Source organism: Pelmatolapia mariae, linkage group LG6 (genome assembly GCF_036321145.2).
Source record: "Pelmatolapia mariae isolate MD_Pm_ZW linkage group LG6, Pm_UMD_F_2, whole genome shotgun sequence".
Taxonomy (NCBI): Eukaryota; Metazoa; Chordata; class Actinopteri; order Cichliformes; family Cichlidae; genus Pelmatolapia; species Pelmatolapia mariae.
The window spans coordinates 39,529,174-39,673,352 of record NC_086232.1 but is presented as its reverse complement, the minus strand read 5'-3'; the positions used below and the strand labels follow the sequence as shown (position 1 = coordinate 39,673,352).

At 39.6% G+C, this 144,179-nt stretch overlaps 5 protein-coding genes and 1 pseudogene across 5 annotated transcripts; all 6 read right to left on the bottom strand.

Moving 5' to 3' along the window:
* The window catches only part of LOC134629829 (high affinity choline transporter 1-like), a 13,432-nt pseudogene extending 11,104 nt beyond the window's left edge, over positions 1–2,328 (bottom strand).
* A 9,259-nt stretch (positions 2,329–11,587) lies between these two features.
* LOC134629828 (multidrug and toxin extrusion protein 1-like) lies at positions 11,588–24,933 on the bottom strand. Its single transcript, XM_063477340.1, has 16 exons — positions 24,751–24,933; positions 21,905–22,006; positions 21,747–21,815; positions 21,399–21,547; positions 19,875–19,917; positions 18,992–19,036; positions 18,787–18,884; positions 16,410–16,507; positions 15,804–15,985; positions 15,609–15,717; positions 13,676–13,751; positions 13,345–13,414; positions 13,119–13,251; positions 12,135–12,229; positions 11,994–12,057; positions 11,588–11,920 (listed from the first exon to the last, which is right to left on the bottom strand). The coding sequence occupies exons 1-16, from the start codon at positions 24,931–24,933 to the stop codon at positions 11,676–11,678; spliced, it is 1,761 nt and encodes a 586-aa protein (XP_063333410.1). The 3' UTR covers positions 11,588–11,675.
* Positions 24,934–28,046: 3,113 nt separating this feature from the next.
* On the bottom strand, positions 28,047–37,038 carry LOC134629827 (multidrug and toxin extrusion protein 1-like). Its single transcript, XM_063477339.1, has 16 exons — positions 36,856–37,038; positions 36,327–36,428; positions 36,170–36,238; positions 35,822–35,970; positions 34,646–34,688; positions 33,988–34,032; positions 33,789–33,886; positions 33,473–33,570; positions 31,484–31,665; positions 30,595–30,703; positions 29,926–30,001; positions 29,504–29,573; positions 29,283–29,415; positions 28,506–28,600; positions 28,365–28,428; positions 28,047–28,291 (listed from the first exon to the last, which is right to left on the bottom strand). The coding sequence occupies exons 1-16, from the start codon at positions 37,036–37,038 to the stop codon at positions 28,047–28,049; spliced, it is 1,761 nt and encodes a 586-aa protein (XP_063333409.1).
* Positions 37,039–49,495: 12,457 nt separating this feature from the next.
* On the bottom strand, positions 49,496–57,806 carry LOC134628759 (multidrug and toxin extrusion protein 1-like). Its single transcript, XM_063475514.1, has 16 exons — positions 57,525–57,806; positions 56,914–57,015; positions 56,755–56,823; positions 56,407–56,555; positions 55,322–55,364; positions 54,382–54,426; positions 54,178–54,275; positions 53,807–53,904; positions 53,183–53,364; positions 52,999–53,107; positions 52,387–52,462; positions 51,898–51,967; positions 51,672–51,804; positions 51,111–51,205; positions 50,970–51,033; positions 49,496–50,896 (listed from the first exon to the last, which is right to left on the bottom strand). Exons 1-16 carry the CDS (start codon positions 57,705–57,707, stop codon positions 50,652–50,654), a joined length of 1,761 nt encoding a protein of 586 aa, XP_063331584.1. The 5' UTR covers positions 57,708–57,806; the 3' UTR covers positions 49,496–50,651.
* Positions 57,807–60,536: 2,730 nt separating this feature from the next.
* LOC134628758 (multidrug and toxin extrusion protein 1-like) lies at positions 60,537–70,409 on the bottom strand. The gene is made up of 16 exons (XM_063475512.1): positions 70,086–70,409; positions 68,500–68,601; positions 68,316–68,384; positions 68,050–68,198; positions 67,670–67,712; positions 67,093–67,137; positions 66,906–67,003; positions 66,265–66,362; positions 65,984–66,165; positions 65,019–65,127; positions 64,767–64,842; positions 62,413–62,482; positions 62,207–62,339; positions 62,007–62,101; positions 61,851–61,914; positions 60,537–61,754 (listed from the first exon to the last, which is right to left on the bottom strand). Exons 1-16 carry the CDS (start codon positions 70,254–70,256, stop codon positions 61,507–61,509), a joined length of 1,752 nt encoding a protein of 583 aa, XP_063331582.1. The 5' UTR covers positions 70,257–70,409; the 3' UTR covers positions 60,537–61,506.
* Positions 70,410–73,996: 3,587 nt separating this feature from the next.
* On the bottom strand, positions 73,997–126,120 carry LOC134629515 (FERM and PDZ domain-containing protein 1). Its single transcript, XM_063476901.1, has 16 exons — positions 125,853–126,120; positions 114,629–114,742; positions 100,282–100,404; positions 99,818–99,981; positions 93,945–94,047; positions 93,753–93,798; positions 91,557–91,661; positions 86,888–86,983; positions 86,313–86,438; positions 86,106–86,225; positions 85,462–85,598; positions 83,046–83,265; positions 82,759–82,941; positions 81,851–81,995; positions 80,498–81,769; positions 73,997–79,260 (listed from the first exon to the last, which is right to left on the bottom strand). Exons 3-16 carry the CDS (start codon positions 100,398–100,400, stop codon positions 75,848–75,850), a joined length of 6,249 nt encoding a protein of 2,082 aa, XP_063332971.1. The 5' UTR covers positions 100,401–100,404; positions 114,629–114,742; positions 125,853–126,120; the 3' UTR covers positions 73,997–75,847.
* Positions 126,121–144,179: the final 18,059 nt, after the last annotated feature.

Genomic DNA, 144,179 nt, shown 5'->3' with positions numbered 1-144,179 from the left:
GGTTTGCTAAAGCACATTTGGACAAGCCAGCTTCATTCTGGAATAAGGTGCTGTGGACTGATGAAACGAAAATTGAGTTATTTGGGCATTACAAGGGGCGTTATGCATGGAGGAAAAAGAACACAGCATTCCAAGAAAAACACCTGCTACCTACAGTAAAATATGGTGGTGGTTCCATCATGCTGTGGGGCTGTGTGGCCAGTGCAGGGACTGGGAATCTTGTCAAAGTTGAGGGACACATGGATTTCACTCAGTATCAGCAGATTCTGGAGACCAATGTCCAGGAATCAGTGACAAAGCTGAAGCTGCGCCGGGGCTGGATCTTTCAACAAGACAACAACCTGAAACACTGCTTTAAATCCACTAAGGCATTCATGCAGAGGAACAAGTACAACGTTCTGGAATGGCCATCTCAGTCCTCAGACCTGAATATTATTGAAAATCTGTGGTGTGAGTTAAAGAGAGCTGTCCATGCTCGGAAGCCATCAAACCTGAATGAACTAGAGATGTTTTGTAAAGAGGAATGGTCCAAAATACCTTCAACCACAATCCAGACTCTCATTGGAAACTACAGGAAGCGTTTAGAGGCTGTAATTTCTGCAAAAGGCGGATCTACTAAATATTGATTTCATTTCTTTTTTTGTGGTGCCCAAATTTATGCACCTGCCTGATTTTGTTTAAACAATTATTGCACACTTTCTGTAAATCCAATAAACTTCATTTCACTTCTCAAATATCACTGTGTGTGTCTCCTATATGATATATTTAACTGACATTTCTTTTTATTGTAACAACCAACGATTTATACAGGAAAATAATGACTATTAACAAGGTTGCCCAAACTTTTGCATCCCACTGTAGTTGTCCAAACATTACTGAGGGCAAAGTTCAGTCTGCTGAATGCATGAGGAAACCATATATAGACAGTAACCACATCTGCATGTATCACTGGCACTATTGTAATTAAATACGGAGTCTCTGAACAGCCCTCTCTCTTTTAGACTGGGCAACCAGGCTACTTCTTTGGAGGCAGCATGAACTGATGCTTGCAACAATCACCTTGTTTACTATGTGTGTTTACTTGTGAAGCCATTAATCTGCATTAACCAGATTAGCAATAACAAGAGAATTAGTGAACTGCAATAATCCATGAAGCTGCAGCCTTACTGCTTTTAAATGATGCACTTGATGTACAATGATCTCAGATTACCTGCTGCTGAACCTCGACCACAGTGGCATGCCATTATATTTAAAAAGGACACAGTGAGCCTGTGCAGAGAGCCAAGACAGCTGTAGTAATCATCTAATTGGATAACAAGGCATTTTTTGCACACTTTACAAGATAAAACACAAAGCTTTGCGTAGCCATCTCACACACAGTGCCAGGTAAACATCAGTGCACCAGTAACTTTCCATCTAAAGCCCATATCTGCAGTCAATGAACCTCAGCTTACAATATATACTTTATGTTTTTATTGTTTGTCCATCTTTTAAATGTCCAGCAAACATTTAAAAGGATGGACAAACACGGAGCATAATTGATCTTGAGAAAGGGTTTAACAAAACCTCCCTCTGCTCTGTAAGAAAAACCAAACCAAAACAAAAACACTTTGAGTATACTACCTATTATCAGCTATACTGATGTGGGTTTCTTGCACAGAAACAGCAATTTACCTGTCATAGTAAAAATTCCCACCAGTAAGTTGATGTTTCTGTCTCCAAGAAGCACCACCTCCGTCCTGTCTCCATCGCTCTTCCTCTCAGTCTTCCTTGACTTTCGGGCAGCCCACAATCCTGTCCCCAGGATTAGGATATGTATTTTGTGTAACAAACTTCATGTGTGACTTTTCTCTTGTGTTTGGATACAGTGTTTGAAACACTGTATCCAAAATTACTCGAAACTTCAAAAACAAGTTACCAGCTGTGCTTCTGTAACGCTAGCTAGATGCTGACACATGTAGCCGATACAACTTTATTGACATCTGCAAGTATGACAAGCATGAGGGAGAAAAAAACGTTAGAGTGGATGCTTGACAGTATTCGCCTTAAACTGTCTATCAGGTTTAATTATTCCTTAATTAAGTAATAACCCACAAAACGTTCCATTACTTGAACTGTAAAACCACAGAACAAGTGACATAACCACATATAACCAGCAGGGTGTGCCAAAGCACAAATGCTTATTGTATGGCGTCAGTAAACGGTGAATATGGGTTTGCAAAGATAAATGGTGATGTTTGGGTAAGTATATAGGTCAGAGCAGTAGCGGTTTTAGATACGGGCGACACGGGCGGTTGCCCGGGGCGGCATCGTGGTGGGGGGCGGCATCACGGGCATCGGCAAAAAAAACCCCAAAACATGCTTGTCCTCATGCTGCCCCGACATCATGCCAGCGCATATTGGGAATGGCATAGGCACCGATCGGTTTTCTATCGCCCATTTGCTGGGAGTAAGGGCGCCCTCCGTTTGCGAGGTGCGCCTGCTGCTTGCGGCACAGGGAGGAGAGGGCGGGGCTGGAGCAGCATCTAATAACCAACTCGCAAAATAAAACAAAATAAAAACAAACCAACAACACGAAAACACCAGACATTATGATACAGACTTATAATTTGCACCGATGTTTTTTCAAAATTCTATACGCGAAAAGTGAGCGCGAGAGCCCTCGATGCTCCTGCTCGCTGCTGAAGTCAAAGTAAACTTTACAGTCCAGTATATAGCGAGACGAGATGACGAGGCTCCAGTTACAGCAGTGCAAGTAAACGAACAATAAATATTTAAGAGTAAAAAAATAAATATACACTTTAGGACCAGGGGTAAAGGGATCAATAACAATTTAAAATGTATATTTTATATTTTGTTGATTTAAAGTCTCACACACAACCCGTTTTTAACGTTTAAAAAAAAAAGAGAAAAGAAGAGGAGTGTAGCGACTTCCACAGTCGCTAGAGGCCGGGGATTGAGCCTGCCTCTAGCGCTGTCAACTTTACGCAATAATGCCAGAGGTGGAATTGCTTGCTTGTTTATTAAAGTGCTTGAAAAGTACTTTAATAAACGTGATCGGCTCGCGATTCAAACTCTTAAAACATCACAGGCTCTAATGCAACGAGGGGAAACTCGTTGTGCTGCGGTCAACACCCAGCCCTCCTCTCTGTCAAAATCAAACCAGTGAAAGATAGACTGACAACGCCCTCTTAATGTCACCGCTAGCACCCACCTGACTCCCGTTACACATCACCACAGCAACCAAACAAATGAAAACCCAGTGATCATTAAAATTCAATACATTTAATTATGGCTCCTACAAGGAGAAACGAGCAAAAGATACAGGTAAGCAGATGTGTCATTGGATAATGGCAGGTCATGTATCCTAAAACATTAAGAATCAGAATACTTTCTTAATCCCTAAGGAAATTATGTGGGTTACAGTTCCTCCAAGAAGAAATGGTAAAAATAGTAACAGTAACAAACTAAACTCCAAACAATATATACAATAATATAATATTAATTAGTCAGTGTCAATTGTTGATTTGTCCTGTACACTGAAAAAAATGCAGTAGGGTGGTTGTTGAATTTGCATAGAATTACTTCATATATCCAGCATGACTAATTTAAATTTCACATCTAAACATATTTTTGTCTTTTAATTTTCACATATTCTTTAAGAATATTCATTCTTTTAGAATAAATCATGTTGAAAAGAAACAAGTTAGTCGTGTTTTATCCTCAAGCTCCGCCCCCTGGAAAGGAAAAATCGGCTGCACTGTCCGCCATTTTTGTCTCTCGCTTTGGAAAATCTACTACCATCTGGAGTTTTACACTTGAAGGTAAATAAGATTTTAAAGCTAACACACCAGTGAGAAAGAGTGTAGACCCTTTATATATGTGGACTTTTACTGGGGTGTTGTTATTTTACAGGTATGTGGGCTGTTTATCGAAAACCAGGAAAGGCCAATGTTAGGCTCCAGTTAGCTAATGGTAACCGAAATTATGCGATAAGCAAATTAGTAATTAACATATATAATGTGAGTTAATATTGTTTATATATTCTTTCAGTCTAAATTAACAGACTGTTACAAACTTGCATTGGTGTCTGTAGTAAGTGGTGGTACCTGCAGTGTCTTAACCATTAAACAAGCTAATGTAGGGCCGGGATATGACTAGTTTGTTGAAACATGTCTGCTGCCAATGTGACTGCGCACACATGGTAACATTACCAGCACATAGCCACAGCCGGTATAAACATGCTAAAAGGTCAATCTAGCTTCTGTAGTCAGCAGCTGGAAGACTCAACACAGACCCAAGATTCAGTGTAACGGTTATCTAAATGTTGTGTGTCCTGTTTGTAAGCCCAGAAAAAGACATTAAATAAAATGACGACCTTGAGCTTCAAGCTAATGTAAGCATAATGCTATAGCATAAAGCTAATGCAATGATGAGGTTGTTAAATTAGTAAAAATACAGTAAATATATCCAACATGAATAATTTATATTTTTGGTCTAAACATAATTAAGTCTCACGCCTTTCACTTGTTTTAGAAGGATGTTCAGTCTTTTAAAACCAGTCATGTCAAAATAACAGAAAATAGTTATGTTTTCTGATGAAACTCCACCCCCCAGGGTGTGTTCTGCGAGGGAAAATTCACTGTGGCGGTCCGCCATTTTTTGTCTTCGCTTCGTTTACCTTTGGTGTTGAGCTTTACTTTGTCGAGATAAACTGAAAACTACATGTTTGAGAGGAAACGAAGAGAACATCCATTAAATGGGGAAGTTTTTCTCATGAATTGCCGTTGAGCAACATAATAGAAAAAACAAGTCATTCCTTAAGTTAACTAACGATAATGCTAGCTTAAGCTGCGGGACAATATTATGTGCATTAGCTTTTTTTCAGTGTGTGCCCAGTCACATTCGCTTGTTTTTTTTCTCAGTGAATACAGACTAACAAACTTGTGTCCATTTAGTTAACTGGTTGTACCTAAAATGTTTTAGTTAAACAGTTAAACAAGCTAGTTTGCCATGGGTGGGCTCTGTGTGTGTGTGTGTGTCGGTTTATTTAGGGCATGACACCTATGCAGTACTCATTAGGAGAGGAAGTGCATGACTTGGGGCTTTATTTCATGTTCTGGGGCAGTGAATGTAATGTACTGATAACATGTTAAAGACACACAAAAACCCAACAAATTATTTTAACTGATTTATAGAGAGACTGAGAGGAGGGCTTAAAGAGATAAGAAAAAATGACAATATAAATATGTTAAATTTATTTTTTCTGTATCGATATATGGTGCTTATCCCTGCTGAAGGGCAGATTGGTGTTGCTTCAGAACAGTTCTCTAGCGTTGTTACGTAGAGGTGTTACAGTTAAGGTTTTAATAACATTATTTTATTTACTAGTGAAGATTTGCATATGTTATCTCACATTCTGTAAGGTAAATTTTCTGGAAAGGTCAAATTAATTAATTTAACTAAGTATTAATGAAAGACCTTGATGTGTATATGACAATAATAGATGTAGTTTCTGGGTCATTTGGCAGAACTGCAAAATGGGCAGAAGGAGGCAACTGCTGTGGTTGCAAACAGGCTTTGGGTGGTATGGAAGTAAGGGCAACTATGGAACTGCTCAGCAACATGGGACCCATAGCTAATAAATAGTAATATGACAAAAATAACAACTTTGTGTGGATGTAACCTTGTGAGATCTGAGATTTTGACAGCATTTTTATATGACAACTTCTCTTTTTAGATAAATGCAGAGTTTAAGCGCATTACCACCATGCCACTGCAGTCCAGATTACTCTTGCAGATAGATGTGCTGTCTGACAAACTAATAAAGGTCTTCAAAAGGCGAGGAGGACAAAGAGGAAGAAGACTTCAGAACATTCTGGAGCCCACGGCCCAGGTAAGAAAAAAATAATAATTTGTGTATACACTTTAGGGAAAATAATAATTTTAACAAAATGCTGCTTGTCACTCTGTGCCAGGAGTATGTTGAAAATCACCTGGGATTTTCACAATTTACCATGGGTGCGTTTTTTTTTTTTCTTTTACCTGCATTAGAACTATGTGTGGAGTTCATAGTTGAACACCTCTCTATGCTCTGACAGTATTCTGCTTCTTTGCATGGAGATTTCACTTCAGAAATGCATTACCTTTTTAAGCATTCTGAGGACTCAAATCACATGCTGTAATGAATCCATTTTTGTTCACCTAATGTGTTAATGTTAACATTTTTTGGAATAGTGACACAGATTAAAATAAGATTTGGTATAATGTTCTTTGACCAGTGTTCTGTTTAATTAAATTTTGGATTTCTGCATTTTCTAGGCCGCAGATGAAGCCATTATCCAACGATCTAATAAGGAAACAACCATGGGAATTTACATCATAAAGTCAAGAGATACCAATGGCAGCCCTGAGGACATCGGGATAGTCCTTGAAGGCCAGAGAGTCTGGCAGGATTTGGATAACTATACCCTAGCAGCTGCAATGCTGTTTGGACTAATGTACACTTTGAACCTCACCTACCCACTGGAAACGTATACCTTCGAGGTATTATAGAAACTGGTTATGGAGCTCAAAAGGAACAGCCTTTCAAAGAAGGCCCAGGTTTTCAGGACCAGACTGTACGATTGAACAGTTTTCCAGTTATGATGTGGGAACAACATGTTTACCTCTTCGAATATGTACCATCCTTTCTTTTAAGCCAGCACTGGTAAAGTTGCAGTACATAGTGAAACTTATTTGTCTGGCACTTTTCAACTTGGGGCCTTTATTACTGCAGTGTTCAGTGTTCACTTTTCAAGCCATGGCTATTGAAAAAAAATTCAAACTTTGAATGTCAATTGTTCTCAATGGAAATGGTGCCTTGCACCAATTTCACCAGTTTGCAATTTTTTTCCCAAGGTGCACCACTACAAACAAATTGCATGGTCTAGTATTAGTGATTGTGATGTTTAGTGATAGAAGCAAGCCAATACTATTCAGTTTAGGTCTCTTGGTTTTGTGCCTGTGGGTTATAATGTTATTTTAAGTCTCTTCTTTGTGTCATTTTAATAATTACACCCCTGTTGCCATATTACCTTATGGCTCTTACATTTAAAAAACTATTTTTTACATAAGCGTGATGTCATATAAGGCCCCACAATGTTGAATCCAGGTTACAGCAGATAACTTTGAGGAATGTTGTGGAATGTTTTTCAAGAGATGCATTGTACAAATATGACTCATGTATATTTTGGAAGCCTGAATTGAAAGTCTATTGTTACAACTGTGTAGTATTTTCAAAAATACAGGTCATTGTTCAAAAATGTTTTGCTTATTTCTTTGATTGAAGAGAAAGTGTACAGTACATACAGTAAGATCAGCCTTAATTTAGTTTTATTTATTGAACACTCAATTATATATTAGATTATATATTATATATTAGAAATTTGTTATAAAATAAAATAAGCTTACCATAAAATAATCTTGTCAATATAACACATAGTAGTCCAATACAATTAACACAAAAAGTTCATGTCTGATAAACAAGTGGTTTCTATAAATATTTGACCAGAATGAAAAACGTAACAACAACATAAAAAAGTCATGTTCATGTTACCAGATAAATGTGTGCAGGTATAACATGAAAAACTCAGGTTAACCAAACATAACTTAATTTCGTGCAACCGATTACAATAATTTTTTTTATGTTTATCCCACTGATTATTTTTTTCAGTGTATGACGAATTATGATGTCTGTTTAGTAGCCGTTTGCATACTATGCATACCCTCTCTCTCTTCATGTGTGTGTGTGTGTGTGGGGGGGGGGCGCGCCAGAGGGAGTGTTCGCCCAGGGCGCCAAACAGGCTAGGACCGCCACTGGGTCAGAGAGTACTCTAGTGTCAGATATTGGTTTATCTGGACAGACGAGAAAGCAGTGAATAACATAAACAGAGCGCTGCTACAAAGCTTATTCAAACTATAAAATAATCTTAAATAATCTTTAACAGACCGACAGGTGGTAAACAGCAGATTAATCCACATTGTGACTGACTTCCTACCCAAAACTGAATTTTAAAAAGGACAGGTCACAGCTGTTTTACTCACCAAGTGGTGTTCCTCCTCAGTCTGCTGTACTTGAGTAAGAGCACTTTTTTATGCTTGAATTAGGTTTTTGTTTTTCCATCTTCAGTGGCAGCAAAAAGTGTCATAAAGTCTATAAAACTAAATGTTTTGTTTCCTAGTCCTTTATTATTGCTATAACTAATTACACAACCAAACATGCAATAACTCTCTAGGGGGGTTTACAGTGTCTCTGCTCTGAAAACTCCTAATTAGGAGTCTTTCTGTTCAGTGACCGTGAGGTCTTGCAAAGCAAATGCTTCCTCTGGGAGGAAGAATTGCTGGGTGGAACCAGGCTCTGTGGAGAAGGTGACCCACCCCACTAAGGGGAAAGGGGACCTTGCTCCGCTCCTAACCACAAGGGTGTATTACTTGTCTTTGTTGCTTCACCACTAGTTTTCTTGATCATCTCTATCATCCAGCTTCATCAGAAGCAAAGTGTCAGAGAGGGTAAATGACAATATTTCAAGGCTTCCCTGTTTCCCTGGATTTCTTTCCTTCTGTGAACACAAAAAACTTACAGTAAAAACTGTATTATGCACTCAAACTCCCACTGTCTTTCTGGACCTCAGCTCAGGATGTGACTTTATTGACCTCTTATATGCCTCTTGTATAACAGGATGTTGGCTGACTCCTGCTGCCAGCCCTCGAGTGGACAAGCTGCTTGTCTTGGAAAAGAGTTATGTCAGGTCAGTTGGCTTATCTGAACAGTCATCAGGAGGAACAATGCCACAAATTTTGTGAGCTAATAAAAAACCAAAACATGCTAAATCACATGATTAAGGTCATGCACCACACTGTGCTGTGATTTGTTATCGTCTTCCACATTTAGTTTTCATTGGGTCTCATTTCTCAAATTGCAAATTCTCCATTCCTCTCTGTGCATCTTAGTCCCTGAAACTAGGTATGTGGCAATGGAATGAAGCAGGGGACGCAGGTTTCCTGGTTGTCCTAAAGTCCACAATCAAGATGATTGTGCTCGCACTACATTGACAAAGGAGTCAACCACAGCCCGGTACTCTCTCTCAACACCCACACTGATCCATCCAACCACTGCAGAGTCATCAGAAAACTTCTGAAGATGACAGGTCTCTGTGCAGTGGCGGAAGTCAACAATCCAGGACACAAGAGAGGCATCCAGCTGCATCGCTGTCAGCTTATCACCCAGGAGGGTCAGCCTGAATGCACTGGAAAGTCAAAAAACACGACCCTCACAGTGCTCGCAGGCTGGTCCAGATGGGCGTAGACATGACTGAGCAGGTAGATTATGCTGTCCTCAGCTCTGTGGCAGGGCAGGCAAGCGAACTGAAGGGGATCCTGATGGGCCTTGACTGAGGTGGTCAAGGTCTGAGGTGGTCAAGGATGAGTTTTTCCAGGGTCTTCATGACATGGAAAGTCAGTGCCGCAGGCCTGTAATCCTGGAGGCCACTGGGAAGTGGCGTCTTTGGTACAGCACTGGGAACTTCTGCAGACTCAGACTCATCATGGACAATTTATGAAAGACTCACCCCGTCTGGTCTAGCTGACTTGCCTGAGTGGAGTTAGGTGGGGGTGGGGTGTCAGGACTTTTACGCCTCTGCCAGTGTGCCCTAGGGCAGCTGTGGCTACAATGTAGCTTGCCATCACCAGTGTGTGAATGTGTGTGTGAATGGGTGAATGACTGAATGTAGTGTAAAGCGCTTTGGGGTCCTTAGGGACTAAGGCTATGTCCACACTAGCCCGGATAGATTTGAAAACGGCGTTTCCGTCTGAAAACGCTCCGCGTCCACATTAGCGTTTTCAGTTGTTTTCACAGTGTTGCGTGTCCACATTGAAATGGCCTAAAACGCTTACGTTCCAGTCCTGCGCATGCGCAAAAGCGAGTGAGAATTAAAGAATTTGAAGAAAAGCTATCTGGAGTATGTACAAACTGATAATAATCTTTTTTAGGGCTGTCAAAATTGAGAGCAATCAAAACAACTGCTGTATAATGCCCTTCGCTATCTTTGTTTAATTGGTCACATGACTGCATCACATGACTAAAATGCGTCATTGTTTTAGAAAGTCTGCGTTTTCGAGTGTCCACACTGCGCCGGGGCAGCTCCGTTTTGAAATGTATGTGTTTTCGAGAGCGTTTTCAAAACGCTGCGTTTTTCCTTGAGGAAAACGCCGTCTCAGTGTGGACGGGAGGCCAAAACAGAGAAAAAACGATGCATTTTCAAACGAAAACACATTAGTGTGGACGTAGCCTAAGTAAAGCGCTATACAAATACAGGCCATTTACCATTTACAGGAGGCAACGGTGCAATGTGGAGAGGTACAGTGGTGTGGCTCTGGATTGCAGGCTGACTAAAGGTAAGTCAGTGGGCGGGGTTGGGGGAGGGGGAGCATTCACTGCAGTGTTGGATCAGTTGACCTCTCTCATGCTGTTCTGCTAGAGTTTCCACCCCAGCTTTCTGAAGGCACTCGGATTGTGAGTCTGTAAACTGGCACTTTGGTACTTGACCATAAACTGTGTTTTCAATCTGATGCCACTACTAAAAAAGTTCAACAAAGACTGTTCTTTTTAAGGACAATGAGATCCTTTAATGTCTCATCTGAGATGTTGTCTTTGTTTTGTAGAAGTTTTATTGAATGATGTCTTTTCGCTGCCTGGTTCGGTAACCTGACAGTGAAGAATAAGAATCAGTTGGGACTTCTGGTAAAAACTACTAGCAAAATTTCAGGGCGCTGGCAAGATGGACTTTTGGCCATTTACAACAAAAATGTGCTTAGGAAGGCTCATTCTATTGTTAATTGTTTGAACCATCCACTTCACAGTGAGTTTGAGTTGTTGCCTTCTGGCCGCTGTTTTAGAATACCTTTGAGGAAGACCAAGACCAGGTTTCTTTTATTCCTACTGCATCCCATCTCCTTAGTGGCAAATGACCGTCCTGTGACTTTCTATTACTATTATTGTCATTATTATTTTATATTATTGTTTTGTTTACTTTTATGTTGCCTGCTGCTAGACTAATTTCCCCTTGTGGGACAATAAAGAATTTGAATTGAATTGGCTATGGCAGAGTGGATAATGTCACATGTGGGGTTAGCAGAGGGAGGCACATAAACAGCCACCAAGATTAGATGGGTAAAAAATCTGAATTCAGAGTCGAACTGTGCTAGATTTGCTATTATGGACATTGATAATTAACAGTACTGGTTGTTTGATGAAACTGTCTAAGAGGATGTCATTTATTGCATAGGCTGATATATATCTGAATGTGAATCTAATCTTTATTTAAAACATATAAATAGCAAACATTAATAAACACTAAAAAACCTTATATGAAATCAGAAATATAACTATTATTAGCTATTAGCTATAAATAAATATGCTATTTAATACATAGTTTCTTTAAAAGAAACATAATTAGACAGAAGAGATAGCTAAATTAAATTAAATTCTTTAATTTTCTTTTGGTATTTCTGATATCTTTTTGTGATATGTTGATTAAGGCAAATAAAAGAAAAAGTGGTATTTTTTATGTGCACACTAAATACTAAATATACTAAGTGTATATGTATATACACAACAATACATTTAACCCATTACATCATTTGAGCAGCGGGGTGAGGAGGGTGTTGGCAATGATTCCAGCAGCGAGGATGAGGATCATGATGAGTATCGCCAGGCCGCGCCGTAACACCAGCTGTGACACTGACAGAAGATCTCCCACTGTAGTGGGGTTGGTGGTTTTACTCTCTTCTGGTATTTGCACCTCCATGTATACGTGGTCCGCCCCGGCGCTCTCACCACTGGATGCAATAGTACTGATTGGGGTCTGGATGTGATTAGAGTCTAGGGTTTGGAAAGAGAAGTATTAATAAGACACTGTAATAACGGGAATGTTTCAGCCAGTTTCACCACTCACCTGTATTTTCCATCTTGATCGTGTCTTTTTCTTCTTTGACGCGGACTCCTGCTCGCACTTCGGCCTGATCAGACACAACAGTTAATGACATGCTTTGATGAGTGAAAGTGTGATAAACTGTCAATAGATGCAGGTGTGCACCTCTTCAGCAGCCTTCTTCCAATCGAGTCTGCACAAAAACGTGATGAAAAAGATCGACTGCACTAACACGCAAACTGTAAGGCCTGTCCAAAATCCTGCAGCAGAAAAAACAGAAGAAGAAGAGTTTTAATGGTTTTCCTGAAAGACACAACATACACTGGTTATTCAGCTGGAATAAACAGGCTTGAACCTTCTGTGGTGTGTGTGTGTCACTTCTAAATTCACACAAGCCTAAGACATCCTAGTGAAAATCATTCTACTTTTACGATGCACATACATTTTTTATTTTTCTGTTCCTCACATTGTCTTCAGGCTGCACCTGTTTCATTTATTTGGACCCACGAAATGCCCAGTTGGGGTCATTTTAGGGTCTGGTTTCTGTTAAGTTTCTGTTCAGTCTATTAATATGTTAAGTTACAACTGTTAACAACCAGTATCGCCTGATCCTCTCCAGGTTCTAACATTATTTAAATACAACTTTAGATGAATAGCAGCATATGGCATATTATGATATGTCTTTAGCAAAAACTAAGCAGAAAACGCAGACGCGAGGTGCTTTGCTTGGGATGGTGATTGTGGTGTGCATTGAAGTTTGCATGGCCAACATCTCCACTTTATTCTTGTCTGTCCAAAGAACATTGTTCCATTAGATGCAATATTGCAAACCTAATCCATGCTGCTATGTTCTTTTTGGACAGAAGAGACTTTCTTCTGTCAAACCTTGATGGACAGCAACAAATGCTTCCCCAAAGTCACTGCTGATGTCTTTCCTCCCTGGCATTATTATAACATACTCGACTAGAAAACTACCAAAATGTCTGATTTTATTTAATGAATATAATAAAATTAATTGTTATTATATAAAATTAGGGATAAATAAAGTACGACATATCTTATTTTCTATTGTCTTGAATATGTCATATCAATCCAATGCTATGAAGGAAAACAAAGGAGCTTGGAATGCCACCCTCACTCAGTCCTCACCTACAACCCCCATTTTGGCTGCAAACATCAGAGACACACCAATGGGTAAGCCAAAAAAGTAGAACCCGACCAGGTTACACAGAGCACCAACCGACTGTTTTCCTACACCTCTGACAACTCCTCCAGCCACGCCCTGTAAACACAAACACAGATTTCTCTGAATCACATTTTATATTTGACAATATTAGCCTGAAATGTCGATCACTGCTGTAAAATCATTTCTTACCGCAATTGCATCGGCCAGATGCAAGAAACTAAATATCAACATGACCTCAGAAACCCTCTGCAAAATATCGCTAAAAAAAATGTGCGGTTTCAGTTTCAGTACATCTGTCTGTACATTCACAAATATTGTCAAACATCATGAACATATGAAAATTAATGAAAACAAGACCTTTAATACAATGGGACACATGTACAATGAAATTATTTGATTATAGCATTCACATAGGCTTGTTTTAGTTAACTGAAATCTTGAATAATACATGTAATTAAAGAAGTAATAAATAAGAGAGGAACTCTTCCTGGAATCAAGGTTAAAGGTCAAAGATACTTACGGCTCTGATGTGAAAATGTATCCGATGACATCCTTTGAGACCCCAAAAATAATACTAACAAAGCATGCAATTATGACTGCAATGAGAAAAACCATTTAAATATTAAAATCACAGGAAAAACACAGAAAAACAAGGAACACAAAGGTGTCCAACTTTACAGTTTATATACAGTTGTGGTGAAAATGTACTGTAATTTTATTATTCGTCTTTTTCCACAGTGGAACGATTGCACAGCATTCACGTTTAACAACAAAATACAAGAGATGGGGGCACAAGTTGAATTTATGTGAACACTTTCAAACCTGAACCATGAAATAACCAGAAATCTTTAATTTTTTGATAATGGAGTGTTTCTTGAACCTTTAGACAAAATATATATCAAATTTAAATCAGCATATATGAGTTTTAACTTGAATCACATTCGCTACATGAGCAATATTTTTGCAATTTAGTCATTAAAAATGTGTCATGCAATTTAAATCATTTTGGGGGGGTGAAAAAAGTCACGCTGATGATGACAAAAAGGCATGTGTCAAATATGATACGCTGGGATCTAAAGGGTTCAATTTTAACTAATCCATGCAGGCTCAAAATTACATGAAGTATACATAGTCCACAAATTTATTGCAGTTTATTCAACATGTGTTCTGATGCATATCAACTACATACTATTTTGCCTGGGGTCTGGCAAACAAATTTGCCAGTGAAACTGGTCCATAATTTGGTGATTTACACATTTACTTTACAAGCAAAAGGTCACTGGTTCAATTTCAACTGGAGACAAATCCCCTTTGGGACTGTGTCAGGATGGGTATCCAGCATAAAACTGCCAGATCAATCATGCAAAGCTACCCCCTGTGGTGACCCCTTATGTTGACGGAACAGCCATGGACCCTGTATGGGTTGTGGAGGTACTCGAGCTTCCTCCCAGACCAAAGAAATGCATGTTAGGTTAGTTAATGGTCTAACGTCACTGTATACATGAATATGAATGGTTGTCTATCTCTGAGTTGGCCCTGTGATGGACTTGGCACCTTGAGTCCACCATTAATCTATCATTAATTGGATACGCTGCTATCCCTTCGGCGCCAGCTGAGAGCTCAAGGCTGGAGCCGACCAAAAAAAACTCCCTGATAACGACTGTGTTTAGACTGTTCCTCCCATTCTATGCAAGGCCACCTGGGTTGGCTGGAAGACTGTTTACTTAGCCTGGCAGGGCGAAGGACACTGTCTCAGCTGAACTCTGGACACGCACACACATACACACACACTGATATGCACACACTCATCCCCAATCCCTTTCCAAACGCCTTCGATGCTTGTTTCCTGCGGGGGAACACGGCGGGTCTGAGCCCGCGGGGAATGGTAGCGCCGGGCAGGGCGGCTGCTGTGTTCGCTTCGGATTACTCCTCACCCCCCACCCAACCCTGTGGCTTGTCATGTCCTTCATAATGTTGTGTTGTGGACATTTATGTGCTTTTTGTGCAGAGGAGTTTTTTTGTTTCCTGTTCTCATGCTGTCCTACCATGGGAGCACAGCATGAGCAGAGGTCTCTTTTTTTCCTCTTGTACTTTCCCATTGTAATGTACATTTCAGTGTTTTTTTCTGTAATGCTACCGATCTCCGACTTGTATCCCCATGTAATGTGTGTGTTGTGTGTGTAAGGTCGGGGGGGTCCCATTTCACTGCAGGGCAACCTGCATGTGGCGAATAAAGCTTGGATTGATTGATTGATTGATTGATTGGATTGGAAGGTGGCTGGATGGATGAATAGTTCATTTATATTTTATGAAATGTATTCTTATTCATATTCTTATGTCATGAAGCTCAGCATGAAATAAAACTAATCCTGCTACTGCTCAGTTAGCAGTATTTTTGCTTTTTTCTGTTCATTTAACACAGACAATAATGCTTAGTGTGTGTTGGTTCTTACATGCAAAGATGATGGGGACTTTGCTTGACAGCTTGGCCTGCTTGATGTTTCCTGCACCAAGTGCATTCCCAACCCGTACACTGGCAGCACCAGAGACTCCTAGTGGAAACTATGGGGAAAAACATCCATGTGTAATTCCAAAATGTAATGCCAGGTCAACATATAAGCCAAAGTCAAAAGGTTCACTGGAGTTACCATGTATGCTATAACAGCCAATTCGTAGGATATCGAGTGAGCTCCCAACTCGGCCTCACTGATCACACCGGCCAGGAATCCTCCCAATTCAACCACCCACCACTCCAGACACAGCATGAGCATGCTGGGGACAGCCAGCTGGACAAAGGGTCCCCACTCCTGGAGACAATCGAGGGACCAACCTGTGGGTCAGAGTGACTCTATATGTCATCTTTCAAACTATTGGTTTAAATTATGATTTAATTATGGGCCTCGGATCACCAATTACTAATGAGGAATTTGCATAAATCAGACATTACTATTAAACATTATTTAAATCCCACACGTTTTAACTATTACAGAGATGTGTTGAAGTTTATTGGAACCGCAGAGTTAAAGAATAACCTCTCCTCCACACTGCACTCCACAGTTATAGAGTATAACTATTTTTTTCAAACATTAAACTCTGGAGTATTTATAATGGAAAACTTCAGGTATGAAAGGTCACAAAGCTGAATGATGCAACATGATGAAATTATTGGACAGAATTGGAAATAAGAATGACACAGCAAAATCAAAACATTTCAGCAAGTTCAGGATAGTCCCCATAGAAGTAAAATGACTGACCTGCCCATGTGGCCTTATGCAGACCTCTCAAGTACATGTAAATGAATAAGACTGCTGCCAACAAATACTGGGAGATGGCACTGGCTGCTGCTGATCCACTAGAAGATAAAAACATTAGAGATTAAAAGAAGGAAAAAAAATGAACAATTAAAGCTCCATATTTACAGGTGACAATTCAAGCACCCTAAGATAGGCTTCAGGCCCCGTAACTCTGTAAAAGGACAAGTGAAAGAGGATAGATGGATGGATGGATGGGTTTCGAATTCCTTTTAGGTTTTTGAGAAACAATTTATATTCATGTTCTACATTATGTTATATATTTTTTTCAATAGTGCTGCTTTGTATTTCCTTGTGCTTATGGGTTTTATAGTCTTCCGAAGCCTGGTATTGATTTCTTATTAGATAGATGTTGTTTGCTTCAAATTAAGCACTTTAAACTGAAACCACTATCAATGTGTATGCCTGTTACATCTAACCCTTCTTTCCTTCCATCATGTGCAGACGGAGCTTTCAATGTGTGGCATGAACTGGGAATTTATAAATTAAAAGACTTCTAATCAAGCAATACCTTCATGTCATTTCAACAATTAAAAGATAGATTTGGACTACTGTGCAGCCATTTTTTTTAGATATCTTCAACTACGAAATGATATCCGCACACATCTGCTGCAGTTTGAAAGCATGTTGTCTGACACCTTGGATAGATGCCTTAGTGATAGCCGGGGGTCCAAACAGAGAATCTCATTATTCTATAACTCAGTACAGGAGATGAGTACACCTTCTACTCATTCAATTAAAGAGGAGTGGGAAAAGGAATTTGGGATCTCCCTATCGGAAGATTTTTGGCAGGAGGTCTTACGCAACATAAATACGCTTTTTATTAATTCCCGTCATTGCCTAATTCAGTATAAAATTGTACACAGGTTACATTACTCAAGGGAAAGAATTCACAAAATTTATCCAGACTGGTCTCCCTTCTGTGAAAAATGTATGACACATTATGGAAATTTGTTACATAGTTTTGCACTTTGTCCAAGGCTTTTGTTTTTGGTGTGACATCTTCACCTATCTGTCTAATATTCTTAAAATCAAGACTGATCCAAATCCAACAGCAATTATCTTTGGGATCTCCAAAGAAACACAAAGCTTACAACATGCTCAAAAAAGTCTTACGTCATATGCACTGATGATTGCAAAGAAACTGATCCTGCAGCTCTGGAAAGGCAAAGAGGTTCCTGTGTTAAAGATGTGACTCGCAGAGCTTACAAATATACTTCACCTCGAAAAAAAAAAAGATATACCATGAATGGCAATGTGAAAGATTTTGAACTAATTTGGCGTCCTTTACTTGCATATCTTGGGAAAATGTAACTTTCTGGCAGTCAGGGGATTGGGGTCAAGGGTGGGTTTGGGTTTTTTTTGTTTTTTTTCTTTTCCTAAGACATGTTGGGTTCACGTCAACGGACTTGAAGTCTACTCTAGATACCATCTAAATCATCGATTGGTGGATTTTTTGTTTTTTGTTCTTCTGTTTATTTATTTCTTATTTATTTAATTATTTTTTGGTTTTGTCTTGTTTTGTTTAGAGAAAAAGGGGGCATAAGTCCTATTAACCTGTAACAACTGTGATACTTGCTTCTAATAAAAGATATTTGAAACAGATGTTGTTTGCTTCAGTCTTGTTATTGTATTCATCTTTTTGTTTTTCCTGTTGTCCTGTTTAGTTGTATTAAAATTGGTTAGTTATGCACATTCTATATTTTCTCTGAGTGGTCTTTATTTATCCCTCTTAGTGGTGTTTCTGATAATTCTCGTAGCAGTGTTCGTATGTTTAATGATTTCTGAACATCTGGGGTTTTCAGGCTTGCGTTCATGTATTCTCTGTCTTTTTGAGCCTTGTAACCACTTGTTCTTTGACACTAAAAATATTACTATGCTCAAGCTCTTGATGTCACGGTCCTGGATCGGTGACCCAGTGTTTTGTGTATTATTGTTGTTATTCTATGATTTCGTCTTTGTATATGACTTCTAGCGTTCTGAGTTCTGTTTTTGTATTTTAGTTTTGAGGTTTTTTTCTGGTGCCCCTGTGTCTAGTTCTTAGGTTTAGTTCTGTGCCCAGTCTGTTTCCTGTTTTACTTTGAAGGTCAACGTATTCTCGTCTTTCAAGTGCACAAGGATCAAGTGCAGGACACTTGATCCTTGTGTCCTGCATTTGGGTCTGCAAATTTACCAACACATCATAAAACCTGTGGTAATTCATCTAAATTCACTGGATCATGAATTTAGATAAAGAATTTAAAACACATATAGTTTTCACTGACTGAATTGAGCTTACATTCAACCAATGATGTCACAGGAATGATGGAGGAAAACTTACGCAACACCCAAATCCAGCTGATGGATGAGGACATAGTTGAATATTGCATTAAAGACATTTCCGATTGCTCCAGTTATGACTTGAGGCCATATAATTCCCTGTACACCAAAGCACAAAATATACATAATATTCATGTTAATGTTTTAAATGCACAACCAGTTATTAAAGTAATGTAGGCCATATGCATGCTTCAAAAGCACTGCACCTGATTTTGAAGATACCTCCCCTGCAACTGGTACATGAAAGCAGCCTGAAGAAAGCAAACATTAAATTATAAGAGACTCATTGACAGAAGTGAAGAACAAATTTGAGCACATGATCGGAACTTAGGTTAATCAGCACGCTAACACTTGTCAATGAAAACAATGAACATGTCAAATAATTAATAATAAATCAAAGAAATAAAATTTATTACAGATTCTATACATTTATACACCTCCACTGCAAGTTATTAACCCTCATCCACTTTGTCTGATAGTTTATGCCTCAAAATTCAACCAAGAATAAATGAGAGGGGGAGCATCAAAGTTAGAGATTGAGCAGTATAGTTGAACAATGTAAACTTAAATCTCCTTAGAAACAAATACCAAGTCAAATATGATAAATGGTGAATGCACTGATTCTTATATAGTGCTTTTCTAATCTCTCAGAGCACTCAAAGTGCTTTTTACAACACGTCTCATTCACCCATCCGATCCTTAACCTCTTAAGCACCAACGCCCATAGATATTGGGGCAAAAGGGAGGAGATCACATTTAGGGTTAGGCGAGCATGCCTAAGTGCTTTTTATCTAACACTCACACTCCAATGGATTCATTGGAGAGTAACTTGGGGTTAGTATTATGCTGAAGGACATTTGGCATGCAGACTGGAGCAGCTCAGGATCAAACTACCAACCTTGAGATTAGTAGATGACTTTCTCTACCACTTGAGCCACGGCCACCCCATGTGCACAGGTGTGACCGATGAACTCTGGACCTTAAATAGCACTACATCTGTTGTTAAGACCCTCAGTTCTGGATATCAACCTGCCTTTTGTTTAAATATTGAACACCTTCCAAATCTGCATCAAACCCTATCAAACTCACCGGCAGAGCGGGCATGAAGATCTTCACATAGAGCTGGGAGAGGCTTCATGTGGAAATGAAAAGACAAAGTAAGCCTGTGAAACTGATGATGGTGACACTTGACTGCACATAAATTAAGGTTACATACCATTTTGCTTGTTCTTTTACTTCATTCTGCTCATTACTGTTTCATGCTGTGTTACTCAATGGTGACTTTAATGCGTTATGTTGTAAAATAAGCCCAGTGGGACCAATGATGGTGCTTCCTTTTTATACTTATCGGGTCCAACTAATCCCAAATAGTTTAGACAAACTGAAAATGCATCTCAGGTCTCTGGATGTTAATTATCTTTTTAAAAGTTTTTGGCAGCTTTATCCAAAAGTCGAGGCACAGTAACAATGTGACAAACAAACAAACACAGCACGTCGTTTAAGTAGTGTTGGGTTGTAAACCTGTACAAGGATCTACTGAATTATTTCTCACAGGTCAGAAATGTGTGCAGTAAGAACCAGCACACATTTCCATGCATTTCCACCGCTGAGTTAACAGCTGGTTTCTGCTGCTACAGGTGGTCAAACTATGAGCCACTGCAGGTATAATGTGCTTTTCGATTACTGCATTACAGTGATCCCTCGTTTATCTCGAGTTACGCTCTAAAAATATGTTGTTTTTAGGCTGTAAAACCCCTCACTACACACTTTATACACTTTTCTCAGACAGGCATGAACATTTTCACACTTTTCTCTCCTGTTTAAAGACTCTCAAAGTTCAAACCTTCGTAGAAAAATAAGTCCAGTATTATAGAATGAAGCCAAAGATCAAACCCTGTTTTCAGGTCCAGAACATGGGTATAGAGCAGCTGCCAGAGAATTCAACATTAATGAATCAATGGTACGCAAATAGAGGAAGCAAGAACAATAAGTTGAGTAAAGTTTGAATTATCTGACTGTTTTGTTTTCCTTAATGCACCTTATAATCCAGTGTGCCTTATGGTCCGAAAAATAGGTAACTTCTACCTTCCTTTAGCATGTCCAGAAGTCCAACTTTTTGTGCGATGGTTAGCATCTTTCTCTGTATCCTGGGTGCTACCGCAGGCGCCTTTGACGGTGCAAAACGTTTCGTCGACATTGTTGTTTTTGTTGGGGAGAAAACTTACAAACATACAGTGCAGCACTTCAGAGTCACACTGCTAGCGATCGAAGATTTATGTAAATTTGACAAGCTGAATGCATTCTGTACTGTACAGGAGACACGGCACGGAGGAGATTGGTTGACAATGGTCTACAGCCGATCATGACGCAGGACACAATGCACTGTAAAAACAGAAAAATAAAAACAAAAAAACATGCAAAATTGCACAAACAAAATCCGCGAAACAGCGAAAGGTGAACCGCGTTATAGCGAGGGACCACTGTATTTTTTGCACAAACTAACAGTGCTTGGCATTTTGCATAACTTGAGTTTTTTTTAAGAGTGAGACAAACACATGCTCAGCAGTGTCACAACATCCACGCGTCTGTTTTTGTTGGTTAATAACGGCTCACCTGGCGACCTCTGGACTCTGTTTGACAGCAAGTAGGAGAGGTTCAGTGTTGATGAGGATGGCCCAACAAGGGAAACAGGCCAGCAGCAGAATCAGAACTCCCCTCTGGAGAATCACACCCACACGCTTCAAGTTACCGCTCCCATACGTCTGCGTGAAACAGGTAGACAGACGCTCGGGTGAGAAAAGTTGCAAAACACAGAATCCCACCAAAGAACAAGGGTATGACTGATCAAAGAAAAATAACTCCACACAAAAGCTCAGTGTTGAGATGTTTAAAAACCCAGCTGTGCTGCTTGTGTTTGTCTTGGTTACACAAATAAAGTGAAAGCTCCGGTGAGGACCCTACCTGAGATATGAGGGTATCACAAGTTAACGACAAACCGGTGCCAATGGAAATACCAGTGACGTTAACTACCTGCAAACAAAACACAACATGCATAAACTGGGGTAAAAAATGATGCATATTTACGGTTCAACAACAAAGGCACTGAAATGTCTGCTCACCGCAATTGATAATGCTACAGCTGCAAGTTCAGTTTTCCCCAGGTGACCACAGAACACCGTGCTGACAAAACCGATCATGAAAACCATCAACTGGGAAATGACCTGAAGCACAGAAGAGGAGATACTGACTCTAAGGCTACGTTCATACTGCAGGTCTTAATGCTCAATTCCGATTTTTTGATCAAATCCGATTTTTTTGTCTGCTTGTTCACACTACAAATAAAATGCGACAGCAAACGCGCTCCAGTGTGAACGCTCAAAGCGGCCCGCATGCGCAAAAGAAGACGTCACACACAAGGCGCTCTGTTTAGACCCAGAGCAAACAATATTGTTTGACTGATGGCCCTTAATATAAAGACTTCGGACTTTACGTTTCCCAATTTTTGCTTTAAGTTATTTTGTTATTTACATAATAATGTAAATAACCTAATAATTATCCTTATTGCTGTTTTAGAGAGGAGCGGTGCTTCAAAGGATAGTTGCAGATTTCTGTCAGAATCTGCAGATTATACAGTACAAATAAAATGTTCACGTTGTCTTCCCAACAGTTTCACTAACATCTACACTGGATGGCCAGGAAGCGTTCACGATGTCTTCTCCGGCGCTGATAATTGGCGTCTGTTTTGTGTCAGTGACGTAAAAGACAGATTTAATGCGACATGACCGTTCAAACAGCAGTCGCTTTCTAAAACATCGGATATGTATCGGATTCAGTACCACATACGAAAGTGGCCCAGATCGGATTTGAAAATATCGGATTTGTGCCGTTCACACTGTCATACCATGATCGGATATGGGTCGCATAGGGTCAAAAAAATCGGATTTGATGCGCTTTCGCCTGCAGTGTGAACGTAGCCTAAGTGTTGTATTTAGAAATACATTTAAAGGAAAAACAAATAAGTAATGAATATGATTAAAACATTTAGTAACTCAAAGATGTTAAACATATAGCCAGTAGCGGTTTTAGATACGGGCGACACGGGCGGTTGCCCGGGGCGGCATCGTGGTGGGGGGCGGCATCACGGGCATCGGCAAAAAAAACAACAAAACATGCTTGTACTCATGCTGCCCCGACATCATGCCAGCGCATATTGGGAATGGCATAGGCACCGATCGGTTTTCTATCGCCCATTTGCTGGGAGTAAGGGCGCCCTCCGTTTGCGAGGTGCGCCTGCTGCTTGCGGCACAGGGAGGAGAGGGCGGGGCGGCGGGGGATTCTCTGGCTGGCTGGAGCAGCATCTAATAACCAACTCGCAAAATAAAACAAAATAAAAACAAACCAACAACACGAAAACACCAGACATTATGACACAGACTTATAATTTGCACCGATTTTTTTTCAAAATTCTATACGCGAAAAGTGAGCGCGAGAGCCCTCGGTGCTCCTGCTCGCTGCTGAAGTCAAAGTAAACTTTACAGTCCAGTATATAGAGAGACGAGATGACGAGGCTCCAGTTACAGCAGTGCAAGTAAACGAACAATAAATATTTAAGAGTAAAAAAATAAATATACACTTTAGGACTTGGGGTAAAGGGATCAATAACAATTTAAAATGTATATTTTATATTTTGTTGATTTAAAGTCTCACACACAACCCGTTTTTAAAGTTTAAAAAAAAAGAGAAAAGAAGAACTTCCACAGTCGCTAGAGGCCGGGGATTGAGCCTGCCTGACGCGCTGTCAACTTTACGCAATAATGCCAGAGGTGGAATTGCTTGCTTGTTTATTAAAGTGCTTGAAAAGTACTTTAATAAACGTGATCGGCTCGCGATTCAAACTCTTAAAACATCACAGGCTCTAATGCAACAAGGGGAAACTCGTTGTGCTGCGGTCAACACCCAGCCCTCCTCTCTGTCAAAATCAAACCAGTGAAAGACAGACTGACAACGCCCTCTTAATGTCACCGCTAGCACCCACGTGACTCCCGTTACACATCACCATAGCAACCAAACAAATGAAAACCCAGTGATTATTAAAATTCAGTACATTTAATTATGGCTCCTACAAGGAGAAACGAGCAAAAGATACAGGTAAGCAGATGTGTCATTGGATAACGGCAGGTCATGTATCCTAAAACATTAAGAATCAGAATACTTTCTTAATCCCTAAGGAAATTATTTGGGTTACAGTTCCTCCAAGAAGAAATGGTAAAAATAGTAACAGTAACAAACTAAACTCCAAACAATATATACAATAATATAATGTTAATTAGTCAGTGTCAATTGTTGATTTGTCCTGTTCTCATTGTATGACGAATTATGATGTCTGTTTAGTAGCCGTTTGCATACTATGTATACTCTCTCTCTCTTCATATGTGTGTGTGTGTGGGGGGGTGGGCGCCAGAGGGAGTGTTCGCCCAGGGCGCCAAACAGGCTAGGACCGCCACTGCATATAGCAAATATCTAAAATAGATAGATACTTCCCACAAGGGAAATTTCTGTGTTACAGCAGCACGATAAAGAGTAAAAATAGTAAAAACATAAGCAACTGTATGTTTTGGGGGCTTAAAGAAAACATGTAGGAATTTGATATGTAATCCAAATAATGCATAAAAAACATAGTAACTTAATTTAAAATTGAATGATTGTAATACTAAACAGATATACACAGTACAGTCCTACAGTGCTTGAGGTCCATTCAGAAACAGGACTTCATAATAGCATAAATAACATTTAATGTATTTATTAATAACACAGTAAACCAGGGTCCAGGTCCCACATTTAAATCAAATTTCAGTTTATTGACACATGGTGCATCTTCTGTAGTAAATCCGTTCTTCCTGTCAGTAACAACAGACAGAGAGTGTGACAAACTTCAAATGAGCTTCAAATTTACACACAGTCTTACCACTGGTCCCGCAAGTTTGGAAAGTTGCACAAGCTCATTGTGGTAAACTGACGGAATAAACCGAGGGACACATTTCTGGAAACAGCCTCGGGAGCTCTGTGCGCAAGAAGCCGCTGCAGCTTCCTTTAAATCCTCTTTCGCTGCCTCTGTGCATTTTCCTGTTTTTTCCCCAGAAGAGTCCATAATTGAACAAATACAGATCCTCTTCACAAACAGCTCTGGGTGATTTCTGTCACTCAGGCAGAAGAAAATGTTGTTGGTTTGATAACCAGCGCAGGAGTCTGAGGAGGGGCCAGACACATACTGTCCTCCTCACCTTACAGCCAACCAACTCTTGTCTCTGTTTAGGTGTGATTTCTGCTATTGCAAAGTACTCGATACACTTGTACAAATAAAGCATCCATTTACAGTTGATCATTAAAATGACAGTTAAAAGATGCTGGTGATATTCTTTAGTAACACTTTCCAGAAGGATTAGAGCCTTTCCTCGATTGTACTGGGTCCTTCCACCTGCAAAATCCTACTTTAACTCTCACTTACAACTGTAGTGTCAAAGTTTTAAAGTTCTTTAGTTAGTAACCATTTTAAATGGTGTTTTAACATCTTTTTATATTTATATTGTAACAAACCGGCTCATAGGGTCCAATAAAACAGAGTGAGACTGGATGAGGTTGTAACTAAAGTAACTAAAGGTAGCAAAGGATGATTTATTTACAGAACATAATCAAGGTGAATGTGTCTAACAGCAAGTCAGTAGTGTAAAACGTGCACGAGCATGTGGCAAGGTTGGTAAGAATCAAAAACACATGTTGTAGCTGAGCCAGTGTAGTCTAGGAAGCTGGTGTCCAAAGCATAGCAGTGAGGAAAGGAGAACCAGAAAGCAAGGGAAGGATCTGCTGCAGGAAGGAGAGAGCTTTTACAGTTAAACTCACTGGGCTTAGCTGTACCTTAAGCAGCAAGCTTCTTCAATCAGCTCCTGCAGAACGAAGCACAGCACAAAAAACAAAACAGAGACACCCATCACCTAGGGTCATCAAAATATGCAGCGCTCAGATATCAGAATACATCTTTATTAAGTTTCACTGTGAGAAAATGACTCAAAATTTCATAAAAAAGTTTGTTCCACTTGACAGAGTATTGCAAATATTCAAATATGATGCAGTGAAATGAAAACAAAGCTGAAAAATGGCTCTTCTTTTAAATGTCATGTAAATAAAAGCGCTGGATACTGACAACAATATCAATCTTTAAACAACATTTCCCACAAATATTTGAAGACTGTTATGCAACAGACCTCAAATGGCTTGAAAATGCAAATGATTAGAGGTAATTTGTCTGGCCCTGAATACGTGACAGTCTGCTGGCTGTATCACAAGACAGTTACTTTTTAACAGAGAAAAGAAACACTGTCATCCCGGACTTGAACGAAAGATGAGAAATGAGTAAACAGCTGAAAACGACTGAAGCAAGACGGGGCTGAGTGGGACAGAAGTCATTACCACGGGTAGCTCAGTGATGAGCTCTGTGCTTGTCTCTGAGATGAGACTGATGACTTATAATGAGCTTTGAGTGACTTCAAAGAGACGACTTTTTGACGTTTGCTTCAATAAGATTCTTATTTATGTATTTATTTTACAGTGGAGCTGTTTAATCATACATAAATACACACATTCACACTTTTTTTTCTTTTTCCCACACATTCACTCTTAAAGCTGCCCAGTATGACCAGAAGACAGTGATTCCTAAATTATCAAGTGATTGCTTCAACGCTTTGCAAACACTTTATTGTTACATTATTATGAATCAGGACAATACTTTTACACGGCAATGTCCTCAGAGGGTTTCAGTTACCTGAACATTTAAATTCAGTAAAATCACCAGCATAAAAATATAAAAACAAACATTTTACATTTGATTCTGGAGAAGTGGAGACGAACAGGTGAGCATCAGGGAGCAGGGTCAGGTCATTGGCGGGAAACTGAGTCAGTCTGAGGGTAAGTGTTACCATGGTAATAACCTCTTGTTGTGAGAATGTCACACACTAGAGGAGCAATTTATTAGGAACACCTGTACACCCGTTTGATTGTGATTGTATGAAGATATGCAGATATGGTCTTATTTACCATAAATGATTGTCAAACGTAATTAGACAGACAGGGCAAAATTAAATTAAATCCTTCATCTTCTTTGGTATTTGTGATTTAGCTTTTAGACAGACAAATCAGTTTTTATGCTTAATGCTATAACAAAAATACCCCACAGTTCACAAAAAAACCTTTATCAATTTCAGAATCCTACGTCAGCCTGTTCTTGAGTTACAGCATTCACAATATTTTCAGAAAATGTTACCTCTGACCTTGAGATCAAAGTCACTGAAATTCGAACTCATACGAGAATTTTAGTAGCTGCGCCGAAGCTATCAATTTGAAAAACATTAAACCAACCTGAGCCGCTGAATTGTGGCATCATGTGATACCACAGTCATATTTTTATTCTGAAAATACAGACTGTAAAGAATGTTACCTTAGCGTCAACAAATCTGTAAAGTCTTCAGTAACCCAACCTGAGCTGCTGAAATATGGCATCTTAAATATCACCTTCCTTCCACCAAAACAGACCAAGTGCCCAATCTGGAACCAGTTCCACCCTACAATAACCACCAATGAGTCACAAATGCAGCCTGTGGATTCTGTCCTTGATTTCTTTGCACATTACATTAAGTTTTTTTAATGTTATATTCTGTTCTCAAGCTGAAATGTGGCCTGGATCTCATAAGACACCATGGTCCTGCACCAACGCTGGAAAAAGGTCAGCAGAAAAAAGTTTTTATAATGTATAAAGATGCACAGTGCCTTCTTTTGGCTTCAAGAGCAGGTCTAGTCCCAGTGAACAGAGTGTGCCTGAAGACATCTGCTTTCTCATACTTCTGTTTTGTGTCTCCTTGTTTTCACTGTCTTTATACAGGATTGTTGATAAAATGTACATTAAGTTCTATGTGTCACAAAGATCAACTGTCATCAAACTGATCATCATTATCAGACAGTGGCCTCATTTTACACACATTTTCATTAAAGGCCTTAATAAAGCTGTCTTTTGTTTACTTTGCCCTTTTCATCTTATTGAATTCATCTCTGTGGCCGACCAGTGTAAGATGGGGTTGTTGGCTACGTGTTGCACAAACTGCACACAGCTGTTCCTCTGTTGAATCAACAGTGTAGGTAACCCTCCCACAAAAGAAGGTGCATTTTTATTACTTAGATAAACTTTGTGCTTTTTGTCCGACTGTCAACTTTGCTTCATTTGAGCAGTGGGGTGAGGAGGGTGTTGGTAATGACTCCAGCAGCGAGGATGATGATCATGATGAGTATCGCCAGGCCGCGCCGTAACACCAGCTGTGACACTGACAGAACATCTCCCACTGTAGTGGTGTTGGTGGTTTTACTCTCTTCTGGTATTTGCACCTCCATGTATACGTGGTCCGCCCCGGCGCTCTCACCACTGGATGCAATAGTACTGATTGGGGTCTGGATGTGATTAGAGTCTAGGGTTTGGAAAGAGAAGTATTAATAAGACACTGTAATAACGGGAATGTTTCAGCCAGTTTCCCCACTCACCTGTATTTTCCATCTTGATCGCGTCTTTTTCTTCTTTGACGCGGACTCCTGCTCGCACTTTAGCCTGATCAGACACAACAGTTAATGACATGCTTTGATGAGTGAAAGTGTGATAAACTGTCAATAGATGCAGGTGTGCACCTCTTCAGCAGCCTTCTTCCAATCGAGTCTGCACAAAAACGTGATGAAAAAGATCGACTGCACTAACACGCAAACCGTAAGGCCTGTCCAAAATCCTGCAGCAGAAAAAATAGAGGAAGAAGAGTTTTAATGGGTTGCCTGCTTGTCAGGCCAGAGGTGCATTTAATTTCAGACTGCAGCACACATTTGCCCTCTTTGGGAAGCTTAGCAGGGTTCTTGAATATATTCTAATCTTTCTCACTGTAACATGATGGACTTCAAATTGTTTTGAAATGGCCTGTCCAGAAGTAGAAGCTTCTACCTTTATAGAGCTGTTCACGCCTGCCGATGATCAGTTATTAAAATGTATTTGATTATCAGCTCCTGACTGCTAATAAACCTCTTAATTTTTATACATGCAGTAAGGCTGTACACAGGAATTAAGATTTTCATACACAGCTTCTGCATTTGGATAAATTTGGTTAAATAAATAGTAACACAGTGTAACATGCCATATGTTATTGTTCATCTGGTCCTTAGCAGGTTTTAGGACCTGCTATTATTATTATTATTATTATTATTATTATTATTATTATTATTATTATTATTATTATTATTATTATTATGTCCTGATACATAAAAGTGAAAGTAACTGCTGTAACAAAAGAATTTCAAAAATTAGGGATAAATAAAGCATGCCATATCATCTCTTATCTTGATTTTGTCACATTAATCCAGTGCTGTGAAGGAAAAGGAAAGGAAAAGAACTTGGGATGCCTTCATTCCTACAGTCCTCACCTACAATCCCCATTTTGGCTGCAAACATCAGCGACGCGCCAGTGGGTAAACCAATAAAGTAGTACCCGACCAGGTTACACAGAGCACCAACCAACTGCTTTCCTACACCTCTGACAACTCCTCCGGCCACAGCCTGTAAACACAAACACAGATTTCTTTGAATCACATTTTATAAGTATCAATATTGAAATGTTGATTACTGATGTAAAATCATTTCTTACCCCAATAGCATCAGCAAGATGCAAGAAACTAAATATCCCAATGACGTCAGAAGCCCTCTGCAAAATATCTCTAAAAATATGTGCAGGTTCAGCTTCAGTACATCTGTCTGTATATTCACAAATATTGTCAAACACCATGAACACATTCTCATACTTAATGATAGCAAGACCTTCAAGACCTCCAAGACATTGAAACAATTGTAAGATGAAATTATTTGATTATTGTGTTCATCTTTATGCAATCAACCATGCAAACTAGGCTTGTTTCAGTTAATGAAATGGGATCAGCTGAGCATCATATTGTTTAAAGCAGACACTGTGACAAAGGGATGAATAACTATCTGAACTGTTTTATTAATTTGGCATCAGTAAGTGTCTGTGAGTCAGCAACGTAAAGGTTAAAGGTCAAAGATTATACTTACAGGTCTGAGGTGAAAATGTATCCAATGACATTTTTAGAGATGCCAAGAATAGTACTGACAAAGCACGCTATTGTGACTGCAATGAGAAAAACAAACCAGAAAAAAAAATAATAACTTAACTGAATAACATAATCAATTAATTTTAAAAAGTATTTAAATATAAAGAGCAAGAAGACTCTGTGTTCATGAACAAGTCACCAGGTCCATCACAGGGCTAATGCAGAGAGACAGACAACAGATCGTATTTGTGTCTACAGCCAGTTTAGAGTCATCATCCAAGTCTTTGGACTGGAAATAAGCTGCAGTACGCAGGTACGACTCATGCAGGGAGGCATGGTGATGCTGTTGCTCGTACTATTGCTTCACAGCAAAACATCCTAACCCCGTGATGGACCTGGTGACTTGTTCAGGGTGTATCCTGTCTCTTGTCCAATGACAGCTGGGATAGGCTGGAAATGACTGGCTGCCTGGATAATTAAATTATATTATATAATATGTATTCTTATCCATGCTTATTTCTGGATATTTAGCAATATATTATTTAAAACTGAACATTCTTGAGATTCAGTATGAAATGAAACTAGGGCTGCTACTGCTTGGTTAGAAGTATTTTTAACGCTTTCTATTGTATGTAAAACTGGTATTTGTACTTTGTGTGTCGCTTCTTACATGCACAGATGATGGGGACTTTGCACGACAGCTTGGCCTGCTCGATGTTTCCTGCACCAAGTGCATTCCCAACCCGTACGCTGGCAGCACTAGCAAACCCTAGTGGAAACTATGGGGAAAAAATATATGTATACATTTATATTTTCAAATATTAAAATTCAAAAAGTGTATTAAAGGCACTGCCAAAACAACACATGAGCAAATGAGCACTCAGAGAGGGCAGTTCCCTCCCAAAGGGAAAGACCTATAGTATCAGTCTTTCTATACTAAAGCTTTGATGGTTTATGCCAGTGTCAGCACTGGTAATATGAAAATCTAGTGCAGGGTGTTAATCTTTTCATGTCAGAATTTGTGTCAGAAGCAGAATTGGCTGAATTTTTTTTAGCATCTATAAGCTATAAAAACAGGAGATTTTAATAAATATTCATTCAGTGCAAAACTGTATTATTTCATCATTGGGTGGTGTTTTGAAAAAATAAAAGAATGTGTTGTACAAATCTCTCCATGACCTTTCATATAATAAATTAACTTAAATAATCAACTTTGACCTTGGGTGCTAACACTGAAGCTCAAGGTCAAATGCTTACCCAACCTAAGTGTCCCCCAAGGCCTAGCTTATTGTTGTGAAGTTTGAAGACGATCCATAAAAAATTAAGAGTTATATAAAGTTTTTACTGATTTTTGCATTTGTGTGACCCTGAACTTCACCAAAGTTAAATCAGCTCAAGATGTTATTGGAATATATCACCACAGAGAATTTGAAAATGATATCTTGGAAACTGTGGACACTAACAAACAGACAGACAAACAGACAAATAAACAAATGGAAGCAGTTACATATTTCCTCCCTTTGGGGGGAGAAAAGTCTCAAAATGTTCAGTGGACTTGCCATATATGCTAAAGAGGCCAGCTGACAGGTTACTGACTGAGCTCCCAACTCAGCCTCACTGATCACACCGGCCAGGAACCCTCCCACCTGAAACATCCACCACTCCAGACAGAGCATGAGCATGCTGGGGACAGCCACCTGGACAAAGGGTCCCCACTCCTGGAGACAATCGAGGGACCAACCTGTGGGTCAGAATGACTCTATATGTCAGTTGGCTTAAATCAGCGGTCCTCAACCCCCAGGTTTGGTACCGAGCTGCGAGAGTTGAGGCTTGGGTTCAATTTATGATTTTCAGGGTTTTTATCGGTTTTTAGCGTTATTTATTTATTTATTTTTAAATATTTTTTATCGATAACTTTGTTTCCCTGGGTCGTTTCCTGTGTGTTATGAATAAATCATCCTTTTTTTTTTGGTACCAGTACTGGTTTTATTTTGTTGTATTTATCCGCGTCCGTGAAAATATTGTCGGACATAAACCGGTGGGTGGTGCAAAAAAGGTTGGGGGCCGCTGACTTTTTTTTTTTTTTTTTTAAGCATGTTTATTGAGATTTTTTTGATACAAGGAAAAAAAATGACACAAAAACAAACAAAAAATCAAACAAAACAAACAAACAAACAAACAATAAAACAAAACAGACAACACAACAGCAAGGGCAAAAACACACAAATAAGGCAAAAGATTACACTGCCACAACAAAAACACTACTTCAACACTGGCAACAAACAGAAATAAAGCGCTAAGGTGGTAGGCTGAATTATTTGCGATCGATCAAACAGGACTTTGTTTTAATACATGATCTAAAAATGGCTGCCACACATCAAAGAAATGACTAAGTTTGTCCGCTAATGTGTACCTAATCCTCTCCACGTGCAATAGAGCAGTCAGTTCTGTCAGCCACATTTTGAATTGAGGTACAATATCCGACTTCCAGAGAGTCAAGATAATTTTCTTAGCAATTACCATTCCGAACAAAACTGTAGTTTGTGCAGCAGAGCTGAGGTGTAAAAGGGAAGAGGAAGATCCAAACAATGCAATTATTGGGTCCGGCTCTAATGTGCAATTATAGATATCAGAAAAACATTTAAAAATGTCCAACCAATAGTTATGCAATTTGGGGCAAGTCCAAAATAAATGAGTGAGAGAGCCTTCTCCAAGTTTACAACGATCACATGTCGGACTAATAGAAGGAAAAATCCTGTGCAGTTTAGTTTTTGAGTAATGAAGTCTGTGAAGCACTTTGAATTGAATTAACTGATGCCTTGCATTTATAGAGCAAGAATGGATCCTACACAGACTCCTCTCCCACACCTCATCTCCAATTTGCAAACCAAGTTCCTCCTCCCATGCCATCTTCAAAAAGTCAGATTTAAAATTTAAATACTCTGAAAAAGCTTTCACAAAACCAGAAACCAACTTTTTAGAATCCGGGGAACTCAGAAGGAGTGTAAAAATTGACCCCTCTTCCGGAAGAGAGGGAAAATTAAGGATACTCTGACGAACATAGTTTCTTATCTGTAAATAATGAAAAAAATATGACGCAGGGAGAGAGAACTTGTTCTGCAACTGAGTAAATGATGCAAACTGCCTGTCAATATATAAGTCTTTGAGAGTAGGGGGCCGCTGACTTAAATGGTCATTTCAAATTACTAAAGAGGGATAACTTCAACTTCATATTAAAAATTATTCAAATACCAAATGTTTTAAATATTGCAAAATGGCTTAAAGTTTGTTAGATGGACAGTTTTTCCCCAGAGTTTCAGAAATGCTGTATCACCACTATGACTGCTCCTCCACACTGCATTACACAGTTATAGAGTATAACTAATTTTATCAAACATTAAGCTCTGAAGTTTTTATAATGGACAACTTCAGGTATGAAGGGCCACAAAGTTCAATGACGCAACTTGATGAAATTACTGGACAGAATTGGAAATAAGGCAGACACACTAAAATAAAAATATTTTCCCTGTAAAACTGATACCACTGACCTCCCCATGTGGCCTTATGAAGACCCCTCAGGCATGTGTAAATGAATAAGACTGATGCCAGCAAATACTGGGAGATTGCATTGGCTGCTGCTGATCCACTTAAAATCAAAAACATCAGAAAAAACAGATATTTAAAGCCACATATTTAAACTGTCACTTAAGTGCTATCAGCACATCTATCAAAACTAAAACTAGAACATAAGCACTGTACATGATTTTTTACTCATTTAATTTAAAACACATAATATTTTTCACTGACTGAATTGAGAGATACATTCAACCAATGATGTCACGGGAATGATGGAGGAAAACTTACGCAACACCCAAATCCAGCTGATGGATGAGGACGTAGTTGATTATTGCGTTAAAGACATTTCCGATTGCTCCAGTTATAACTTGAGGCCATATAATTCCCTGTACACCAAAGCACAAAATACAAATAATATTCATTTTAATTTTTTAAATGCACAACCAACTATTAAAGGTAATGTTGGGCCATATGCATGTTTAAGCACCTGATTTTGAAGATACCTCCCCTGCAGCTGGTACATGAAAGCAGCCTGAAGAAAGCAAATATTAAATTATAAGAAACTCGTTGACAGAAGTGAAGAACAAATTTGAGCACATGATCGGATCTTAGGTTAATCAGCACGCTAATACTTTTCATTGAAAACAATGAACATATCAAATAATTAGTGATAAATCAAATAAATAAACATCATTACAACAGGTGGACTGCCCTTTTAAAAGAAAGAAACACCCGATGGAACTAGACTCATTGCTGCAAGGGTGGTGTTTGGGGATGAGGGAAGGGAGAAGAGAAAAAAGACATGCTGTGGAAGAGTGTCAGAGATTAATAATAATAATCATAATTGTGTCTTATTATATGGTGAGTGAAAAGTGTCAGAGAAGGAGAAACGCTCAGAGCATAATGGGAAGCCCTCAGCATAACTAAGGGTGAATTCAAAGTCACCTGATCCTGCCCTAACTGCAAGATTTGTATAAATACCAAGCCAAACATGTGCATGCCCATGTGCACAGGTGTGACTGATGCTCTCTGGACCTTAAATAGCACTACATCTGTTGTTAAGACCCTCAGTTCTGGATATCAACCTGCCTTTTGTTTAAATATTGAACACCTTCCAAATCTGCATCAAATCCTATCAAACTCACCGGCAGAGCGGGCATGAAGATCTTCACATAGAGCTGGGAGAGGCTTCATGTGGAAATGAAAAGACAAAGTAAGCCTGTGACACTGTTTTTTTTGTTTGTTTTCTTGTAGGTTCTCAGTCATCCAGGTCATGGTAGTCTAAAGAGCTTGAAAAGGAAGCGACTGGATTCTTTTAAGTTTTGTAAGATGTTTCACCTTTCACAACAAGCTTTTTCAGTTCCAAAACCAAATGGTGGAGAGTCACAGGTACTTAAACCCAAGTCAGGGTTGCCCCTTAAAAGGGTCTTGACCCAGTATTGATTATGTGGCTCATCACATGATCAGTACTGTTCCACAATGCTCTTTTCCACAGTATCCTGTCTTCCTTCTCTCTCCCCAACCGGTTTACTGCAGATGGCCCCGCCCCTCCCTGAGCCTGGTTCTGCCGGAGGTTTCTTCCTGTTAAAAGGGAGTTTTTCCTTCCCAATGTCGCCAAAGTGCTTGTCCATAGGGGGGTCATTTGATTGTTTGGTCTTTCTCTCTATGTATTATTGTAGGGTCAACCTTACAATATAAAGTTCCTGTCTGAGGGTATGGCTGGGCTTGAAGTGCACTGAGATGTCGTGCTTGGAGAAAATTCTCCTGTGATTTCTCAGACATGCCTGCTACATGAAGGATGACAATGATGTTCCTTAGGTAGCAGGTTTGTTACACAACAACCCCATCTAGGGTTTAAGTACCTGAGATTTTCCACCAACTGATTTTAGACCTGAAGAAGCTTCTTGGATGAGATGTGAAACAACTTTACAAAACTTAAAGAAATCCAGTTGCTTTCTTTCCAAACAAATTATTTCTCACAGGACAGAAATGATGAACCGTAAACTCATGCTTGTAAAATGCACTCTGAGTGATTTTAACAGCTAATGTGTTAATTACTGTTTTCCTGAGTTTTTCCATTGTTTACTGAACAGTTGCTTGTTTTTAGAACACAGCAGGTTACACGTTTTCATAATCTGTGTGAAAAGTTAATGATTTGCTCCCCTAAATTAATGATTCATGCCCTCATATTATATAATTCATTTATTCCTGGCATTCCTGGCCTTTTGCATAACTTGAGTTTTTTTAAGAGTGAGACAAACACATGCTCAGCAGTGTCACAACATCCACGTGTCTGTTTTTGCTGGTTAATAACGGCTCACCTGGCGACCTCTGGACTCTGTTTGACAGCAAGTAGGAGAGGCTCAGTGTTGATGAGGATGGCCCAACAAGGGAAACAGGCCAGCAGCAGAATCAGAACTCCCCTCTGGAGAATCACACCCACACGCTTCAAGTTACCGCTCCCATACGTCTGCGTGAAACAGGTAGACAGACGCTCGGGTGAGAAAAGTTGCAAAACACAGAATCCCACCAAAGAACAAGGGTATGACTGATCAAAGAAAAATAACTCCACACAAAAGCTCAGTGTTGAGATGTTTAAAAACCCAGCTGTGCTGCTTGTGTTTGTCTTGGTTACACAAATAAAGTGAAAGCTCCGGTAAGGACCCTACCTGAGATATGAGGGTATCACAAGTTAACGACAAACCGGTGCCAATGGAAATACCAGTGACGTTAACTACCTGCAAACAAAACACAACATGCAATTACTGGGGTAAAAATGATGCATATTAACATTTTAACAACAAAGGCACTGAAATGTCTGCTCACCGCAATTGATAATGCTACAGCTGCAAGTTCAGTTTTCCCCAGGTGACCACAGAACACCGTGCTGACAAAACCGATCATGAAAACCATCAACTGGGAAATGACCTGAAGCACAGAAGAGGAGATACTGACTCTGTGTTGTGTGTGAAGTGTTGTATTTAGAAATACATACAGAATTAAAGCTGTTTAAAATATACAAAATTTATATGTATGTAAAGCCAATGTATCTACTACAAGAACCATATGTTGCTGGGATTTGAATGAAATATGTACTAATTTGATATGTAATCCAAATAACCCATAAAAACACAATTAATGCATCTAATGTCAAATAAACAGGATGTCAAACCTGTCTAAGCAATTAAACAGGTAAAAATAACACAGTCTGTAGTAAATCAGCTCTTCCTGTCAGCAACAACAGACAGAGAGCAACAAACAGGGATGCCAAAGGAGTGACTTCAAATAATGTCCTAATGAAAACACCACTATAGTTAAATATAGCTATTCAGCTGTTGTGTCCACACAGTCTTACCACTGGTCCCGCTAGTTTGAAAAGTTGCACAAGTTCATTGCGGTAAACTGTTGGAATGAAGCCAGGGACACATTTCTGGCAACAGCCGCGGGAGCTCTGTGCACAAGAAGCCGCTGCAGCTTCCTTTAAATCGTCTTTCGCTTCTTCTGTGCATTTTCCCGCCGTTTTCACAGAAGTCTCCATAATTGAACAAATCCAGGTGTTCTCTGCAAACAGCTGGGCTGCTTTCTGTCACTAAACCTGAAGAAAACATTGATGGTTTGATAACCAGCTCAGAAGCCTGAGGAGGGGCCAGACACGTTGCTGTAAGGTGAGGAGTGTCCTTCAAAGCCAACCAACTCATGTCTCTGTTTAAGGGTGATTTCTGCTGTCAGGATTATTCATGTTACTTAAAAATAATCATTATTACAAGTAGCTGATGAGCCACAGCTTCCTTGGGGATTTTACAAATCAACGGCCTGTAATTCTTTAACACAGTGAAATTTAGGAAGGTTTTTTTTTTTAACAGGCTGTTTTTAATTGATCTGGTATGCAACCTGATGAAAGTCATTGATTGATAGCAGAAGTCAGGTGAAGATGGAAGAATCACAATAAGAAATTTGGGAGTAATACTGGTCTTTGGGCAGGAAGAAGTGCTATAGGAGATATGTAATGGAAACTTGATAAAGCTCAGATACCAGATTAGCTGAGAATCTTGGACCAGTTGTCAGGATCCAGGTTTGCGCTGTGACCTAATAACACTGCTCTTAACAGGAAAAAAAACCCAAAACATGTATATATATATTTTCTTTTCAGTCAGCAGAAGACATGGCAAGAAACCCAGACTCGATTAAGGTTAATTAATTTTTTTTTAGTACACAGAGCTCAGATATTAAAATGTATCTGTATTAAGTTACATTGTGAAAGCATGACTCCAAGCACCATATTGTCTACATGACAAAGTATTACAAATATTTAAATATATAGCGCATCCGTCGATCCTTCCTCTTCTGTTTATCCTTATCAGGGTCCTTGCTGGGGGGGCTGGAACCTAGCTCAGCTACCATATGGCGAGAGGCAGGGTTCACCCTGGACAGGTCGCCAATCTGATGTAGAGCTAACACACAGACAGGCAACCATTCACTGCTTAATCATCAATTGAACTAAGCCCACTAACAGCATGTCTTTGGACTGAGGGGGGAAACTGGGCAGAACCTGCACCAACATGGGGAGAACATGTGAACTCCACACAGAAAACCTGTGGCCAGAGGGTGGAGCCAAACTCAGGACCTTCTTCTTGTGAGGCAACAGTGCTAACCACCGTTCCACCATGTGGCCCAAAAGATGACAACAGAGAATAAAAACTATTTGTACTGAAAGTGCTGAATACTGACAAAAATGTGCAGGTTTAAACAATATTTCCAAAAAATGTTGGAAGACTGTTATGTAACAGGTGTCAAATGACTCAAAAAAGGAAATCTGGCCCTGAATACGTAACAGTCTGCTGGCAGTATCACAAAGAAGTTACTTTTTAACTGTGATCATGCAGAGAAAAGAAACAATGTCATCCTGGACTTGAACTGACGATCAGAAATAACTAAACAGCTGAAAACTGGGCTGAGTGGGACATCAGTCTTTTCCACAAAATTCTCCCTGTTTGCGGAGGAGCTGTTTCATTACATATACATACACACATTCACACTTAAGAGCTGCCGAGAATAAGCAGAAGTTTGTGATTGTTGGATCATCAAGGGAAAGAGGACCCACCTTCCACTGGGGACAAAGGGGGGACCACTCCACTCCTGACCATGATGAAGTATTCTTCATCTCTGTTACTTCACCACTAGTTTTCTTGATCATGTCTATGGTCCAGCTTCATCAGATGCAGGGTGATAAAGAGGATAAATCACAATATTCATGGCGTTCTGCTCCCGGTTCTTTCTCCTGGATTTCTCCCCTTTTGTGAATGAAAACAAAACACTTACAGTAAAAACTGTGTTGTGCATTCAAACTCTGTCTCTTCTTCCGGACCGTGGCTCAGGATGTGACCGTGTTATCTTCTAATATGTGTCCTGTATAACAGGATGTAGGCTGAGTCCTGCTCGCTGCCCTAAAATGGGCCTATTGCTTGTCTCAGAGACGCCAGAGTTGTTGAAGATTGGTCGGTCAGATGGCTTATCTGAACAGTCACCAGGAGGAACAATGCCACAGTTTCTGTGATCTAACATCAAAGAGACCTGCTTTGGTGATAATTTATCTGAATTTCAGGAGTGAAACCACACCTCGATACACACCCTTCCAGTTCTATATATTCTCCCCCACTTCATTCACATCTTATTAGCAAATGGGGATCTACCCTTTGCCCTTTGAGGCCTTCCTCAAACCGCAACCGGCATTTCACAAAATTCAAAGTGTTTTTAAAGTGATGTCAACTCATTATAATGTTTGACACAAATGCATAATTTTTTTCTTAAGTCAGGACTGCAGTTCTTCCAGGTGCCACTTGAGGCTGACTGTGTCAGTCCTCAGAGAGACCCATGAACAGCTTAAGGCACTAAAAAGCATTTTTACAGCTTCTGGCATCACTGGATAGTTTCCACTCTGATAATAACTGCATGAAGGATGAACTTTTGAAATCCCATTCTCAGGGATACTCGAGTTAGAGGTATGGCTGCTTTGATTTGTCTGGACGCAGGTAGTTGGATCCGACTGATAACTACAAGGCCTAAAGTCCACTATTTTGAGTCAGTCAGTAGACTTCTTTATTTTTTTTATTTATTTGATTTGATTTATTGATTAGCATTCAAATATCTCAGTGAATACAGAATACAGAATAAAGATTACCACAAAGCAAAAAAAAAAATCATGAGCCAAGGCTAATCAAAAGGTATTGGCTGAAGCATTTGCTTATTACGCCAACCCTTTTAATAAAAAAATCTTTTGCATGCAGCTCCTGTACACAGGGCTCGAAGCAAAGAATAAAACAAAGCAAAGCAAAAACAAACAAACAAACAAACAAAAAAACTTTCCACCTTAGATAACTACATCAAAGCAAAACAATCAAGAGTTTCAGAATTGTTATTTTTGCTATTTTCATTCTAGATTTATATATTTTTCTAATACTCTATTTTTAAACATGTTTTTAAACAAGGAAAATGAACTACACCTTTTTAAATCACTGTCATAACTATTCCACAGGTTAACTCCTCTAACAGAAACACATCTCTGCTTTATGTTTGTCCTTATCTTGTTTTTTTTAAAGACATCTGTTCCCCTTAAGTCAGGGGTGTCCAAACTTTTTTCGCTGAGGGCCACATACATAAAAATATAGGAGGGGCTGGGCCACTTACTAGAAATTAGGTATATAACCTTAACTGTAGCATATTAAAGTTAGAAAAATCATTTAAAAGTGGTCAAATGTGTTATATTGTTGAATATAATTAAAGACAAAACTGCCTTCCTCACGGCTTTCCATAAATGGATCTTTATTGATTTATTCAGAAAAAGCTTTGGTAGCTCATTCTCAGAACAGCAGCCTCAGATTTCTTCTTGGACAGAAGATTTACAGCACAGAGAAAAAACAATAAAGGGGAAAATGGGACGGGTACATTTCAAGCTTGTTATTTAAGTTCTTAGGCTTAGCAACACACCTATTAACGTTCTTTTGAAACGGTTATCAACATTAACAGACTGAACTGGACTTAATAACAAGAGTCCATATAATTTTAGTAAATTATTCTGGTGAGTATCAGCTGCGCTGGGTATGTAAATCGGGCCATCCAGCTGCGGTGCTGATCGTGCCAAAAATCCGGACAAATGTCACTTGATCAAGGAGCAAATCTGCATCAGATGAGATCAGCTGACTTTGCGTGTGCGCGCTGTGCACAGCGGTGTGTACTCTGTGTGTTAGCAAGAAAAACGCATATAAGAAAGTGGTGCGCAAAAGCGGGGTAGTGACAGAATTGATGTGCATTATTGATATTTGAAGCATGTGTACCTGCACATTAACACACGGGTACTGTGAATATATTTTTTACTCACCTAAAGCGCTCGTGCTCTCGTCCACTCCCGCAAAAAAATATTAGCAGCTGTGCGGCGTCTGTGGCATCGGTGCTCTCATCGCATGCGATGGAGTAAAAATCAAAAGCACAGCTTTATCAGACAGCTGCAGTTTAATGTTGGCTGACGAGTCTTCAGTGCGTCGCACAACTATATTTCTGGACATGCTGACGTTGTTGAAGTCCTGCACTTTTTCCAGGCACGTTATTTCGGTGACTTTAACCAGGCCGTGTTTTATGAGGTCTCCATCTGAAAAAGGCTTGCCATGTCTTGCGATGAGTTGGGCGACCTCATAGCTGCTATTGGAGCCTTTTCCTGGACAATTTGAGCACAAAAAAAAATACTGTTGCTGACCCCGCAGGAGAGCTACCATTTGCTTTAATTTCTGCTCTCGCTCAGCAACAGTGTAGGATGCATAGGCCTGATGTTTGGTTTCATAATGACGTCGTACATTATACTCTTTCATAACTGCCACAGTTTCAGTGCAGATCAAACAGACACACTTCCCCTTGAATTATTTGAAGAAATATTCACTCTCCCACCATGTCTGAAATTTTCTGCATTGACTTTCTATCTTTCGCTTCTTTGGTTCTGACCTGTTTAGTAACTTGGGGTAAATTTCTTCTGTGATTGTCCTTTTTGGTGGAGCAACTGCCTTGATCAACAGTAGCTCCCCCTGGTGTTAAAACTAAGAAGTGCAATACACTCAAGCAAAAGTTGAAGTGCGGGCCATATTCTATTCTATTTATAAAATTACTTGAGGGCCGGACTTTGGACACCCCTGCCTTAAGTCATATTGACTCTCTCTGACTTTAAATTTATAATTCTTATAGCTCTTTTTTGTAACTTGAAAATAGGAAGAGTATTTGTTTTATATGCATTACCCCATATCTCCAGACAAAAAGTCATATATGGAAGCAACAGAGTACAATAAAGTGTGTATAATGATTTTTTGTTCAGGACATGCTTTGTTTTGTAGAGAATAGCAATGGTTTTTGACATTTTTGTTTTCACATGGTTTATATGAGACTTCCAGCTCAGCTTATCATCAATTATCACTCCAAGAAATTTATTTTCATACACTCTTTCAATTTCAATTCCATTAACCCTGATTTTAGATACATTTTTCATTTGTCTAGTGCCAAAAATAATCAATTTTGTTTTCTTTATATTTAATGATAACTTATTTACATCAAACCAGTTTTTTAATATATTTAACTCCTTTTCCACTGTAGTCAGAAGCTGTTCTAGGTCTTTACCTGAGCAATACAGAGTGGTATCATCAGCAAACAATACACATTTTAACAGTTTGGAAACACTACATATGTCATTTATATATAATATGAATAATTTAGGGCCCAGCACAGAGCCCTGAGGAACACCACAAGTTACCTTCAACTGATTAGATTTTACATTATTGATTTCGACATATTGATATCTGTCATCCAGGTAACTTTTCATCCACTTATATGCTATCCCTCTTATGCCATATCTCTCTAGTTTATTCATTAATATAGAATGATCACTTGTATCAAACGCCTTTTGTAAGTCTATAAAAACACCAACAGTATATTCCTTATTATCTATTGCATTAGATATCCCTTCTACAAGTTCCATCACTGCCATCGAAGTGGACCTTTTCACTCTAAAGCCATATTGGTGATCACTTAGGAGATTATGCTTCTCTATATATTTATCAAGTCTATTAACAAATAACTTTTCTAAAATTTTTGAGAACTGTGGGAGTAGTGATATTGGCCTGTAATTGGTAAACTGACATCTCTCTCCGTTTTTATGGATTGGAATAACTTTTGCTATTTTCATTTGTGAGGGAAACACACCAGTTCGAAAGGACAGATTACAAATGTATGCGAAAGGTTGCACTATATATTCTATAATACTTTTAATTAATATCATGTCAATACCAAAACAGTCAGTGGACTTTTTATTTTTAAATGTTTTCACAATGTTAATTATTTCTCTATGAGTTACAGCACCAATAAACATGGAGGACACTTTCTGAGTAATATGTTTATTTAGGTCGTTATTATTTCTTGACTCTGGAATTTCTTTTGCTAAATTAAAGCCAACATTTACAAAGAAATCATTAAATTCATTTGCAATGTCTTTAGTTTTATCAAGCACAATATCTTTATCTTTTTTAAAATAGTCTGGATAATTCTTATTTTTTGAGCCCTTTTTGATTAAACTATTTAATATCCTCCATGTTTCTTGTGTGTTACTTCTGCTTTGCTCCAATAATGTTTGGTAATATTCTTTCTTACTTGTTCTTATAATATTTACTAATCTATTTTTATATAACTTGTACTTTATTTCAGCATCTTTTGTCCTCTGTTTTATGAATCTCTTATATAGATTATTTTTCTTTTTACATGCATCTTCTATCCCCTTTGTGATCCATGGCTTATTTGATCTGTGATGCTTTCTAGTGATTTTCATTAAAGGACAATGTTTTTCATAAAGTGAAATTACAGTTGATAGGAATGCATCATATGCACTATTTGAATCTTCATTTGCAAAAACCTCATTCCAATTGTGTTCCTTTAAGTCCACCTGGAGGGCAGCAATGGCTCTTGTTGTTCTATGTCGTATCATATCAAATGTTTGATTCTTTTGTTTAGTTTTAATCCCAAAATAATTTTGAAAAATTGCAAAAACGGGAAGATGATCGCTTATATCAGTTATAAGAAGTCCACCTACTATTTCATAGTCAATTTTATTTGTGAATATATTATCTATCAATGTAGCTGTATCAATTGTTATTCTACTTGGTTTTATAATTACAGGGAAAAGGGAGTTACTATACATTGTATTGATGAAATCTGTTGTTTTCTGATGTCCGTTTGGGTTTAGCAAATCTATATTAAAATCACCACAAATTATTTGCACTTTTTTATCATTTAGGTTGCTAAACATAGCAGCAAGTTTTTCATTGAATGTCTCAAGGCATGATCCTGGTGTCCTATAGATGCAACTTATAATTATATTGCTAGCTTTTTCAATATGGATTTCAATAGTAACACATTCCAATACGTCATCTATGGTGCTTGACATACATTCAATCAGACTACATTTCAAAACTTTATCTACATATAAAGCAACACCGCCTCCTTTTTTATTCACCCTGTTCATTGTAAATAATTCGTATCCTTCCAGTCCCATTTCACTAACTTTCTCATTATCGAGCCATGTTTCTGATATTGCAATTATATTAAACTTTTTTAACTTACTTAAACATTCTGTAATTTTAGAAAATTTTTTATACAGGCTTCTACTATTGAAGTGTATGATCGACAATGCATTTGCCATTTTAATATTCATATTGAATTGGTCATCTGTATAGTACTCACAAGTACTATTATTGTTATTGTAGAAGTGATTATCTGGGTCAATGTTACTTTCAGGGTCATGCATGTTGTGCTCTGCATAGTTAAACGTTTTGAAGTTCATCTTCTCAGCGTGTGTGGCAAAATAACCTCCTTGACAGTCCTTCTCATAATCAAAGTCTTCCTCTTCAATATCTCTGAATGGAAACCTATAATCTGTGTCCAAACTTGTCATTTATGTGTTTTTGTTGTTGTTTTTTCCATTGTTTTTTGAGCCATAAGGCCAGAAACACTTTCCATACCCATTGTTCATTATCCAATCTTCACTTTTCCAATAGATTCCATAGCAGATTCCTGATTATTTATATTGCTCTAAGTCTTTGAGTTCTCTTATCATCACAACTTTCGCTTCTTCGGGAGTGCCATTTAGTCTTATCATTACTTTGCAGTTCCTCGTCCATGTCGCTTGTATCTTATTTTGTTTTTTCAGGCTGCGTGCCTGTCTTGCAATTTCAGCAGTCTTTTTCGTTAAATGTTCATTTAAATACACACCGGTACCTTTTAGCTTCTTTCCCTGTTTCAGTAACTCAATCTTTGTTTTGCGACTAACAAACCGAAGAATAATTGCTGGCTTTGTTTTACTGTCTTTTCTGGGGAGCGTGTGGCATGCTGCGATATGATGGCTCTGAATACTTACATTCTTCGTTTGAAGGAATTTTATCACTTGCTGTTCAAGCGTTTGCAGCTCCTGTACCGGGGCATCTTCACCGTCTTTACCTCCACCAGCTGTTACTCTGGCGTAGGTTCGGTGTTGCGTCTCCAGTCCACTTATGACTAAATCATCCATTCTTGTGTACTGTTCAAGGTCCTCGAGTCGCCGTTCCAAGTCGTCTATTTTCTTGTCCTTCTCCTTTATCAAGTTTTTTAGTTGTTTTATTTCATCCATTAGGTCATGTAGCATACTTTGTTGTTTAGCCACTTTGCTCAGTTCATCAGACATGAAATTAAGCGATTTCCTAATCTCCTCCAACTCCTCTTCAACTCCTGGGTTTGCTTTTTTAGGCGGCATTTTGAAAATGGTGAGATTGGTATTACCTTGTGATGGCCCGTTGAAGTCACTGTCGATTTACTTGTTGGTGCCTTGCTAGAGGAGCCTGGGCCCAGTGGTTGCTGGAGGATCCTGGGCCTGGTGGAGCAGGTTTGTACCTCGGTTTGTAGTTTGCAGTCTGTCCATTATTGTTGTGCCACTAGAATTACAGCTTTCAGCATTTTTAATGGACTGTCATTTCATTCATTTTTTCATTCATTTATTTGTTCATTTCAGGCACAACAAAATACATATGTTGAACATAAAGTGCACAAAACAAAAAAAAAACCAAACAAAAATTACCTGAAAAGGAGTGGGACGAAGAAAACTTATTAAATCCCATCCCTATACTCACTCATCAACAAAAACAATAAGCTTCCCACAGCTACGCCCATCGTTGCAAAGCATCATACATATACATACATACATATATATCTACACACACATGGACATATATGTACATACATACACGCACACTTTTTTTTTTTTTTTTTTTGAATATATACCAGCAATGGTAAGAGAAAAGACATTACAGAGCACACTAACACCATTTATTGAGTATACTGTGACCAGACCAACTGCTTGTAGAGGAATTTAAATCTATGAATATTTTTGCATTGTTTCAGTTGTAAACTCAGACTGTTCCAGATTTTCACACCACATACAGACACACAAAAACCTTTACGGGTTGTTCGAATTCTGGGTAATTTGAATTTTCCGAAGCCTCTCACATTATAACCTCTTTCTCGAATTTCAAATATGGTTTGTAAATTTGCAGGTAGTAGTTTATTAAAAGCTTTGTATAAGATTATGGTTGTATTGTAATTAACCAGATCCTGGAATTTAAGTAACTTTGCCTGAAGAAAGAGTTTGTGAGTATGATCTAGATAACCAGCCTTGTGAATAATACGCAGTGCTCGTTTCTGTACTGTAACTAATGGATTAGTTGTATTTTTATATGTGTTTCCCCACACTTCCACACAATATGTGAAATATGGAAGAACCAGGGTACAGTACAGAGTACGAAGTGCATCTTTATCAAGGTATGGTTTCACTTTGTTCAAAACTGCGAGGCTTCTGGAAATTTTGGTTTTTATGTGTCTGACGTGGGGTTTCCATGAAATTTTGTTATCAATTACGACTCCCAAAAATTTGTTTTCACTCACATTATCAATTGGTACACCTTCAATGATGATGGGTAATTCTATATTATATTTTAAATTGCCAAAAAACATTGCTTTAGTTTTACTTATATTTAATGATAATTTATTTATATCCATCCATTTTTTTATTAATTTTAGCTCCCTGTTTACGGTCATTACAAGATCAGTGTAATCATCGCTGCTGAAAAATATGTTGGTGTCATCTGCGAACAGTATGAGTTTAAGTACTTGAGAAACCTCAAAAATATCATTTATGTACACATTGAAAAGTTTTGGTCCCAACACTGACCCTTGGGGAACACCACATGTAATACCAAGTTTTTCTGAATGGTAATGCCCTATGCTAACATATTGTTCCCGCCCCGTTAGGTAACTTTTTAACCAGTTACCAGCTTTCCCTCGAACACTATATCTTTCCAATTTATCCAATAAAATTGAGTGATTGATTGTGTCGAAGGCCTTTTTGAGATCAACAAAAATACCAACTGCATATTTGTTTTTATCCAGTGCATTAGTAATTTCTTCTACTGCGTCAATTATCGCCATTGAAGTGGTTCTTTGCGTTCTGAAACCATACTGACCAACATTTATTATTTGATGTTTTTCAAGGAATTTTTCTAATCTTGAATTGAAAAGTTTTTCTAAAATTTTTGAGAATTGAGGCAGTAGAGAAATAGGCCTATAATTGGTAAAGCTGTGTTTGTCATTACTTTTGTATAGTGGTATTACTTTCGCAATTTTCATTTTTTTTGGAAAACAACCGGACTGAAATGATAAATTACAGACATATGTTAAGGGACTAGCAATATTCAGAATAACCTGTTTAACTACGGACATATTTATGTCATGATAATCCATTGAAGACTTACTTTTACATTTTAATGTGATATTTATTACTTCTTGCTCATTTGTAGCAGAGAGAAACAGTGAAAAGGGATTTGATTTTATATTACTGATATTTTCATTTTTTTGACACGGGATGTCCACTGCTAGTTCAGGGCCAACATTTATAAAAAATTTGTTGAACCCATCAACAATGTTATTCATGTTGTGATTTTCACCATTTGCATCAATGAAATATTCAGGATATGACTTTCCAGAAGATCCTTGTTTGATTAAGTTATTTAACACATCCCAAGTTCCTTTAATATTGTTTTTATTTTCATATAATCTTCTTCTATAATAAAGTTGTTTACTCGTTCTTATAATATCAGTCAATTTATTTCTATATGCTTTATATCTTTGTTCCACTTCTTTTGTTTTTACTTTGATGAACTGTTTATACAGATTGTTTTTCTTTTTGCAAGCATTGATAATTCCTTTTGTGAGCCAAGGACTTTTTATCTTTTTTTTCGTTGTCCTGTGTTCGTTTACAGGACAATGTTTATTGTACAACATAGTAAAAACATTTAGGAAATTTTCATAAGCCTTGTCCACATCTGACTCTTCATACACCGAACTCCAATCTTGTTGTGCTAAATCGAAATTGAAGGCATGAATTGCTTCTTCATTTATTGTTCACCACAGATGAATAGTAATTTTTGGTTCACCGAAGCAAACATTTTTTCTATCCATTCATTAAAAGTGTCAATACTTGAACTGGGTGTCCGATATATGCAACTTATTATAACATTTCTCTTTTTTTCATTCATGATCTCAATAGTCAAACATTCCAAAATTCCATCAATAGCCATAGACATAGTTGTGACAACATTATATTTTATAGAGTTATGAACATATATAGCAACCCCGCCGCCCACCTTATTTAGTCTATTCATGTATTTTAAATCATATCCATTCAAACAGAAATCTATTCCTTTATCAACATTGAACCAAGTTTCAGTGATGGCTATAACACTAAAGGGTCGAGAAAATTGTTGTAAGTAGTCCTTAATGAAATCAAAATTAGAGTACATACTTCTGCTGTTGAAGTGAATTAATGAGAGCTTCCCGTCTAGGTTGATTTTTTTTTCATATTGTTCCTGTGTGAAATAATTACAATTTTTAACAAAAGAAGAGAGAAAATTACTTTCAGAGTCTATTTCTGGGTCTATTATATTATGCTCCTTGTATTCACAGTCTAAATCAATTACTTTCTGTTCGAGAATTGATTTCAACGTGTCCATGTCATTTCCTGCTGTCTGTCTAGAATTGTCGCTCTAAATAGTCAATATCTGTACTCGTGTTTTGTACCAACACAGCTCACTAACAAACGTTAGCTGGTATTTCAGCACGCTATCCTTTCATGTAAATGTGCTCACCGCTGGCTAAAAATAACAAAAGGTCGACTAACATTACTATATCTGTGAGTCCCACTGTGGTAGAGCAGATCAGCTAGTGAATGGAAGGTTGGTGGTTCGATCCTTGGCTTCCACAGTCAGCATGCCAAGTATCTTTGAGCAAGATACTAACCCCAAGTTACTCTCTGATGCAGCCATTGGAGTGTGAATGCTTAGATGCACTTAAGTATAGAAGGATGTAGGTGTGAATGAGGCATGTTGTATACAGCGCTTTGAGTACTCTGGGAGAGTAGAAAAGCGCTATATCAGACCATTTACTCACAAATATCTTAAGTTACATATTTATATACATTATAATTTATATGCATTTTATTTATATAAAAAGTGAATTTAAACTGGTAACAGGAGGTGGTTAGTTAGTTACTATTACTCATTACTCTGAGCTAAATTTAATGAAGCTTAAGCACAGTCAGGTCACTGATGGAATGGAAAACTCCAGAGGGGAAATCACGCCAGTCTAAAGGTAGGTGTTACCTAATAACGTCTTGTTGTGAAGATGAAAGAGTCATGCAGTAGAGGAGCGGTTTATTGGCAACACCTGTTAACTGTGATTGTATCCAGTGTGCTGCAGCCATGATAGCAACCACATACAGTTCTTCAGTTAAGCTTCACAATCCGATCTCAGAGATTCATTCCTCTTGGGAAAAAAGGACACATAATTAGACAGACACTGCAAAATTAAAACAATTCTTTAATTACGTGACTATAAATCTTCTTCGGTATTTGTTTCCTTTTACACAGAGAAATCAGTTATTCAATATGTTTTGGGGACATGCTGACAAAGGCATTGAAATGTATTTTGTGTGCATACAAAACACTACATATATACAACAATAACCCCAAGGTTCATGCACGAACCCTCAACTAAAAAACAAACAAAACTGTCACTGGAGTTCTTCTGCTTTGGTCAAGTAACTTCAACCCTTTATTGACGTCCCACTTTTCATACCACAGTCATATTTTTATTCTGAAAATACAGACTGTAAAGAATGTTACTTTAGCATTAAAACATCAGTAAATTCTTCATTAACCCAACCTGAGCTGCTGAAATATGGCATCTTAAATACCACCTTCCTTCCACCAAAACAGATCAAGTGCCCAATCTGGAACCAGTTCCACCCTACAATAAAAGTTTTTTGTTCTGTTATATTCTGTTCTCAAACTGGCCTGGATCTCACTGTCCTGCACCAACACTGGAAAAAGGTCAGCAGAAAAAAGCTATATAATGTGTAAAGATGCACAGTGCTTTCTTTTTGCCTTCAAGAGCAGGCCTAGTCCCAGTGAACAGAGCATGCTTTTGTGTTTCCTTGTCTTAACCCTTCCTAAGATGTACATGAAGGAAAGAGGTGGACTGCTCCAACAGTTGCAAGCAAGGATACACAGGTTTGTCAGTGATGTTTAAAAGGAGTGTGACTAACTGTATGCAAACAATATCTTAAAGTTGCTACATACTGCTACAGTGTGAATGGAATTACAGCAAAATATAAAATGAAATGAGAGGACTGGACGGTTTATAAAATGTGCATTAAATTATTTGCAGGTTCTGTGTGTTACAAGTTGACTGTAAAAAGATCATCAAACTGATTATCATTATCAAACAGTGGCCTCATTTTACACACATTTTCATTAAAGGCCTTAATAAAGCTGTCTTTTGTTTACTACATATTCCGCCCTTTTCATCTTATTGAATTCATCTCTGTGGCCGAACAGTGTAAGATGGGGTTGTTGACTACATGTTGCACAAACTGCACACAGCTGTTCCTCTGTTGAATCAACAGTGTAGGTAACCCTCCCACAAAAGAAGGTGCATTTTTATTACTTAGATAACCTTTGTGCTTTTTGTCCGACTGTCCACTTCACATCATTTGAGCAGCGGGGTGAGGAGGATGCTGGCAATGATTCCAGCAGCGAGGATGATGATCATGATGAGTATCGCCAGGCCGCGCCGTAACACCAGCTGTGACACTGACAGAACATCTCCCACTGTAGTGGTGTTGGTGGTTTTACTCTCTTCTGGTATTTGCATCTCCATGTATACGTGGTCCGCCCCGGCGCTCTCACCACTGGATGCAATAGTACTGATTGAGGTCTGAATGTGATTAGAGTCTAGGGTTTGGAAAGAGAAGTATTAATAAGACACTGTAATAACGGGAATGTTTCAGCCAGTTTCACCACTCACCTGTATTTTCCATCTTGATCGTGTCTTTTTCTTCTTTGACGCGGACTCCTGCTCGCACTTCGGCCTGATCAGACACAACAGTTAATGACATGCTTTGATGAGTGAAAGTGTGATAAACTGTCAATAGATGCAGGTGTGCACCTCTTCAGCAGCCTTCTTCCAATCGAGTCTGCACAAAAATGTGATGAAAAAGATCGACTGCACGAACACGCAAACCGTAAGGCCTGTCCAAAATCCTGCAGCAGAAAAAACAGAAGAAGAAGAGTTTTAGTGGGTTGCCTGCTTGTCAGGCCAGAGGTACATTTAATTTCAGACTGCAGCACACATTTGTCCCAATACAGCTGTAACCTGAAAGACTTAACATGCAGTGTTGTCGCTTTCGCATACCGTCAGCAGTATATGCATCATTATAATGAAAGACAATTTAAGGTAAAGAATACTGAAAATGTTTCATTTAAAAAGTTAAAGATTTAATTTTTCCCATGAGTACTTTGTTTTCTTTACATCTAATGTATTTATTTTTCCAAGTAATTGTAATTCTGAGCATTTTGTATTTCATGATTTTGTGTAAAACTGTAAATAATCACTGAAAGATGACAACAACAACAAATAATATTTCTCTTATCTTGAATATGTCACATTAATCCACTGTGAAGGAAAATAAAAGAACTTGGAATGCCTTCACTGCTCTGCCACCCTCACCTACAACCCCCATTTCGGCTGCAAACATCAGGGACACGCCAGTGGGTAAGCCAATAAAGTAGTACCCGACCAGGTTACACAGAGCACCAACCGACTGCTTTCCTACACCTCTGACAACTCCTCCAGTCACGCCCTGTAAACACAAACACAGATTTCTCTGAATCACATTTTATATTTTTCAGTATTAGCCTGAAATGTCCATCACTGCTGTAAAATCCTTTCTTACCGCAATTGCATCACCAAGATGCAAGAAACCAAACACCAACATGATGTCAGAAACCCTCTGCAAAATATCACTAAAAAAATATGTGCAGTTAAAATACAGTCAAACACCATGAAGCGTACACAAACTTAATGAAAACGACCTTCAATCAACGAGCTACATGTAAGATGAAATTATTTGATTATTGTGTTCATTTTTATCTAATCAACGATGTAAACCAGGCTTGTTTCAGTTAATGAAATGGGAATAACTGGGAAACATATTGTCTAAAGCGGACACTGGGACAAAGGGATGAATAACTAGCGTAACTGGTTTTTTAATTTGGCACCAGTAAGTGTCTGTGAGTCAGCATGAAAGTTAAAGCCTTACTTAACATTCAATAGTTCAAGCAGCCACATAAAACAACCTGATGTGACCTATACAAGAATACCAAAATAAGTAACGGAGAAACTTGTCCTAGAGTAGAGGTTAAAGGTCAGAGATTATACTTACAGCTCTGAGGTGAAAATGTATCCAATTACATTTTTACAGGCACAGAAAATAGCACTGACAAAGCACGCTATTATGACTGCAACGAGAAAAAGAAACCAGAATAAAATGCATTACACTCTTTTAAAATTGTTCAATTTTAATATTGAAGGAAAAAGTGACGACAAGAACACAGAAAGCACTTTAAATACAGCAGCCAGGTTTATTAGATTATATTTTTATTGATTTACTCTGATGGGTCAAGAGGACACAGGCAGCCAGTGGATTTAAACCCATGACCTTTTTGCTGTGAAGTGCCTTCCTGCATGGTTTATAGCTCGGTACAGCTTCCTCCCACAGTCCAAAGACATCCATGTTAGGTTAGCTAATGATGGGATAAGCTCCCATCAACAATACGGAATTGGATAAGCTGTTAAGGAGGTGGCAGGATGGATGGCTAATTCATTTATATTTTATTACATTTATGCTTCATATGCTTATTTAACAATATTTTATTCAAAATTTTCTATTCATGAGGCTCAATATGAAATGAAACTAGAGCTGCTACTGCTCAGTTATCAGTATTTTTAGTGCTTTCCATTCGTGTAACACAGACAATAATACTTCGGTTCTTACATGCACAGATGATGGGGACTTTGCTTGACAGCTTGGCCTGCTCGATGTTTCCTGCACCAAGTGCATTCCCAACCCGTACACTGGCAGCACCAGCGAATCCTAGTGGAAACTATGGAAAAAAATCCATGTGTAATTCTAAAATGTAACGCCAAGTCAACATGCAAGCAAAACTGAGTGGAGTTACCATGTATGCTATAACGGACAGCTCGTAGGTTATTGACTGAGCTCCCAACTCGGCTTCACTGATCACACCAGCCAGGAATCCTCCCACTTCAAACATCCACCACTCCAGGCAGAGCATGAGCATGCTGGGGACAGCCAGCTGGACAAAGGGTCCCCACTCCTGAAGACAATCGAGGGACCAACCTGTGGGTCAGAGTGACTCTATATGTCATCTTTCAAACTATTTGTTTAAATTATAATTTTATGATAGGCCTAGGATCAACAATTACCAATGAAGGATTTACATATATTTGACCTTACCATTAAACGTTATTTAAATCCCACACGTTTTAACTATTACAGAGATGTCTTAAAGTTTATTGAAACCCTCCTGTTAAAGAATAGTAACTGTCACCTACGTAACCGTTCCTCCACACTGCACTCCACAGTTATAGAGTATAACTAATTTTATCAAACATTAAGCTCTGAAGTTTTTATAATAGACAACTTCAGGTATGAAAGGCCAAAAGCTGAATGACGCAAATTGATGAAATTACTGGACAGAATGCGAAATAAGGCGAATGACACAGCAAAATAAAAACATTTCAGCAAGTTCAAGATTCCCCGTAGAAGCAAAATGACTGACCTGCCCATGTGGCCTTATGCAGACCTCTCAAGTACATGTAAATGAATAAGACTGCTGCCAACAAATACTGGGAGATCGCATTGGCTGCTGCTGATCCACTTGAAGACAAAAACACCGTAAAAAATAAACATTTAATGCCACATATTTAAAGTGACAATCAAATGAAACGCTATCAACAGAGCTACCCAAACTAAAATCAGAAGGTAATGTAAGTTTTATTTGACTTTTTAGTCATTTGTGCAATCTGTGTTAAATTCACCTAAATTCACTGAATCATTAAATAAAGAATTTAAAACACCTTAGTTTTCTTTGACTGAACTGAGAGTTACATTCAACCAATGATGTCACAGGAATGATGGAGGAAAACTTACGCAACACCCAAATCCAGCTGATGGATGAGGACGTAGTTGAATATTGCGTTAAAGACATTTCCAATTGCTCCAGTTATAACTTGAGGCCATATAATTCCCTGTACACCAAAGCACAAAATACACATAACAGTTATGTTAATGTTTTAAATGAAAAAAACAACTATTAAGGTAATGTTGGGCCATATGCATGTTTAAGCACTGCACCTGATTTTGAAGATACCTCCCCTGCAGCTGGTACATGAAAGCAGCCTGAAGAAAGCAAATATTAAATGATAAGAGACTCATTGACAGAAGTGAAGAACAAATTTGAGCACTTGATCGGATCTTAGGTTAATCAGCACGCTAACACTTTTTACTGAACATAATAAATAGCCAAGGCTGAGAAACATGTCAAATGACAATAAGAAGTTACAGTTACTACAGATTCATTGCATTTATATGCCTCCACTGAATGTCATTAACCCTTGTCTACTCTGTCCCAGAGTTTGTGGGATTGCTGTCTGATTTTCTACAATATAAGTGCCTTAAGGTGACTGTTGTGAACTGGAGCTGCTAAAAAACTGAACTGAGCTAAGAATTTGGACAGTTAGCTAAGGTCCTTTGAATCTAGGCGAGGTTTGTATGTTGTCCCTGTGCCTGTGGGTCCTCTTTGGGAATTCCAGCTTCCTCCCACAGTCCAGAGACATGCATGTTAGGTTAACTGGCGATTTTTAAATTGACTGGAGATATAAATGTGTTTGTGAATGGTTCGTGTCTCTTCATTAGCCCTGTTATAGACTGTCCAGGTTGTACCCTGCCTCTAGACCTGTGACAGCTGGGATAGGTTCCAGTGCCCCTGCAACCCTGATTTGAACAAGTGGAAGAAAATTTACGGATGGCTTGAACTGAATCCTCTGGGAATAATGAGTGTTTGATGTTAATATATTGTAATAACAACCTAAAACGTTAAGCTGCTTCTAGAGAAAAAGTCGTCATCAACCAAGATCAGCAGGCGTCAAACATGAAAGACTGCACAAACCTAACCATGTGTAAATCTATTAAACTGTTAAGACCTTTGAATCTGGAACAGAGATCTAACAGATCTTTTAGCCGTGCTGAAATTGGTTATTTAACACCTTTCAAATCTCTGTCAAATCAAACTCACCGGAAGAGCAGGCATGAAGATCTTCACATAGAGCTGGGAGAGGCTTCATGTGGAAATGAAAAGACAAAATAAGCCTGTGACACTGTTGATGGTGACTGCACATAAATTATGGGCACATTGCATTTTGCTTGTTCTTTTACTTCATTCTGCTCATTACTGTTTCCTACTTTGTTAAACAACAGTGACTTCATTGTGTTATGCTGTAAAATAAACCCTGTGCGACCAATGATGATGCTTCATTTTTGAACTTATCAGATCCAACTAATCCCAAATAGTTTAGACAAACTGAAAATGCATCTCAGGTCTCGGGATGTTAATTACGCTTTTTGCAACTTTACCCAAAAGTCGAGACATGTCATTGGCATGTTAACATAGCATGTAGTCTGAGGCACTGCTGGGCTGTAAACCAGTACACAAATCTAACCAATTATTCCTCACAGGTCAGTAATGATGAACCCTAAACTCACTTGCACAGAAAGCTGAGTGACTTTAACAGCTGACATGCAAATTGCTGTTTTCCTGAGTTGTTCAATTTTAAAGTCCTGCAAGTACAAAGTTAAATATTTCCATAATCTGAGTGAAGAGGTCATAATTTGTTCTCCTGAATTAAAAATTCATGCCTTTGTATTACTGAATTCACATATACTTGTTATGTTTAGAAAAAAGTCAGTGAACAGTAAACAGTAAGAACCAGCACACTGACAGTTAAGATTAAAAACTGAACAACGGTGTTGAAGAAAGTAGAGGATTTAGCAGTTAAACAGACATTTCTAGTCTATGATACTTCAACAAATGAACAAAACTGGTTTAAAAATATTTTTACACAGCTGGTACCACAGTTCTTTTTCTTTTTGGCTTTAGCTAAAATCTTTCTGTTTAGAAAAACGTCTGAATTTTCCGGTGCTCAGTTAACTGTTCACTGCCACTGCAGGTATAATGTGCTTTTAGATTACTGCATTGTTTTGCACAAACTAACAGTGCTTGGCATTTTGCACAACTTGAGTTATTTTAAGAGTGAGACAAACACATGCTCAGCAGTGTCACAACATCCACGCGTCTGTTACTGCTGGTTAATAACGGCTCACCTGGCGACCTCTGGACTCTGTTTGACAGCAAGTAGGAGAGGCTCAGTGTTGATGAGGATGGCCCAACAAGGGAAACAGGCCAGCAGCAGAATCAGAACTCCCCTCTGGAGAATCACACCCACACGCTTCAAGTTACCGCTCCCATACGTCTGCGTGAAACAGGTAGACAGACGCTCGGGTGAGAAAAGTTGCAAAACACAGAATCCCACCAAAGAACAAGGGTATGACTGATCAAAGAAAAATAACTCCACACAAAAGCTCAGTGTTGAGATGTTTAAAAACCCAGCTGTGCTGCTTGTGTTTGTCTTGGTTACACAAATAAAGTGAAAGCTCCGGTGAGGACCCTACCTGAGATATGAGGGTATCACAAGTTAACGACAAACCGGTGCCAATGGAAATACCAGTGACGTTAACTACCTGCAAACAAAACACAACATGCATAAACTGGGGTAAAAAAATGATGCATATTAACATTTTAACAACAAAGGCACTGAAATGTCTGCTCACCGCAATTGATAATGCTACAGCTGCAAGTTCAGTTTTCCCCAGGTGACCACAGAACACCGTGCTGACAAAACCGATCATGAAAACCATCAACTGCGAAATCACCTGAAGCACAGAAGAGGAGATACTGACTCTGTGTTGTATTTAGAAATACATTTAAAGGAAACATAAATAACTAATGAATATGATTAAAACATCTAGTAACTTAAAGATGTTAAACATATAAGAAATATTGAAGCAAATGTATGTTGTTGAGGTTTAAGCAAAATCTGGGCTAATTTGACATATAATCCAAATAAGCCATTAAACACAATCAGTGCATCTAAAATTAAATAAACATGATGCCAAACCTGTCTAAGCAACTAAACAGGTATAAACAGCTCAGTCCTACAGTCCCGGGTTTTTTAGTTTAAACAAACGGGACGAGATATAACACAGTCTTAAGAACGAGTCCCAAGTTTACTGACACATGGCACAACGTCTGTAGTAAATCAGCTCTTCCTGTCAGTAACATCACACAGAGAGCGACTAACAGGGATGCCAAATAATGTCCGAATAAAAACACCACTACAGTTAAATATAGCTATTCAGCTGTTGTGTCCACACAGTCTTACCACTGGTCCCGCTAGTTTGAAAAGTTGCACAAGCTCATTGCGGTAAACTGTCGGAATGAAGCCAGGTACACATTTCTGGCAACAGCCGCGGGAGCTCTGTGCGCAAGAAGCCGCTTCACCTTCCTTTAAATCGCCCCTCGCTGCCTCTGTGCATTTTCCTGCTGTTTTCACCGAAGCGTCCATAATTGAACAGATCCAGGTGTTCTCTGCAAACAGCCGGGCTGCTTCACTCTCAGCAGCTACTGTATCTAATAGAGGCTGATGTTTTGATAACGGGATCACGATGAGGAGGGGCCAGACACGTGCTGTAAGTTGAGGAGTGTCCTCGTGCATGCGTATACTGCTGCCATTGGGCAGTTTGGGAGTGTTTACACTTGTAAATAGCGCGTGCCACAGCACGACGACAGTCCCGCTAAGTGTGTGTTTAACACTCTCTGTCTAATCTATGGGGAAGGAAGAGAAACCAAACAAACAATTTATTTTAGTTCAGTAATTGGAAAAAAGATAAAAATCTCGGTGGACAATAATTTCATAACAGTAGAAGTATGCGGGCAAAAAAAAAAAACCAGAGACCAGTCTTCCTCACACTGACTTGCATAAATTTCGGTCCTTAAACTAATATACATTAATATACTTTCATCAGAACAAATGTTGAAAATTAATATTTTTTGCAGGTCAGACTGTCTGCAGAGTCTGTTTGCGATGCTGGATTGTTTTTGCATCTGGGCAACTTTGGTTCAGGTGGTTGAGCAGGTTGTCTTGCAGGATCCTTGGGTACTGACCCCCGAGTTTACCCCCAAGTGTGTGTGTGTGTGAAATTGTAAGAAAGTCCTTAGGTATAGATAAAAGCAATATATGAACGTGTGTGTTTGGGTCAGCTGAGTAGGAAGGTGCTACACACAGGGGCATGGCTGCTTTGTTTAAAAGGCGCACAGACACAGATAGCTGTAGCTGGCCCGGTTTCTCGCTCCCTCTGACCTATCCTCACTCCTGTGTTTGTGCTGTTGGTGCCTTTTAAACAATTTTATCAGAATGGCGTGATAAATAATAATACAGTGTGTTGTTCGCCTGCCCAAGAGGCCGTGCATTATTTGTATATTACTTAGCACTTAGGAGGTATCTGTAGCTATAAGATGGTAATATCACAACATTCATCTTTTATATACATTTTAACTACTGACTTTATCTACTGTTCTGATTTTATCTACTGTTCTGATTTTTGATTTTAAATACTGTTTTGTTTGTTTGTTTGTTTGTTTGTTTGCTTGTCTTAATCAATTTTAAATCATGCTTTTTATTTGTTTTTGTTTTTAATGTCTCTGTAAAGCACTTTGAATCACCTTGTTGTTGAATTGTGCTATATAAATAAACTTGCCTTGCCTTGCCTTGCCTATATACAGTCTATGTTTTTGATTCTTGAAAATGACTCTGAACAAGGTTATGCAAGTGGTGCAGGACTTCCATAAGTATTAACATAGAGAGAAAAGACTGGAAATATTGATAAATGATAACTAAATAATGGGTAAATGAAGAAAAAACTAAATAACAGTATATTATATGTAGATTAATTGTAAAATATTGGTAAAATGAAAGTTTTTTTTAAATTTATGTATGTATTTTTAATGTATTTATTTCGACGTGAGTCATTTTGATCTTCTACGTCTCATGTTCACTACACCTGAATACGTCTTAGTCTAGGAATACAATTACAGGGTGTTTTATAATACTGATAAAGATTATCTACCAGTAAGAGGTTTAGTTTAAGAAATTAATCTGGCTTAACTAGACTTATCATGGGAAAGTCACCTAAACTAGAGTGGCGCCCAGTAAGAGCTTTCCTTCATGATTAAAAAAGTGCCTGCTGGACTGACACAGCTTTTTCCACAAGGATAGTCTTTACAGCCGGTGGTTAAAGTGAGCACCTTAAGGTTAATGAAGCCGTTTCTTCATGTAGCTGGCAGTACAGAAGTACAAAGTAAGCAAGTGGCAGCTAACTTCAAATGTAGTGTCTGAAACTGCTCAGCAAATTTCACCAAACACAAACTGTTACACATGAACCGCACAGTTTGGCACACGCTGTGTCTGCGAGCCACAGCTGTTCCAGCTGTCTACAGTCGCCGTAGTAAAGAACTGGCAATGAGTCTTTTACATCACTGTGGAGGAAGTAAATTCAGCTTGCAAAAAAATGCAGTTAGTCACACTTAATTCATGATTTAGCAAAGGGGGAAAGTCGCTTTTTGACACAGGACCATGTATATTTGGATAGTTGTTTTTCACCTTAATAAATAAGATCATCTTCTAAAAACTGTAGTTTGTACTTACTTGATGATCTTTGTCAATATTAAAATTTGTTTGATAATCCTAAACCTTTCACATGTGCAAAAATTAAAAGAAAAAGATCTCAGGAAGGGGGAAATTTTTCACTGCATGGTATATGTTTAAACGACATTTCCAACAAATGGTCATAGTTATGTAACAGGGCTCAAAATGCAAATCATACATAATGTGTCTGGGCCTGAATACGTGACAGTCTGTACAACAAGTTACTTTTTAACAGTGATCATGCAGAAAGGGAACACTGTCATTCATGACAGATGAGCAATGAGGAAACTGGTGAAAATGACTGAACCAAGAGGGGGGTTGAGTGGGACAGAAGTCATTTCCACGGGTGGCTGAGCTCATTGCTGCTGATCAACAGGATCAGTTTTCTTTATTGTGAATTGATGAGACCTCTGTTTGTCCCAGAGATGAGGATGACTTACAGTTACTTCTAAATGGGTTTTATGGAGCTGCTGTTAATGTGGAATTTCCCTACGTAAGCCAACTTTTTGAAGCCTGCTTCATGAAAAGCCTCTTTTTGTTCAGGAGTTATTTATTCATACACTCTCACACTTAAAAGCCACCCAGTATGACTACAAGTTTGTGATTGTTTAATGATTCACTATTAAACAATAAACTCTTTATTTTCAGATTTCCAACAGAAGGAACTCAAAAACATCAAACCAACAGAGGAAATAGAAAATAATGGCAGATGATTCAAAAATGTATTTGTGCAGCAAAGTCTCAACACTGACTGAGCAGACCTTTATCTATTCGTTTAAAGCCTAAACCGATCGTGAAAATAAAGATCTCCCTGATACATCCATTTAAAAAAAAAAAAATACTATTGTGAAGGTGGCAGTGCTAGAGGACTTTAAAGTTAAGTCCATGGTATGCTCTTTTAAAGCAAACAGAAGATATAAGAAGACATTGTGCAGTGAAATGTTTGTTCTTGTGAAAAATGCTGGCATAAAATGTTACTGGTGGACGTTTAAGTTCCTTGTTTTCACCCAGAAAATATACATTTTCCATTCACACACACACAGACACACACATATATACATTTTTAACTTTACATCTAATTTGGCTGAGACACAGGAAACAAAAAGTGCACAAAATGCTTTTTTTTTTTTTCTGAAGCAGATTTTATCATAGACTGCATACTAAAATTGGATGCTGGTTGCCCCTTGTTGGATAGTAAATAAGTTACTCAGAGCTTCACAGAGCTTAGCATTTTAGCCTTTGCAATCTTCATGTTTTGAAAACTGACAGAAGGACTGTGGTGACTCACTAAGAAACCAAGTGAGACTGTATGCTCATACTGTGAAGTGCATAACTGCCTTTTTCCTTTTCGATTCTAATGGGATCATAATTTCCTAAGTGAGCATCATGTTGTATTTAATAAGATGTAACACCTGTGACAGAGCCCTTAAAATCATTAAGAAAATGTTTACTGGGGCAAGCAGAACAAGCAGAAGAATTGCTTGCTGCTGGCTGTTATAGAGAATGCACATGTGAGACACTTTAAGCATCACATTTCAGACCTGAAAGCGTTATCCATCTTTCAATCAAAGAGTTTCTGGAAGCTGCACAGAGCTGAAGACTGGAGTAGATTCTCAATATGGTCAAGCTGATGAGCAGCCCTATGACACTCAAAAATCCGTCATTTTAACAGCTTCATTAGAAAATGGCTGATGATGATTCCAGCAAGAAGGATGATGATCATGATTATTAATGCCAAACCACGCCATACAGCCAGCTGTGGTACAGACAGAACATCTCCCACTGTGGTGGTGGTGGTGGTGAAGGCTCTACTGCCTGAACTGGCTACAATTGGATCTGTGTTTCCTCCCTCAGCACTCAAACACGCAGACTCAGCTCCACTGACCTGGGCCTGACTCTGATGTGAATCTTGAGGTTTGGGGCAGAGAGAGACAGTATTTGAGATTAACCCAAAACATTCATGCGAGCCTCAAAGCAAGACTGTTTCTTATTACCGGTTCTTACCTGAGTCTTCCAGCTCAGCTGTTGCATTTTCCTTTGTAATGTGAACCCCTGCTCTCACAAGAGCCTGATCACAGACATCAAAGACACTTACTGATTGTACATTTTAGCTTCAAATAAGAAAGTTTTAAACTTAAAACAACTGATGTAGCTACTTACATCTTCTGAAGCCTTTTTCCAATCAAGTCTGCACAAAAAAGTGACGTAAAATATCACCTGAAGTAAGAGGCAAATGACGAGTCCTGTCCAAAGTCCTGTCACGGATACAAAAAAAAAAAAGGTTCCTGAAAGCTGCTAAACAAATCCTCCGAGACAGAGTAATACACACACACACAACGCACAAAAAAGTCTGGTTTTACCTACAATCCCCATGTTTGCTGCGAACATCAGGGACACACCAATGGGGAAGCCAATGAAGTAGAATGCAACAAAATTACACAAAGCACCAATCAGCTGTTTCCCCACACCTCTAAGAACACCTGCAGCCACGCCCTGCAAGTATCAAACACTGGTCATGTGGATGTCTCATGTGCTTTGTGAATGGTTATTCTGCATGATTTCTTACCGCAATGGCATCACAGATATGCATGAATCCAAATATAAGCATGACATCAGCAACCCTCTGAATGATGTCTCTATAAAGATATAGAAATAAGATCCTTAAAAGGGTTTTTAGAAACATACTTTAAATTGATATTCATGCTTTCAATGTAACATCTATCTCTAGTCAGCAAACCAATAAAAGGAACAAGTTCAACTGCAGCAATCAAACTGCATTTGAACCTGACATTGTTATTCCTCACTGTGGATTTTATTGAGCGTGCTTCAGCTGCTTGACTTAATTATTTAGTAAGACCACAACATTAAACATAATAAAAAGTGGCAATAAAGTTAATTCAAAGTGTTAGTTTTCCTGCCTTGATTCCTTGAAATTGTCCAGTCTTCGTCTAAGGTCCAGTTATTCATGGTTGACCCCAGGTACTTAATGATAAAGGCAATTTGAAAAAACCAAAAATACACAGTCTCGAGTGTTTATTGAATATACCGAGTAACCACTCACACTGCAGGCTCATAAAAGCAACTGATCTCTTTCATTTAGTAAATTGTTGAATCTCCCTTTGGAGCAAGACAGTTACAGTTACAGTTACAGACATTTACTTGAACCACTTGTACGATTTGCACAATCACGAGGATGGCTACTGTGTCAGTTCTCCCAGTTTATAAATAATTGTTATAATTAAACAGCCATTTTCGGGGAATGCCACAGGATTGGCATGGCTTCAGTTGCGTTAAAATCAGCACTCTGACTTGGATTTTCAAAAACCCCATATGCTTTCAGTCATCATCTTGCCATCATCTTTACAATATTCAGCTCATGCTTCACCCCTGTCACATTCTCCTATAAATGTGCTTTTAATTAATTTGGAATTGTTTAAAAGCCCTCTGGCCCCCGAGAGAACAAGCCTCAAAGCATAATAGCACCTCCACCGTGCTTCACACAAAAGAAAGATTTAGTGTTGGTGTGCCACCACACACATACTGTTGTGTTTTGTCATGTTATTTTTGGTAACGTATTTTTTTTATTTCCTTTGCAAACAGAACTGTGTCCCAAAAGTGAAATGACCAAGATTTGATGTTCTTCTCTTACTTCAGTTTCTGCAGGATGAAGGTCTTGTGAATGTTATGATCAAGGCACTAAAACTCTTTACTGACAAGAGCAGACAGTCAGTAAACAACATTTGTATGTCTGTATTTAAAGGCACTCGCACTTTCAGTCTCATCTAATTTCCTGAAACACCGAACTCCAAGTAGGTTCTGGCAAGTCTTAAACAGAGACTTGCTTCCTTTGTTCCAGAGTGCACTGTGGTTGCTCAATATATTCAATAAAGACATGAAAAGGATAATTGTTTGTTTTTTAGTAGTTAGTCATATTTAGTTTATCAATGCCTGTAACTTTAAATAAGATTTTATAAGACAGCACTGCCAAAGTATCAAATTCCCAGAATTCATAAACCTCTCTCTCTCTCTCTTTTTTTTTTTTTAAATTTTTAATTTTTTTAAATACAGTGGTGTGAAAAAGTGGGGGGGGGGGGGGGGGGGGTGTTCACTTTTTGCTGGGCTCTTGGGATAATTTTGGTCGGCCGGCCACTCCTGGAAAGGTTCATCACTGTTCCATGTTTTTGCCATTTATGTATAATGGCTCTCACTGTGGTTCTCTGGAGTCCCACAGCTTTCGAAATGGCTTTATAAACTATTTCAGACTGAGAGATCTCAGTTGCTTTGTTTCTCATTTGTTCCTGAATTTCCTTGGATTGCGGCATGATGTCTGCCACTTTGTCAGGCAGGTCCTATTTAAGTGATCTCTTGATTGAGAGTAGGTGTGACAGTAATCGGGCCTGGGTGTTGCTAGAGAAATTAAACTCAGCTTTCCAAAGATGTGATACACCACAGTTAATTTATGCTATAACAGGAGAGGGCAATTAATTTTTCCACTTAGGGCCATGTAGGTTTGGATTTTTTCCCCTTAATAATAAACACCGTCATTTAGAAACTGCATTTTGTGTTTGTGTTATCTTTGTCTACCATTTAAATTTGTTTGATGAGCTGAGATATTTAAGTGTGACAAATATACAAAAAATTAGGAAATCAGGAAGGAGGCAAAAACTTTTTCACACCACTGTATTTGAAGTCAGTGTTCATCCTGTGAGGCACCCAAACTATAAACTGAGGGATTTGTTAAAGGGACTTACCTGCTAAACATTAAACAGTCACAGATCACCGTTGTGTGTCAACATGAAGACGATGACCACAGATAATGTATAACAGTCTGAATGGACTTGTGTAACATCACAGACTCAACTAGACATCCACGAGTCTACAACAAAGTAAAACTGAGTGTGTGTCTGTGAGTGCACTCACTGCTCGGAGGTGAAAATGTAGCCAATGACGTTTCTGGTAGAGATGATGAAAGCCCCAACCAAACAGGCAACTGCCACTGTGGTGCACAAATAAAGTAAAATGAACAACGTGAGAGAACAGCTCACATGTAGAAATTTCAAAGACAGAAGGTGAAGACACGACCTTTCAGGGACTGTTTGCATACGTGTTGATAACACATGTAACCAGTCCTTTGCTTTCAATTATTTCTTTTTAAGATTACTCGTTTCTTACATGCACAGATGATAGAGACTTTGCATGATAGCGTGGCCTGCTTTGGATTTCCTGCACCAAGAGCATTTCCAACTCTCACACTGGCAGCAACAGAGAATCCCAGTGGGCTCTGTGAAAAGATATGTATTTACACAGTGATAATGTGAAGTATTGAATTTCAGGAAAATAAATGATCTCATTAAAGTTAGTTTAAAGTTATGAGGGACATGGCATCCACTACCACATTGGTATGATAAGTTCAAAAGTAGAGCTAGAAGCTCGTTATCTTAGCACAAAGATTAGAAACAGACGAAAACAGCAAGAGATGCTAGGGCCAGTCTGATTTGTTGTACTGTAAACTACAGCTTTTAGTGCAAGTGTATTTGCACTAAACTTTAAACTTGCACTAAGCTCAAATAAAACTGCCATTAGGACAAAGACAACGCTCACAGACGAAGAAACACACGAAGAAACCAAAGCAACTACTGCCAAGTTCAATAGAAGAACAGAAAGAAACGGCAAATAAGGCTGGTAGTTTTTCTGGGCTGCAGCACTGCATTGCACATAATCCAATGATGTTCCCTTGGAGTTGTGAGCATTGATGAGCATGTGCAGTGTGCTTCACAAACTGGAAGCAAACCATGCAGCAGGTGAACAGTTTTCAAAAAAAGTCACTGATTTTACAATCCCACATTCATTCTCCTTTATTCATCAGGAATACAGAGTTGTGTGGTGGCCATGCTTAAAGGGATCAAAGTCCTTCTTCTCGAGCATAGATTATACTTAAGGTTTTTTGTTAAAATCTTTTTATAATATGTGTTCTTTTGAAGGATTATTGAGATATTTGAAAGCATTTTAATAGCTAAGATTAATTTAAAAGGTTAATAATGTTTACAATTTCACTGTTTCATGAAAACAATAGAAAATAAATAGATTGATGTAATAGTCTCTCCAAAAACGGGAAAGGAAAAATGAAAAAAAGTTACCATATAAGCTACAATGCAGAGTTGGTATGCTATGGACTGAGCTCCCAGCTCAACCTCACTTATCACACCAGCCAGGAATCCTCCGATTTCAAATATCCACCAGGACAAACAAATCATGAGCATACTGGGAATAGCCAGCTTGATGAAAAGACCCCACTCTTGCAGACAGTCAAGCGTCCAACCTGCAGGCAGAAGGTTGAAGAAAAAACAAACAAAACAAACACCATTAAAAGACAGCCATCTTTTTAAACATTCACTTCGCTGTGGTCAAGAAAACTGACCTCCCCACGTGGCTTTGTGTAGACCCTTCCAGCAAATGTAAGCATATAGGAACAGAGCCAGCAAATACTGTGACAAGGCATTGGCTGCTGCAGATCCACTTCAGTAGTACCATGAGCAGAAGAAGTGACCAAAAATAGAAGTAGGCACTTATTAAGACATATAAAGACACAGTACGAATGGAAAATATCAAAATTAAAACATGTATAAAGCGTCCACCAAATCAGTTAAATTAGACTGTCTTAAAATAATATTTCATAATTTCATAATTGTTTTGAGTTTTTTCTTCTCCTGCACAATTTTTATGATTTTATGGTTTTGCCAGATTAGATCACTGGAAGGATTCTATACTGTCGGTATCCCTGAGTAAAAGTCAGGGATCTATCAGAATCGATAGGTTTACAGGTTTGAGCACAGTTATATTTCACTGTCTTTGCTAATCTAAGAAATGTCCAGATGTGCCACTGGAACTATGTGATGGACTCTCAGGTTCAAAATCTAAATCAGTAAATAATTGGGGGTTTTTTTGTTTTAAAGCTTTAACACACCATTTCCGTGAAACACTTAAAGGCACATATCTGCACACTTCTAATCACTAATCATTCAAACGTGATTAAAAACAAAAAACAAAAAAACAACTCACGCAACACCCAGCTCCAGGGGATAGAGGAAGACGTAGTTGATGACAGCATTGAAGACATTTCCAATTGCTCCAGTTATAACCTGAGGCCACATAATTCCCTGTAACGAAGAGCAAAACTTTTTCCATTTAAACTTAAATTCGTTACATGTCATGAATGTCATACATGCCTTATGTTAGGATGCTGGACCTGATTTTGTAGATACTTCCCAAGCAGTTGGTACATAAAAGCAGCCTGGAGATAGAAAACAGACAAAAAGTTTGAACAATTTTTGTCTTTCAACACATCTGTTGATTCTCGTATGATTGCCGATTGTAACTAATGTTTCTAAGAACTTTGTAAATTGTTACTGTGTAATGTGTTTAAAAACTTTAATTAGATGGCTGTTAACATTTTAAATCTGACACATACAATCAAGGAGGTGATATAAGATCAGTAAACTACAACTTATGTCCTGTTTGACTAATATTGTTGACATATTTTATTTTACATTTGTTTCATATATGTCATGGGTTCAACAGTAAGGGAAATCTTGTGTGGATCGTTGAGACAGCTCATTTAAAAAATAGAGTTCCATTTTTATGGTTCACCTCCCTAAGGCCCCATTCATATTGGATGATTTCGCAAGTGTCCCTTATGAAACAGGAAATGCTCAGAGTGGGTGTTCTCCCATTTAAACATTCTCTGATTTTACTGATAGCTTCCACCATTAGCTTGTGCGTTCACACACGGGATCATGAGGGAAAACTGAATGCATCGAACTCACCGGGAGAGCAGGCATGAAGATTTTCACATACATCTGGGCGAGACTTCAGGTCAGACAGAGAAAAACACAATATGTGAAAAAACTCCATATATACAGTGCAGGTGTGATTACAAGTGCTCTTTGCCTACAAAACTGATTTGATTCTTTATGGCTTAAATTCAAAAAGGTGCTTGAAACATTTCTAGACATTTTGACATGCAAGACCTGCAGAGTTGCAGCAGATTTGTCAGCTGCACATTAATGTTGCAAATCTTTTGATCTACCACATCTGCTTTACTTCTACTGTAGTGCAGATTTTGACTTATAGTATATATTTTGCATTTATAGATGATAATTATAAATTTGTCTAATTCTGTTCTAGCTGTTCCTGTTAAACTTACCTGGCGACCTCCGGACTCTGTTTGACTGCGAGTAAGAGGGGCTCAGTGTTGATGAGGACGGCCCAGCAGGGGAAACAGGCCAGCAGCAGAATCAGAACTCCCCTCTGGAGAATCACACCGACTCGCTTCAAGTTACCGCTCCCATACGTCTGCATGAAACATTCAGACAAAGACTTACTGATCACATGACAAAGTAACAGTTCAGGAAAACAAACTTGATACCACAATCTCCTTGTTAAGTTGTTTTAAAAAAAATAGGCCCCAACCTGAGATATCAGGGTATCACAAGTTGCTGATAAACCAGTGCCAACAGAAATACCACTGACGTTAACCACCTGCAAATAAATAGATACATTCATTTAAAAAAGCATGTGTTCAGAATCCAAATGAAGACTTACAGAAGGTAGCGACAGAAACAAGCTGACGTACGCCTCAAGTGCGTCTCCTTACCGCAGCTGCTAGTGACACTCCTGCAAGCTCAGTTCTCCCCATGTGACCACAGAACACCATACTGACTGTACTGATCATGAAGACCATCAGCTGAGAAATGAGCTGGGAAAACAAAATCAAACGCATCATTATTATCCAGCAGATCATAAATAAATAAATAAGGAAGATCTGGTTTCATTAGAATTTTCATTAGTCAGAAATACCTTATGATATACTCGCTTCTAAACTTCTTGCGGTCTTTTTTAACATCATATATTTTTTAAACGCACAGATCAGGCTTCTAGGAAGGCACCAGAAGTCAAATTCATCATTTAATACTGACGTAAGGACAAACCAAGATTATTTGAGCCAAGAATTTAATTTAGAACTGTTAAAATATTGTGACGTGAAAGTTTCTTTCTGTGCTTCAATAAGGTACGCAAGTATGACTGTACAAATGTGTTTGTTTATGGTTAGTGTTTAAATGACCAAGTGTGTGTTTTAAAACAGTGTTATACACTTTACATATGAAAAATAACATGCTGATGCTGCTGGCCTGAAACTTGAAAAACTATCAATTTTCAGACTGATGTTTAATTTTCTTTTTTCTTTTTTACTTTCAGCTCCTAACTTGTTCACAACAGGTCACCAAAGAGGGCAGATTTGTGTCTCTTTAGCCTGTTAGGCTTTTAGCCTGTAATGTGTAAACCACTACAATATATAAACTGCATAAAAAGCAAAGAAATGTGTTCAGTGGATCTTTTCTTTATTGTCACAATGCTTCGCAATGACTGTTCTTATACCATTCCCTGATATATTGGAGATGGTACTAGGGCTCACTCTAAATAATTCTGCAACCTGATTCTGCAGACCACCAGCTTGAAGTTGGCCTTGAGATATTTAACTTCATTTAAGCTATTTTGTTAAAGTTTCTATTTTTAGTGCTTTATCTTCTTTCGTGCAGGAATCCTGCCAGTTTCTGATAAACAGATTTAACGCATTCAATTAGTAAAATGTGTGACAGTCTAGTTATAATGATGATTTTTAATACAGCTATGTGGAATGAAAGCATTAAACAGTATGCAGCATATTGTAACTCATGTCCAAATGTCAGAAGACAAGAAGGCTATAAAAGATTTAACATACAGTAAGAAAAACAAAAAACAAAAACAAGACTTTATGTCCAAGTGTTGACCTTTTATTTCATAACCAAATTGGAAAGCTCTTATTTGCGATACTGTTACAAGGAGTAGCACTTAGGTCAGAACTTGCTTAAAATGAAGCAGGTTTTTAAAATTTCATCTTTACCAAAATAGGCCAGTGACAGGTGGGAGTATGATTAACGAGAGATGCATAAAAGGCACAGTTAGTAGTCAATTCGGCGCACTTTAGAAACAATTATAATACTAATATTATAATATTAGGCGCCTACTGCAGTCCACAGTGTCGTCGTACACCTGAACTGGGATTTTTCTTCAGTGTCATATATATATTTTAATTGAGGGTTATCAGTGTATCTTAAGGTAGAGGGGGAAATGTTCCGTTTAAAACAGGGCTTGTTTTGTGGCCCGGCATAGTGCTCGAGTAGAAATCCAAACAGATCTTACCACCGGTCCTGCCAGTTTAACAAGCTGTAGCAGCTCATTCCAGTACACCGGCGGGATCAAAGAACGGGTGCTCTTAAGGCAAGGAGAGCATCCTTCACCGGAGCTCTGAAGTTCATTCAAGTGTCCGTTCACTCCCCGTAAATAATCGGTAACCGGTTCTGGACCTTCCATGACCAGAAAACGAAGCGCTCTAAACCGACTTGAATCCCAGACACCATTTACGGCCTCGTCCCCTGCAGTCACGGACAAATGTCAGGCATAGCTGGTTTGTGTTTGTGACAGCAGATATCCCACAGCTTGATCCACGCGGAGAAATCCACTGAAATCCCCTCGTGCTTCCACTGAAACGTGACGTGATATGTGACGTAAGCGTCTAGTTAACGCTGTTGACGATAAACATGAGTGTGTTTTATTATAAAAACAAACAAACAAAACAAAAACAAAAACGTCTTCACAACAACAGTGTGTGATTTATGAATTGGCGTTTATTTAAAAAAAATATGGGCAGGCTTTTTGTGAGATTATTCCACAGCGTCTTCCTGTGCTTTCTTTGCAGCCACGTCACGCTCACGAGCAGAATCACGAGACCAATGCCGAATATGGTCCTGAAGAATGTAAAAAAAAAAAAGCCTTGTCATAAAGGCAGCTGTTCCATTTTTATGGAGATATCTGAAAACATTTATGGAGACAAAATAAAAAAAATAAACAAACATGGGAAACTGCTGACTGACGTATGACGGATTTTAATCAGAATACTATAAAAACAATTGTATCAAATCTGATGGAAAAAGTGAGTGTCCGTCATTTTAACTGCCTGCTGATCTCAGCTCTGAGGATTACAACTGTGAGGGAAACATTAGGCTATGGAAATGATTTCAGCCTTTTAACTGGCACAAAATGGACCTTTTAAGGTTAAAGGTCACTGTAGTTAATCAGTAAAGGCACTTGATAAACACACACACACACACACACACACACACACACACACACATCCATCAATGTCCTGTTGGCTTCCCTTTGATGTAATGCAGGAAGAACCCTGTATGTGTGTTGCGCTCTGCACTTTTACGTCTCTATGCTGTGGACTTTCAAGTCCCACGGCAGAGATTCAGATGAGATCGCTTTGTTTTAAATACTTAAAGAAATGCATAATCACTTTGTCATTATTGATTATATAGCACAGATTTTTAAGTGTCAAACTTATCACTATTCCCTACAATAATACACAAGGTCACAATATTGACTTTTCAATTTGGTTATTATTGGATTTCACATCAGAGGCCTGGCATTAGCAGACAGTATATGGTTTCAAAAGACACTGCTCTTGTAGCTGGTACATAAAGGTAGCCTGAAGAAGCCCAGTTCCAAAGAAGCTGGGACTCTGTGTAATATGTAAATAGTATTTTATTTTATTCATATTTTATTCACAGAAAACGGTTTGAAAATTGTTTAAACTGGGATGTTTTACCATTTCATGAAATATATTGGCTCATTTTGATATTGACAACATGTAAATGGCCTGTATATGTATAGTGCTTTATTTAGTCCCTAAGGACCCCAAAGCGCTTTACACTACATTCAGTCATCCACCCATTCACACACACATTCACACACTGGTGATGGCAAGCTACATTGTAGCCACAGCTGCCCTGGGACGCACTGACAGAGGCGAGGCTGCCGGACACTGGCGCCACCGGGCCCCCTGACCACCACCAGTAGGCAACGGGTGAAGTGTCTTGCTCAAGGACACAACGACCGAGACTGTCAGAGCCAGAGCTCGAACCGGCAACCTTCCAATTACAAGAAAACTGCCAACTCTTGAGTGCACGATCGCCCATGTTTGAGACGTGTTTGGCAAGAATAACTCCCCAAAAGTTGGGATGGCACACAAAACGCTGGAAAAGTAAGTGATACTAAACAGGTTAACTGGCAACATGACTGAGTGTACAAAGAGCAACTTAGCTTAGCAGGAATAGAAAAGGACAGACTGTCATCAATATGAAAACAATACTTTGGAACCATTTCAGAGTAATTTCTTCAACTTAAAATCATGAAACCTGTGATTATGTCATCATCTATACTATAGATGAGGGGAGATGAGGAGAAATCTCTGTACGCAAGGAACAAGACCGAAAATCAAATCGATAAATTAAGTAGTGTTTGGTTATTTTTTTTGTCATTGTGATAAATAGGGTTAAGACAACATATGATGTGATGACTAAGGTGACTACAGCAGTATATGTGGTCTTTTCAATCATGTCACAGGATCTCTATCAGCAGGTTTGTAGAATTGTTAAACTTCTGTTTATTTTGGCTTAAAAAATCTCAGGGAAGTCTCAAGAAATGCAGCAGCTTGTTTAGTTTCTGCTCATGCCTTTGTGCCTGAGGCGCTGACACAGTATCAGGTGGCACTGCCGCCCTCTAGTGCTAAAACTATTTAATGCCACCAGCTGTGTCGCTGCTGACCGCAAAGCCTGAAAAATGTGATGTGACAGAGAAAACCGAAGTGACAGAATTAAGCGTCTGCAGGGTGAAATCTCTCTGTACTTCCTTTTGGAAAACCTAGATTTTTAGTCACATGATTTTATCATGTCTTTTGCTTTTCAAATATATTGTACACCAGTTTAAAAAAGAGGTTAGGACAACATGTAATCATCACAGTAGCCTATAACACAAAGTCAGTTAAACTTCAGTGATGTCAGTCAAACCACTGTGGATCCATTTTTACCTGCTGTGGTGAAAATTAAAGTCTTTTTTTCAGATTTGCTTTTTTTTTTTTTTTTTAAGTGTCTTTGTAGCATGAGATGGTGTATTCCGCTAGCCCAGCTCAGTACCCAGCACAGCGTCAGAGATAAGCCATCACATGGGTGTAGAGGGCATGCGTCCAGCAGCAGGCCCAGTATCTACTCCTCTGTTCAAGAAGGAAGAGGGAGATGATTACGAGGGTCCCACAGAATGACCTCCAGTGAGAACCCATGTGCATGTATTTGGTGAAAATGTTAGAAACAGAATCTGTGAGCATGGAATCAGAGCAGGGGCGGGGAATTAATTTTCCCAAGAGGCTGTATGAGAAATCAGGACTCAAGGTGGGGCCCTCCACAACAATCCCAGTTTCTCATGTGGACTCTTGGGAAATATAATTGCCATCCCTGCTTCAGAGGGACGTGCTCACAGCCCAGCACCGTGCAGATCAACTGACATTCGCCAGAGAACATCAGAACTGGCAGGACTGCCACTGGTGCCTTGTTGTCGTCACAGATGAGAGCAGGTTCACTCTGAGCACATGTGACAGATGCCACAGCATCTCCATATTCTTTCATATGTGCGCACTGTGAACTATGACGATTGATTTTTCCCTAATTTTATTATTTTCCCAGTTTAGCTCAACTTCCTGTTTTTTCCTCTTCTTTATTGTCTTTGTTTGTGTTGATTATGTTCGGCTGGTCCTCTTTCCTGATATAGAAACATGAATTAAGCAGCTGCATCTTAACAATATGGTCACACTATAATATATAAGATTCAACTTTGAAGTAATGCAGCCAAGAAAAAAAAAATGCAGAATAGTTATAACCGTTTTAATCTGTTGAGTGGTGGATGTAAATACTGTCCCTTGTTCTAACGTCACCTTTTTGATTAAGGATATAGGCAGTGGACCAAACCACTGTGACCCACAGGAGGGGGGAGTCCACTTTTTTCATCTTCAAAAGTTGTTTTTCTTACCACAAGAGTTACCAGTGCTTATTACTAATATTTAGTATCATAAAGGTATCCTTCTAATATTGCATTGAGGAGGACGAGAGAGAAAGCAGATCTGGACACCCTCGCCTTACTCAGAGTTTGCAACCCTGTTGCATTGTCTGTCTGACTCAGCAAAGATGATATTGGATGAACAATAAAAGGAATCATGAAAAGATCATAACATAGTTTTTAATGGTGGGAATTGAGCATTACAAAGCAAGCGCAGACTTCATCTATCAGTCATTCACAGATAAAATCCCTGAAGAGACAACAATGCATTTTATGGATTATAACAGCATGCTTCGTGAGCACAGAGGATTAAAAAAAAAGGTTTTCCATCATTACTTTTAGGGAAATGGCCACATGGAGATAATGGTAAAACTAAACCCATTCTTCTCTGCAAACTGGAAAAAATAATACAGGAAAATATCCTGTTGGAACCTAATGAAACAAAACAGTAATGTGAATAAAAGTGTTTTGGCTGCTATCATAAAAAGAAACACCGTTTGCAGTTTACTGTATCCCCTGAACTGAAGTGGTGAAACGAGTTTTGATGGTTATTTCTGCAGTGAACATGCAGGTCTTGTGTGTTGAGCCTTGTAACTGTTAAACATTCCCAGTGAAAATGCTGCCATACAAACAGCTTATCCACAACAATAAATTTTGCGCAAATCACCGTTATACATAATTTTCGTGTCAAATGTGCTGATGTTAAAGAAAACTAAGAAGAGGCTGTGAACCAATCACTGGGTCTGACCGGCCTACACAATGTGTCAAAGGCTGAAAAAGCTCACACATTTAATCAACAATACTGCATTCTGTGGCCAAATTACGTCACTGGTCAAGTAGTACTTGTGGTTATACTGGGAAATCTATAATAATGCACTTAGTATAAGGGACAGTCGTTTTTCTTCATCCCCAGAACTCAAGCAGAGGTGTGAAGGTTTTTATAATCTTGAAAGCAATCAGAAACTCAAGAACTCTGTCACACACCATAAATACCCATTGATAAGTATCGTCTGTAGCCTGCGGACTGTTGTGGAATATACAAAAATAAATTAATATATGGAAAAAAATGCAAGGAGCTGTAAGAGTAACATCACCATGCACTGGAAGGTTTCAGTCAAAGAGAAAATAAATTAAAGAAAATGTTGAGAATCTTTGACGTTTCCACAGATCCTATCAAATGTCGGTGTAAAAGGACAAAAAACTGAATGTGCCGTTTCATAAAATCCTGCAACGCGCATACATCAGCATTCCACTACTAGGTTTATAAAACAGCAAATGGCTTCAGGCTTGAAATCATCAAATCATGTCCCACACTAGTTTTTGGTTTTGTAAACATTAACATTCAGAAAAAGTCTTCACTGACATCCTATTAAGATACAGTATATAAGAATCCGTAAACTGCAGTCAGATGATCAGAAGAGTTAAAATGGTCAGTCTGTTGAACAAAAGGCCAGTGTATGAATGGATGAGTCAGAGTTACTCTGAATCAATTACATGTGTGCTTGTGCATGTGTGAAAAAGGCCCACTACTTTGACACACCACTGCTCCTCTGTCTATGACTGTAAACATTTCCATATTTATTCCTTGACATTCCTTTCTTCCTCAGACAAACTGCAGTATCTCATTAAATAAACCAATCAATAAATAAATAAACAGTTAATAACACAGAATACATTCAAGTACATCAGCTCCTTGATATTGGAATGCAAGCTTGCAGCACTCTACAGTCTGGCTCTTGGCTATCCATCTGGTTTGTTTGGTACAGTACGTACACAGCTAGTCAGTCACCACATGCGCCTCGGCGATCTCTGCCTTGGTAACCAGAAAAAAAAAACAACTGTTAACCGGCCCCAGTTTTTTGAGCTTCCTAGGAACAGCACCGCAAGCCAAGAGTCCCAGGTCACACTTATCCACACCTACAGCAGCTGTGAGCTCACTGGTGACCTCACGGATGAGGAGTTGAACACCACAGGTCGCAAGGCTGAAAGTAATTTCTCGAAGGGCTGTGGACGCCTCAGAGTGCAGTGAGGGTGCGGAACAGCTGAGTGAGGCAGAAGACTGAGGCGGTGAGTGCTGTGCACTGTTTGGCTAGCAGCTTGGTGCTCAGGTCCTGGCAGCTGCGTTTGCTGCTGGCACGCTCCGCTGCCAGGCAGAAGTCCCTGAATGAGCGGGCCACATCTGCCAGACCTGCGACGGCCTCTGCGTTCCTCCGGTCGCACCTGTCGCACCCAGAAAACCAGAGGCACACGCCTGCCAGCTCCACCAGGGTCCGGAAACTGTTGGCCAGAGAGTGAAGCATCTCCTCTGGGCTCTGTCCGATCCCCACCACCTTTTGGCAGCCTGACATCAGCCGCCGTGCTTCCATCTGGAGAACCCTTTTGTTCTCTGTAAAGTGAGCAGGGCACGTTTCTCTTGGGTGACGAGCTCTGTGTCCTCCTACAGATCGGTCAGCATTGCTACTTTCTAGAATGGAAAGAAGCTGGTCTACATCTAAGCGGAGTACTTGGAAACCCGTGGGAGGTTCTGGGTAGCGCTGCTGACCCAGTCGACTCATGGTGTCCTTGTGCGTTTGAGAAGTGAAAGGGTCAGAGGTGTCAGAGAGAGGCGAGAGGAGAGGGCTGAGCTCAGAGGTAGAAGAGGAGAAAAGAATGGAACGAGGAAAAGAGGGGGAATGGGAGGACGTAGGGGAAAGAAAGGAGGGAACAGGGGAAGAGCTCATTAGAGGAAGACCTGCCCCAGAAGTCTGCGTTACTCCGCTGCTCTGTGTGCGGCAGGAGAACTCGTAGACTGTCAGCTCATCATCGAAGCTGTCCTCACTGCCGAAGCAGTTTGTGTAAACAGCTGGGCAACCACAAGCATCCAGTGGCACCTGCACCCCCTCTACTATCGACTCGCATCCAGAAGATAGCACAGAACCACACCCGAACTCTGACTTCAGAGGTGGAGCAGACACCACCTCGGCCTGGGCCTTTGTCTCTGTTGGATCCTCACAGATAGTGAATACTCTGCAGCCCGAAGAAGGTGTTTTTGGTGAGCCTGAAACTTTCTCTGAAGGTCTACAAAGATCCATTAAAGGCCTGTCGCTACTTGTCCTTCTTATTTTCTGTGGCTGAAAAGGAAGTCCATTTAGATTCTCTGTGGTCACCACGATTGCAGGAGGAATGGAAGGTGATCGATTGGTTGTTTTATAACCTGGTAAGTCTGCATCTGGACTTGTGACTTTGAAGTTTGGTTCTGGAGAGTCTTTTATGGGACCAGGAGTGTCCATCTTTAAACCTGCGGCATCTCTTTGGAGTTGGCTCACTATGGAGGCTGGGGGCTCTGTTATTGGTCCTGGTGTGTCCTTATCAGATCCAGAGTACAACAAATTTCGATGTTGGGGCTTAGGCTCAGTCTGAACAGGCAGGTCAGAGCTGACCTCCTCCTTTACCTCTCTCCCTGAATTAAAACTCTTTGCTGATGTTAGTTCTACAAAAAACTCCCCATCCACCTCTGATCCTGTGACCGTTGTATCCGAATCATCTGACTCTACCGACTCCGCAGTGTTGCCAACTTCTAAGTCAGCATTTTGTTTGACATCATTAACATCTGTTACTTTAATGGTGACCTCTGCTTCTTCCTTGGTGTTGTCCTCAGCAGGACTCTGAGCCACGTTCCCAATCCCGGGTTGACTGAGAGACTCTTGAGATCGTGATAAATAAAGAGGCAGCTGTTGAATCTTCCCCCTAAGCGTTGATGCAGATAATCGGCCCATGATGGCGGGGGAACAGGTTTGGAAGAGGAAATGAGTCGGAGAAGTAGGTTGTTTAGCGAGATCGGTGATTGTAGCCATGCTAGTCTTTTCTAACTTAGAACTAACTAAACTTTCTTTATCTTCAGCACTTTGGGTTTCACTTCTGGGTTTAACCACGGTTTGATTTAAAGCACTGAGAAATGTGATCTCGCTTTTCAATCCAACACCTGAATTAAAAGTAGGAGACGTGGCGCTTGTTGCAGCTCCGAGCTTTGCTGTAATTGAGTTTATAGCACGAGTATAATCAGAATGAATTCTTGAGCGAGACTTGATTTGTGACTCGCTTTGACCTGCTGATTTAGCTCTACACTTTGTAGCTTTAGTCCTGTCATCTCTCCTGTCACTCAGTGAATTACTCACTTCATCATCATCATCAAAAACATTGTCAGAAGTGGTGCTGTCTGTAACTTCATCGCTTATGGTCGCAGCCCCGATGGCATCATCGTCGTTAACACTTGTGACTTTTACGTGTGCCTGTTCTTTGTCATTGCTTGTCTTGGGATTGTGTTCCATATAATCTGAAGCTGTAATTTTGTTTTGGATTTCCACGTACTCGCTGCCCTCTTCCTCCTTCACTAGACAGCCACTCTGGGATTTGTGAAGGACTGGTACTGAGGGTAGAGGGGATGAAGGTGGGGGGGGTGGTGGTGAATATGAGGGCCCTTTAAGCATGTATTCCTCTGCATCTTTCATCTCTGGTGCAATCAAACTGGACACCAAAAGGCCATTACTGCTCTGTTTACTCCCGTCTGGTAAACATGTAGACAGTATGTGGATTTCTGGTGGCGCCTGCACACCCACAAGTGGTCTGTTCAAGCTAGACGAGTATGCTCCCACTCCCTCTTTCTTCTCTTCCTCCTCTTTAATCTTCTGTTTAGTGATTTCTTGCAAAAACATATGACTAGTGAACGGTCCATTCCCTGTCAAACCTGCTGACTCCGGCTTCCCTTCCTCTTTCCCTTCCCTATCCTGCTCCTGTCCCTCCCCTTCCTCCTTTCCGTCACCCCTCCGATCAGCACTCTCCTTTCCGTCTGGATCCACACGGCAGCGGACAACAGTGATGGTTGGAGACACTGATTTCACCAGATCGGTGACCGATTTGGACTCCATTGCGTCAGGTTCCATCTCCATTTCCTGTTTCCTGGTTTTGGGAGCAGGCTTTGGGTCTCTAGGCTGATCAAGAGAACCAAAACCTGGTGCACGCGAGCAGAGTGTTGACAGAATGGGCTTTGACTCAAGCTGAGCAGGTTCCCCTTCAGAGTGAGTAAGTGAGGAGACAGTGGGGCTAGGATTCTTGGTTTGCTCTGAAGGTTCAGGATCTGAACTGAGGATCTGGGCATCGCTGACTTCTCCCAAATGTTTTTTATGACACCACTTGGAAGCCAGGGCCTGCTTTGACTCTGGATCTGGCTCTGGATACGACACCCTGGACGTGTAATCGGTTTCCATGAAGGAACGCCGCTTCCTCGATCTTTTTCTGAGCTGGAACAAAGTTTCTCTGCCTCCCCCTTCTTCCTCTCTCCCTTTTCTATCATCTTCTGCTTCTCTAACTTTGTCTGTGTCCGGCACAGAGACTCTGATATCACTGAGGCTCAGTGTGCTGAGGAAGTCCAGCTTCATCTCTGTGCAAATGTCTGCAAGATAGCACAAAAATTTCAGCTTTTGTGTTTAAAGCAGAACAAATATCACAACAAAATTTATGTTCTTCTGTGTGCAGTGCACAGACACACAAAATAGGCCATAAATGTACATTCAATGAAAATTACAAGTTTTACATCACTTTTTCCTTTAAGGTTAGTTTTTAGTTTTGCACAGCAGTTGCCATTAAACTATTTGTCTGCAATTTTTTGTATTAGTTTTGCTCCAGTGTTTACTGTTAGTAGATAATGTGGTGGCAGATGGATACTCTACTTACAGGGGATATATTCAGCTCATTTCCAGTGTCATATTTTTATTGTACTCTACTAGAGTAGAGTGGGCCTTGAGTAGCCCATCAGCTCATCCTCTCAGAAATAAGCCTGCTTTTAAATCAAATCAAATTAAAACAAAAAATCCCGTAAATTGGAGCAATTTAAAGCTTCAGCTTTTTCCTTCATGGGAGTAGAGGCAAAGCACAACATTACATGAAATTTTGTCAAATGTAGAAAAAAACATTAAACAATGTAAAGGAAAAGTACATAAGCATTATTCATAAATTATATTTAAAATAGCTCTTCCATTGACATGTTATGTATAGGTCCAAATTATGTATTAGATTAATAGATGAGTCAATAGAGTGAAATCTAACTTTTATAGCTAGTCAGAGCTGGATCATCCACCAAAAGATTATAAGATAAATAAGATGGTGTCTTCTGAATATTAATGGGGTGTGGAGAAAACATGCAGTTATAGAAGATTATATTCACTTTGGTACTTTTTTCCAATAATAATCCCCTGTAATTCTTTGCCTTTGGAAAGTAATCGGTAAGAACATAACTCCTTAAATGTAGTAGAATGACGGTATGAAGTACTGTAGTGGACTTTGGAAATATTTATTTGAGGCATATCATAAAAGCCCTCAGATGCAGATAGACTGTACTTCTATCCCACCTGGACTTATGCAGTAGAGGAAATGGCAGTTTTTTTCTTGCATAAGAGTGTCATCAGGATCAGTAGACCACATCTACCATTATTGTTAGGTGTGGCAATTATGTAACATGTTCTGGCAATTATGTAACATTTTCAGTAATCCAGTAAACATTCTAACTCTTTTAGGGAGTAACCACTTCAGCCACTAGATGGCAACAAAGCAGAATTTACAACCTTTATTGCTGATCAATATACAAGACTTGAAAATTCTTGAGATCAGCCTCACAGTGAAAAGTAAATCACCTCTTGGCACAGCCCCTGATGTCGGGTCTTCAGGTGAGGTGAAACGATCCCTGGCGTCAAAGAACTCCTCATCAGAGCTGCTGTCTCCAAAGCCAGGGGGCGGGTGCAGGATAGGTATTGGCTCCAGGTCTTCATCTTGAGTCTCCTCTCCCTCCTCCCTCTCTTCTTTCTGTTTATGAGAAATGCTGCGTGCACTGTCGGGGGTGATGTTGGAGCAGATGTTGTAGTAGCAGCGTGCATCGCTCTGGTCAAAGTTAAACACAAAGTCTGTGTTTGAAGACGGGGAAGGCGATGACGAATATTCTTTAAAACCACCTTCCTTGCTTACACTTCCTCCCTCTCTTCCCCCATCTGTTTCTTTTAACGCATTCCTCCTCCTCCTCAAGTCTTCTTCATCGTCGTCTTCCTCGCTGGCCTCTGGAGGGCTCGGCAGGAAGTCCACGAGGCGGGAGAGCTCCGCGAAACACAGGGAGCTGTCATCAGTGCAGAGGTTACCTGAAGATCTTTGGGCATCAGCAAGGCTCTGAGAAGAAGTGGAGACGGGTGAGGTGAGCTGGGGATCGGCTCCATCGCCTGATCTCCTGCAGGCCCCTCCTCCTCCTCTGTCAGGAGTTGTGAGGTGAATCAGGGGATGGGAGTGCGCAGGTGGTGGGGCAAGCAGGTGAGGCTGTACATGCCCATGAGAATAAGGGTGAAGGTGAAATGAAGAGTGGACATTGGCGTGACTTTGTGAAGCAGCACTGGGGTGGATAGAGGAAGAGGAGCATGACATCAAGTCATCTTCCTCCAGGCCATCGAGAGTGTCACTGGAGGCGCTGGTGAGGACATGAGAGTCCGTATGACATGAATCTGATACAGACGGCTCCTCCTCTGCTGCTCGCACATCCTCTTCACATCCCATCTCCCCTTCCTGTCTAGCGTGTCTCCCCGAATCATTGTCCGTTACGTGGATCTCTATTTGTCCACAATCCTGCACTCTCTTCATCTCCTTCCTGTGCTCTGAGCTTTCATTCTCTTCATTCTTATCGAGCTGAAACTTTTCTGTTTTAGTGTCAGAACCCTTTTCATCTTTTAGTCTTTTATCCTCGCCAGGTTTCTCTCCCCTTTCACTCTCATCTTTGTTTCTCCGACTGTCTTTTCTGTTCCGTCCATCTGGATCTGATGAAGATCTGATTCGAAGGCGGGGCTTCTTGTCAGACACCAGGTTGACCAGCGGTTCCATGTCTAAGTCTGAGGATTCATCGGAGTCACTGCCACACCGTGAAACATAACCTGTGAACACGAATCCAAATTAAAACGAGATAACATTTATTGATTGTTACAGGTGTGATGAATGCATTGTTGTCTTTGTACCTTCCTCAGCAGAGATTCTGTGCTTCTTGGAGTCATCTATCCAGGGAAAGACGTTGAGGTCAGGGTCAACAAACACTCGGCAGTACCCTGCTATTAAGCAGGACATATCCTTAGCCGCAGCTGACTCCAGTAGTAAAGTAATGGGCTTTATGAAAGAGAATGGAGAAAGAGAGGTTGTGTGGAAAGACAATTCAGCAGTGTAAAGGCACTTAGCAGAAAGTTCTACCACTGTTTCTGCTGAGGTTTGTATATTGTATGCAAGGGGGTGCAGAGAATAATATAAAGAGGTTATGAAAAACAGAAATTGTCCATCTTAATTCATTAAAACACTGCAGTAAAGGTGGGTCGTGTTAAGATGAATGTTAATTAGTATTGTGTTTAAGCAGTTGAGGAGGTCTGGAAGTCAGCAGGTTATTAAGAAAGCTTTTAAAGCTAATTAACAATCATCCAAACAGAACAAAACTATTTCCAAACTGCAAAACTGATAAGGATCTGCACAATTACTCGTGTTCACCTAATGAAAAGGGGAAACATGCAGATCAAAACAACATGTGCTAAATACAAAATGCACCAATAAAGAGATGAAAAATAATACTAATTAGTTTCCAGCTTAAGCAGAAACCTCCAGAGCTGACAAAAATGGATAGACTGTGGATAGACATTGATATAAAATATCTAGCTAATGTGAGAAAGACATTATTTAATGAAGGGCTATCCTGTAACGTCAAGCTGGGTGAGTGACAAACTGTGGGAGATGGCTTCCTCATCCGGTGACATTTTGACTAACATTGATCATAGCTCACAAAACTAACAGGAAATGTCATCAGGAAAGTGTTTACAGTGTTGCAGATTAGGTATTCTGTTCCTCTTGCATATCAGGTTTGGGTGTGTATCCTTTTAGGTCTCACCTTGATGTCCTGCAGGTATATTTTGACCAGGCTGACCTTTTCCGATTCAGGCAGCAGCTCGATGCGTGTTATGCTGGTGAATTCTGTGAGGGTGGACAGGATGCTCAGCTTGTGGTTGACGATCTGACTCACCCCGTGCCGTGCTCCCACTAATAGGGTCACCATCGACTCCCTGTCCTGGAGCTGAATAACACAGAGGAGGTGGAGAAAGTGTAGAGTAAGAAGATGATTCAAATTATAATATACAACCAAATCTCACGAACAAAAGTATACAGATCAAATCCTACCATCATGGTGGCACCAAAAGATTTCCCTCCAAATGATTTGAGTTCACTCAGCTCCTCCAGATAGTTGATCCGTGTCTGATCGACTGACAGGCCCTTCTGCTTGGGATCGTACAGGGATTGGCTCTTCTTCATGTGGTAGCCGATGGCCTTTCTCAGATCCTTTTCTCGCATGTTCCTCAGCAAGGTGGATGACACAAAGTTCTCTATGCCCCAAGTCTTTCTGAGGGAAACGCACAAATGCAGATTGAAAGGGTTTGTTTTTGTTTAAAAGGATATTAAAACTTTTTCACACACAAAACAACTAGCCTGTTAAACCTGCATGTTAAACAGGGAAAGGCACTCATTTAAGCAAAAAGAGATTTGTGGTCGTCTTCATTTTTGGACCGCTCACTTTATGAGTCGCCACAGCAGATGATCTGCCTCCATCTCGCTTGCATCTTCCCTCACACCAACCCTCTGCATGTTCTCCTTCACTACATCCATGGTCTTTCTCTTCAACACATACTGTATATCCCACTATCTCTCCTCTGCACATGTCCAAACCATCTCAGCCTTGCATCTAATGTGTCTCCCAATCGCTTAACATGAGCTGTCCCTCTGATGTACTCATTTCTAATACTCTCCCTTCTGAACAATCCCAATGAAACCCTTAACACCTTAAAATCATAAATCATGACAGGTCTCACTACCATCTTGTAAACCTCACCTTTCACTATTGCTGCTATCTGAGACAGTCGTCTCCACCCACTCCAACCTGCCTGCACTTTCCTGTTCAACTCTCTTGTGCACTGTCTTCTGCTTTGAATGGTAGAGGCCAGCTGTTTAAACTAATCTCTCTACGGATCACAATGTTGTCTGCAAACATCACAGTCCAAAGACACTCCTGCCTGACTTCATCTGTCAAACTATTCATCACCATTGCAAACAAAGAGGCTCAGAGGCTCCACAAGGTCGCAAACTAAAAGATGATTTTAGCTGCAGGTGATGCACTAATAGGGCAGGCTCAGGTTGTTAATTGTGATTTGTTTAGTAAAAAAAAAAAAGGTTTTACAAAGTTCATGAGGGAGTCTTTTGTGTATCTGTGATCTACATCTCACGTACTGTCAACGTGCACGCAGCTGAATTTGTGTAGGCTCGAAATAAAAAACATGTTAGAGCACAGCTCATGAGAAAGCTGTGTGCCCTGTCCATGGTCCTGAAACTAAAACAGTTAAATTTGAGCGTAATAAAACTTTATTAAGGAAAACGTATTTTAAAGCATATTAATGTAAATGTGCTGGTCAGAACAAACAAATAGTACCATTCAAACTATCAAACCAATTCCAAACATCAAATTGAAAAATGGGCTATTAAGACCCATCCGAGGACGTCAGCACAAGACATCTTAGCCCAGCTTAACGAAGCCGGACGTTAGTGGGGATAGGTTAATTGATTAACCCAAATTGCCCATAGAAGTGAATCTGTGCGTGAATGTGAGTGCGAATAGTTGTCTATGTCTCTGTGTGTTAGCCCTGCGACAGACTGGCAACCTGTCCAGGGTGTACCCTGCCTCTCGCCCTATGACAGCTGAGATAGGTTCCAGCGCCCCCCGCGACCCTGGAAATGATAAGCGGAAGCGAATGGATGGATAGATGGATGGGCTATTAAGACTTCCTGTGCCTGATGTCCATGCCATATTTTTTGCATTTGATATGGTGGCAGTTATTGCTGCATGTAGGAGGCATCACAGAGATTTAAGAGTAGGTGCTATAACAGTGAAATATTTCTCCACTCATGGGAATTTATTTGAAATGCCACATGAAGATGTAATAAAATGGTATCAATTACCAAGCTGCCTAATTCTAAATGTGCTGAATGAACTCAGAGGTGGAGTCAGGCAATACCAGCTGAAACAGAACTTCTTGCAACTTCTTCAATGTTTGACGTTGTAATCTTACGGCCTGTGTGATGGGGTTCAAAGTGAAATGAGGTGTGATGACGCTAACTTTGGTCCCTGTGCACCCCTCAAAAAAAAATAAAAAATAAAAAATCAGGCCTTGGATTGAAGTCAGTCTTGTTAATGTAGTTATGCTAATAAACTTCAAAAACAATTTTTTTGTTAATAACGTTTTATTACACTCAAATTAAACTGTTATAATTTCAGCACCATAGACAGCACACAACATTTCTCATGAGCTGTAGTGTAACATGTGACTATTAGTGGTGGACCTTCACAAATTCAGCTTCATGCCCTCTGACAATACATTAGTATGTTACTACAGTCGCAGACACAGGCAGCTGAGGGTTTTAACACAGACAACTGCATGTCTTCTTGGCCATTGCTGACCAAACAGAGAAAACAGGTTTACAGCACTTCCACATTAGCTACGTCATCTTTTCTGTACAGTCCACATATAAAGGTGTGTCTATATCTCACGTGATCATCTTCAGGTTGGTTTTGGGTGACTGTCCACAGCTCGCTAGCCTCTCCATAATGTGTAGTGCAGCAAGTCGCAAGGCGGTGTTACACCTCATCTCTACTGCAAAACGCTCCTGCAGTACATCGTTCACCCCCTAGCGCAAACAGACAATATACATCAGAATAAATCATTGTGTAGCAACTGATTTGTCTTGTTCGCAGCAGTTTGTAGCTAATTGGAGAAAAACATCCCAAACAGCAGGGTCATCTTTGGTATTAAAACAAACACAAACTTCCTTCTTTTAAGAGAATCACAGTGCAGGTGGGATTTAATGAAAAACTGCACACTTACAAACAAGCTGACCTTTCAGTCTGATGATTTGCATCACGGTGAAATGAGCCAACTGCAGCAATAAGTGTACTTTTGGAAGTGTTACAACACTTTGCCTATTGATTTGATTCAGAGTTGAGAATCCTGTTTTCCTATTGATGCTGTAGGTCAGTTTGCAGTGACTCAATTAATCAGAATTGATATTAATAGCAGCCATTTCATATGAATAAAGTAACTATTAATATCCTTAAATAGAAAAACAATAATTATAACAGATAATAAAAGAGTAGTGATCTGACAAGCCCAGCAGTGTGCACATTCATCAGTCTACCTGCAGGTAGAGGTACTCAAAGGCAGCGGGATCCTGCTGCAGCAGCATCTGAAGGTTTTTGGGCATGAAACAAACACGAAATAAACACCTGTAGTCATGGGCCTCTTTCTTCTGGACCACCTGCAGAAACACGGATGCTTATATTACTTGGAATGCATTTTATACTTTTTTTGTTTAAATGTAATTTGTGTGTGTGTGTGTGCATACCTGCTGTATCCTCTCCTCATCATGTAGCAACAGCAATTTGCTGATGCTGTGCTGCTGCTCCAGCACTAGCGAGAAATGCTCAATGCGGCTCAGAGAAAGCTTTTCCTTCAGTGTCATCACAATGTCCTGATGTGCAAAGAAAATTACACCTTCAGAGATAATATTTTATAACATCAGGGAACACATTTGCTGAGGTGAGCTGAGTTAAGGTCTTAAGGTCTCAGAGTGGTAACAGAAAGTTTCAGAGTAGCTGTCAAATCCAGGAAACAAATGCATGCCTAATACTAATAACTGCTGAGGAAGTGAGTAAATCACTCGGCTGTATCTGGTAAATTCAATTCAATGGTTACAGTTTAATGTGGAGCTTGCTGTCAGACTGATTGACATTCAGGAAGAAACGCACTCCTACAGGGTCTGAGTTTAAAACTTTGATTTAGTTTTTGTCTCAGGAGGAAACCTGAGATTTTTTTCTATTTTAGATCACTTCACGAGCCTCAGCTTCAACTCTGAAACTCTGCTAGAGCTGCTAGGTGTGTGTCATTATAATGCCACACTCCAGTATCGCTACAGAGTACCTTGACTGTGGTACTGGGCTCAAATTTGAAGGCCTTGGTCTGCCCGTTCTCGAGGTACACCTTCAGTACATTGGGCAGGAAGAGCAGGGAGTTCCCCTGTGAAGAAAATAAAAGCAGTCTGAATTTAGTTGGTTTCAGGAGTAAAAGTCTGACAGGGAGCAGGGTGGCTCTTTCAGTGTGCAATAATGTGGGAAATCTTAAAGGTGTGTTGCAGTTTCCGGGTCTATGAGTCTGTTAGGGTCCACTTGGGAGCGAATGTCCGTGTGCCTGTTAATTTTTTATGACGGTACAGGGTTGTCCGCAGAGAGACTGTAATACAATGTACCAACGAGGCATGCGTCCTGCAGGCAGACTTCAGAGTATAACAGGATTGACTGCTGATCTGTGGCGCCTGCAGCTGTTCATGTCTGAATCTGTAATTCCTGTCTTACCATCATTGAGCTGTAGTCTGGAAGTTTCTTCTCCATAAAAAAAAAAAAACTTCTCACACTCATGTGTTTAATTTTATGTTGCAATTACTGTTGACTTTAGCTGCTGATCTGTCTGATAATTATCTTTGGGTTCCAGTAGGTATATATTCATGGTGGGAAAGTTACATTAGTGGTACATCACTAAAATAGTGTACCCTCAGAGACCCATCCTGAACCTCACCAAAAATGCACCACTCAATGCTGTTTCAATAGCATCTAACCCTAACCCCCTAACCCTTTTCATCTAACATGCTTGTCTTTTAGGAAGAAACTCTTCAGAAAGTTTTAATTCCAGAACTTTCTTGCTGTGAGACGACTGCACTGTTCTCTGTACCACCACATCGCTGGCATCCAAAACAGAATGAAACCTCCAACAATGTTTTATGAGTAAAATATATCAATTTTACAAAAATAAAAGCAAAAAACTCAAGGAACTGCCTTCCACCAGAGTCACCCAGATTTCTTCACAGCCTTTGAATAAAGCTCGTCTTGTCTGTCATCCAGTGGGGACTTTTGAAAAACGGAGCCTTTTAAAATGTGGGACACATCAAGTGGGAGTCCTGGTCACGAGACAGATTTGCTGAATTTTACTGACGTATGTTTGTCGCTTGAATACAACCACTGTTATTTTTAAATGCTGGCAATCCAGACTGAGAATACTGAATATGTTTAGCACATTATAACAGACCATAAAGTGAGAGAGCAGTGTTATTTCATCTTCAGCTCTTCTCACAGAGCATTTTTCTTCGCATCATATCCTCTGGCCTGTTTCTGTCTACCCGGCTCGTTCTCCGCGGTGACTCATCTTTCCCGCTACATCCCTCTTCTCTTATGATTTTAGAAAGTGTTTTTCTGTATTGACACTGTGATACAATGCAACATTGATGTCTGCATGTTTTGAAGTTGAAACAGAGGGCGTTCAAATTTTAGACAACCCCTCCCTTGCCAGCTTCCCATCCCCCGTTACATATTTGTCTTCCTTTTAACAATGATAAAAACATCCCGCCCCCTCCCCTCCACCTCTCTTGGTCTCTCTTTATCTCTTTACCATCTCCTTCTATCCTTTTTTCTCCTTAATCTGATATTTATTGTCCTGTAATCACAGACATTAGGACCGGAGAATGGGGAGGATATTGATCTGTGCTTTCTCTGTGTTTAGTAATGGGCTCTCCGGCCTCAGTGGTTTTCCTCGTCCTGCTAATTTCACATCCGCTTGCAGGGTAGGAACCCTGAACAACCACAGGCAGATTTATAAAGGAACAAAGTGCATAGAGTTTGCAGTAATGCTGAATCTAATGTTGGTTTTACTGACAAGCACTCATCGTCATAGTGCAAAGGAACATTTAGAAACCATAAATCACGTTTTAAAGCTTGTCTGCGGTTTCCACTATTTTCTTGTTCAGCACAATAAAATTCCAAATGAAAAATTCTTTGGGTCTTCACAAATATGACACACCACTTCAAGTGGTGCTGTTAGCATTGTATGCTGTGTGGAAAATGTGTTCCTATAGCACAAAATACATGTTTATGACACTTAAGGCATTCTGTAAGTAAAAGAATCTGTGGAAAGATCATGCTTACAGACGATTTTAAAGAAAAAAATCTGAACTCTAACCGAGTTATGTGTTCATCATTAGTTACCATGGTGATCGAGCTAAATAAAAAAAGAGAGAGCCACCTTTGGGTGACTGAAAACTCAAGACTTTTAAACTCATCACAGAGGCCACTAACCATTAATATCACTTTCTTCAATAGAACTCTGGTCTCTTTGCATAATTTTACTACCTGCCTTTATTAGTTCTTTATTAGTTCTGTGTTTGATTTGCTACAACTGTTCCCAATTAGCCAGTCAGACTTCCTTTTATACCCCTGGTGCAATACTTCCTGTTGCAAGTGTGCCATATTCACACCAGTCGAGCTTTTCCAACTACTGCCTACAGTTTCTTATTGTCCCTGTACTATTCTTTGTTTTCACAGTGAATGACACCTAGGACTGTCTCTGGATTTTGCCTGCCGCTCACTTTAATTGCCTGCTTCGCTGTCTGATCTACTGTTAATGACCCACAGCTGGCTGGATTAAAGCTTTAGATTTTGAACTGTGATACATGGCATCAACTAAACTTCTGTTCTGCAAACTAGTGCAAAAAATCTGAAAATCTGAGAAAGTTTCCAAAATCCTAAAAACCAACATTATGTCTTAAATGTAAGCAGTCAGAAATTTTCATGGTTCGAGCACTTAAAATCTCTTAAAGTACTTTTCTTCTAAATAAATGAGCTCTACATTCAGTCTTATTGAGAGAACGACAGTGTCTATGACTGAGATCTAAGTACGGCTTTGAATGCCTTCTTTAAAAACACACGTTATGACATTTTTTTTTAAATGCAGCATTGATGAGAGCCATGTTTACTTGCTGTGTATTAAATCAACCTCCTACATGCCTGCATGTGCACACCACAGACTCTGAACCTGCTCACTAAATGGCATCTCTGTTGTGCTACCCCACATCAAATCAGGAAACCTGTCAGAATAAATTATCCATGAAATGTCTCAGAACTGAAAAAATAGACTTTCACTCAAAAGCTTTGAAAAATATATCAGAATATTATGAGCTTTTAGGTCCATTAATCTAGTATTTTAATGTAAATTCTGGTAATGTGTATATCTCGTTATTGACAGTGGAAGGCTGAGTGAAGATTATAAAGATAAAATTATTTTCTATTTTTGGACAATGTATTGGTCAGAGATGCTTATGCAGCACTCTGGTCCTGCCTTATATGGATTTATTTTGTGTTGTGCCCGTGGCCTAAGCCCAGTTGTATATGCAGTATATTCCAAATGTACATCAGGTTACAGTGAAAAATATAAGCAGCACTCGGAGACTGCAAACCTCCACCAAGGCACCTCACTCTCTGGGCAGTACTTACTTTTTAGGGAATAGCATTGTATTTTGGATACAAACATTATTTTGGAGTAGATAATGGATAATAGGTATTCATTTGTAAATAACTGGACATGAATAACTTGAGGTTATTATGTATTATTATACTACAACACTTGTCTGGGCAGCTCATTCTCTTTGTGATGACAAGACTTTCTACACATTTTGAGGTCAACCTGAAAAAAGGGCAGATGTGAAATGTAAAAGTGATATCACAGATAAAATCTGTGGTGTCACATTCAGATGCAGATTATAATGTAATATTTAAAATCCCCATGTATGAGCATCACTTCCTAAACGATGCCAATGCAAACAAGTGCAGTAGAATTTTAAGTTTTGAAGACAAAAGACATTTTATGAAAGTTTGACCTTATTTGACTTTGAAGGAGAGGCCAAAGGTCAAATATTACAGTATTTTTTAAATGCTGACAATACACATCACATTTAGTAAGAAATCTAGTTTCTAAGTTATAAGGCTTTTTGTCAATATTCACCCAATAAATCATGATGCTGACCTTGAAGACCTTGGTAGATGTAGGTCAAATTTTAATGGGCTGTTAACATGACCCCGCTCTACAGCCAAATGAAGTTTTATCAGAATTAACAGTCAACTTTTTGACCTATCTTGTTTACAGACAGATGCTATGAAAACCATAATCTCCTTGATGGAGATAATGAATTAAATACTGGAAGTGTTAACCTGGCCATAAGCAAGACAAACATGTAATGATATATCCTTTGGTTAAAACAGTCAGACCCTCATGTATATAGAGTCATGTTTAAATATTATCTGTGCAGTTTGACTTCATTCAGAAAAATAGGTGACTGAATACAATCAGTGAACTGAGTCGTGTAAAATGTGCTTCAGCAAGTCATAATCAAGATTGTAGTACACTGATGCTTCTCTATATTCAATCAGTCTATAATATTTGCATCCTGAACACAATGCAGAAAGAAATAACACAAAGAATTATTTATAACAGACGTAAATGCAAATAGCTGTCATCAGATTTGATCACCCAGACCGTGTAGAGCTGGTTTAGATAGGGTGTTAATGACTCCTGTGCACTGATGTAAATGTGGAGAGCTGAGCATGATCTATTACCATCACATTACATTTCTATAAAGCTTCAAATGTGACATCATCTATCCACAATCACATAAGCTGTCTCAGAGACACAATGATACACTACAGAGGCAGTCAGAGGATTTAAAGTTGGCAGTACTAAGAATAGCTGCATAGTATATTTTCAAACTCACCTGTGTGTGTCCGTTAACTTCCACCTCCTCAGCAAAGTGGACTTTCACAGGGTTGGACCTGAGCTTGGCCCTCTTCTCCGGTGTGATAAATGATGACTTTGGGCCCTGTGAGAAATACGAGTCAATAAGCTGTGAAGCAGTTTCTCACAGGATACGTATGTTCTCTTTCTTTCTTATAATCTAATCAGGGCTGAATTTGGTGCAGTGCAGAGACGTATAAATACATATAAGGACATTATAAGACACTTTCTGGCTTTTGTTTTTCCAAGCTGTAGTTTAAACAAGCACTTATAACATGGAGTTGAGTTTCATATATAAGACACATATATATATATATATATATATATATATATATATATATATATATATATATATATATATATATATATATATATATATATATATATATATATATATATGTAACATTCAAGGTTATAAATGACCACTGTTTGCTACTGTTGTTCTTTATAGCATGTAACAACACTAATATGTAAAAAATGTCTAAAAAGTTCATGAATATGATGATTGTAATATATTGGTCATCACATAAGTTATTCATATGCCTCCTATAAAAACTGTCTGGAAGATGTTTGATCTAATGTAGCTTTCACCAGTTTATAAACCAGTATGGCTCTGGTGTCTTTATTTACAGTGGTGCAGAATCAAACAAAGCGGTGTCTGATCTCTACCAATAAATATCTGCATATGAATAAGCAAACTTTGCATGTACAGGAAATGCTTTTTAGTATCAAAAGCTGGTTTTCATTTGAAGTCTTGCATTCTAAGTTATCTTGACCAGTAATGTTTGAGGAAGATTTATGTATGGATTTAAAAAGCTAATGTGCAGAGGGGAGAATAAATTTTCCAAAATGAACCATCGACTTACATCTGGGAAGGACTTGTTTGACCTTTTTTAAAAAAAAAAAATAAATGCATTCATAAACAATGAACGATGCATGGGTCATGGCTCTTGAAACAGATAATCGTATCGCAGCGATAATGAAAAATCTGTTTCAAATCAGCAAGCTAGTAAACAGGTTCCCACAATGAGTGATGTCTTCATCCTAAGCTGCTACGACTTAACTATGAGTGACGGCCTTTAACTACAAATCTAAACAAACTAATGTATGACTCCAAAGAATGTGGACTCATGTAACAATATTGGTTTTGGCAATGACCTCCAAAATGCAGGGTTGTCCGTTACAAAAACATGACGCTAATGCAATATATTATGGATTTGTGTTTAACATTTAAAAATGCTGCTTGTAGAAAATTCTCAAGCTCTTTGAGTGAATCTTGTGCTCATGGAATCATATACTGTATACTGTAAATGTTAAACTAGAATAGCCATACAAGTGGAAGCCTTTATATACAATTATTTTACCATAAATTTATACTGCAATATGAATCATGCTGTGTGGTAACAAAGATAAACACATTGTTGCCTTCATTGCTGCACAACAAGTGACAGTTGGCAGATTAAAGCACTTAAAGAAACTGCCAAGCAATTCTCTTATCTCACTGTCTAATTATAACAGAAAAATCTCTTTTTATCGTGGTTCAAACTCTTGTTTTGACAGAGACGAATATTTTCTAAGAAATGCTGCTAATTCCTTAGAGTTCAGTAATCATTTCTTGGGGGAGCTGTGAGCTACACACAGTAGAGGCGCTTCCATCACCAAAGTGCTGATGCAGCCATTTATTTACTGATCTATTTCACCTCAGTGCAAACACATACGTCAACTTCACCAATACAGGCTGAGGTCCACAACGTGTGCCCGCGCACATGCACAGTTTGACTGATGAAGGATGTGTGTGCAGAAGAAGAGCTGCCAGTTTGAATGTGTGGATTCTGTACCATGGTGTCACAGTTAATGGGGATATAGCGGTGAGACCCTGAGGACGGGACTGTTGTAAGCAATGATGCCTGATCCCAAGGTATCTGAATAAGTTTGCTGACAGGCTTCCATACATAAAAACACTGTATATGGACAGTATGTAGTCACGTGTGCACACAGTAGACACATTGTGCGAGTGTGCTTTTACTACCTAATGAAAACAGGAAACAAGAAATACATTAAGTTCATCTAAAGTGCTGCTGGAAGAGGACCAGCCATTATTCACTTAACTGTAAGTCTGTTTGTGCTGTGTATGTCTTTGAAGTGTGTTTCTCTTTGATAGATAGGGCAGACTCACCAGCATTGTTCTGAGTACCGTCATAGTCAACGTATCTGGGCACTCCCTGAAAAAAACAAAAACAAAAGTACAGAAAGGGAGGGTGTTAAGATGACACATGGTATGCATTGCTTAATTTTAAATAACTGCAGAGTATGTACCAATCATCGTGCATATGCATGTGCGTTTGTGAATGCAGCTGTCTGTGCAGACCTGATTATCTCAGTAGCTTGCTCTGGGGTCAGGTCATCGACAGAGACGTTATTGATCTTCACAAGCTGGTCGCCAGGGACGAGCCGACCATCTGCAGGCCCACCTGCACACACAAAATGTCCTTGTGTTGTCATGCCTGAGGGTGTTCAATCAGCCTGCGCTCATACTGCAACTGGCGCTGCTGACAGGCTGTAGCTTGTATTCTAGTGATTTCCTTTCATCTCACTCAGTGCATAATTTTTCATACAGCTCTCCAAATCTAACTGCGGGACGACCAATCATTGTGCTTCCAGTTTTGGGCACATAAAACAACTGTGCTATCTCTACCTCATTTACTGTACTTCTCAGTACCGACATAATATTTTATTTATCATCTCTATAATCCAAAAACGATTGGCTGCTGTCGGTGCTACTGACGACATCTGTTATCTTTGTCCTTTCGGTGAATGGACATGTAAATGTGTTTCAGTGGCGATCAAAAACTATAATTAGAAGCACAGATTATATTCAACTACTACACATTATTGCTGCTGCTGTCCCTTTGAACTCTGCATGTTAAACTATGCTCTGGTTGAACTGGAACAAGATGTGAAAGAAACTGTATTTTTCTGTTGCATACAGTTAGCCGATAAATTACTTAGGACATTTTACAACATCCACTAACTTTTCACCATAGACTGCATATAATAGCTACTTCAGTTAGAGCTGTGCTACTTTAAGCTCAGTGTTTTCCCCACGGCTGATTTGGTGTTTTAAAGTCAGGCGTGACAAGCAAAGGGTGGATGTGAATGAGAAACCAAAAGATGCTGCACTCTCATAGGGTAGTGACTTGTCAATCACATCCCATAGCATATCTTGCTTTATCATCGCTTTTAACTCTAATGGGAACAGAATGCACATTATATCATATTCCATAAAACTAGACACTAGCAAACAAGATAAAAAAATCATTTGAAAATTGTTTACTGTGTTCACAAATTATGGGCGTCAAGCCGTTTTCAGAAGCTCTGTCTGTGATTTCAGCTAAAAAATAAAACTGCAATCGATCTGACCTGCTAACAGGAAAGCAAAAGAATTGAAGCTCAGATCACAAATAGCATACGTGAATCTATTCTGAGGGACATCCATCATCTCTGTTACTTATTAATAAACCATATCACTCACCAACATATGTTTATTCTGTACATCAGGTAACCATATAATTCAGAGAAAGCATTGAATACTAGTATGTTCTCAAAATTAAACAACTCTAAACATAGACAGATGTGGGCGATATTGATGGGCCTGAAAAAGCCTATTGAATAAAGGATTCATATTTCACAGTCAAGATGCTGCAACACGTGCCGCAGACGGACAGACGGACAGGGAGAACGAATTGAGCCAAGACTCAGTGGGGCCACTGGAGACATGAGCAATAGCATCTTTATGCGTGTGTGTGTGTGTGTGTGTGTGTGTGTGTGTGTGTGTGTGTCTGACAGGCAGAAACAGATGGTGACCAAGAGGACAAGAGAAAGAAGGTAATCTGACCCTGGACCTCAGGGGGATTCAGACCCATACGCTTTTCTAGGAGAAATAAATGTAGGATATAATAGAGATATGCTTTTAATAGCAATAACTGTTGTTTAGTTACATTTCAGTGATTCTTTTCAGAGTCTGTATGTTACAGTATTTGATATCCCATCTTTGTACTTGAAGATGCATAAAGAAACCATATAGATTTTAATTCTTGAAATTTTGAAGTCATCAGGCTGCTGACCACATGATGATAACTTTTCTACCATTTCAGATCTGTGACAATGTTGGGTCACAGAATAATGTTCCAGACACACAAGCCTGGAGAAACTACTAAAAACCTCTGTGTAATGGTTTTGGTTGCTTTTCACAGAGCATCTGTGAATTTTTCACCATTTCTTCTGTAGGTGCAGGATGGTGCCATTATCTGTCCAACGCTATCAAAAATGGTATATCCAGTATTTTCCTGGGTATCAGTATTGAGTATGAAACTCTATAGCTGTGTCCCAAAACGTCGGCTGCATCCTTCGGAGGCCGCATTTGAAGGCCAATTACGTCACAGCCAGGCGATGAAGGCTGTCCCAATTCGTCGACTCCTTCAAATGCGTCCTTCATTTCCCCGAATTTGAAGGATGGGTCGGGTGTATCCTTCGTGGCCCACCATATCCCAGAATTCATAGCCAGCCAATTTCAGTTTCCAACAAGTTTTAATATTACTCTTATTAATCTTTCTGGGTCACAAAATAAACTTTTAACATATTCTCAGGCGAGAAAGTAGCTGTGTAAACTTCAAATATCTGCTTGGTTAATCAAGACATCGCATATTTGCAAAAGTGCGCCGATGTTTTCGGAGACGTCTGTTACCCACCCGCTCAATAGCTAGCCGGGGGTTCAATGGTCACTTGAGCCGGCGAGAGCAGCGGACTCCCGGCTTCATTGTTTTCAGACCCCCGCTGTCTTTCGCTATTCAGGTTAAACATGATATATAAGTCACTCGGATAACTTAAAAATGTAATTGTTTGGCTTTTTTCTGTGTTTGATTTGTTCCGGAGTAAATCAGTTTGGCTGAGATTAGGGCAGGGCAATATGGCCAAAAATATTTATCACCATATATATTTGAAAATTTGCTATAACGATATAACTGACGATATAATTGACGCGAGACAAAATACTTTACAACTCTGCAACTTTATTAGTGCAAAAAAAAAAAAATCAATGTATTTTCACTTAAACAAGCAGCTGTTTTTTATGTGCATTAAAGCTACATAAAAATTTAACAGTGAAAATGCAAATTCCTTGCTGGCAGTTTAACCAAAAGGCATTTCCAGTGGAAATGGGCCGACATATCCTCAGCATAACCATGTATAATATCCACAAAACTTAAAAAGAGGTTATACACACACAATACCGTAATATTATGTTGAAGCACAGTACGTATCACTCCGCGAGGTTCCCGACTACGGTAGCCGTAATGCTCCGACGATCCATCAAGCGGTACGGCTTCGTAGCTTAGCAAAGTCGTACTAAAACATTTTTTTTTACAGATTTTTGAGCACCGTGTACCACATAAAATCGGTTCGAGGTCAGTAAGCACAACCAGAATTCATACATAATAATTATAAGGGGCACTGTCGATTTTTTCAGAAAATCAAAGGATTTTAAGAGCAACTTATTTTCCGAAAAACACGGTAATAACGACGGCCCGCTAGCATGCTCTACCAAAAATAGTGCTTTGTTGTGTATCTGACGGACGAAAGCCAAACCAGTTCCACACCACTGAAGTTGCACCATTTTTACAAACCAATTCTGGTTCATCTGTTTCATTCAATGATCCGCTTTCGCCCTTCTCATTCTATGTTGCCGCCATGCTTTTTCTGCCATGTGCGTATGAAAACAAAGGCACTGTGAGACGGTCGAGAATTTACGCCAGTGTCCTGTTATATTTTAGATAGCAAGGAGCAGACGGCTGAGTTTATTAAACTCCACTGACACAGCGGTGACGCAAATCTGAAGGCTAGACCGTCCCATTTCACAGCCTCGCACTTCCGGTCTTCTCGCTCTTCGAAGGACCCGGCCCACGTAGACCGCGAAGGCCGGGTCCTCTGAAGGATGCAGCCTACGTTTTGGGACACAGCTTATAATATGACAACCCTGTTTGTTCTCTTCAAGAACATGGCAGCACAATTTGCAATGTTGCAGCTGAACAAACACAAGACGTCTGGAACAGTGTCTTTTTTGACAGAGCCCAAATATGCTTGGCTGTAATTCACAGTGACAAGTTTGCTAAAAAACAAACAGTTAATCAGCATAAACACTTTACACCAACAGCCAGCACGGTGGTGGAGGGGTCACGATTTGGGCTTGTTTTGCAGTCACAGGATCTGGGCATTTTGAGGTCACTAAGTCAATCATGAACTCCTTTGTATACCAAAGTATTCTAGAGTCAAATATGACGCCATCCGTCCGACAGCTAAAGCTCAGACAAAAGTGGGTCCAGAGCACAAAAGCAAGTCTACAAGAGAATGGCTGAAAAAGAAGAAAGGTGTTCCAATAGCCTGAAAGACTGAAAAAAATGCAATACAGTGAAAATAAAGTTACAACCTAACGAAGCAAATTGAGAAAAACAAAACATGGTTGAGCCACTCTGATGTGGTGGGATCTTAAGAGAGCTGCAAATCTCAATTAATTTAAGAAATATTTTAAAGAAGAGTGGGCCAGAATTCCTCCACAATGATCTGAGAGGCTGATAAAGTCATACAGACAACAACTACTTAAAAAGATTCCTGCTAATAGTGGTTCTACACACTACTGAATCATGGAGTGTACTCGGTACTTCACAAAATTGTATAGATTCTATGATAAATCTCTTTCACAAATACTTCTTTTTTAAAAAATATGCACAACAATTTTGAATGGTGTCACCAAACCGAAATAAAATCAGTTAAAACATTTTTCATCCAGTTATATATTTATAATTTTCCGTTTTATTTTTTGTGATTAATAGTGTAGCGTAAAAAATTTCTGTATACATTTATTACACGTCAGACTTCTAAAAAGGAACTGATTAAAGGAGAGATTTCACCTCTGCTTTAGAAGTGATTTATAGCAGACTATTGCCAGAGGGAAAAAAACGAGGTTCTGACTGAGGAAGCCTTTTGTGCAGCATGTGCTGGCAAATCCTTACATCTCTGTAAATTAATTTAGTTAAGAGGACTGATTTAAGGTTTCCAACCACACCCCCCAGCTGCATACACATTCCACCTCTTTGAAACCTGAACCATACTTCTAATCTTAGTCATATCCATCTATTGCATATCAGGCATTTGCCTGGAAGTGATTCTTGGAGACAGTGCATCGTCCGAAAGTATGTGCTCCCTGAGAGCCTCAATCGTGGGCTAAAAACTCCATCTCCCTTGAATCCTTCCAAATGTGTTTTGGAACACACGCACAAACACATTAGCACTACAGTTCATTTCCTCTGTTAATATAATTTTGTGTGCATGTATGCAGTATCTGCTGCCTTGGAGGCTTCACTTTTGTCAGTTTGTGTTGCACAGTACACTGGCCAGAGGCCTGCAGGGGTCTGGCACAGCTCCACTCCTTCATTTGCTGAGGAGATTTACTTTATGCAAAATAAGGGCATGGTTCTAGAGACAACAGGGAGAATGAGCCAAACAATATTCTGTTCCTGAGAGAACTGTATAGACAGTATTTTACCTCCTAACAATCACAGCCTCATTGTCAGTAAAGCTTTTAGCTGAGAATATATCAGTCCTAAACATATTAGTAACAGCAGCTTAATCTAGCATAAAGTAGAATAAAACCAGAGGTGCATTAAATCATGATTCTGTGGGTTTACATACCAAAATCCTTTAATTTATGCTGTGCCTGTGGAATTACTTGTTCTTTGCTACTCTCCACACATGAGGTGTACAGTGGCTAATGCTGTCGTAAGTTTTCACCTACTGAAAGAATAATAAAGGTGTGATTTTAGGTGGGAGACACTGACAAAGCACTAGAGCTCTGCAGACTGTGGCAATAGAAATTGACTCTTGGCAGGTAGGATGAAGTCTCTGTGGGAGAAGAAGCCTAAGCTGGTGAAGAGGTTCCTATAGCAGGGCTCAGGTGAACATGCAGTATCAGCTTTAAACAAAAGTGCCTGATTCAAACTAATAATGCACTCCTTCTACTCCCAAGGTAGTGAAAAGTGCTGCAGTAGATTTAGGGACAAGAGGGCTACAGATCACTGCATAGAATAGCTATTTATAAACACAACAAGGTTTAGTATAGAGACCCATTTGATTTAAAGTTCAGAAATCTGTGTCACGGCTATTTCCTTAGAACTGAGCTGCAAACGTTACCTGGGGTGACCTCCTCCACCAGAATCGGGTTCTGGGAGGAAAGCGTGAGGCCATGAGAGTTGAGGTTTGGGTCGCGCTGGATCTGAATATTGAAGCGGAAGGGATAATTCCTCTGGTCAGAGCTACTGGACTCTGCTGTCTTCCCGTCTGCTGCAGCCCGATCCCTGGAGGAGTAATTCAGGAGTGACATCTTACTGCAGTATCTGTATTTCTGCCAGAGCAGTACTACTGTGAACAGCCTTATATTTGTGGGGATAACAAAAACAAGGAAATAATTGTGAAAAGTCGCAAATTAAAGCATTAATTTATTTTTTACTGAGAGAACCTGTTTTAGAAGGCTTTGCAAATATGGGCTTCCTTTGATGATGACTGTAGACAGGTGCATCTCAAGGCAAAATATATCAAAGATAATAAAAATGGTAAAATAATGGGTTTATACAAAAAAAAAAAAAAAGACATAATACCTGCTCAGAGAGTGAGATCTGCTGCCCAAGTCTCTGGACCGTCTCAGCCATCGTCCCACTACCTGCTCTACTCGGCTGGTCCTGCGAGACGGGGAGCGGCTCCTGTCCTGCACCTCCATTTACCTGGCAGGGGTTGTAGATCAAAGGAGCCATTTGTGTCGTAGATTTAGTTAAATGGCTCCACATTAAACAAATATGCAATGTACAATGTAAATGTTTCATAAAAGAATCTAAACAGGAGGCTGGAGAGCTTCCCGATTGTCGTGTTCACCTGGAGGGAAAACAAACAAGCCTAAGACCACAAGCACCGTTCACAAAAGTGTGCAAACACAAGAGGCAATACCTGGCAAAGCTGCAGCACATGTTTGACTAGAATGAAATGTAAGAATGTAAGCCCTTAATCACTCTCATGACAGGAGAGACAATCCCTCTTCAGCCAGAGCTCCAGGGAGCTGGTCAGAGTTACAGTTTTCAGCTTTTGTTGCTTCGTGTTAAAGAAAGCCCAGCTGCAACACTAAGACTGCACTCAAGATGCAAACAATCCTGCACATGGCATTTGTGTGCTTATGCGTAAATCTGTGCTGTGATATGATGATGTTAGGGGTACAAATCAGACTCTATTACATTAGTGTATGCAGAATACAAATTCAATGAAAACACCCTGCAAAAAAATAAAGGAAAAACAGTAAGTGGAGACACAGTACACACACGCACACACACCCACCCACACACACACACACACACACACACGCACGCACACAAGCACGCAAACACGCACGCACACACACACACACACACACACACACACACTGGGTATTAGATATTTAATATTTCAGCTGAGGCCAGCAATGATGTTACTTGTTGCATCATGCTACTTAAAAGGCTCTTAGCCCGAATTATGAACCAATCACTTACTGCATGGTGCCTCAATAAACATCAATATTGGTAGTTTATCATTCCAATAACGATGGTGTTTCCCTTAAATGTGTCCCTGTTGTGTTGCTGTGAGACAGGTGGTACTTATAAATGATTGTTGGTTGGTGAGAGAGATGTAATGGACATGGGACACCTCTGGCGTCTGCGGGGCTCGGTCAGACTAATGCACGGGCCTATGATGCAATACTAAGTTAATGGGCCTCTGTGGAGCCATACAGTATTTGAGGTAATACAATATCAGCTTACATGCACGTGTGAGCTCATCAAGAACTACAGACTTGGGGAAATCTCCACAATTTTGGACATTCTAGCTTTTGTTTTGTGCGAAAACCCGTGCAAAAGTTGAGTCAGTTCTAAGAAGAATGTTAAGCTGAAAAAAAAAAGAAAAAGAAGAAAGGCATTTTTCTTCCTGACAATTCCCTCTGCAACATGTCAGCAAAGAAAAGCAGCATGACATCACTTTGCTAACACAGAATATCAAGTTCTGCTGCTGATGCCTCGTAACAGTTGAATGAAAGTTAAAATACACGTTTCCTCAAAACAGGGGTTCTGGATTGTCTCCCTAACGGCTGCACCTTACAAAAGTGGTCACAAAACATTTACTCATGCTGCAGCCAGTCAATTTTGGTGTTCGTAAAGCAGATCTCCACCATATGCATCTCTTACATGCCGCTATAAAATCTAGTGCAGGCAGATGATAGTAGCAAAAGGAAATGTTGCATTCAGTGAAGCAACGGGGTGAGGCAGGAAGAGAAAAACAAGACATCAGTAACTGTAGTCTTGACAGCAATTAAGTCAGGCACATCATGAACAGGAGGAGCTGAGGTAGAGGTGGGTTACAATGTGGTCTGAATAGGAGGCGAGCTACACAACTTAAATAGCTCAAACTACATGAGATTTGTAGTGGATGTGTAGGAAATATCATCTGAAACACTGCAGATTACAGATCTGCTCTTATCATGTAAATGGATCATGTGCCTACATAAAATAACAGTTTCATAGGTCAGGCTACACTGATACAATTAAATGTAACACATTTAATTAAATTAATTAAATGTAACACATTTAATTGTGTGATGAAAGGTGTATCCATTGTCTTTTAAGAAAAGTAACAGGTTTTCAAAAAGCCTAAATGTAGCATCTGAAGGTGCTAGGCAGAGCTTTGCAGATGCACCTCTACATGCTGTAGCTGTTAGCTGTCACCCAGTGGCAGTGCTGATACTATGTGGAATGTGGACCAGTACATTTGTGCTACATGTGCTCATGTTTGTGCCATTGTTGGTCCTTTGTTAGCCCCTGCCACAGAAAAGACAACAGTCACCATATTTGAAGAACTTCTTGGTGATAGAGTGCCATTTTATGACTCTTCTTCTGTGGTTCCCTTTTGTTTCAATTTTCAACCAATCAGGATTCTACCTATGCACAACGCTCTGTTGGCTTTTTGGAGGAGTGCACACAAGCGAGTCTCCACCACCTCTGCACTGGCCAAATTCCCACAATCCCTCTCTCTGCACAACCAAAGAACTATGCAAACGGAAACCAACATGGGACCATAAATCTGGCTTCCCTCACTCCCTAACCACACACACACACACACACACACACACACACACACACACACACACACACACACACACACACACACACACACACACACACACACACACACACACACACACACACACAAAAAAAACCTTCCTCCCAGATGACTGAAGCAGTCAGACAAAGACCTGGGCATTAGCTGATACCTTATACCCCCTTCACATCCTTACGGGCTGAACCTACTGACTATGACTGGGAAAGAGATTCTCTGACAGTAAGCATTCATGGAGAATCACCTTACTTACTATGAATGATACAGGGGTGAATGAAAAAGTGAACAAATGAATGAATGATAATGATTTCATATAGAATAAATGAGTAACTGGACAGATTGATGAATGGATAAGGAGATACTCTGAATGGAACAATGACGTAAAGCACAGTTAGTCCTGTGACAAGGTGATGAGCAGAAGGATGGATGAATTAATGAATAAAGTTTGGACTCAGAGATGTAATCAATGAGTGAATAATCTCACAAGGCCTTCACAGTGAGCAGCTGCAGGAAGGAATTTCCCCCAGATGGGCGTAATGATGGACATTAGAGCTATCCATTAGAGGAAACAAAAGATTAGAGAGAGGAGAGGAGATGGGAGGAAATGTGTGACAAGTACAGGAAGCTAAATGAAAGGGCAGAAGACAGGCAAGTGTGATAGAAGGTGAGACAGGAGGCGGGCTTAGCGATGAAAGTGGTGAGTGACATAAGCAGACAGCAGTGGCTCCTGGGGGATCTTGACTCATAAGTACATTATCCATCCATCTGTCTGTGAATAACTCTCTCCTCCTCTTGTTCCCTCTGTTCTCATCCTATCGGCACCTCACTTCTCGCTATTCCATATCACACTCTACCGATTTGCTTCATCTGCAGTATCTCACTTCTCAGGTTGCACAGACCCAAAACAGAAGTGTACTCAGCTTTGCTAGGGACTGACTAACCCAAGTACTGCAGCAGTACGAAGATCACACAAGTTAAATGGTTACATAAGAAAAGGTACAGACCCCGAGACACTGAAGTAATGGATTTACAGAGCAGTGACTTACTTCTAAAAGTAGATTAATCAGGGATGGATCGTAGCCAAAAGTCTGTGCATTTCAAAATACAAACTCGGACAAAGCATTCATCTACATCCAATCCCCTCTAATCCCATAAACATGGTTTCCTTCCTAAGTAGCTTTGATTGAGTATACTGATGAAGTACAAGCCCAGTGAATTAAATTCACTACAGTAAAACATAGGAAAAAATCTATTTTCCAATGGACATATTCAAGGCAGAAATCAAGGCAGGAAAGGAAACTGAGACTGTACTTTTCTCTCTCATCAATGATACGACATGTCAAATATCTCTTTCATAAATATTCTAGTTCCATTGTTAGTGTTTCAAAGCTCTAACTCCTGGTTTATCGTAATGAAAAGTTAAGAAAATAGGAATTTTATCCATTTTCAGTCGTGTGATTTGTATAGGATGGACTGTTATTGGAATATTTGAGGCTGAATTGTGAAACTACACCTCTAGATTGTTGTTCTTTAGATCTAGTTTGTTTTGCTCTACTTTACTGCACAATACATCAAACTATGTGAATTTATCATGTGCTCATCCTGGGAAATCAAATGCGTATGGTAATGTGAAAGAATGCACGGGACACTGGCATCTTGACACATCACAATTCTGCAGCAAACAGGAACAGAGTCGGAGGCTCTTGGTGTCGTAGTGGTACAAGTCACATGTCTGTCAGCTCGGGTTGTATCCTGTTTGGGAACTCTGTGTTTTGCACTTTTTACTTCTGCTTTCACTTGGTGGCAGATTGAATCTATGATAATCTTATTAACATTGAGCTAAAAGATCAGCCCTGCACTTCAAAAAATTAGGCTTACCCAGTATATTTAAACACAATGAGGAGTGTTCTTTTACAAGTTTCCATATGTGATGAGTTTTAAGGAGACTGCACTATACGTCAGTGTGATATTTGCTGCAGGTTGCTTATTTATTTTTATGAAATGGTCACAAAGAGTCAACAAAGAAATAGATTAGCATGAGGATTATTAATATGCAAATGCAAGAGAACATAAAGATGGATAAGACAAAAACAGCAAAGGACTCATTTAAAAAAGGGACTTCATTTTAAGCGTGGATTTAAACAGAAAAATATAAAATACAGCAGTTATTCTTGAACCGTACTTTGACATAAACACTGCTCTCATCACTGAGTTAAGTCTAAGTATTGTGTGACGTTTCTTCTAGAAATGTTTTGAATAATATGCATGTCTCATATGTGTGGTGAGTTTTCTGTGAGCTTTATGAGCAATGTGACTACTTGCTACATGTCATGTGGTAAGTGTTTAGAGGATACTTCAGTGTGGTTTAGTCATCCACTGTCATACAACCTAGGAAAAATATTATACCACTTTTATGTGATTTTTATACCACATTATCAGTATGATTTTTGTAATATCATGATATTTTGTTGACATCTTACTTGTTTGCGATGTACACTACCGGTCACAAGTTTTAGAACAGCCCAATTTTTCCAGTTATTTATTGCAGTTGAAGTTGTTCAAGTCCAATGAATAGCTAGAAATGGTACAAAGGTAAGTAGTGAACTGCCAGAGGTTAAAAAAAAGGTAAGGTTACCTGAAACTTTAAAGTAATGTACATTTCAGAATTATACAAAAAGGCCTTTTTCAAGGAACACAAAATGGGTTAACAATTTAAAGCTGTTCTGCAACAATGGAGGTTGATCAAGCCTTGAAAGCTGGTGCTACTGATTCCTACAGGTGTTCCAACTTTTCTGGATTACTTACAACCCTCTTGGTCTGCATAAAAGCAGTGTTGGAACACACTGTGGTACCATCATTTGAACAGTATTATACTGCAGAAAGTAGTGTGTTGTAACAGAAATGGCGAGAAAAAGGCAATTAACAATGGAAGACAGACAGACAGACCATCACAACACTTAAAATGTAGGTCTTTCCTACAGAGGAATTGCAAAAACAAAAGTCAAGGTGTCAGTGAGTACAGTTTTCTTCACCATCAAAAGGCTCAGAAACTGGGGCAAACTCTGACAGGAAGAGTTCTGGCAGACCCAAAGCCTCAACTGAATCAGAGGACAAGTTTCTGAGAGTTAACAGCTTGCGTGATAGGCAGCTCACAGGACAACAGCTTAATAGTGGTCGTAGTAAGTACAGTGGCTTGCAAAAGTATTCGGCCACCTTGAACTTTTCCACATTTTGTCACATTACAGCCACAAACATGAATCAATTATTATTGGAATTCCACATGAAAGACCAATACAAAGTGGTGTACACGTGAGAAGTGGAACGAAAATCATACATGATTCCAAACATTTTTTACAAATAAATAACTGCAAAGTGGGGTGTGCGTAATTATTCAGCCCCCTGAGTCAATACTTTGTAGAACCACCTTTTGCTGCAATTACAGCTGCCAGTCTTTTAGGGTATGTCTACCAGCTTTGCACATCTAGAGACTGTAATTCTTGCCCATTCTTCTTTGCAAAACAGCTCCAGCTCAGTCAGATTAGTTGGACAGCGTTTGTGAACAGCAGTTTTCAGATCTTGCCACAGATTCTGGATTGGATTTAGATCTGGACTCTGACTGGGCCATTCTAACACATGGATATGTTTTGTTTTAAACCATTCCATTGTTGCTCTGGCTTTATGTTTAGGGTCGTTGTCCTGCTGGAAGGTGAACCTCCCCCCAGTCTCAAGTCTTTTGCAGACTCCAAGAGGTTTTCTTCCAAGATTGCCCTGTATTTGGCTCCATCCATCTTCCCATCAACTCTGACCAGCTTCCCTGTCCCTGCTGAAGAGAAGCACCCCCAGAGCATGATGCTGCCACCAACATATTTGACAGTGGGGATGGTGTGTTCAGAGTGATGTGCAGTGTTAGTTTTCCGCCACAAATAGCGTTTTGCATTTTGGCCAAAAAGTTCCATTTTGGTCTCATCTGACCAGAGCACCTTCTTCCACATCTTTGCTGTGTCCCCCACATGGCTTGTGGCAAACTGCAAACGGGACTTCTTATGGTTTTCTGTTAACAATGGCTTTCTTCTTGCCACTCTTCCATAAAGGCCAACTTTGTGCAGTGCACGACTAATAGTTGTCCTATGGACAGATTCCCCCACCTGAGCTGTAGATCTCTGCAGCTGGTCCATAGTCACCATGGGCCTCTTGGCTGCATTTCTGATCAGCGCTCTCCTTGTTCGGCCTGTGAGTTTAGGTGGACGGCCTTGTCTTGGTAGGTTTACAGTTGTGCCATACTCCTTCCATTTCTGAATGATCGCTTGAACAGTGCTCCGTGGGATGTTCAAGGCTTGGGAAATCTTTTTGTAGCCTAAGCCTGCTTTAAATTTCTCAATAACTTTATCCCTGACCTGCTGGTGTGTTCTTTGGACTTCATGGTGTTGTTGCTCCCAATTTTCTCTTAGACAACCTCTGAGGCCGTCACAGAGCAGCTGTATTTGTACTGACATTAGATTACACACAGGTGCACTCTATTTAGTCATTTGCACTCATCAGGCAATGTCTATGGGCAACTGACTGCACTCAGACCAAAGGGGGCTGAATAATTACACACACCCCACTTTGCAGTTATTTATTTGTAAAAAATGTTTGGAATCATGTATGATTTTCATTCCACTTCTCACGTGTACACCACTTTGTATTGGTCTTTCACGTGGAAGTCCAATAAAATTGATTCATGTTTGTGGCTGTAATGTGACAAAATGTGGAAAAGTTCAAGGGGGCTGAATACTTTTGCAAGCCACTGTAAGTCTCAGTTTCAACTGTGAAGAGAAGACTTTGAGCTGCAGGTTTGACAGGACAAGTTGCAGCAAGAAGGCCATTGCTAAGACATCAGAATAAGACAAAGAGGCTTGCCTGGGCCATGAAACACTGCCAATGGACTACTGAAGACTGGATGAAGGTATAATGGACTGATGAATCAAAATTTGAAATCCTCAGTTTATCACGCAGGATCTTTGTACGCCATCGAGTAAGAAAGGATGGTTCCACAGTGTGTGGCATCAACTGTCAAACTTGGAGATCAAGGGTGATGGTCTGGACTGTTTTTAATGGATCCAGGGTCGGTGACTTGTGCAGAGTAGGAGGAGCCTGAATCAAAATGGCTACCACAGCATTCTACAGCGCCATGCAATACCATCTGATATGCACCTAGTTGGTCAGGGGTTCATCTTACAGCAAGATAATGACACAAAACATAAGTTCAAGCTATTCCAAAACTACCCCAGGAAAGAAAAACAAGATGGTAAGCTTGAAAACATTTAGTAGCCAGCACAGTCTCCAGACTTAAACCCGATCAAGCTGGTTTGGGATAAACTGGACAGAAGAATTAAATCAAAGCAATCTACAAGTGCTGCACATTTATGGGGACTTCTGCAACAGATATGGGAAGAGCTTTCTGAAGAATATTTGATTTCTGTTGTAGAAAGAATGGCACGGGTGTTCAGCTGTTATATCTGCCAAAGGTGGCTACTTTGATGAGCTAAAAGTTTAAAATACATTCTATGATATCTTTTTTAACTCCAATTGCTTATTTGTACCATGCTTTCATTTCAGAGTGCAGTGAGAGATTAAACTGTATAATTTTCAATTAAATCTGGAAAAACTAGGGTGTTCTAAAACTTTTGACCAGTAGTGTAGTTGGAATCAGCCAGATACAATGAGCTCTACTTTACAGTAAAATATAAACAAACATGTTTATATCATATACTTGTGTCCATGTATCCCATTTTTATTCCTGTCTGTCCATCACATGTTGCATTGTGAGGTTATTTGTACCTGAATCACTGTGCCTAATGATAGCCAGTAATAATGCTAAGATAATGGACCATGACCTCAAATTTGATAGTGTTAAAAAGTATGATTCCACCTCTCATCTAGTGACTTTATCTAGACTTTGATAGACTTTGCTGTTTTTGTTTTGATTCACGTGATAGCCTCTACTTAGGAAGCATCATCTTAATACAAAAACCAGGAAGCACAACCAGTCAAGCTTTAAGAAGGCCATCTGTGTTGGATTTTTTGCATTACCAAAGCAATACTTTTAGATGATCCAGATAATGGAGAGTGTTGAGAAACCACAAAGACATTTTTGTCCATGATTTTAAGACTGGCCTGAAGAGATTTACAGGTAACTGTAAATGCAAAAGCGATTCTCAGAACCTGCTTTAACATGTTGTTTCATTCCCATCATCTTTTATGAATGGAACTTATGCACACAGTCAGGAACTGACCTTAGGACAATGAATAAAAAATGTTTTTACATTAATAAATAATGTATGTACAATGTAAATTTAAACAGAGTTTGGAATTTGAGCTGAAAAGACGCTGTATAATTTTGTGGTTTGTCCACAACACAACAAATACTTCTATTGTACTGACAGCAACAGCATGTACTGCCAAGTATTTGCACTACCCAGTGACCTGCATGTCGTTTCTGGCAGAGTTCCAACGCAGGGCCAATCTGGCAACCCTGCTGCTGGGACAGGTGTTATGAGGTACTCGTCGTACAAAAAAATAACTTCAGGTCTACTGAATCACCTCTAAACTTGCCTACAATTAATTACATTATATTTATGACATCAATGTGAGTAAGCATGATAAACAAAATAACCAGGAACTAAGATGTGCTGTCCATGTAACTCTGTTCCTCCCTCCCTTTCACCCATGAATGTCTTGCAGCCATCCAACTATTGACCATGTCATCACTCAATCATGTGTCCCCTTCCATCTCGTTCTATTAGATTATTGCTCATGTGGGAGGAATCAGATTTCTCACATCTGTTTCTTGCTTTCTCTGTGTCTCAACGCTACTGAAAAATGGAGCTGAAAGAAGAAACCAGAAAATTGTATATTACACCTGATACAAACGCTTTATGTTATTTTTGATAAGTACAATCCAGTCCAGTACAATCTTTAATTCATTTTGTGATACAATGATGCTCATCAGTGTTCTTACACACACACACACACACACACACACACACACACACACACACACACACACACACACACACACACACACACACACACACACACAGTAGCAACAGCTCAAAAGTGGAGCTTATTTTCTAATCCAATGCTAAAATGTGTATGTATTTATAGAACATTATTTAGATTAACACTGCATGATGGTCTATTTTCCTGTTGAATGACGTTTTTACCTTTGTTATTCTGTCCGTTTCCACAGAGTTAAAAGAGCTCAATAGTGATCCATAGGGTGTGGCCAAATCTGATGTCACATAAGAGTAAAATATGCATTTTTTAATGCATTTTTTCAATGACATGGAGGCTTCATCTTGTGTAATATGTACTTTAGTTCTGATGAAAGATGTGATTCAGAAACATTTACCTTTTGCACACGGTATCACTTTTGTCAAATGTTTCTGTTTTAAGTGCACTGCTCTGTTTGACTGTGCAGTAATCTGACTCTTGCTTCCACTGGAAATTGGTTAGTGGGCCTTCATCCAGACAAAAAAGGTTGGCTCTGTGCCCTTGTTATTGATCAGGGTCATTAGTGGCATTTTTTTATATCTGTCTGAAGAAAACCTTTGTGGTTAAATTTAGCTGAAAAGTCAAGTCATTTTTTAATGCTGTATGACTCCCTGAATGCATTTATGCCACAAAATGTCTACAGTTTGGTGTAGTAAAATGTGAGTTAAACATGGCCCTACAATAGACTTACCACTTGTTGAGTCCTGCCTCCTGCCATAAGACCATGAGCTAGCCGGTCAATGCTTAACTATAAACTAAAATATGATTCAGGCTGTAAATGAGTAAAATGCCACTGCCGGTGTGCTGAGCTTTTCCTCACACATCCTCTGAAAACTATGAATAAATGTGCTGTTTGCATTTCCTATTTTTTTAAAAATCTATTACAAGGTTGTTTTTTCCCCCCAACACTGTGATATGCAATACACACTATAATCATTACAATATTAACACAGTAATCAAATTACATATATATTAGCTCAGGTTGTTTTTTTTTTTTTTCAGATAGCTGTGTCTGCTATAAAATTAGAGAAGTAAACAAAAATCTCTGCCAGAATAGTTTTACCTAATGCTGAAGCTGGGCAGGGTAAGAAATACTGCAGAGAAACACACACACACGCACGCACAAGCTGACTAACGGGGCTACAGCAGCACTTCTCCTTCCCCACACTTGTGTTTTCTCATGTACATTTATTCATTCACTTTGCCATGATAGCTATCTTTTGGTTGTCTTTTGTTTACTTTGATTTGAGTTGATCTTCTCATTTAATTTTCCGGATTTTGCTTCCTGTTTTTCTGACGTCCTTCACCTGTGTTAATTACCTTCAGCTTAGTCTTGTGCAGAGTTTGTATCTATAGTGGTCTTTCCTCTGTGAAGATGTTCCACATGTTTGTCATAGCTAGCAATTTAAACCTACTCTGTTTAGTTCTATTTTCTCATGTGTAATTTAGTTTTTATTCTTACAGTCTTTTTGTTTCCTGGTTTTGTTTTTTGGCCATTAAAAGCTTATTTTCATTAGATGCCTCGTTTAATTGTACACAATAGATGCTTATTAGAATTTCCCTCTATCATCTTCCTTTCCACGTGAAACAGCAGCAAATGTGAGACATTCTAAAGACTGAAAAGACAGAACATTTCAAGAACTCTTAAATTTAATTCAACTTTTTGACTGATTGATCTCAGTCCACACCTCCATATGATCAATTCATATTCATCGACAACCTCTCACACGTTAAACATTGAAGTCATCTAAAGAATTTTTGACATCATAAATACTAGCAGCTTAAAGCAGTGTGGTGTACAAATTTCAAGCCTCCACAAAAAAAACAGTCAAATATGGTTAGGGTGAATGCTGGGAATCGTAGTATAGCCATGATGTGAAAGAGGGTTGTGACATTAATTTCTGGGGATGATGTTCAGTGGCAATTGCGCTTAAATCAATACTAGATGTAAGATATCTATATATCATGTATATCATGGTAAAAATGTATGTGTGTATATACTGTCCATGACAATACAACTACATTCTTAGTTGTTACATAAAAATGTCCTATTAACCATCAATGGCATAGAAAAGCTCCGCATTTATGAGCAAAACAAAGAGATAAGCTAACACATGTCTGAGAGCAACATTTCCACAGCCTCCAATACATCACAATACACCACAAAACTGGTTCTGGGAAAACTGGAAACAACAAAATTGTTTCACTGCTTGAGGTACAACCGTTCTATAAAGGAGGAGATACTGGTAGCCAGTGATGTGCAACAAAAAAGTAAACAGATGACACCACCAAGCATCATCGTAACTCTGGGGCTGTGCTCCATATGAGAGCCAAGGCAAACTGTGCATGGAATTCATTGATGCAGTTACATACTGATCGGCCTAGGATAGGATTCCAAACCAAATGGTCGTAAAAGTCCTAAAAGCAGCTAGCAAAAAAGGTCAAACCCCAGATACAAAATCCCAGGTAGAAAACATTTTATTCTGGACAGTACTGTGAAGCTCCTGTATTGTTATGAGGTTAAATAAGTTTAATTATTGTTAAACTAAAGTGTTAACCAGTTTAGCAACTTTACACTCTGACCTCAGCATTATCAGAAAACAACATGTCTGTGAAGGTTCTCAGTCATCCAGGTCATCGTACAGGACCAAGGCCACTCCTTCGAGGACACCAATGTTCACATTTTGGACAGAGAAGACAGATGGTTTGAAAGAGGAGTGAAGGAAGCCATCTATGTCCAATGTGAATGATCCTCATAAAACAGAGGCGGTGGCTTATGACACCAACTGTCTGCCATCTATAATCCAGTTTTGAGATCCCTTTCCAGACGCCTTAACGCCCACTCACATCCCGGGCCTTCTGACCTCAGGAAATCACATGATAGGGTGGGGCTAGGTTTCACAATGAGTTCACCTGAAACCTTGGCTGATTGTGACCTACACCCATTTTCACACCTTGGCTTGTGCGATTAGGTAGAAGATCATTAGGGGGTCCATTGTCCCCCTGGGAGGACACTCCCATAGGGCTTAAATATGGGACTCTCCACCATTTGATCTTAGAACTGAAGAAGCTTCTCGGATGACAGGTGAAACGTCTTCAAGCAACTTAAAGAAGTCCAGACACTTTTCTTTCTAAGCTCCTTAGACATCGGAAAACAACGCAAAAACTCATTGGAAAAGAAGGATGGAAAATGTCTTTGATTATGCTTGCACTATTAAATCCTGCTACCTTTAATCTGCACTCCCCAACTGTTCTGCAGTATTTTGTTTTGTTATTTTGTTTGATGTTTTTTTTTAATCACTAAAAATGTATTTATTGCAAATTTACTGAAGCATTGCAATATCATTATCAATATCATCTCTGTTAGCAGAGACTGAACTCTCAAAATACAGTGGAAAATACAAATAATCCAAAATAAGTCACAAAATATACACAGGCGTCTGATAATATACTTGGGTGGCCTCGCCAAGTAAAGTGTGGGAAACACTGTAATAACCACTAAACATTTTGTAGCTTTGACACAGTAAACATGTTAGCATGGGAACAGACCGAGCGCCTTGAAGCAACTGTTGTGTTGTGAATTGGTGCTACATAAATATAACTGAACTGAGCTGAAAAAAGCTTTGTCTGTAACGTTAGATGACACTTGTAGTCTTAAAGAAATATAATGACATAAATAATATTATCCAAAATCACAATTCACTCAAAAAGTCCAGAGCAGGGGTGTCAAACATAAGGCCCAGGGACCAGAACTGGTCCGGGAAAGTCTAGCCCCTAAATTGCTTTAGAAAATGTCAAGTAGGGCTTAAATATTTTGACTTTTAAACCTATTTTAATACGTTTTATAGGTTTTTCTGCTGATAAAGACCTTCCCCACAGCTTTTCATACTATACCAAAGTAACTAAATAACTGAAAGGCTCCTGTTTTTTTTACTTTGGGCTAAAGAAATTTCAAAAGGACATTTTCTGGGACTTTTAAAATTACAGGACACCAATGAGCTACTATTACTTTCTTCTTTAATTTTACACATTTATTTATTACACTTTAAGCCCAAATAGTTGTGCTGACACATTTCTTTCCTTCACTTCTTTTTCCTTTAATAAAATATCTCAGGAATTAAACGTATAGTTAAACTTTACACTGACAGAAAGGGAAGTTTCGCCAGTCTGGCCCACCTATAATCAAAGTAACCTGTGTACAGGTTACTTGATTATAGGTGGGCCTACAGGTTATGTGTACATAAAATGAGTTTAACATCCCTGGTCTAGAGAAAAGCTGCAAACTCAAGTCTTGGCACTCCACAGAACAATCCATCCACCCATGCACCCTCCCTGTGACTTCTCTGTATTTTTGGAACGTTAACTAAATTAGCTATGCATACACGATGAGTATAGTAAATTCTGAAACATGCATTACTTACAACTTTTGCATAACACTCTTACTGCACGCACAGAGACACACAGGCGCGCAGAGTAGGCAAATGGGATTACAGAGTGTGTCTGCAGGCTGTGACAGGGAGTTTGTGCGTCACTCCTGCTGAGCCAGATTAGACTGAGCTTCACCTTAGCCTTACAGGTCTGTTTGGAGTAACACACTGGCTAAACTAGACAGACACTAGTTTACTGCTCACTTACCTCTCCACTGTGCGTCTGTCTCACTGTGCTTATCCCACAGTCTTTAAATCCTCTAATATTGTCATCTTTTGTTGTGTGCACACACAAATCACATACACAAACACAATCTGTTTCATTTCAGTATTAGAGAGACAGACATTCACACACCTGCTCTCTGCCCTGGGTATCAGGGCTCCATGAAGGTGCCAGTTACAGTCCCGCTCCCCTCGCTGCTCGCCCATCACTCCACTGAAGAAGACCAGGGTGACGTGTCTTCATCTCCTGACGACAGGCACGGATCAGAATTAAGAGTTAGATTTTTATCTTCTCATCTGAAAAACTACGATTAGGGTGTGAATAATGGAGGAACGCTTTCCTTTTAGATCGGTGCATCACGGGGAAAAACAAGCAAACTGGAGATGAAATGAGAGTGGGAAACACAGAGGAGGAAGACAGAAAACGAGTCTAAGAAAAAGACAAAAACAGACAAGCAGAGAAAAAAAAAAGAAGAGTTTGACAGACAGTGCCACATGATGGCAGCGACAGGGGCTGGACAAAAGGGTTGAGGGCAGTAAACTGAGTCAAGGGAGGAGGAGTACGGAGAGACAGATGAAGCAAAAAACCACACCGAGCTCCATCACAGCAGGATGGGGCTGCCTGCATCGGCTGCATGTGCTGTTTGTGGAGTCCCACTTACCCCTGCTCTGATCCAAACACCATCCATATTTAATGAGGCCCTCACAAAGCCCTGGGAAAAGAGATGCTGGGAACTCTTCTGTCCCCTCCCTCCACTTATTCCCATCTCCAACTCCCTGCTACTCAAATTCTAATCCTTCTGCCTCTTCTCTTTCATAACTCTCACTTTCTATTCATGTCTTAACCTATTAGCCCAGCATGTGACTGTGAATTAATTTTAGTCTGAGAATGTCACAATTTCCTCATTTTTCTTAAAACAGGGAATCAGCTGTTTTGAAAAAACGACAACATGTGTGCGCTGTCATTCACTTTTCCTTCACACACACACATTCAAAAGTGAGGCTACATGTGCTCTTTGTGACTGTATGTGTGTGTGATTGTATAACTGTATGTAAGTTTTTGTTATGTGAGCGGGAAGCTGGATTTTGTGTGTGTGCGTGTGTGTGGTTGCGCATGTGTGTGTTAAAGTGCTGCAAGCATCAATAATGTATATAGATAATGCAGCCACTTCACTCTACCAACAACTAACAGGCATACCGACGCACACAAAGGAAGACAGAATGAGGAGAGAGAGAAAACGCATGAGGCTGCAAAGAACAGAAAGATGAGAAAGAGAAATGTGAGCAATATAAGGGATCAAGAGGGTTAGGGTATGACGGGCATGGAGAACATCCGGTTTGTCTACTCTGTGCTCCAGTGATTATGTAATTGATACCTCAGTAACACAAAACACTTCATTTTGAATATTTCATTATGTTTTTCATACTTTCTAAATCTGGTTTTAGGTTCGCTTGTCAGGTGATCTTGATTGAAGAGAAGTTGTTTTACACCATTATGAAAGTCACAATTCTCAGGAAACACGGGTAAGAGGAAAGATGTTTCTGGAGAGGAACAGGGTGAAACAGTGCAACGTTCTGCAAGAGGCAGGAAAACCATATGTATGTTTCATCTCTGTCCTTCATAACCAAAGCTGACTTGCAGCAGGCTCATCTGTGTGATGAAGACTAAATTTCACATTGTTTTATTCATTGATGAATGCTGTGCTACACTAATTGGTCCAGATGGATATGGCTGGGGAAGGCTGTTGAATGGGAGCCACATTTAAGCAAAACTGCAAACATCAGCAAGAATGTGGCAGAATGATGATCTAGCTTTTAATATGGGAAGTGAGACGGTAGGTCTTTGCAGAATTCCTGAGGGTGTCACTGTCACTTTGTTCGGATATGTGAAGCTCCATTCGAAAACCCTATTAAAATTATTTGTATATGGTGTAGGCAAGTACACCACCTCATGCTTCAGAAAACAATCCTGTCTTTAGTTGCAATGGGAATAATCACAAGGAGGCCCCTACTGAGAAAATGTAGTGTTTTTAAAAAGAAGCTTCATGTGGGTGGGCAACAGTGCAGATTTAGATAATACTTTTATATCCTTAAACAAAGGTGTGATATTTTTCTGACTGCTTGGGAAAAACAAACAAAAATGGCATCTTCACGATAATTATAACCATGATGTCACACATGGGCTCAAGCCCTCTGAGAAAGGGTGGGTGGGGTTTATGCAAGAAGCGTCCAAGTGTTCCTTTCCTTTGCCTGGCTGCTCAGGCATATAGACAGCTGCTCAGTTACAGTTTGACTTTTACTTTTGTCTCACCACAGTAAAACCGTAGAATTGGCTCACTGAAGCTGCAAAAACAAACTCGCTCAAGTTTAGAGATCTCTAATTAATAGCATTTATATTTGACGGTCAGTGTACAACCTACGTTAACATACAAAATATTTTCTTATAGACGGTAGGTGTACTAGCCTCTTTATGCTTTAATACTTTAGGGTGCTTTTTAGCCTTTACTGGGATAGGATGGTGGAGTGAATATGGAAAGCTGAGTAAAAAGAGCCGGGGCATGACACACAGAAAACGACCTTAGGGTGGACACAAACGTGGGCCTCTGCATTAGCTTTACAGCATATGGGAGACCTGTTAGACCCAGGGAGCTGGTGCCCTGTTTATGTTTTCTCATTAATTTTGTTTCTTTCCTTTCTCCTCTTGACATTAATGAATTATGTTCACAGCTTGAAGGGTAGCAGTGGGGACAGAATGCAATAAGGAGTTCACACACTTACCAGGATTGTGTGCAACCCCACGATTGTTAAGTGACACTTTGGGTGACTGTGTAGCATTGCGCATGCAGGTGTGGTTGTGTGTCTCATACGCTGCATGAGAAAACGTTCCAACCGTCTGTCCTTGTTCTGCTTTTCATCCAGAGTAGATACAGCACTAATCTAAGAAAAATCGGTTCCCAGATCTCCCTGTCATACACCACCGCTTCTAACTCTTCCTGAAAGGATGAACTCCACCTTATGGGTCTGCTTCGGGTCTCCTTCCAGCTGGGTATGCCTAGTGCATCCAAGTGAGATGTTCAAATCACATCAGCAGAGAGTCTACCCTGCACCCCTCTGAAATGGCAGATCTCCTCATATCTACCCAGAAACCTAACTCCTGATCAATTTTAATATTGCCACCAACTGCTTATGCCCAGGGTTAAAAGTAGGAACACAGATCGAAGACTAAAGCAACAGCTGCTCCTTTGGGCTCAGCTCTTCCTTCGCTACAGCTGCCTGCAGTAATGCGGATGCTGTGCTAATCTGTCTGTAGTAATGCGGATGCTGTGCTAATCTGTCTGTTAGGGCTGGGCGATATGGCCTAAAATCAATATCACGATAAATTGAGCAGTTAACCTCGATAACGATAAATGGACGATAACCACCCCAAGTGCCAAAAAAACAAACGGTTTGTTTTTTTTTTTTTCATTTGATGGGGCTGTGGCAGGCAGAATAGTTCCTCCAGTTATTTTGATAATATTATTCCCCCTAGACCTATTCATTGCAATTATATTATTACCACTTTAAAGGACTGTAAAATGTCACTGAAAATAAATGAAGACAATAGTAGTAACTACTTTTAGTGGTTAAGATTTATTAACCGAACAAAATAAAAAGTGTAGGATACAATATGTAACCATGCTCTCTAAAAAATGTGTATCCCTTGTAAACAAAATAGTTTAATAATAAATATGTTTCACATTGCTTATTTACAAAGTAAACAATGATTGTGCAAATGTAATGCCATCATGGACAAAGGCCTAATCTCTTCTCGCTTTGAGCTTTTTTTATGTCTTCGAATTGAATCTCATGGTTGTGCTGCAGGTGGTGGAAGAGGTTGGTTGTGTTACCTTGACTTGACGCAACAGTCTTTTTGCAGAGTTTACATTTAACAATTTTTTGATCAATATCATCCTTGTTGAATCCAAAATGTTGCCAAACGATTGATGATGCATTTTTTTTGTTAACAAGCGTCTCCTCTTCCTCCTCCACCAGCTCTACCTCCGTCGCTGCTGCTTCAACATTTAAATCGTCCTCCATTTGTTCACCCGTGTCTCGTCTTGTTACAGGTAGTAGAGTCATGTGACTCCACCCCGTCAAGTCTGTAACGTAGCACAGCGTCTTAAAGGGACATGAACATCGCCAACCTGCACATGCCTTTTCTTTTTTTTTTTAAATACCGAATTTACCGACATGGGCAAAATGACGTCGATGAGAGTCATAAATTTCGGTAACGATAAATTTTTGATATATCGCCCAGCCCTACTGTCTGTCAATTTCCAGTCTTCCCCACTCATAAGAAAGTCTCCAAGGTACTTAAAACTCTGCCACTTGGGCAATCCTTCCTTTTCCAGCTGAGATACAAAGCCTTGTGCTTACAGGTGCTAATTCTTATTCCCAGGTGCTGTGCACTTGGTTGTAAACCACATTTTCCTCACAATAATAAACAAGACATGCAATTTACAATAAATGTCTGTTCTACATTCAGGTTGGTGCACATACGCACAACATGGTGGCTAAGTAGTTAGCACAGTTTGCTCAAAGCAAGAAAGTCTCAACCTGAGTTCAAACCCAAGTGGGGCCATTGGATGTAGAGTTTGCATGTCCACTTGTGCTTGTGTGGATTTTCTCCAGGAATGCTGGTTTATGCTATCTACATCAGGGCAGTCTGACAAAAGAGAATTTTAATCTTAAGACTTCCTTCTTCTGGTTAAATGAAGGTTTTTTTTAAAAGTTACCATAGAAGGCTACCTAGGGTAATGTATCTTTACCATCAATGCAGGGTTTGAGCCAGTGGTGGGACTTTTCCATACAAAAACACAACTGCTAAAATAACTAATGTGTCTTATTACCTACTGTTGTCATAAAATTAGGTCAAAAATTTTAAATAATTGAGAACCAGGATAATGTATACTATCACTGAACCTGTTCAGCTGATGTTGTTTCACTTATGTATCTGAATTAGGATTTATAGTAAGTTAAATTCTCTGTATATTAAGGACATCGTCTCTTGCTGGTACAGAGTGTAAAGTGTTAAATAAGCTCCCTTGTCACCTATTGTGTGTGCAGAGATGTACCTGGGGCAACACCAGCTCTGCTGTTCTGTCTGTGCCTCAGAGCTGGTGTACTAGCAGGTTGACAGCCTCGAAGCTGCCAGTGCTAACAAGCTATCTGATGGCTTATACACAAAGCCAGTATCTATGCTCCCCATCTATTTAATGCACTAGTATTATTTGCTGAGCTAACCTTACATAAAAGTAAATACAGCGAGAGCCAGTGTGCGACAGCCAATATGTGCAGCAGAACATGTTGAGGTTTGCTGTGACATTTAAATAAATGCATCGTTTCTGCTGCACTTCTTGAAAGATAACTGGCCAGATGACCAGCCGTTCTTTTAGAGGAATTTTAGAGATATTTCTGAGGAAGACAAACACACCAAACTGAGAGGAGGCTTAGATTTGCAGTGCAATTATAAATGTTAAGTCCGCGGGCTTTGATTCAGACACATTTATCTTTGATTTCCACTCTGTCAATGAAGTAAAGTGGTGTTCCTGACAACTTCTAAAATGGAATACAAGGTTAGACATGAGACAACATGTGTATTCTTATCTACTGAATGCTGCAAAGATGTTTCTGTTTATTTGATAAGCACGTGGTTTTGTGAACTGACCGACTCCATTAGTCCCAAGGAATTATCCGTGAGAAAGAGACAAATAGTGACATCACTTCCTGTTCCTGACATTACTTTATGTTGATTATCCACTTAAGCGGACTGCGTTGGGTAACTTAAGTCCTTTAATGAGGATGATGCTTTTTAAAATGGCTCACCTGATCTTGTCAGTATTTACTTTTGTTGGTTGGGTCCACCCATTTGAAACAAATATTTACTCTTTACAGTTGCTGTGCCGACCCCTGTAGACAGCTCAGATGTATAAAAACACTCTACTTTGAATAATATTTTGTTTTTAATGAAACTATTCCCATAATTATGTAATGTTGTGATTGTGTTGGACTGTGAAGCCTGTCTCAAAAGAGCATTTGCTTATGCTCACCAGCCACAACACCACTACCACAAGGCAGCAACAGACCTTGAAGGCGCCTACATGGTAGTCTAGCCAAGGAAGGGAGTAGGCAGTAATACACTTCTACAGCACACTATTAAGACTGAACTGCAGGAGAGACCCTCAAAGATCTGGTAGATGAATATTGTGCAACATCAGCTACCACTGATGAGCCACTGCTGATCAATCCATGTAAAAGTTCTCACTTTTCCTCCTTCAAGAAATGTCTTGATGATGAAAGGCTCTTTTCCAGTCATCTTGGGGACAGTTGAAGCAAAAACTGAGTAAGTTTCAGTTTTTCGGAGGGGTGAAAGCACACAGCTGTACAGAAAATAACATGAGTCATAACAATTAAAAGACTCAAGTGTTGCACAATCATCTTTTTTGTCAGTTATTTCTTTATTGTTGGAAGCCAAATAACGGAAAATTGAATTACCTAGCGCTAACTAACAACTAAGGCTACGTTCACACTGCAGGTCTTAATGCTCAATTCCGATTTTTTGATCAAATCTGATTTTTTTGTCTGCTTGTTCACACTACAAATAAAATGCGACAGCAAACGCACTCTAGTGTGAACCCTCAAAGCGGCCCGCATGCACAAAAGAAGACGTCACACACAACGCGCTCTGTTTAGACCCAGAGCAAACAGTATTGTTTGACTGATGGCCCTTAATATAAAGACTTCGGACTTTACGTTTCCCAATTTTTGCTTTAAGTTATTTTGTTATTTACATAATAATGTAAATAACCTAATAATTATCCTTATTGGTGTTTTAGAGAGGAGCGGTGCTTCAAAGGATAGTTGCAGATTTCTGTCAGAATCTGCAGATTATACAGTACAAATAAAATGTTCACGTTTCTCCAACGTTGTCTTCCCAACAGTTTCACTAACATCTACACTGGATGGCCAGGAAGCGTTCACGATGTCTTATCGGGCGCTTCTCCGGAGCTGATGATTGGCGTCTGTCTCGTGTCAGTGACGTAAAAGACGGATTTAATGCGACCTGACCATTCAAACAGCAGTCGCTTTCTAAACCATCGGATATTTATCGGATTCAGTACCACATACGAAAGTGACCCAGATCGGATTTGAAAATATCGGATTTGTGCCGTTCACACTGTCATACCATGATCGGATATGGGTCGCATAGGGTCAAAAAAATCGGATTTGATGCGCTTTCGCCTGCAGTGTGAACGTAGCCTAAGTTAATTTTAAAAGCACAGGATGTGCAAATCAGGCTTCAAGTTACCAGATTATTATTACGCTTTACTGGACAAGAGCGACATCACATCACACTTCTAGCTCATAGTTACCAGATTTTATGTGGATAAAGAAAAACCTGTGCAGAAGAAGCTCAAAAGTGTCAAACTGCAGATCTTATTTTGCGTAGTCAACTTGCAAGAGAAGTAATGTTTAAGAAACTCATTTCTGGAGAGAATGTGACTTTAAGTCGGCATCTGCAACCTTCAAGTCATTCATACTTAGAATTGCATAGTATGCGTAGTATTTAAATGTAATTTCATTACAAAAAATACCCATGCCATATTATGCATTTTTTAAATATAATTAGTAATTAGAATTGCATGACTGAGGATTAGTCGATGACATTTTCTTTACATCTTTAAAATATGGTGTCCTGTGCCGCACATTTTTGCAGAAATGGAGGACTATTTAGGAGTAACTACTGCTGTCATGGTTCCTCAGTTTTTTCTTATGTTCTGACTTTCTGTGTTCTTTATCCAAGTCTGAGTTATTATTATGAGTGTATTCTAGTTTCTCATTGTTTCGTCATCTAGTTCATTATTTCCAGTGTTTCCTAGTTTAGTTTTTCATGCTTCTAGTTAGCCTCGTATCTTAGTTACCTCTTGTTTATCGGAGTCTCGTGTGTCCTTCCTAGCATCCCATGTATGTAGTAGCTCATGTCTCCAGTTTGCTTACATTTTGTGTATGTCAAGTTTGTGTGTCTTAGTCTGTATCTGTGTTTATACTTCATGTTTTATTTTGGTTAGCTTGTGTTCCTTGTGTGCTATTTTGAGTTTTGCTTCCTTTGTCTCATCTGCTATGATTCTGTTCAGCTGTGCCTTGTTTCCCGAGGTGTCTCAGTTTCCCTGATCGCCCTGCTGTGTCTATCAGAATCCTAGTCTCCTCATGTCTTTTGTCAGAGCATCTATCATGTTCCTGTGCTTTCTATGCCTGTTCTCTAACCCTACTGACTCTTAGTCCAGCACTTAGTGTCTCAGGTTCTAGTCACTTTAGTATTTACTTTGTTGAGCATTATGCCTTTATTCTGTATCTTTGTTTTCAGCTTTTGTTAAATTTATCCTGCCTCCAAGCATCTGCATTTTGTCCAGCTCACAACCCATGATCTGCATACCCACAGATCTTGATAGTTGTTGCTTGTAACCAACAGGTTTTTTTTTTTTTTTTTTGTACTGCCACAAAGCAAGGAACTCGACAAAAAATGTCAGACATACTATTCATGAGTAAACAAAAGTACAACAAAAAAGAAAATAATTATCTTCACTAAAAGTGTTTTGAGATGTTTAAACATAACTATTATCTATAGAACTCTTTTTCTGGTATGAGATATAGTAATTTGGCAATCCAAAGTATTCCAATTACTTAAAAAAAACAATCAATTGCATTACTAATGTCAAAAAATTAATTTGTCCTAAACAACTGGTTGCATTTCAAACTGCTCTGACCCAACTCTCGTCCTATCTGCTAGATGTTTGGTGGCTTTTCAGTGCGTCACAGTATGCGTGTGAGACATGGTGAGTGTCAATATACTGGACAAAACTGTGACATTCAGCCAAAAGTTGAGTGACCTTATGTCTCTAAGCTCAAACATGCAAACATATGCACGTCTGTCAGCTTGCTCTGCCTGTGCTGTAAACTGTCACAAAGTGCTGAAATGCAAATTTTCCCCACTTTTTTTCTACAGCTGTATGACGGCCTCCAGTGTAATATAACAAGACAATGGAGTGAGTCCTAAGAAAAAGCTTAAAATACTCTTTATGATTAATGATGTCATGTCATATTTAATTGTACTACTGCAGGAAAATATATTTTTCCATGAATGGGTTCTAAAACATCATCAGATCTTCTCCTAAAACCAAATTAAACAAAGAAATCAAAAATATTAGATTTGGTTATTTATTTATAGAAGAAAATCCAATATTAAATATCTGTCAGAGGCAAATGTATGCAAATCTCAAGGACTAATGACTAAAGGTGATAATGTTTTTTGTTCATACACCAGCTGTAGGTACATAAATGCAGGTATAATAGACAATGAGCCATATATTTTATGTTTATGTGCTTTAAAACGAATGGCATGTTATGCTCTGTATATCTTTTGTTTTGCAGCAGCAATAATATACTCAAGTGTAATCCCACAACTGAAACACCACATCCCATTATGCTAAACTGCCCAGAATCCCACCAACACTCAAATGAAGATCAGATCTGAAGTAAGAAAAATTTCTACTAACTCAGCAGACAGACAGCTGTCAGCATGTGATCCTCCCTATCCAGTAAGAAATGATGGAATGATGGATACAGTAAAAGCGCTTAGAGAACTACTTCTGCTGTTGCTGGATAACTCTTTAATCAGGTGTTTCACACTGAAGCCAACGTGTCTAAAAGGGCCGTCTTTATGGCAGAGGAGATTAGCGTTGACCTAAAACCTTTTAGACCTCATTAGAACAGCCATCCCGAGGTTGAGATTCACCTCTCTGCAGTAAGAAGCTGGGGAGTTTTTCGCTTTCTTTGCTTCGAATTTTCCAACGACTTCATATTCTCAGATGTTTGGAGAAGCCTTTTGAAAGGATTTATCTCTTTCAACGTTTCAAGTAGCTTAACTACAGCACAATGTGAAGTCAGAAAGACAGCTGAGTTTTGGGAATGAGGGTTCAAAAAGTCTCATCTCGGGCTGAAAATTCATCTCATATTTTTTAGCTGGTTGTAAAGATTTAAGGCTCTGACTGTGAAGGAGGAGCTGAGGGAGATTACATTTGGAACTAAAGTTGAAGAGTGTGCTTCTTCTCAGTATAGGTGAGAAATTTCATTTTAAGCACTTTTTAATGGTTTAAACAGTACTACACACCAAACCTCAATGACAGAACAAAAGTGCCGAAAGGCCTTTGAAGTATCCCCACACACCATTTTTGCCTGATCAAGTTTAGGCACATGTGCACACAGAGAGGTTGACGGACACACCCGAGTTTTCACTCGCTATTAAACTTGACAAATAGGCAGCATCAAAAATGTAGTCAAGCCTAAAAATAACATCATAAATTAGTAAAGCCTGGGAGAGCCTTCACAACGCAGCCGGCCCCACAGTCTTCTTCAGTTTCAATCCTGAGCATCAGTGCACGCATTGTATTAGTGTGTCTGCACAAAACGAATCGATTTTGGGACACACAGTCCAGCAGCAGCAGACTGTGCCACCTATAAGCCAAACACAGTGGCATCAGCCCAGTCTCTGTGAAGGCTGAAGCATGATGCAGCAAAATATCTGGAGACACATCTTACTGTAAAATGCATGTAGCTGTGTGTGTGTGTGTTTCTGGTTGCAGTGATGCATTAGTAAAACACATTTTCATTTCACACAGACTATGCACTATTAGTCTATTCATCAATTCTTTAGCAGCAGTTGAACACAGAAACTGAGCGACTCCCAGTGCTTTAAAAGCAGCCTGGGAATGTCTCTTTAATGAATGGAGTGGAACTTGTGGAACATTAGGGACGCCTTCCAGCCCTTTCTACACAGTCTACGTCTCAGATTGTTGCTGAAGCTTTAAAAAAAATCCCTCATCCACCTGCCTCCGCCCCTCCATTATCTGACTGAGATGGATTTAAACAGTTGAAGCTGTGAATGGGTGCCATCTTTCACCTGCACTCTTTAAGCTGCGTGTGTTTTAAGGGGAAAGATCAGAGGAAGTTAATGAGACTTCTAAATGTGGCAGATTAACTTTTCTAATTAAGAACATGAATTGAAAATTAAACCTTTACTTTTATTTGCACTGTGAAACTAGCAGGCTAACAATAAGCAAGTTTATTTTTTTTTCTTATTTGATTTTTAAAACAAATGTCCAGCCAACTGAGCCAAAGCACCGTCTTATTCGCTTCGAGAGCTTGCGCTCATGCACGTAAGGGAAATAAAGGTAATATCGGTGCACAGAAAATGTTTCTACCACCTCTATGTGTGCTCAGTGTTCATCCTGGTTGGCTGTAGGTAGGTGTAAAGACCTTACCGAGTAGCGGGTTTCCGCTCTCTAATCCCCTCCTGAGCGCAGGGCGGGCCGTCCCGACCGTCCTGTACGTGGAACAACTTCGAAAAGCGCCGCAAAAAACCCCGCCGCACCTCGAAGAAGTGCAGTTAATCCATATCACCTGGGTGTGGGCAACGAGAGGCTCGAAATCCCCCACAGAAAGCAAAAGTTGCGTTTGACGAAAGTCCCCGCGCAGGTGAGCGCGTGTGATGCGGATGGGGTGAGGCGCGCGCAGCTTAGGCGATGGTAATCCTCTCTCTCTGTCTCTCTTTCTCTCTCCTCCTCTCTCTGTCTCTCTCTCTCTCTCAAACACTCACAGGAACTTTCAGCAGTGATGTCAGACTCCGACATTAACGAGAAAACAAACAGCGAAGAAACGTACAGCGCGAGCTCCCTCTTGTTTGCACACCTGCATCTCTTTGTATCTTTTGTCCGCTTGCGCGCATCCAGTGCTGCCATACAAATATGCCGAATACTGATATACAAACAGGGCGGGGGGACTGGGTTCAAACAATCACAGAAAACCTTCCTGTGCTTTATTTAAACTGAGAAGCCACACACCACACACGACCAGCTGGCTTAAGATAAGAAAGAAGTAGTGGAGATAACTAAATTGTCCTCTTTCGCCCTCTGCTGGCGTTTGTGTTGCACGTTTGCACGTTTGTGTTTCACCTCCTGAAATATCCAAGGCTAGGTTTGCATGTTGTACTTAATCTTTTCATTTCCACCTGTTTTGTTAAGTATCCCCAAACAGCAGTAGCTCTTTTGCTATAAAACCACAAAAATAAACAGCCTCTGTGGATCACATGTCCAAATTACAGTATTACAAATTACAGTATTAGCAGCTGGACAACCTAGAGGGACTTTAAGTAAAAATATCAATGTTATAAAAAATATTAATATTTTATGGTGCATTTTAATGTAGTAAGCAAGTCTGGTGACAGATACACTAGTAAGGCGAATGTATAGCTGTGTATAGATTCTTAAAGACTCCATACCTCTACTGTGGGGATAATTGTGTGTTTTGATGGTGCCCATGGAGTGTACAGGTTAAAAAAACAATCCATCTAAATTCTCCGATTTGTTGAATCTGAAAGCCATAGAATTTTATTTATTTGTTTTCATCAAACCAGTCACTCAACACATTATGGATAAAGGAATAGAAATGTTTCATCACAGGATAATGGCAATGACTCAGAACCACTTTGTGCTAGTTTAAATGCTATTTGATGGAAACTTGAGCGCGTAAGGGTCCCAACAATTAGCAATGACTGTTGTCATCTGAAATTAAATGTGCATCAAGTATGTGTCCAGTTTTTGTTCTTCACTCATAATGAATCCAGCATTTTGAACTCAAACATACAAACAACTTTATGGAGTGAAAGATGATGCACATAGTGATGCTGAGCAGCAGTTCACAACAACAATCAACTTATGGTACTTTATACTGTAAGGTAGAGACCATACAATCAGACAATCCCCTATGAGCAAGTACGTTGAAGTGATGAGAAAGGAGATTTTCCTTTAATAGGAAGTTAGGGGTAACCTCAGCATGGGGCTGAGGGATTAAAAAAGGAGCATAGTAAAATAATAAACAGGAGAAAACACATACTACAGACTACACAAGATTATGCAAAGATCCATGATGTGTAAGCATCATCAAGGAAAACAATTCAGGATCACGGAAGATCTCATAGCAGCCCGAGCTTTTTGTACTTTTCTCACAGATTTCCTTTTTTCAAACTTTATTTTTTTCACATATGAAAATACGAGCTCATTAAAAAAAAATTGTTATCCACTACATCCAGGTTCATGGATGTAGTGGACGAAGATATGCGGAGGACTTTTATGACAGAGGATCTGAGGATCGGGTGCAATGGAGCAAGCTGTTCCACTGTAGCGACCCTTAAAGGGAGCAGCCTGAGGAAGAAGAAGATCCTGTAGTGGTGCAAATATGCAAACAGGGATTAACAATATCATCATCAGGAGTGGAGCAATGTTGAAACAGAGTGGAGAGGTGCTTCAAGACATTACAGAAAATTTAAAATTCAAATGCAGAACCAAGATTTGTGCCTCATTTAAAATGCAGGTTAGGCCAACTTGGGGTTAGAATCTTGCCCAAGAATATCTGGCATGCAGATTGGAGCAGATTGAACCACCAACCTTCTGATTAGTAGGTTACCCGCTCAATGTATGGGCTACGGCCACCCATACAGTAACCGTCGTGTAGTTATATTTCTCGGGAGGTGCACGTTCGGTTACGCGTAGGGTTAACATGTATGTCATAAGCCAGATTCCTCACAGGAGTCTAAATCACACATTAGTATGACAGTAAGCATAAATTATGTACAAAAGGTATATAATAGCTTCAATATTATCTAATGTTGTAAAGATAAAAACATTTCCAAATGAAGATGTTTCCGTGTTGAATTAAAAATAGATGAATTGATTTCCTATCAGCTGGGAGTAAACACAAGCAGAGAAACCCCTATTTTAAATTACAGTAAGAACAGAAAGAAAAAGCTCCTTTAAAAGTCCAGCGCACCAGCATGTCTGAATCAAAGGCGCCATCGAGTGCAAGATCAGATAAAGTAAGAAGGAGAAAAGGGCGAGTAGCTTTTGGATAGCATGTGGACAGTTGGTGGTGGAAATTGAACCATATGTAAACTTAATGGTTCAGCGTTTTCCCCCCTCCTCCACATGGTTCCTTGCATCTTCATCAGGAAGCTCCTGAAACTCTGCTGCTGATGGTGGATAAAGCCCAGCAGGCTTGATTTGGTTTGAACTCGTCTTTTATTGATTCCATCTCTTCCAGCACCCACACCTCCACCATCTCTGGGCAGGTCTAAATCTCGCTCCCTAATCGGCTGCAGATGTGTGGCTTTGCCTTGCTATGCTGATGTTACACTGACCCGCTGCACCACCTTGTGATTTAAAGTGGTATTACATGAGAGTGCAGCACACCCCTATTTCAAAGTCAGTTAATATCTCTGCAGCACAACATACAAATGTCTTGAACATAAGATAACAGCAGTTATTTTTTTTCACATTCTGTTTGTAGTTTTAATATTTTTTACAAGGTGTTTATAACTTTTTAAATAACCTTGCTTGAATTTTTGCTATAAGTAAAATGCATAAGTTGTCATTATAACATAATCTTTGTGAATTCTGTTAACTTTTAGGGGATAATGTAGATATAAAATGTAATAAATGCAACAACTTTCACACGAAACAGTTATCATACAATCAATTTACACATCTGGCCACAAGATGTCAGTGTTACACAACTGCGCTGCTGCTTCCACACCATCTATTTTTTTCCTCCCCTCTCTCCCTCTCACTTTGCCCCACTAACACACACATTCACAGGTCTCACATGCAGATTTAGCACTTGTACAGCCTCCACGCTGCTTTTATTAATAATATCATAACCACACAGTCCACTTCCAGTCACCGCTCAATCCCCTTCATCCTCTGCAGGAAGCCCACACTGCCACGCACGTCTACTCTAATTTAACAGAGATTAGGAGAGGAAGCCCTTTTGTTGCTCTTGCACCGACCCCCCCACTCCCTGCTTTGTGGTCGGTTTGATCTCTGTCCTTGGCCATCAGCTGGTGGACAGAACTATTTTGGGTGGGTGCAAGGGGATTTTTGGCCTGTTCATTGTCTGAGTCACAGAAATTTTCAACTAGAAAAGAAACATGGAGGATGCAGTAAGGGTGGAAGCATATTCTGCCATTAAAATTAGATAAATTATTGTATTTTATCTACATGGAGTAATAACAGTATGGTTTTCTTACATATACAATACAATACATTTCTCCCCTTGACCAAATGCTCCATAGTTTCAAAACAAAGTCCAACAAACTTTGACTACAGAACTAAGCGTATACACATTCTCATTGCTTCCTTTCCCCTTTTTCTCTCTATAAGAAGATGAAAAGATCTTTCATGTTGTTTCCTCTTGTTGCATTATTTATTGCTGTGTGGTGCTTTATTAGCCGGTTTCATCTCAGATTTTGCAGGCTGTTTTGGGGGGAAGCCTTTGAAATGTGTTTCTGACTCCAAACAATCCTTTTCCCGTTTTCTCTCAATTGCTCCAGTCGCCTTCTCTCTCATGATAACAAAAAAAGAAAACCCTAGATTTTCAAAGCGAATTGAGCTACCCTCTGAAGCCAAAATCCATTCAATACTGTCCTAAGGAAGGGAGATGTTGTTCATGGCTGACATGAAAGAAGAACAGAGGACCCTCTTTGTCATTAGCCTTATTAGCATCATTAGTGGAGTATGGATGAACTTCAAATGATTGGCTCGGAGTTATTTGTGTTACCACAGAAGCAACATGAGTACTATTTTATGTACCATGCTGGAGACTGTATATGAAGTGGGTGCATGTTTGAAAAAGCTGATATGTTTCTGTTCCAGCCACTAGATGGTGGAGCTACTCCTGGTACAAAAAAAGAGACTAACTGGAAGAAAGAAAAGAAGTGAGTTACTGGAACACATTAGAGAACTGGGGATTTTTTTTTTTTGAACCACATAATAACAAATTAAAACTGGCCAGTTTCATTCCGGTATTAACCAACACTACCAGGGTAAACACACCTCGCAAAGTCTTTGTAGATTTACTCATCACATATTTCAAGTACCAGCCAGTAAAAGTTCAAGCATTCTTAAATCGAAAGAAGGAAGGATAACATAGCCAAAAGTACCCAATTCAACACTGGATAAAAATGTGTTTGCCTGGCATTTAGTTATTAGCTTAGGTGGCCCATACAGAACATTTCATTGGTTTTTGGATGAAACCTGAGCTCTTTATTATTAAAAAATAAGTTGTTTAAAAGTGTCTAAAGTTGCCTCTGTGCTCCCTGTCTATTTTAAACTTGCCATGTTGATAGTGCTAAACAATATCTATTAAAAATCCATTAAAGATGGCAATGATTTTATACAGCAAAACATTATTTATAAGCACGTTGTCATTATGAGTAAAGATAAAAAGATTTCCAAATGAAGATGTTTCTGTGCTGAATTAAAAATGGATGACATGGTTTCCTCTCAACAGGGAGTAAATACAGGCAGCAAGGTTCCTACTGTAAGTTACAGTAAGGACCAAAAAAAATCTCCCTTTAAAAGCTTAGCGCCAGCATGACTGAATCAAAGGGGCCATCACATCAGGTGGGAGCTGAGATGAAGGGAAAAGGGCGAATAGATTTTGGATAGCATGTGGACGGTTGGTGGTGGGAGCCGAAACCTATGTAAACTTAATGGTTCAGCGTTTTTCCCCCTCCTCCACATGGTTCCTTGCATCTTTATCAGGAAGCTCCAACCACTCTGCTGCTGATGGTGGATAAAGCCCAGCAGGCCTGATTTGGTTTGAACTCGTCTTTTATTCATTCCATCTCTCCCAGTACCCACACCTCCACCATGGCCCGGTTTCTCCTGGCAGGCCTTAATCTCTCTCCCTAATCGGCTGCAGACGTGAGGCTTTGCCATTCCCCACAGGGCTCTGCATGGGATATGGCCAAGTTTTCAGAGTGAGTGCCGAGGTGCTCTGCACAACAACGGCAGAGACATTTGTCACTTTCAGGTAGTGAGAACTCAGCACGCCCACTTGCAGTCTTAGTGGCAGAAAAGAAGCAGGAGAGCACGAGTGGTGCTGTACCGAGGCTGAGGTCATGCCACATCATGCCTAAATGCCAGCTGAATTAATGAACTCACAGTAACAGCTGATCCTGGCATTTGAGACCAATTGTATCCTGCATCAAACGCTCACCCGTACTTTGATTCTCTGGGGGAGTCTTCCTCAAGGTTCCTATTGTGGACGCAAGTCATAATAAACACACATAAACAGCTCTGTCTTTCATGTCGGCTTTTTAAAAGAGGAATAAATAAGTACAATCCACTTCAGTGAGGCCTTTGTGGAGAGGAAGCAGCTGGAGATGGCACTGGGCCCTGGTATTGTTTGCCAGCAGCTCCCTGATCAGACCACGGTGCCTTGCAGGCGTCTCCTGGAGAAACAGGCAAGACACATCACCAACATGAGTGGGACAGTCGTGAGTCTGAAAGTGCAGCGATGCTCAGCATAGGTCACCTCAGAGCGTGTCCGCAGTGGATGTTCCTCCTCGATACTTCTGGACCTCTTAAAAATTACTGTAGTGTTGTCATGGAACCAAAGGTGATCCAGTTACCTTTGATAATTTCTTCAGAAAAACACACATCAAACACATTTTCATGTTAAGTGAGGATGGAAATTGTGCATGGCTCAAAGGTTTACTTTGGACTAACCCCTAATGAAAATTCATTTGTCGGTCTTCCATAACCTCCTGAATGGGACTTGCTTTAAAGGATTTCTGGGCTGAAATTGAACAATATTGCATTTTTCCTTCTTTCTTCTTTTCTTTGCCCCGAGTTGGTGTTTTCTTGCTAATTCTGCCTCTCTCTTAGATGTGGTTCGAGCTATTTACAAATCCAACTTTTGGAAAGAGTGTCCAACTCCCTTTCGTCTGGGATTAGATAGAAAGAGAGAGGGATGAGGGCTACGGAGGGAGGGAGTAAGAGACAGATCATTGCACATAGAGTGCTGCTGAGGACAAACTTGAAAGGATTAGCAGGAGAAATACGAAATATCTAGCAAGTAATAAAAGTGCATGTTATTTGTTGTCGGCTAAAAAGTGAGATCAGTGGAGCTTCAAAGGACATCTGATTAATGCTGTAAAGTCACCAAGAACTGACAAAAATGTGTGGCCAAAGAGCTGTATGGGATATTTAGTGATACACGGAGCATGGCTTGGATTTCTAGCCAGCTGGCAGCAGATACTGAGAAACAGACAGGGAAAGTGTAAAGGAGGCCAGCAATGATGATCCACCTAAAAGAAAGGGAGAGGTGTGTTTTAAGTTAAAGCTTCGAAATGCTCAGAGGGAAATAAGGTGCTCATTAGTGTTGAGGAAACATTTGTAGAGTTCTTATTTGTCACACAGCTGTTTGGTCAAAAGCTAAATCTATCACTTAATCATCGTCATAAATAATATGCAGTTTGTTTTGTTTCCTTGAGAACAGGGTCAATGAAGTTGCCACTACAGCTTGACTATGTTTAGTTTCTTGCTAAAGAAGAGAGCATGTTTGGAATGAATCAGTTTGTACAAACTATTATCCAACCACATCTGAGTCTGACAAGCCATTTGTTTGAAGTGCGTTGGCTCTCTTTACTGTCGTTTCATACCAAGTGCACAAATGCAGTGTTGCCCAGAGTGAGCCCATTATTTTCAATGGAGAGTGGGCCTGCCAAGCTACAATTGAGCCGTAACAGTACGCACAACTTTGATTTTCCTTCCAGATTGTGTAGCAAAAGTTCAGCTAAATTGAACTCGCACCCCCAAATATTCAGACTCACACAAGCATGTCCGCTGGGACTCGAGCGCTGACAGGAGGCCAAAGGTGTGATGGTGCTAATTTTGCTAAAAGAAAAGAGAGTGAATAGAGAAGCTAATTTTGTTTGACAAACATTTATGCAGTTGTACGCCCACCCTATGAGAAAAGAGTGGTGTAATATCATGATTCTGCACATTACAGTTGTAGCAGTTTTGCTGGGTGGGTAATACACTGCAATGTGATATTACTGTATTGGAGTTGGTCCAGCAACTTCATTGCAGTTGACCAGTGATGTTGGTGTGATGTCATTGCTTGCAGCTCAAGGAAACATAGCACACAGCACAGGTTTGATTTCAGGATTTTCAGCCAAACCTCCACAATAACCAGATCAAGTACTATTGTTGCATAAACCTAACGAACTTGTAACTAGAAACCAAAAACAAGAGAATAAAAAGGCAGCTTAGTTTAATTAAGTCAAGATACATTTTTTTAATGACTATGACTGGTACTGCAGGCATTCTGGTTACTGCTTGAAGTCCACGTTCTATTGATTAGACATGTTTTGGGTCCATGCATCTAAATAATGAATTCAGAAAAAATAAATCAGCCATATGTATCTTAAATGCATCTGCATTCATAAACGATTACCAGCCGACAAAAACAGAAGCCGCGAACTGGATGTGCTGGCTGCATATCTAACGATGGCAACAATGAATGGTTGAACTGTGGCAGTAGTGCTTAATGTACAGCCAAATCACTATTATAAATTAAGATGAAAAGACTTCCACATGAAGATGTTACAGTGCCAAAGTGTTTTCTCTCATCAGGGAGTGAATATTTGAAAGAATATTCTGTGAGGATAGAACACCAGCACTTAAAGCACCAGCATGATTGAATCAAAGGGTTGGTGGTGGGAACTGAAGCCTATGTAAACTTAATGGTTAAGAGCATTTCCTCCACCCACCCCTGTCTTCTCCTCCTCAGCACAGTTCCTTGCATCTTTATGAGGAAGATATCTAGATATGTGCATACAGAATCTACAGAGACAAGATCTTTGGTAATGCATTTAATGTATTATGGTTCATACAATATACAGTAAGCTAGCTATGCACAGCGGCTGCGAAGATACTTGTACTCCTCTCAGTACACCAGAAGTGAATTAGTATGTTACTGAAGTAGTGAGTGGCATTATCAGACTGATGATGTGGCTGTTGTGCACGCTTGCGAGGCTCGAGTTGGAAACAAAGCAGTCTGTAGATCAACAGCGCGCCAACACATGCTGGCCTTATGTTTCAGAGACTGTCTGTCTTCAGTGCACATTGTTAGACCTTTTCTCTCACACACGCAGGGAAAAAAAGAGAGGCAGACAAAGAGAGAAAAACCTCCATTCTCCCTTTCCATCTGGTCCAGATCTAGCTGGTATGCAGATGGTTACGGAAAACCAGAGACTTTGAAAAACAATGTTTCTTTACATTAAACAGCCTTTGGCGAAGGTAAAGAAAAAAAAAGAGCATTCGTTTACCTGAAGTTTTTAAATCAGCGAATAATAAACATTTGCCATTTTGTGGATGATTTCACTCAAAGTACCTTGCAGGTTCACAAAGGCAGCATGGGTGGCCTCAGTAAGAAATGAACTCCTTTACTGTGGAAAACTTTGTCGGCTTTTATTAAAACTTCAAAATGTGCAGAAGAAGATCGTGTTACAAAAGATCCTTTTCATCAAAGATGTGATTGTTGTTTGTTCCTATCTGATTTATTAAGCAGCTGAGCTGAATACCGCAAATGTGTTTAACTGCTGTTTGGCTGAAACAAGTGCCACAGCACCATGAGAATATATTAGTCATCAACAGGAAGCTGATACTAATAGCTCCCAAGTTGTGGTTTGGAAGGACACATGTCGTGACAATTAACCAGGGGCTGGAGGAAGTGGGTTACTGGCAACACAATGCCCCAGAGCGGGCTGATATATGCCTGTCTGATAAACACTTTGGTCAGAGGAAAAACCAAGTGTCAGCCGGATATGCTTTTGAAGTCTGCTTGTATTGTTTTTTCAGATAAAAGAGACAGGTGCCTTTGTTGTTGCAGGGTTGGAGGAATGTGAGAAAAGAAGCTGCCATTTTGTGTCATTATATCCTCTTTCATATTGGTTCCCACTGAAAAAGGCACGGACAGTATTTACAGGAAAGGCAAAGCTCCATTACCTGTGAGTTTTATGTTACCTTGAGGTAGTGGAGGTTAAAAAGACTAATGGCCTTTGATGAAATGGAGCAACACTTAAGCCCCAGAAACCAAGGGTCTTTGATCACTTAACCTGATCTTCTTATATTTAACAGCAAGACCCAAGGAACAAGCATGGGAACGGGCTGCACCTCCTTTGATGGTCTGCAGGTTCACATGCACACCTCCAGCAGAGGAAACATAACAATGTACTAATGGTGTAAATCATACAGCTGACACAGGACTAAGGGGACACTCGCACCGAAACACACACCTGCGGGACAGAATCGGGCTCAGAGATATGTTCAAATTTTAGAATCAGCCACCGTCCACAATCATGTATGATTTAATTATTATGTTTTTCATTAAAGTGAATTCAAGAAGGTAGACCATTAAATTAAACCAATAAGATGGTAAAAATTACACCAACAAATTACTCCAAAGTTACAGTTGTTGTGTACTCGCCACTGAGAGCGATACATTCATCCCGTCATCCAAATCTAAAAACTAAAAGCAGCTCTAATTATTATTTAACTGGTAAAGTGGTTCAAATGTAATGTGAAAGATGGAGCTTGTACTGACAAATTCACTGAGAATTATCACCAGAATCTACATAGCTTTTAAAGCTCCACCTTTTAATCCACACTATAGACAGATGTAGTTGGTTTATGGACTCGAGTTTTGAAGTCTTGACTTTGGCCATCTGGTAGTCACCATCTTTTTTTTTTTTTTTTTAGAAAAACTAAACCTTACAAGTGTGGGTTGAGAATGCTGCACGTACATAACTTCTCAGTCTCAGGACAAAGCTACATCCTAAAGTATAGCCTGCTTTAATGTATATTAGACTGAAATTGGGACAACATTAACAAAATGAACACAGTTCTGTAGCGAAACAGACTTTAAACTAACTACGGGGACCGCACATTTATCAGAAAATCTCAAAGACCTCTGTTATTTTGCAACCAGAGGATTTGCCTCCTGTTGGCCATTAGAAAGAACACACCTACACCTTAACTTAATTCTTACATTTTCTTTAAATGAATAGTTTATGTTCTCAGCTCATTTGCTTTGGTTATGTTCTGATTTCTTCTCAGTTGATGTTCTAATCTAGTTCTAATGTTCATCTGTGGGTAGTTCATGTAAATAAACAATAACATTTGCTTCCCAAAGTAGGGAAATATGTTTCAAGTTGTCACAGAGTTAGTGGATTTAGAGTTTAGAGTTTTCTCCTATAGTTTTAACAGTTATTTAAGACACATATAACTCTGTCACCCTTCACTATCAGGTTCATTACATTAAAGGGACAGCTGATTCCAAAACCAAGTTTATACATGAAGCTCAGCCTGCCAATAAACCCTCTAGATTGATTGATTCTTATCTTAGTTGTGAAGCAACCACGATTCAAAATCGATCAAAATAGGTTTTTTGTTCCAAGATGGTGAGAACAGCAGAAAGACTCTGTCACAGAACAGAGCAGATATCAGTGTCAATGGATGTGACACTGATGAGCAGGTGGGTCTGCAAAGCGGCTTGCAGATGCAATAGCAACTGTAAACATGCTGAAGCAGCCTAATAGCACATACCATATTAGGTTTTCCAACAGTGGGCAGCTGAGCCTCAGCTAATGTGAGTGGACACTGAGACCAGCTGATCTGCTGTGATTGCTGGCTGAGTTTGCCATGCTCTATTTGAAAAGTTCTGACTTTCTTACTTGTAAGCAGTTTAGTGCAGGAAATGTTTTCTTTATTTTTCTTTATTGTCTACATCAACCAACTAAAAGAAGCATGTACCTGTAAGAGCATCCTGCCACAAGGATGAGCCTCGTGTGTAGATCGATGCTTTTTCTGTACGGCGATACAAGTTTTCCCTTAAATAAAAATACAATTACTTTGTAATTTGTCTGATTTCACAGTCAAACGATATAAAGGTCCACTCTGAAATGCCCTGACATATTCACGCTGGTACAAATATCATCATTAAACCATATCTGTAAGTAATGGCTAAAAAGTGGACTCTCTCTTCAGACTTGTGCCAAATTTGCCAGATGGCCAGTCTGGGTCTGGCTTTTGCTCTGCCTTTTTTTTTTTCTTCCTCTCCCTAATGTATGCTACATCTGATTCACTGACACTGACCTACATGGCAGTGGGAGAAATGAAGGATAAATAAACCTTTTTGTCTCGATCCAAAGGAGAGAAAAACAATCTGTGGCCAAGTTTAATGACGATGATAGTTTGTCTTTTATTTGAGCAGAAAAAAAGGCCACTGTTTAAAGTGGGCTTTGATGTAAGCCAGCCTTTCTGACTTGTACCATTAAATTTAACACTGAGTTAAACTCTTTTTTTTCTCTCTCTTTTTCCCTTTGGTGCTGTGCTGTGCTCAGTTTGATAAACTTCCATCAAAGTGCATATGCTGATCCATCAGACATCTTATATAACCTACGCTGTTCATCATTACTGTAATTTACTTCTACTGGAGAGATCAGCTTCTGCTCACGGTCATTATTATTCCATTGCAGTTAAATGGACTCCTAAGTGTCATGAGTTGCTGTTTGGGTAGGATGAAAAGGTTTGCCTTGAGCAACGAGAGGCAGACCGAGTCAGTGAGAGAGTGGCTGATCATTGTATGAAACAGGCTTCCTCCCTTCGTACAGTTTTTGTCTTTTCTTTCTTCTTTTAGCACAGAGCTGACTTCTAAAGAGTGCACTGCTGAAATTTTAACCCACATTTTAGCCTCCATGAGCTAAAATAAATCTCATAACATATTAGCTTACTGTTAATGTTGTTAAAAGAGGTCAAACATACAAAAAAAGGTGCATGTGCAATCATGGTGAATGATTTTATATTTGGAGCAGATCAAAAATATTATGCCAGAGGATTCTTGTCTGTTAAAGTTCATGCTACCTTTCACACAGACAAAGTTAGTGATTGGCAAGCGGACATAATGGAGCATTATGCGCTGTAAGAGACCAATCTTTCCCCCAGGAGCAGTGTTGGGAAGTAACTAGTTACAGTAATGTGTTCTTCTCGGTCTTTCTGCTGAACCCGTTGTGGGTAACCACAGCACCACAGCAGATCATCTGTTTCCATCTCTTCCGGCACTCTGCGTATTCCTCTGTCATGTTGGCCACCTGCGTGTCCTCCCTCACCATATCCACAGTCCTCTTTGGCCTTCCGCTTGCCTGGCAGCTTCATTTTCAACATCCTTTCCAGTACACTCACTATTTCTGTCAGTGGTCAAGTAAGTGGGAAATGGACTGGTTCTTATATATCTTATCCATCCTAAGCACTCAAAGTGCTTTATACGACATGTCTCATTCACTCATGTGAATTTCTTTTTTGTCTTGCCGAAGTGTTTTCAATCTAACATTCACACATCCACCGCAGAGCAACTGCAGTAGCCAGAGATCAAACCACCAACCTTCTGATTAGTAGATGATTTGTGCTGCCTCCAAAGATAGAGGCGACAACCTGGAGAGGTCACCAGTCCATAACAGACCACATTTATTAACCATAATTATTTAAAATGAATCTCCAAAAGTTGATTCTGTTCATCTGGACGTAGTGTTTTGTGGGGGAAACGTTTCGTCACTCATCCAAGTGACTTCTTCAGTCTCAGCTGACTGCAGGTTTCCCCAATCTTGCAGTCAGCTGAGACTGAAGAAGTCACTTGGATGAGTGACGAAACGTTTCCCCCACAAAACACTACGTCCAGATGAACAGAATCAACTTTTGGAGCTTTACTTTCCTGGATGATTGAGAATGCATCAAGACATTTAAAATGAATATTTTTCTTTTTCCCCCCTTATTTTAGTGACTTACGTAAGGTAATGTAATTTAATTACTTTTATAAAATAATGCATGATGGAAGTATTTTAATTATCTCATTATATTTACCCAAAGCAACAGGTAATATTTGGCTTACATTTCCAACAGTGCTAAGGTTTAACGTGAGAACCCTTTGGCTACGTCTCTGAAAACAGTACAGGGGGTCCGGTATGGTCAGAGGATATCAGTTCTTCACACGCTATTGAAACTCTAAATCTTCCTTAAACCATATTTAGCAGTTTCAGAAAAGTATTTTGGCAAATATATAGGATCTTCCCTCTGTAGCGGTCCCCAGGTACTGTTTACCTGCGTGCTCAAATGTAGTCTGCTAATACTAATCACAATACACAAAATTTTGTAAACAGAATTCTTGCTACATTATCTTTAAATTAATATGAAGATATCTGCCTAGAGAGATTGCGACTGACTAAAGTAGAGATTGGGTACTTTAGCTTATTTCCCAGGCGGTTGCCACAGTGGATGGATCTGCATGTTTGATTTGGCACAGATTTTAAACCGGATGCCCTTCCCGATGCAACCCTCCCTTTTATCTGGGCTTGGGACTGGCACTAGTACAATAACTTATGACCTCTCGAGGCAGGGTTTGTTTCTCCTCCCAGTCTTGAACCCATGTGCTGTGTAAGCTAAATGTATTCAATTTTTAGACCTTCATGAGTGCAAATCTATTGTAGGTTTAAATATTTAAAATCTGTATTTAGGCATGACACAGCATGACTTAAGTTGAATATTTCTTACAACTTTGATATGTGCTGTGAAAAACTACAAAATCCATGGTCACTTGTGCAACAGATATTTTTCTTGTCATTTGCAGGAACAGTTTCAACAAGGTATAATTTCCCACTGAGGTTCATTTCGGGAATAAAACACATCAGAAATTGAGAAATTCACTTTTGAAGTTTAAGGCGAGTCACAGCACAGTGTGACGCGGTTTTGCAAGTTAAGCTGGGCACCCTTACAAAGTACCATTGAGGGATCTTTAAAGATTTGCCCACCATTAAAGGGGGCTAGTGGTAGCAGGTGGTGTGCTGGAGGAAGAGGATCTCCCTGTGGTCTCATTCAGGCCTGACAGAGAGGACTGAGACAGGTGGTCAAGCCCTTTAATGTTTGTAGGCTTTTAATCTGTGCATGTGGCTCTAAACCAGGGCACACTGTACACTGACCAAGAACTCTTTACTGGCAGTGCTATGATATAGTTTCTGCTTCTGCTGCTGGCTGTTTCATGTGGCTCGAAAGTCTTTGTACATGGCAAGGCTACTTAATCCCCTAGTGACAAATGCATTGCTTTTGGTGTTCTTGACACGTAATGTTGTTCAAGCATTTAGAAACTTTGTCACCTGTCAATGACAACTGGCAGCTGACGTATAACAATTTAATTACTCTCGTTTGTTCTTGGGTTATTCTTGGATGTTGGAAAATGTTGTTGGTAAAGATGAGAAGCGCTGCTCATGTAATCCCAGGTATCAGAAGCCATTTCAACAAACATAAAAGTAGAAATCTGATAGTTAAGATGTCTCCAGAGTTTGAACGTGTTTGAGTTTCTGATTTATGCGAAACTTCCTGTCCACTTAAGTTTGGCTCCAGCCGATTTGGAAACCAGTAGATGAGTGTTTAAAGGAAATGGCTCACAAATGGGAGTTGTTCTGTGTTGTGGAAACAAGCAGGTGCTTTCTGAGGCCCTTAAAGCGCACTAGTATCACTTTGCATAGGGGCTGCCCCTTGTTGCCGTTTCTGCTTGATAGATTGCATCATTATCCTGACATTGTTTGTCTGTGTGTGCTAACAGGATGAACTGCCAATACGACCGTTTTGGGTTTCATGTTCCCAGGATCCCAAAGTGCCAAAAAAAAGAAAGAAAAATTTTGTTTTGGTCGAAAGTTGTTGAGGCTCCTTTGTAGTTAGTCTGCTGGTTTCTTTGATGTTGGCAAGGTCTCTGTTAGTGATGACTTTGACAATGGTGGCAGGTTCCCAAAAGCAAATGAATCACTTCTGTTCAAATGCCTAAGAGTACCGAGCGGCAGCCTTCAGGGCTGAAAAAAAATTAAGCCAAAAATTGCACTTCCTGTGGTGGCCACTTGAGGCAGGTTTTTAAAGTTAGTCAGTCCCCACAGACTCCCATGTCAAAATGTCCAGTATTAAAAAGCATGTTTACAGCCTGGTACAAAAATCATTTGGGCTTGTAAGGATGGTTTGCCTTTCATCTATAAGGGGAGAATGTTTTCTTACTCCTTCATGTGGACTCTGGCGTGAACGGTGTGGCTGCTTTGATTGGCACGTGTCCCGATGCAGGTAGCTGTGGTAAATATCTGTGTGACTGAGCTTGGCCAAGAAGCTTGGGTTTAAGCTCTGGTGAGTGAAATTGTAATATTTCATTAGTCTGGTGCTTTTACTAACGTGATGCTTAAATATCGTTTTCACACCTTGAAGATCAGTATACGTTCTTAAACATGCAGACACTTAAAACGATATAATCAACCATACGGTCAGACATTCATTCCAAAATACACAAACACACACATGCAAATGGTTGAAAACTATAGGACTAAGTTAAAAGGAATGCTAACCCATAAAAGTGAGTTTTCAGTATATGTTTAAAACAAATAATAGAGTCAGACGACCTGACTCACCTCAAAAGCACAATCACTTCTAGTTTTAAAATCAGATCCAGGGACAGATCGAGACCCTGGTTAGAGAAAGAGAGAGTGTGGCTGCTGTGATAAGGTCTCACAAATCTGCTTTATACACAGAAGCCTGTCCATGTAGATCTTTTTGTGTTCGTAACAGAATTTTAAAAGTAATTCAGAATTTCACTGGAAACTCAGTGAAGGAATACAAAAATAAGTGTGATATGTGACCAACCGTCAGTTCTTGTTAGCAGCCATTCTGCTGCCTTCTGCACTAATGAGCTACGGAGGACTGAGAGATGCACATGAAAAGTGAATTGCAATAATCAAGCCGGGTGAATATTAAGTTGTGAACTAGAAGCTCCAGATGATTGAATAATAGTAAATGTTTAATTTTTGCAACATTTTTACAACAGAGATGTCTTCCTTTTACTGAGTATGATGGAATTAGACAGCACTCACTTTTGCTCTAAAAGTAAGTGACATCTAACACAGAAATCATTGCAGAATCACTCTAAGAAATCCAAAGACCCCACTATAAGCATGTAGGATATATTTTCTTTCTACCAAACTACATGGGCTAAACTGCATTTACCCTTGATGAGAGGCAGCATGGCACAATGTAAATGGCACCTGCCGTCAGCTGAGCTCTCATGTTAACTACTTCTACACTTCTTTCGGCTGGCAGATATGGAGAGTAGAAAGAAAAAAACCTTCAGACACAAAAGTGTATGTAAGCAGTTGGGTTGTGATTGCCGCTGAGTTTTACAAATCTGTCTCTGGCACTTTGAGGACCACAAAAGCGAGGGCCATTTAGTTCTATTATATTTGAGAAAAGGCAGCATTTCCGCAACTTAAAACTCCAACACTGGGCAGCTCACACTATATAAATGTATATGGAAGAAAAGAACTAAAGGTCACTGGAAAAAAAGTGTCAGTTTCAAATTTAAGGTACTTGAATAATATTCCAAGACATCAAAACTGTAGTTTTTTCTCCACTACATTTATCTGACAGATTCAGTTTCAGGTTTCATAGATTTTTATTAACAAAATTAGAACATATATTTTATAAGCTAGAACATTAACCCGATGAACACATCCATGCATCTATAATTAAATAGGCCTTACTGTATAACGAGTACCATTCATTTCATTATTTTTTAAGGTAATATTTTTAGCAAAATGCGCTGTAAACTGTGATGCTTGCAACACACCTGAGTTTTATATGTAAGAAGTATTTCTGGAGTATTAATCTAGTATCACTAGATGTGATGTCAGATTTCATCTCTGTTGAACCAGATTTTAGGTGGGCACAGAGAACTTTGCAAATTATTTTGTATAGTAAAGATATCTAGTGGAACTAAGACTCATTTCTAAGTCTTCTTCTCCTTCTTTCAGCAACTCCCGTTAAGGATATCTGCCTCTATTTCACCTTATCCCTAGCATCCTCTTCTGTCACACCAGTCCTCTGAAGGTCCCAGCCACTACATCCACAAATCCCCTCTGTGGCCTTCTTCTTTTTCTCCTTCTTGGCAGCTCCATCTTCAACATCCTTTATCTAGTATATGTGTTATTCCCCCTCTGTACATGTGAAAACCATTTCAACCTTTTATATACTTTCTAATCGAATCAATGCCCCCCCCCCCCCCCCCCCCCCCGAACAAAAACTGGAAGAGGCTTGAAAATGTTCTAGAAAAATAACATTAAGAAAACACCCACATCCACCACAGCTTCTAATTTTATCTTATCCTGTGAACAACAGGCTGAATTAAGGGGCACTCCACTGATTCATCACTGTAATTCTGGGGCTTTCCAAAAGATAACTTGGAAAAAGAATTAGACCAGATGCGGTCAAACTCTCCAGACGTCCTTTAATGAATTGTTAGTCTTCAAACTCACACTGTAACAACCCAGATGACATCATTATGAGATCATTAGGGTTATTTTCTTAGAAGCTCCTAAAAACCACAGGAGATGTGCAAATGTTTACACATCTCAAGCAAACTGTAAAACTGGTGACATACTCCTTAAAGTGGGGGAAAAAAGAACCAAATTCTAGCGCAAATATTTCCCAGGAGGACATTAGTTTCAAAAAACCAAACAAACGACTTTTTAACTTCTCAGGTCAGTAGAAGAAAAACACACAAGTCAAACTCTAATCTGTGACTGTAGCTGGATTCCAACTTTCCCCTTGTTTTCGGTATCCTTCTCAGAAGGAAAGTGCTCGGCCTCTTTTCATTAGTGCCTGTTTGTTCAT

Bases quoted from the DNA above. Each gene is read 5' to 3' on its own strand.
- LOC134629828 (XM_063477340.1), bottom strand. From the start codon at position 24,933: ATGGACTCTTCTGGGGAAAAAACAGGAAAATGCACAGAGGCAGCGAAA. The intron at 12,230-13,118 runs GTGAGGACTGAG...TTTCTGCTGCAG, and splicing joins AGCCAAAATGGGGGTTGTAG to GATTTTGGACAGGCCTTACA. The intron at 12,058-12,134 runs GTGCACACCTGC...GTGTCTGATCAG, and splicing joins GGAAGAAGGCTGCTGAAGAG to GCCGAAGTGCGAGCAGGAGT.
- LOC134629827 (XM_063477339.1), bottom strand. From the start codon at position 37,038: ATGGAGACTTCTGTGAAAACGGCGGGAAAATGCACAGAAGAAGCGAAA. The intron at 33,887-33,987 runs GTGCTTAAACAT...TTTGGTGTACAG, and splicing joins GGAGGTATCTTCAAAATCAG to GGAATTATATGGCCTCAAGT. The intron at 30,704-31,483 runs GCAAGTCCACTG...TTTTCCCCATAG, and splicing joins TGGCCTCTTTAGCATATATG to TTTCCACTAGGGTTTGCTAG.
- LOC134628759 (XM_063475514.1), bottom strand. From the start codon at position 57,707: ATGGACGCTTCGGTGAAAACAGCAGGAAAATGCACAGAGGCAGCGAGG. The intron at 52,463-52,998 runs GTAAGAACCGAA...TTCTCGTTGCAG, and splicing joins AGTCCCCATCATCTGTGCAT to TCATAATAGCGTGCTTTGTC. The intron at 51,968-52,386 runs GTAAGTATAATC...ATATTTTTTTAG, and splicing joins TACATTTTCACCTCAGAGCT to TGATATTTTGCAGAGGGTTT.
- LOC134628758 (XM_063475512.1), bottom strand. From the start codon at position 70,256: ATGGAAGGTCCAGAACCGGTTACCGATTATTTACGGGGAGTGAACGGA. The intron at 68,385-68,499 runs GTAAGGAGACGC...ATTTATTTGCAG, and splicing joins GAGTGTCACTAGCAGCTGCG to GTGGTTAACGTCAGTGGTAT. The intron at 61,755-61,850 runs GTAAGAACCGGT...CCAAACCTCAAG, and splicing joins AGCTGAGCTGGAAGACTCAG to ATTCACATCAGAGTCAGGCC.
- LOC134629515 (XM_063476901.1), bottom strand. From the start codon at position 100,400: ATGGAGGTGCAGGACAGGAGCCGCTCCCCGTCTCGCAGGACCAGCCGA. The intron at 86,439-86,887 runs GTACTCTGTAGC...TTTGCACATCAG, and splicing joins AGCCCAGTACCACAGTCAAG to GACATTGTGATGACACTGAA. The intron at 79,261-80,497 runs GTGATTTACTTT...GCTATCTTGCAG, and splicing joins ATCAGGGGCTGTGCCAAGAG to ACATTTGCACAGAGATGAAG.